Genomic DNA, 144,179 nt, shown 5'->3' with positions numbered 1-144,179 from the left:
AGAAGAATTTATGCTGTCTTCACAAATACTGACATACACTTAACTAAACTCCAAAATAACCAAGAAGACTGATTCCTAGATTCTAAAAGATGTGCACTTTTAGAGGTGCTATAAGGTATTCACAATTACCATTTTCCCATTATGTTCTTGTAAAATAACAGTGATTCCTGTAATATATTTCCCCTTCTTTCTGTCTGTCAGGAGAGCTGCAGATTAAGCAGACCAACTCTTTCTAGTCGGGGCATTAGGACTCAGGGATAAGTAGTTTACTACTGCTCAAAGGCACTCCAGGACATTTTCTCTAGTCACCCACCACCCAAATAGACATGCTTAAAAAAAATTGCTTCAGGAGAAGCTTAATGTTTCTAGAAGCTCTGACTTAAAGAAAAACCCTGCCTCTCCTGAGCCTTGCTTAGCAATTTAGATCTGTTAGGTAGACTTAGAGCACTGCTGAAAGAGGATTCAAGGAGAAAAACCTCAAGTTTAACACTACCTTGAGCAGTTTTTATCTTTACTGACTTAAAACAACCTGTCTCTGATGACAGTGGGAGCATCATTTGCTCCACTGTATAAACTGTCAAATTCAAAACAGCAACAGACAGTAGAGCCAGCATAAAAACAAAATCCCTGTGGCAGCACTAAAATGTAAGGACTGATTCAGTCACATCTAGAGGTAATGGGGAAACTAATGAGTTGGAGCTTTGGACCCATTCACTTTCAGTGTAATTCAGGCTGCACCTTTAATTAAATTAGAGACTCTACTAGAAGCACTACTTAGAAACTACTGAAAAAGAAGATGGGGAGAGATGAAGCCTCTTTTCCCCCTCCCCATTCCTTTTTATGTTCTCACATCTGACAAAACCAATCTCCTAGCTGCTTGGAGCAAAAATTCTCCTGTTGTTGCTTTTTAGGAGTTTTCTGATGATCTCTCAATGGGAAACTGAGCAAAGTCAGGCCCCAGTACCTACAGTATCAATCAAAATGAAAAGAAAGATGATTCCCTTAATATCTTTTTCTTTATGTTTAATTACTCCTTGCACCTTCTCTCAAGGGGTTAAACTAGGCTGGCTTATACTAAAGGCCTCACAATCCGCAGGTCTTTGATATAGAATTTGAAAAACAGCTCTAGTAAAGCTCAGAAAAGCAGAGCTTTCTTTTAAAAAATGAAGCTTGAAAAAGATCTTCTGCTCCTTAAATCCCAGTCCTCAATGAAAGATGGAGAGCTGAAGGGGCTAAGTGCATGTTTGTGTTTAATTAAGGCAACCTCTACCTTTAAGAGTAACAGGAGAGTGTCATTTTCATTACATATCTTGTGCAAACCTAACCTTTAGACAGGGGCCTCTAGAAACATCCTAATAACTACAGCATATTTAAGAATTTTGATCTGTTTAGAGAAGTTCATGATGTATAGAATTCTAAGCATATACTCTGAGCTGTAATCTTAAAAGATTATGAGCCATCCTTTTACCAGCAATGGGGCTCACCACCTGAAGAGTTTATTTCAAGATCCCTGCCAGAGGGAGTAACAGTCAACAATTTCTCTTGTGCAACCTGAATATACTATTCCCTATTTCACTTCCTATTTGTATCTCTTACTCCAAAGGATGCTTTTAGGACCAAGAATATATTGCTTGTTTTCTGTGAATGGGAAGCACAGAGCACAGTGTTCTCTAGATGTTAACAAGACACTGATAACGTGGGTCAGAGGTACTACTTGACACCCACCAGGTGGAGAGATGAAAAGTTGTGCTTTCTCTCTGTAGAATCATTCACGTGGAGGGGAAAAAAAACCCCAAAAAATAAACTAATGCATTTTTCTGCTAACTGGAGAACTCACCACAAAATACTTGTCCAGTCTGATGCTGAAGAAAACTCAGATATGAGATACTCCTGTTGCTAAAAGCAGTGATAAGCACAAAACTGAAACCAATGAACCTAAAGCCCTAAGCAACGAAACAGTTGGATAAAAAATACAACATAATTGCTTCCAGGATTATTTTAGCTTCACTATGTTTGCAAATAAACACAAACCTTACTGTGGACTATTGAAGAATCTATCAGACTATCAACAGACTCTTCAATAGTTGAGAGTCAATTTGACAGCTCAATTACCTGAGAAAAACTTACTTGACCATTACTAAACACATTTAAATCCTGAAAGTTCATATTTACAAAGCAGCAAAGAGAAGCTTTTTCTTGCCACCACTACAGCTTTAAAAGCTTCTAATATAAAATCATACTAAAGGGAAAATAAAAGCTATTCAGTACTCTTTAAAACAATAACATGAGTACAAAATTAAAGCAGTAAGTCTTGTCTGTATAAGGCTTTGTGTGGTATCTGCACACATTAACTAGAACATTTTAAGCTGCATTCTGAACAGTTGCCTGCAAATGTCCTTTCAGAAATCATCTGGGATGATGCTCTGCAAGATGAAGAGCCTGATTCACTGAATTAAAAGAAAGAGATACTGTTGAGTCACGGTAGCTGAGTCATTGGGTAGTTATATCTCTATCTAAAACAATTTTTAAATCACTTGAAGATACTCAAAATAGTAAGGATTTCAAAGCAAAGGGGAAAATATTAATTCAGAAATGCAGGTCTTCCTTATACACAGATCCCCAAGCCACAAGGGGATACATCAGAAAAAGACTTATATAGATGTCAGATTTTGTAAGCAGTAAATAGAGTGCTTCCCAAATATTTCTACTAGACAACTCAAGTTTTTAAGCATACATCAACCACTGTTCTTGATACTTTTCACTATATTTCATTTATTTGGCTGCCTATACACAGCTATAATTAATCCTTTTCATCATTACTGTAACAACGTCACTGCTGGTATTCAATTGAGTTTTACGGATTCTAGGGCAATTCATGCCACTTTGTGGGTATAATTAGAGTTCTCAAAATAGGAGAAAAAAGTGGAGGGCAACCAGCCTGTTCTTCCTGACCCCAGCTTTGTCAGTCTTACATCTGCCTTCACTGCACAGTAACAACTATCCTTATTCTCAGGTATTTTTCACACTTTTAATAGAGAATTACCTTTATAACCGGCTACAGCTCTGAACACAATGAGAGAACTGCAAATCGTCATCTACTGATTTCAGCACTGAAAATAGGCCACCTAAGATTTAAGCTTCATCTTATAATAACCCATTCAAACAGTAGAAATATTCTAAACCAAAATTAATGCTAGACAGTTAAAGATGAACAACAAAGATGCAAAGAAACCTGACTCACTTCTTTCATCCCTTTTTTATAAAGAGGTCCATTCTTCTGATGAGCTGAAGTAGAGATGCTATAGTTTCAACTGTTTCCAGAGCATTTACCGTGTTCCCTCTGGTAGTCCAGCAACCTTCTTTATTCTGATACTTCTCCTCCTCATTTTTTTCCTTCCCTAAAGGATCGCAGCTCATCCTCTACCCGACAACAACAACAAAATCCAATCAAACACAAAACTCCACAATCAGACAAAGAAAAAAGGCTGGGCTTATTCTGAATCACTTACTAAATCAATTGGTCTAGAGTATTTTTTCCCACCATCTTTTCTGCCTTCACTTTTCCCCCAGCTATATAAAAACAAACCACACAAAAAAACCCAAATCCAAATCAAATAAAACCCCAAACCAACAAACACATACACCTCCACCAACCACTTCTGTGCTCAAATCTTGGCTGAAGATACTTATCCATGAGTTGTGTCAGTTTAGTTTGGATTGTAGACTCTAAGAAGCAAGGATAATATCTTACACAGTTCTTGTAAGCTCCATACGCTTATACGATTCATTCTTCTTATATTATTACTCATAAAATTTTACAACTGTGTGACTAAAAGGAGAGAAATATCTAAATTTCCCTGAAGTTCAAGACAATTTGGCACTGAATTCCCATTTCTCCATTGAAACAAGTAAGCCATTCTGCAAATATAGATTCAGAGCTTAATTCAGCTAAAAGATACACTTTCTTCTGGGTTACTCTTTCATTGCCACTTACTGATATTAACAGCTATGTTTTACCCAGCTATTTCATGGCCTCAGACTTGCATACACAAAGAGATTTGCAGAGCTATACAAGCGTAGGAGGGCCTCAAATAATGTGACTCAGAGGGCTCACAGGTTATGTTGAAATTACATTTCTTTTAAGAAGCTTTTCCTCCAGCACTACCACATGAGGTGAAACACAGTACTTTTCCCATAGTCTCTTCATAGCTTTGGAGGGATCCATTTGTTTTTCCCTGTTTTTCTAGGAGGACTAATCTTATTTCCTCACCCACATTAATTCCTATTACTTCTCCATTACTGTGCTGCTGCAAAAGTATTTCCATTTGCAGTTACATACCATTGCTAATGACATTCTTTATGCTCTGCTGTATGGAACTTCTGAAGAAATATCTGGAAGTTATTTTAAATTGATATATCTATATTTCTTCTTTAGAGATTTTGCTTTCCCCTTTGAAAGATTTAATCCCCTTCAGAGCAACACAAATTCAGACTTTGATGCCAAAAAGGGTTTAAGTAGCTGTCCTGCTAAGCAGGATGTAGAGTTTCAAATGATTCTTGTATCCAATCCATAACTTTAAGGCAAACAAAAGCTTGTCTTCCAGAAAACTGCATTTTTCTAATCTTAAGAAAAAAACACAATGCCACTCTGCAATGAGTTACTGACTTGCATGAGCCATTTTCTGACTTCCTAATCCACTTGAAAACCCAGCAAAAAAACCCACATCTCTCAAGGGAAGCAGAGTTTGCATCTGAATTATTTTTCCAAGCACTCAAAGAGATAAATCAAGAATTTAAAAGAAATTGAGGCAGTGAGTATTTCCCAGCAGTCTGCTTGAACTCTGCTCTGCAGGTTTATATAACTTCTTGCTTTCAGACACACAGATAATGAGAAATTCCCCAAAGGAAGTCCCAAATGAACATCCCAGAGAAAAATCACAGATATCATTACCCAGGGAAAGAGAATTGAAATCACATGAGATATAATTATTGAGGTTTTCTCACAATTACATATGTAACTGTAACTTATATTCAGTAAGATGAGTTTTCCAAGATCTTTTAAGTTGTGCATAAACAGTAATATTTCCAACAGTGGGACTCATCCCAGCAATAAGACAAATTCTTTGTTTTAGAAAATACATTCCAGGTTTAATAGAAATGTTTTGAGTTCACAAGGAAAATCATAAAGTTTTCAGCCCAAAAAATTATCTAATTTTTGAAACTTGAAGTAAGATTCTGTATGATGTCTGTCTCAGGGAGCCTTTGAAAGACTTTACTGAGATAACAGTGAGTTATAAAGGACATCAGTATCATCTTCCATTGGAAGAGAAGGGATTTTTTTAAATTTAAACTAAAAGATTTGTGAAGCTGGAAAAGTGCTCATGGTTCTTATTTTTATTTGTTTAGTAATTTGTTCAGAATTTGTTTTAAAGTGTTACCATTTAATAAGAATTTTTTTTAAATGAACATACTCACTCTCAGAATATAACACGGTCTCTGACAGAAAAAAGGAAAAACCACATGAAGTGACTGAGAACCTTTCCAAACTGGAGCACATGAACCTTTCCTTGTTGTGCAGCTTTTAGAATGACAAGTAGATTCAACAATTTTACATGCAAAAATCTATAACCAAAACAAGATGCAATAGAAAAATTCAATACACTTATAAATAATTTTGCCCTTGAGGTTTACAAAATCTGAGAAGATTGTGTAAGTCTGCTGAGTTTGGAATTTTACATCTGTTCTTTGTATTCTACACAGCAGCTTGGCAGAGGTTCTGGGCATTACTTGGTGAGGCCAAACATCTGCCCAGGAACTGGCAGACAAAGAACTGTCTCTCACAGCTGTTCAGTGTTATAAGAAATTATCAAAAAATGGATTTATATTTAAACAACACAAGGACATTTCTTACAGAATTTATGTTCTACTCAGCGCAGAATACTGCTGTCATCTCATGAGGAAACCTAGATGTCTAGAGAAAGAATTTTACATTCTTTAACTCTGAAACACAAAAAATTAAGGAGACCTTAACTCAGCATCCACAGTATTTTACTGTAGCTTCAGCTTCTAATAATTACAGCAAGTAACCTTTTAGGGTCATGTGGAAAAGGTACTCAAGAATGAAATTAAAATTCTCATACACTTCAATATTATTCATTTCATTACAGACTGGCATATTTTATACTACCCAGAAAATATAGAAAAGCATAGATGGTCCAGTGTAGAAAAGACAAGGCAAGCCTTTGAAAGGAGAGAAAGAAGGAGATAGAAGGGACATTGTGAAACCCCCAATAAACAGTGACACACACCCCCCATAAAACCCCCACAGAGAGAGGCTGCAGAGTTCACAGCCTCTGTCTCCAGAAAGCAGTGATTGCCTGATTAGATAAAAATTATTACTGAAACCTGCACCTTCATCTGTGACCAGAATCAATGAGAAGCCAAGGAACAGCTTCATAAGCTGTGACAACAGGAGACCAAAGCATCAGATGCTTGTCCAGATCACATCTGTTTTCACAAGTACCTCTGTATCAGACCCTTTTGACCACACTAGAACAACAAAGGCTTTATTATAGCCAGGAGTTCTGAAAATTTGCTATGCTTTGAAATTTTGCTGTTGTTCTGTCCAGATGCTGGTGTGACTTATTTTGAAGAGAAACTATGCTTCTAATACATCTTCAATTCACAAAAATGTAAATTTCAGACAAGTAACTACTGTATAGTTCCCATATCATCATTATCGTGAACTGAAACAAGACTAATTTTTAAGGCTTCTCTCATTGGACTAAGAAGTCAGACTCGTAATTGTGAGGGAGTTTAACCTATTTCAGGAGAATCTATTACTCTGATTTTTTAACTCATGTCCAGAGCAGCCTAAAAAATAGCGTTTCTTCTCACATACTTTCATGGCCGTGTACTCAGTTGTTATTTACCTGAGATATAATGTAGAATAAAGGAGTTACAGCATGTCACTAGGTGCTATGTGAATTAGGCTAAAAAAAAAATACCAGGGTAAATACATTTTTAACTCCTTTCTTCTACATTTTGATTCAGCTGATTAAGGCATATACAGGGCCATAAAAAACCCCACAGGTTCAGACAGTCTCCACCTTTTTTGGCCCTGGAAAGCCTGAAGCAGATACACTAGGGCAAGTTAATAAATGGTTAATTTTACATGCAGCAGCAGTATTAAGTCATTATCTCCAAAAAAATTTCCTATGTTATTTATTTCACCAAAATAATGGCTCTGATTTCACAATTTATTATATCATAAAAGCACCAATGCAGAAGCAGCAGTAGAGAATTGTGACAGAGTTTTATACACATATTAAAACTTTATACAGCTTAGAACTCTATGTTGCACTGCAGAAGTATTTCATTACTTCTAAATTAATTATCCAACCAGAAAGTCATAGATCCTAAACTAAGCTTTCATGACTAGTACAAAATAATAGCACCAACACTACAAGCCCACTACTGACAAGCAGCTGTGCATCTGCAAAGATTAAAGAATCTCAACCCTCCTTGAGCCTTTTCCCTGGAAGCAGCCATAATCACAGACTTTGAAGACAAATACAATGACTCCAGAGAGCTTAAAAAGAAAAAGAAAGCCTGTGGGGGTTAAAAAAAACCCCATAGGAAAAGATAAGGTTCTCTCTCACAGTAGAAGAGCAAATTGGATGTACATACTTATCTTCAAGTACTTAAAGACTTAAATTCATCTTTTATCTCTGTACTCATCAGAAACTCAGAAAAAAAAGGCTAAAGGGCTGTGGGCCAACATCTGCTATTATTCTGTCCTAGGATGGGGCAATTAGAAGCACAAATAAGGGGGTCATCACCCCATTAAGATTAGCAGCACAGCTCTGTACAGCTTCCTATTGGGGCAGTAATTCAGTAAATTAGAGTTTCAGAAGTCTACCTGATGTAAAAGAAAGAGAACTTAGAAATTAAAAAAAAAAAAAAAAAAGAAGAAGAAGAAATGGAGACTTGTAATTATTTTTTTTCTTTTTGTGCACATAATAGACAAGCTTTTATACAGCAGCTACCTTGTCTACTAGCTTTCAAAGGCTTCTAAGTTTAAGGTTTTCTAAGTAACCTCATCCTACTTTTAGATATCAGTTGTGACATTACTTAAAAAAACTCCAGTCATTGTGCACTCTGAAACTCCCAGGATTATAAAAGCAATGCCTGAAGAACACAGTCAAACATGAGCATAAAGCCAGATATTAATCACAGTCACTAACCTTATTACCTCTCTCCAGTTCCCTCACAAAGCAACACCTTCTCAAGAGCTCTGCACAGTCTCAACTTGCAAGAGTGGAAAAAAATCTGCTGCAAGCTGCACCTAACAGCCTGCAGGTGTGTGCAATCCATCTAACTGCTTGCACCTGGGCACTCCCAACTCTCCGCCCCCTTGCCCCATAAGTTCCCTCTGGAGGTCTCAGCAGGTTGCAATCTGTGTTGATCTGAACTGTTTCTCTACAACAGGAGTGGTGCACAGGGCAGTTATCCTGTTTCCAGACACAGTAGTGTGAGGTACTCACACAAAGAGATTAAGGACTGATTTTTTTTTTTTTTTTTTAAATGTTTTCTCTAAAAAAGAGCTCACTGCTCTTAAGAATCTCCCAATTTCTGAATTTGAGTGGGTAGGTCAGTACAGGAAATCCACTGATGATTTATGTGCACTTTTGCTAGACTCTACTGAGAGGAAAAATTATAAGGACAGACTCGTTAGAGTCTAAAGCTGAAGGGAGATGTAAAGCAAGATGTAAAGATAGAGTTGTTTGGACTCTTAAAGTAATTTACTATTGCTTTTTCTGAAACCCTTTTAAAAATCATAGAACATTGAAAGCTCCAGGGATTTTTGAGAAGAATTTTAATTTATGTCTGCAGTCCAAAATAATGGCAAAATTGTCTAAAAAACCACAATTAAACATAAGTTTTTTTTCTTTCTCTGTTGATATATAATGGTTTTCATGGAAAAATACTCCTCTAAGATTATTTAGTATTTTCTGACATCTGCAGTTAAAAAAAAAAAACAAACTATGACGAACTGGCCACAACACACACTCCCTATTCTTTGCTCTGCTGAGGGGAGGAGGAGGGGAAGAAACTGGGAGTGAAGTTGAATCCAGAAAAAGGGAGGGAATGTTGAGTCCAGTCAAAAAGGGTAGTGAGAGAGTGGTTTTGGTGGACACTATGCTGTCTTACTTGTTCAAGCACCTGCACTGGTCACCAGTGTTACTCCTGTCAGGACTGCCACAGAACTAAATTGATTTCAGTGTGTTAAAAGTGTGAAGTAACTTGGTTTTTTTGGTTTTGGTTTTTGGGGTCTTTTTTTAACGGAAACTGCTGATCTGCTTTTGCCTCATAAATATTGCGAGACTCAAACACAAAAAAATATAGCAGCACACTAGAGTTGTGTGATTAACTCTCAGGCTGACAAGGGAGTAAGAGAAAAAGCCCTTTTTGGCTGAAAAAATGACCAAATTATGATCTCTTGGTGTGAATGGAGTGTAGAGGTCCACAAAAGTCAGTGAGATGTAAGATTAAGGCAAGATTGATGTGTAGCAGTATTTAGACAGACATTTGCTGTTTGTCACTCTAAGTCTGAGCAATGATTTTCCAGATGAAAACATTCTATATCTGTCATCTGTTTTTAACAGAAATTCATAAGATGAACATGTATTTTTTAATCTTAGTTGAAGAGAAACTTGAAAAGTAAATAAAAATAAGGGAATACAAAGATTAACTCTTAAATCTATTCATACAATAAAGATGAGGAGATACATTCCAACCTAATGACACACTTTCCTGAGTGGCTATATATTTTCTCATTGTTCATTTTGATGACATGACAATAAATTAATGTGGAGTGCTAAATCTTCTGTATGACCCCCTCAGTTGTGTTGGCACTAACTTCATGTGCATGTATTTCTGAGCTCAACAGGTGCATGAAAAGCAAGTCAAGGAGGGAATGTGCATTCTGGGGTGCATAAAAGCATCACCTGGAAAACCAGCATTAACAGAATACAAATGTTCACTGAGAGAGTAGATAGTGGGTCAAACATCATTATTAAATTGTAAGATTCCCTGAGAAAGAGTGATGAATAGTACTGAAGAGCAAAAACTAAAGCTCAGTTTTTTTCTTTACTGTTCCACATTTGTGATCTTCCAATATTGTGGGGAAATGTTTGTGCCTGTTGTTTGTAAGAACAGAAGTGTTTGTTTCATCTGTGTGAAACATGTTTTGCAGGAAGAATCCAGTACCAGTCTCCCTGCTAGATTGCTTCTAATTGACCTAACATTTTTTTGTAAATGCAAGGAAAAAAAATAAATCTAAACCATCCCATTCAGTACTTCTTTGTGACTAACCTGTTCAGAAGGAATTAAGAGCATGCTGAACATGTTGCTATAGCATAATTTATTCATTGTAGAAGCTGAACAGATTCACCATTCACTGTGAATTCTTTTGCTGAATGCAAACTCCTGAATCACTTTTTTTGTGTGCAATGCAGCAGTTAAGTTCTCCATTTGCAGCTAATCTGTGTGTATTACATACCAGAAGGCCAAAATCAACCCAATTATAAGCAAATGAAATTCTGTTGATACCAGGTAAATTACCCACGTGCTAAGCTTGCTACCTAATACTCTTTACCACGTTCGTTGGCAGAAAAGGGTACTTGCTTTCTAAGAATGCTGACTGCAGGGCCTTTTCATTTCTTTTTAGTGTATCATGCTTTTGAAATGTCTCAGAATGATCATGTGAGATGACAGACTTGTTAGACACTACTGCTGGCTCTGGGGAAGATGTTTAGCTACTACATTTAGATCTTTACGGTCTTCCTTTCGTGTAATAAGATGTTTACAATGAACCATTTCCATTTTCTTCCTCAAGCCATTCTCCATGAGACGAAGGACGAAGTTGTCCACAAGCACTGATGCACCACACCATTGCCTCTGACTATAGAACTGCTAGTTTAGGTAAGCTTTGTTCTGATAGAAAACATCAAGCCTGTACTGTTATTTTTTTTCCTTTCAAGACTGAGCGCACCACAAGGACTCATGGAAGCAGGAAGAAGTAGGGGTGGGGAATATGATGACAATTTTGGCACTAAATTAAGTATTGCTAGCATTTTGAGGCTACAATAAAGATTCAGAAAATGTGGTGATGCAATGCTTTTATTGTATTTTTGTATGTTCTTTGTACCTTAATGGTTCGTCCCTACCTCCCCCACTTCTACTCCCAGTTGGTCTGTCCCAGATCCAAGCCGCTCCCCCGGTGCTCCCAAAAATGGTTATCCCCTCCCCTTGTTCTGGCACCTTCCCTATCAATCACCCAAACCCCTCCCAGAGTTCCGGACTGTTCTGTGTCTGTCACCAAAGCCCTCCCTAATTACCCTTATATGGTCCCCGTCAATCCCCCGAGACCCTGCCCCCTCGGGTACCACCCCTCTGAGACATCCCCTAAACCTCGATGCCTCATTGGGGCATGTGACCCCTCTCCCTCCACCCACCAAGACCATTGGACCAGATGTGAGTCCTTCCCTCCAGCATCCCTCCCTCCTAATCCACCTATTGGTCCCTAGTTGGGTTACGCCTCCTGTTCAACCCCCCCTTTATAAGGCATGGTCACCGAGCCACTGTTGCTTGTTCACCGTGGATCCTCTTCAATAAACTTGCATTACCTCCCATGGCAAGCCTCCCTGCTACTTTTTCTCTCTCCCTTCTCGGAGGGCTGCTGTCTGCCCCAGTGCCTGGAGCCTGTGCTCTCCTGGGAAGAGCAGAGGCTTCAGAGGAGCAGCTTTAAAGCTCCGGTTGCTCCCCAATCCTGCCGCGCACCGCTGGAGCTAGCTTGGGCAGTGGACAGCAGCGGTCACTGCGACAAGAAAATCTTCATGTTTCATGGTATTTTGATGTTTTGTTGCCATGATGTCGTTTTTCTTGTGTTTTCTGACAAACTAAATTCTTGGCAATATTTATATGAGTTTTCAAGTTAACTGTCATTGAGAGCTTCAATGCTTAGTGTAAATGAATTATAAGCAGAGAAAACGCATTCCATCTAAAATTTATCTATACTTATCAGAGCACTGTTGTTCCTTAGGTGTGCAACAACTTTAGTTTGCAGTGCCTTTTTTTTTTTTTTTCTTTTTTCCCCTCAGTTTTGCTTACAACAATGACAGTCAACATTAGTAAGTAAGAAAGCACATTCACCGGGACCTAGCACAAGATGTTAAGACATCCTGGGCAAAGATTCTGACAATTTGGGTGTTGACCCCTTCTGGAAACTCCTTTTGAAATAAAACCAAGCAGAAAACACAACAGCCTGTGAAGAGCCTGATGCTGGATCTGTACTGCAGCAGACTTTCAGGGGACTGAAGCAAAAAAACTTGAGCACAGCTGCTGGGTTACATTCAGGCATACAGGAGACCTGCTGCTGGTTTGGTTCATTAGGCATCAGACACAAGACTGGAAATACAACCTAACTGGACATGTTGCAAATACCACAATATTAATCCCTTGACTTTCATAATTAAGATTATTAAATAGTCCATGATATTCCATTACATGGACAATACAGAGGTGACAGTGTGTCATACTTTGAGTTCTTTCCCCTTTCAGTAAATTTGGAAAGTGTATGGCTGTATAATGCCATTAAAAATCTATGAACTTGCAAGGAATTTGAAGACGCTGCTATGTTATGAAAAACAGTATTTGTATAAGCTATTTACGGCCCAGTACTAAAACCATTACTATTTCAAACCTGAATGTTAATGGTAGCTGCCTGTGTAGTTAATTTTAGTCTCGAATTAATTGGACTCCTCAGTATTGTATTATTTGTAGAGCAATAGCCGCAGGCTTTTTTTGTTTTGTTAATGAGTTTTTTAAAGTATTTTATCCAGTTTCAAAGCAAAATCAGGATGTTTTTCTCCAGCAATCTAGATACCTAGTTTTACACATTCACAATCCTATCTTTCTTTGGAAATTTTAATGCTGGTTAATGGGTCTTTTTCATTTTGCAAAAAGTACTGCTATGGATACTACATCCAAATTACCCCTTTGCTTGTTTATGCAAAGCCTAATGATGATGCTGCTGCTCTGATTGCACCTTTAAAAGAAAATTATTGTACTTCTACATGAAACATAGGAAGTGTTGTTTGTTATCACCTTAACCTATGAACCCAAATTGGTGTGGGATTTTGTTCACTATGAAAAGAATGTCTCTTTACAATTAACCTAGGTTTAACCCTCTATCTCTACAGCATGCAATTTTAAGTCTGAGTGGTAAAGGGTAAGCAAACTGACATACACTCACAAGGATATCCCACTAACATGCACAGAGGTTTTCTAAAGCAGTTGGTGACACGGATATGATTCTAAGGCTGGGGGTTTAGGATTTTAAGTTAGAAGCATTTGACTGAGGAAACAAAGTGGACTTAGGTGTTTAATGACTCTCTACAACTGAGCCTGAGAGGAGATTGTAGCCTGGTGGGGTTGGTCTCCCACGTAACAAGTGATAGGATCAGAGGAAATGGCCTCAAGTTACACCAAGGGAAGTTTGGATTGCATATTTAGGAAAAAAATATTCACTGGAAGGGTTTTCAAGCACTGGAACAGGCTGCCCAGGGAACTGTTTGAGTCATCATCCCTGGAGGTATTTAAAAGCCGTGCAGATGTGGCACTTTGGGACACAGTTTAGTGGTGGACTTGGCAGTCCTCGATTAACACTTGGACTTGCTGATCTTGGAGGCCTTTTCCAACATAAATGATCCATGCTTCTATGATTCTGTAGCCTTACACACATAACTTCACTATAAAGTTAATCATTACCAGTTTGGCAAAGTGAAGTTGATGCTAACTGGTTGATTCATTTGATTTCCACTGACAGCAGCTTTGTCAGTGGTTGTATAACAACATCCTGCAATTGCAGCAATAAAATATCTGTAGCTGTTACACATAAACAGCTTTATTCACAATGTGCTTATCTCCACTGGCAGGGTGGTGTAAATAAGAATCACCTACTACTGCTCCAGTACATATTCAGCTTCTCTATGACTGTAATACTGATGTTCCCCCTTGAACTTCCTTCATGATTTGTTTATTTAGGTATGAAAAGTGATGTCAGATATTAGGCCTTGCTTAAAGATAGCAGCAATGACAATCAGCTTCAATGAGAATTGACTTGAGCTTCCAGACCTTGAAATAAGTGGCTAAGCAGGTTATTTCTATGTATGATGTTATGCATTACTTTTAAATAAATACTAAAAATATTTCAGCATTTATGTACTAATCTAAATGAAATACATTATCTATCATGATGCTTTGTGGTTTTAATTGTAGATTGGTTGATCTTTGTGCTTAAGAACTAGAGGACAGTTTGCTACATCAACAGTCAATCCCTGGAATGACAATAGGATACCAGAGTAAGAGAGTAGAAATTCTAAACATCTGGTGAAATGTCTTACTTGAGAAATCAAACAAAATCTTTCTATCAGACATCTGGAGAAGAGACAATGTCAGGTCTCACACCAGTTTGCAGACAGCTGCACAGCAGTTCTAGAATGCACTTTCCTCTGGAAATAAATCTTCCCTTTTCACTGATTTTCAGAAGGGGCACAGAATTTTGTTCTACCAGATCTAATTGGAAGATGTTGAGGGACACAGCAAGATGCTGTGACACTTGTCCACAGCACAATATTAAAAATGTCCTCTTGTACGGGTTATTGGATTGAGGACACATAATGAAATTTCTTCTAAAGCCTTTTTTGCAGCTCTGGTAGGTTTTTGATCACAGTCTATTCCCTAATTGCACTCTAGAGAATAAAACTGCTCTCTCTTTCTGCCTGTTGCCTTTTGCACACAGCAAAAATCTAAACTGAGGTAGAACTGTAAAGCAGCCTCTCAATCAGCACGTGTTCACAACAAGATTTCTGACCGTAAGTCAATGTGCCCTCAAGTTATTATTTAAGGGACAACCCTGGAAGATTATGTGTGTTACCTCCTTAGATTTTCTTCAGGATGTGAGCTGTTGAATCACTGCAAAGAGTCTGGAAAATTGCATCAGAAAATCCTCTCAAGGAAAGGGAAGCACTGAAGAAAGATGGAGAAGAAAGTGAAAACTACAGACTAAAACCTGTCCTCTGCGTCATCGTGAGCATGAGAGTACAAAGTGTATGACTGCAATCCAGGAGAAATTGAGGTTATCCAGCTTCTGAATGCATTGATGGACTAAAACTTCATCTGGGGACATCCAACAGCAGTCACAGTCCTTAAAAGTTCTGAGGAAGAAAACTGAGTATCTATAATAATACATAAAAGCGTATGAACCATCTGAATTGAAGATTTCCTTGGTCCAAGTGAGGTACAGCACAGTTTTATTTGATTTCTTACCACAGGTCTGTGAGGCTTTACAGTCCAGATTTTCCCAGATCTAGGAACAGAGATGCCATCACCTCTGGGATTTGCTGTAGTTTAATCAGACTCTTCCCACAAACTTGTCTTCCCACAAACTTGTCTTTGGTGAAGAGAGCTCTGATTCCTCAGCTGAGTCCCTAGATCCTAGGTTCAAACTGCACAGAGCAGATGAGAAACATCTTGTGAGAAAAGAATTTTCCTTTATTTTGGCTTCAAAAGCTTTCCTTTCATGTGGCTGAGCAAGGGTTAGAAACACAACAAATGCTTCCTTCTGAGGTCATCTAAAAGATTGATTTTGACTTTGTCAACTGGACAACCAGCAATAACCTCCTATAACTATGGAATAAATTAGGGAATAAAAATAATTTAAATCTAAGTTTGTCATTTACATAATTGATTTATCCAACTCTCAACAACTCAATGCATTTTTACTTGAGTTTCCCTCATGCATATACATTTTTTTTCCTTTTACCATTTTCCTGCCTTGCTGTGCTCTTTAATGAGTCCCTGCAAGAAATGGCTGCTATTACTCTTAGGTGACAGAAAAACAGAAAAACAGGCAATGAGTCTGTTTGTGGGGTTTTTTTGCTTTTGAGCAGAGTCACTACTGCATCCAAGAATCACTTTTCCAGGCAGTGAACATGGGTTTCATCTTATAATCCAAAAAAAATGTCACAGCCAAATTAGTCTGTATTAAAAACATTGAGAAGATTCTCTTTTTCTCACTGCCTCTACACATAGCAGAGAAAGAGATATTACTTAACCTTGAAATTTAGTTGTTGACATATTTTTAGGCATGCCTTGGAATTTACTTTTCACATTCTTTTTTTGTGAACAAATTCCAAACTAGAAGCTGAAGCACTGAAGTTGCATATAGATAGACAATATTTTTGTCTCTATATAACAGGCATAACTAGTCTTATCCATACAATTATAAAAACAGAAATATGTTCTAAAAGCTTAGCCATATGCTCTCTATTTAGTACTGATTCACTGGAAGGGGTTTTTTTCCCTAAAAGTATTTTTTTAAAAAACTGTGTCTAACACTGTCTGTTTTGGCTCATAACACTAAAAACCCACAGTGCCTTATCACCAAAAAAATCCTCAGCCTTTGCTGTAGGTGGTGTTAACTCTGCTTCTTCTACAATTCAAATGATCTGACATTCAAAACAGCGGATTATTAAGGGATTCCTTCAATATCAGTAGGATTAGCAGCACTTAGATCTTTGAGAAATTCAGGCCAAAATTTTGGGTTTAAGAGTGTAAACTCTGCAACCTGCCTGCAATCTTGGTACCAGTAACCAAATGTAATTCAAGACAGCAGTAAATCCCCATTCAGCTTTGAATTGTTACACCCTGACTTCTCCCATATGAGAAGACCAATAAAACAAAACGTCTTGCTGCTTTATATCCTGATTTTTTTCTGCCTCAGTTACAGTATTTCTAGAATTAAGGACAATTTTGTCATCAAATTTCTAGTGTAGCTAAGACAAAGCAGTAATTCTCTTTTCTGAAATGTCTGCTTTTTTGCAGCCACAAAATGAAAGATCATTTTCTTGCTAGCGCAGAGATAAAATGGAAATACTTGGCTAATGGGCAATTTATAAAAAAATCCAATCTATATGGCCTTCAAATGCAAGAAAATTTTTCATACTTTCTGACCAAGATCTTTTTTCTTGCTTTCAGCTTTAATAGGATGAGTTATTTCTCAGGCACAATTCCCCACCCTATCTTTAAGTGCACAATGATGTCAAAAGGGCACAGGCAAGATAAATCCAAGTGTTCTTCTTCTATTTGAGTGTGTTGAGATTTCAGAGATTTTCTTTATTATGCAGAATGCATATTTTGTGCTAAAAAGTTTTAGAGCCTTGGAGTGGATTTCTGCAGCATTTCTAAAAAGATCCTAATAGCTTGAAAGTTGGTATTTAAAGTGGACTAAAAAGAACATAAAAATAATAATTGCCACATCTGCACAGTGCTGTCAAACATGAATACTGAACGTTGTATTAATATCAGTAATTCCTCTTGGAAGCTTTTACACTTGGCATTGCTGTCATTACTAAATGTGTTTATGTCAGCTACTGTAATAATTTTTCTAATGCCATAACTTTCTTCAGTTAATTATAAACAAATTGGCACACTTTATTAATGGGTCCCACTAATAATATATTATCTCAGATATGTGTAAATGATACGCTGTTACTAGCAGTGATGCAGCTCAATTAATGGTGCCAAATGCTATAACCTTCTTAATAGCAAAAGGCACACCAATATTCCTAGAAAACAAAATTAGATGTCTTTAAAATAGAAACAAAGCACGAATGCAGCGAGGGCAACATGATGCTGTCATGTTGGGTTTAAGCAACCCTGAATTTAAACAGAGTAACAGAGACAAACCCTGCCTGATACTTAACTTGTAAGAGAATAAACAAAATGCCTGCTGACTGAACCAAGGTGTTGTGTGTCTTGTCAGCTCAGTCAGAAATGAGCAGCTATGGCTTTGTTCCTACGCTGGACAAAGAAACACAGAGAAAACCAAGCACATGAAAGTCCTTAATGCTGCTTAGGAGACCTCCATTTATCAGAGCTGATGAACAAGCTGTTTCTCAAGCTGTCCAGACACAGCTTCACAGGAGTATTTAAACTTGCTGTCTACAGAAGTTAGAATTTAAAAGTTACATAGGTGGCTTCAGGGGAGAAAAGAGGCATCACAGGACCTTGTTCTTTGGTGTGGTTGGCAGGAGGGCCTTGCTAGTGGAAGGATTTGTCATGTTCCTGTGTTTAATAGCATAAAATCATTAATTTTTGTTAAATTCAAGCCTCATTACTCATTACTGCAATGAGTAATAAACAGAAAATATGAAATGTCACAATTTAGTAGCAAAAAAATTGAATTTATTTCAGGTATTTTCCCCTCAGAAAGAATAATCTGAACTTTACTAATTGCCCAAAATGAAACACTGCAAGTTGAAATACTTCTTCTCATTTTCTGTTAATCACAGGAACTGTTCCTGTGAACTTTGTGTGTATGTAGCATAGTTGTTTATACCTAAGTGCTTCAGGTTATCTACACTGCCATTTATTCATATACATATGTGAAGTATCATGCACATTTCTGAGTGCTATAAAAATTAGCACTTGAAGGAGCATGACAAATGAGTGAGTTAGCAAAGTAAAATTACCTTTTCATCAGTGTAGCCACTTTATAATTGTATGTGACTATTGCAGGGTAGTGCAGCCTGGTACTTGGATGGTTGAAAATTAGTTTGCTTGCTAACACGGTTCTATTATTCCCCTTCTTCCTGGGGAGGGGAAGAGAGGTAGAATGAAAAAGGAGAAGGGATGAGAAAGATGGAGCTAAACCCCAGGTTCATTCTGGAAACAGATCAAAACCCTTTACTACAATCCACCCTCAAAACTGAGGTGTTTCAGTATTTTCTTCAAATTTGATTATTGCCAGGGAAAGGCCTACTGGCGATCAAGTCTACTGGTGATAAAGGCCTACTGGTGATTCATCTATGAATGAGTCTTTCGTTCTAGAAAACATGCCAAGCTACAGGAGGCAACTGTCTCTAGAGAAGGAATGGTTCAGAGCTGCCTTTGGCTCACTGAACACTTCAGAAAATTGTGTTACCACTGGTTTTTGAAATTACATTGCAGTCGCCTCTTGCAAGCCGGAGCCCCAGAAACAGTGTAAACTCTCTCCAGCTATTTTGCATCAGGATCCTAGTGGCAGATCTTGTATTGGCAAGTTCTGCTACACAGTCAGAACAGTTTTGCATCATTAAATGTCTGAAATGTCTGAGCTGAGTTGCAGGGACAAGGGTAATGTAGTTAGAGGCTGAAAGAGCCATTGGGTTCTGATATGTAGCAGCCCACACAATATTTTTTAACATGGTTATCTTTGATGTTTTCTCCATTCACCACTGGTACAACTGTTTTGACCTGTCCCAGCATTCTTGAAACAGTTTTAAGTTCGTTATCAGGCTCAGAGATTTTCAAAAGTGGACCTGCACCCCACACATTCATCCCTATTCTCACCTGTCTTAAGTTCAGCAATGCCAAGGCTTCTTGGCAGAAGAGATTCTCTTAACCCTTCTCTGTCCACCACTATCAATTATCAAGATAACAGTTCCCATAGATAGAAATCTATGTTCTAATTGTTGAGTGCTCAGTGCTGGTCCCAATGCCCTGATTATTTCACTGTTGTTACAGATCAGATACTGCTGTTACCGTTTACTAATGAAGTCCAAATGAATAACATCTGCTTTCCCTGCCCATTTTAAATCACAGACCTGACCTAGAACATCTCTTACTTTTATTCTAAGAATAAAGAACATTTTTTACTAAAAAAGGCCTGGAAAAGACAAAGCATTGGCCATAATGTACCCATAACCAACATTTTCTTTTATAAACGTATTTAAATTTAAATTTAGGTCTAGGAATGTCAAATAGGTCTCTAATATGATATCTTGCTTTATTTTGAAACAGACATTGTTCTCCAATCTCGTTTTACTTTGCACCAGTTTCACCTCGCTCTTGCCTGACCTACTTCACAGCAAGGTTTACTCTGCTTCTCATAAACTGCACTTCCCTGTCATCCCATGGGATTCACCTGAACCACAAGAACTCTCAACATCAACAGAATTACTAATAAATAAGGGATCTTTTACATCAAAGGAAGCACAAAGCATCTCAGTAATGCTGTAGAGGTATAAGAGAGGTATGATATTAATGAGAAGGTCACATATGTTGTTTGCTCAAACACAGAGAGTAATTTGGGCTGAATGAGAATTGCCCTGAGTTTATGAATAGCTTAATCTCCCACTTCCTACCAGCAAAGATTAGGCAACATTTGACATTTTTTAGAAAAAATTAGGCACTCTATCTAAGATAAAACATTATATCTTCAACAAAGTACATTAGCTAGAAGATATGGATAAACATTTCACTCTGTAATAGCCTGCTTTATCTACATAAAGTATAACATGCTTACTGCCTTTTACCATCAGAACTGCCAGCAGAATGTATCTATGAGCCACCAATTTATACTTATTGAGTCACTTTTTACCCTCCCTCTTCTTTTCTGCTTAACAATGCAAGAAACCTGCTGGTAAAAACATTACACAGCTTTAAATCACTTCGTTTGCCACAGCAAATAATGACTGAAAACAGTGACCTTGCTATAACTCGTTTATATATGTACGGAGGGGGAAAGTCTTCCTGGCATGAAAGTGGACAGCAAGAAAAGTGCTCAACATAAGGGATGGATTTAAAAAAGAAACAAGAGTCCGTTCACTATCCATGCGTATTTTAAAACTTAGAGATTTAAGAGTGCCATCAGATCTGGTTTATGAATACTGCAGATCATCTGGTTACTCAGTTCCAGCACATTGCACAGTACAACCTTCATCAGTGATGCCAAAAACTATTCAAGACACCATTTAAAATAGGTAGTGAGGCTACGTCACCTTTTATGTCTTTTGACTGAAACTGAAAGAACTTTCTGCAAGAATTCTTTCGTAGTATCAGTGTATAATATAACCTGTTTCTGAGAAGTTTTGTGAGTCATTAGGAAATTTTGCACTTAGAATAATACTTTATGGCTGCACCAACTGCTAAAGAAAAGTATTGGATAATCATAACTACAAGCTTGTGCAGAACAGTTCAATTAAAACTCAGGCAACAGAAAATGTTATTGTTTAAATGAGCAACCAACAAGCAGATTCTGCAAGTGGAAAATATTCCAGAGCTTGGTATCTGGGTCATACAGCTGCCAAGTTTGCCTTCTGTGTAGCAACACTGACAGAGAAAACTGTCGAGGGGGATTCATATTTACATTTTTCACCAGGGTAAACAAGAACAGGCACTGTGAATTGCATGTTTAGGGAGCTGCATGCGGGGCTGCAGCACTACAGCGATAGCTGGCTTTCCTTTCCTATTGAATGAGAGCTTCGGTGGATCGATGTTTATTGCACAGGGTCCCTGGTGGGCACACTCAGGCAGCGCTCTGCCAGCACCCACGCGTGCACACGGTCTCACCTTGGCAGTGGTTGTGAACAGCCGCTCACACCCACAGGCTGTGCACGAACCGGAGACAGAGGGGCGAGAGGGGTTCTCTGCGTGCAATTCCAAGGTGTTGAATGGCAACACACCCGAAAGGAACAGAGGCAAGAAGAACCCCAAACCACAAGCCTGAGCTGGTTTTATCCGAAAAAACTGCCAAAGGCGGGCAGAACATCCAAAACCAATAGTCTGAGGGCTAGGGGGCAGAGGCAAGGTTGAGTGACATAACAGGCCAATGGGAAAAGGGATGGGAGGGGGGAGAGGGCCAGTGACCAGCAGAATTTAGACAAAGGGAGAACTTTCTGGCACAGTGTTGTAGGGAGAGACCTTTTAGGGTAACTTGGGGGGGCGTAAAGTGGACTTAGCCACCGCAACATTTTCCTAAACCTAGAAGTAATACCCTGAAAATACCAGCTGTATTCTGTTCATAGGTGTACAATATCAGGATTTAGAATGCAGGTTAGGCAGCACAAGCACCAAAATGTTTCTGAACAAACAAGGGTGTGAAATACTGAGACACTGGACTGTAAATCCACTAGGTCATCTAAGATTTTTCAAGAAGGTCTATCATTTTATGTTCAGTGGCAATTCTGCCCCAAACCCCTTAATTTTTATTGATCTAAACTTTAATCTGTATGTTAATTCCCTTGTTAAGTTATGCATAACAGAAATACATGGTCCTGGCATAAAATGGGTCTTCAAGGTCAAGTAGTTTTCTGTGGTGGGTTGACCCTGGCTGCATTCCCGGCAGCCACCAAAGATGCTCTATCACTCTCCTCCACAACTGGACAGGGGAGAGAGAATGTACTGAAAGCTTCGTGCCAAGATAAGGACGGGCACATCACTCACCAATTGCCATTGTGGGCCAAACAGACTCAGCTTGGGGAAATTAATTGAATTTATTACCAATCAAAACCAGAACAGGATAATGAGAAGTAAAACAAATCTTAAGAACACTTTCCTCCCACCTCTCCATTCTTCTTCCTGGGCTCAACTTCCTCCCACCCAGTGGCACAGGGAGACAGGGAATGGGGGTTATGGTCAGTTCATCACACATTGTTTCTGGAGCTGCTCAGAGAGAGGAGTCCTTCCCCTGCTCCAGTGTGGGATCCCTCCCATGGGAGTCAGTTCTTCCCAGACTGTTCCAATGGGGGTCACTCTTCCACAGAGTGCAGTCCTTCAAGGACAGCCAGCTCCAGCGTGGGTCCCCCACAGGATCACAAGTCCTACCAGGAAACCTCCTCTGGCATGGGCTTCTCTGTCCACTGGTCTGCAGGTCCCTGCCAGGAGCCTGTTCCAGCACAGGCCTCCCACAGGTTCACAGCCTCCTCTCAGGCATCTCTCTGCTCCGGTGTGAGGCTCCTTCAGCGGCTGCAGGTGGATCTCAGCATCCCTGCGATCTCCCTGTGCTCAGGGGCTCAGCCCTCACCCTGGGCTGCCCCATGGGCTGCAGGGGAATCTCAGCCCCAGCGCCCGGAGCACCTCCTGTTCCCCCTGCACTGACCTGGGTGTCTGCAGGGCTGTTCCTCTCGCACATCCTCACTCCTCTCTGGCCACAATTACGTCTGTGCAACAACCTTTTTTTCCTTTTTCATTTACAGTAATAACAGAGGCATTAGCACCATCGCTGATGGGCTCGGCCTTGGCCAGTGGGCCTTTCTTGGAGCCAGCTGGCATTGGCTCTGTTGGACACAGGGCAAGCCTCCAGCAGCCTCTCACAGAAATCACATGGCTACCAAAGCCTGGCCATGCAAACCCAATACACTTTCTTATCTATTTCCTACCTCCTCACTACAGTAAGAATTTAATTCTAGTGATGATAATCATCAAGTGATGACCAAGAGAAAAATTTAAAATCTAAGTCTGCAGACACTGAGGTGGACACTACAAACTAAATGAAAAAATGCCTCAAACCCACTCATCACAGACACTAACTGCTGGCACATTAGTACATGTGCATTTAGTCAATAAAACTCATTAATTAGTTGTAATGATTAGACTGAATACTAATTTAGGACCGAGATCCTCCTGGCTTTTGGACCCAATCCCAATTGAAAAGTATTTCAATAAGAATTACATTGTTGGTAGACATGCCTGATCCACAGCCCAGTGGAGTCATAGGTGGCATTGACTTTTAATTTTAAGGAGGATTGGAACAGACTACATTCTTCATCATCATTTAAATTGACGGTTCACTCTTATGGCTTATGTTACAACCCTCAGATATCCAACTGATACTACGAACTGTCTTTCTCAGGTTCAACACTTGCACAGATGGAGAAATGGCCTCCCATCACATCTGCATAGATAAGATGGGCAACAGGAGAGGAAAATGTCTCTTTCTGCTGTGAAATAAAGCCAGGAGCTGATAGTGCCAACCCAGAGCTCCACAGAAGGCTCTGTGGGAAGAGCACCTGATGTTGTCAGGCAAGGCTGTGTGTTCAGCCCCGAGTCCTGGACAGATGGGATTGGTCTGGGTGCATCAGCCTGCTTGGTGCTGGCTCTTGCACCATTCTGACCATCCTGGTCCAGCACTCACTGCTTGCCCAGCTTCCCTGTCACATGTCCTGTACGTGTTCCTGACCCAGAAATGCTGGGAGAAGCACTGTCTATGGAATGGGAAGGAGTCAAACTTTGAAAGAATCCTCCCCAATTCCCATTTGTTTGAACAGATGTACAACCTCTGCCATGCCTGGGAAGTGTTTCCTCACGTCCCACACTGTACCCTCCAAACCCTGGAAGTCTGAAGGGAGCACTATGAATTCCAGCATCCATTAATGCATCCAAGGAGTGAAATCCTTTCTTACCTGAAAAGGGTAGGAAAATATACTGACACCAGTGAAGAAAGTATTTCCTAGCATTCCTTCCCAAATTGCTACAGGTTTGAGATTTAATGTTCAGTTTAGGAAGGTTTTGTCCTACTCGCTGAAGTCCAGTCATCAGCACTAAATGTACTGAGGCCTTTTTCTCAGCTTTTCTGCTCTACCTTTCTTGCCAGCATTGACTGACAGCGTCAGAGTTCACTTGAAACAAACTCCTTTGTCTGCCTCCCCTCTTGCTGAATGATACCTTGTGCTAAACTGTTCTTTTCCTGCTTTCTGGCCAAAATGTGCATAGCCTCTTTCTGAAACATCCTCCTCTAAATGTCTGTCCACTTAGATGAATACAGACATGTTGCACACCCCTACTTGTGTTTTGCACACAGGCTCTCCATTTCCGTGGTGTTTGTATTTCGGCCTGTAACAGGAACACACAACGCAAGGAAAACGCTGGAGTCAAAAGATAACAGGAAGTCACCTGGTTGCAAACAAACAATTCTGATTAAGTTTATTCCTTTGCTTAAATCTATCTTATTAATGAAAGCCTAATAATTCTAACAATCAGTACAGAGAGTATTTCTAAAAATCAGTACAGAGACTATTTCTAACAATTAATACAGAGTATTCCTAACAATCAATACAAACAGTATTCTAACAATCAATAAAGAGACTATTTCTAACAATCAATACAGAGACTATTTCTAATAATCAATATGGACTATAACAATCAATACAGAGTATTTCTAAAATCAATAGACTGTTTCTAACAATAGAGTATTTCTAACAATCACTACAAAGTATAACAATTGACAGAGTATTTCTAAAATCAACAGTGTTTCTAACAATAGAGTATTTCTAACAATCACTAAAAAGGTATAACAATTGACAGCATATTTCTAAAATCAACAGACAGTATTTCTAACAATCAATACCGAGTATTTCAAACAATAAATACAGAGAGTATAACCATCAATACAGTGTGTTTAGAACAATCAATACAGAGAAATAAGGAAATTCTTAACCTAAGGAACTTAAAAAATATCAGGCACAAAGTAATTTTATAGGTATTTCAAGAAGTCTATCTGCAAATAACTCAAAATAGTCTATAATTCTGCCCAGCAAAATGAAAATGGCCCTGAACAGCACAGAGGACTCTGTCAGGAGGATCACTCTTTCCAAGGCTTTCTCCAGGAGCCCCAGCACAGTCTCTTCTTCTCTGTGCTCCCCTGTGCCTCCATTCCAACGCTGCCTGCACATCATGAACACCCCAAGGACAACTGAGCAAATGGCCCTGAACCGCACAGACAGCTCTGTCAGGAAGACCACTCCTCTCCAGGCTTTCCCCAGGAGCCCCAGCTCAGTGTCTCCTTCTCTGTGCTCCCCTGTGCCTCCATTCCAACGCTGCCTGCCCATCATGAACACCACAGGGACAACCAAGCAAAACACTGTGCACGTGTGCCATTGGAGCTTCCTCTCCAGGTCCCACAGAGGCCATGCCAGAGATGCCTGTCTGGCTTCCAGGTCTTCAATTTCCTTCTCCCAGTGCAGCTGGTGCTGACAAAGGGTCACCTCCCGCTCCTTCATCCTCTGGACCATTTCTTCCTCATCCTCGGGAGAAATGGTCTTCTTGTCAGAGGATGGGAGCGGCTGGTTGAGGGTGAGAATGGCCATCAGCACCAGGTATGTATGGAACATTCCTGCAGCAATGGCAGATCCTTCCTTGAAAGAGAAAGGAAGGAGGACAGAGCCCAGATTCAGACTGTATTTCCTTGGTAAGAGAAAGGAAACAGGCTCCCCCCTGGAAGAAAAGCTCCGGCATCCTTGCTAGCCCTGCCAAAAGGCTGGAGGCCAGAGGTGCTCCTCAGGGCACGCCTGGTGCTGCAAGTTCCAGAGCCAGCTGCCCAAAGAGGCTCCAGGAGCACGTGGCGAGGAGGAAGGGGACGAAGGTGCAAGACACAGAGACACAAAGCATGAACGGCCAGGTTTGAGGAGAGAGAAGTTCAGCTTTGCAGATGGCAGAAGAAACCAACCCACTCCCCCAAGCAGCAGGAGGAAAGGAAGGACCCCCACGCTGGGTGCAGGCAGACAATGGAGATATTCCCCAGATGTCCACTAATGAGCTGGGGAGAGGGAATCCACCAGCCTGCTTTTCAGCCACTCCCACCTCTTCAAACCCTCCCACTTTCTTGAGACAACACCTGATGAAATCCTGCTCAGCGTGGGCAGCTGGGTCCCTGAAGGGCTGTGTCATGTTGAGGCTTCCTTGCCCTCCCAAAGCCCTTCCCGTGGCCGCCTTGGGCAGGGGATTCATCCACCCTCCCTCCTTCCCACAGACCTGCTCTGACCACTCTGTGGGCCCCCTTTCCGTTCTCTGTGTCCGTCCTCAACTGCGATCCCAAACTGGCTCCGGGGGCTCTGCCCTGAGCTCCCAGGAGCTCGCAGGCTGCAGATGCCAATGCTCAGCCACACCCCGACACTGCCACCACCAGCAGCACCAGCACAAGCAGCACCAGCAGCAGCAGCAGGCGCCTCTCAGCTGTTGGTGCCACTGCCCTGCAGCCCCTCCTGCTGCCATCAACATCCCCTCGTTGCCTCGGAGACAGTCCTCGAGTCCACCATGGGGTCACAGAGCCATGGAACCCTAGAGTTCTAGGTTCATGCAATCCTCGAGTCATGGTATCCTGGGAGCTGCACTCATCTTTGATGTTGAGCTGATGCTGGGATATCAGGTTCCTGAGAATGTTCTCCACTTCATTCGCTGTCTGGATATTTTCAGTCAATTGCTCGTCTCTTCTCAATTCTGATGTGAGATGTTTCTCACATCAAACCAATTATTTCCTTTCCTTTACTATCCGGCCAGCAACCTTCCCTTTAGTTTCTTAGCTAAGTTTTCCACTCACATCACAAGAAATTAAACATTAGCACTTACTGCACCATCCATTTCCAAGAAGCAACTTCCACACAACAAGATAATTAAAAGCTATTTTTCACAGCATAAGATTTCTGTGGGATAAGCATGGTAAAAAGTGTAAGAAGGCAGAAATAAAAGAGAAGATCTCTGGAGAAAACGCAAAACTAGTCTACAGTTGCACTTTTCTCAAAATTCTCTGGGACCAACCCTTTAGAAATAGGTCAGTGAAGAAATTTGGATTCCGTATCAAATCCATGTACATTTTACATGCACTCAAATACACCATTCAGGCCTATTCCAATGATATTCTGGAACCTTTTACAGTATCCGAGCTTACTGAAGCAACAAGTCACGTACCTCTCAGGATAATAACATGACAGGGTCAGTTTGCCAACCAACTGGCTACCAAAGACAAATCTGCAATGATGCACAGAGCTTGGCAGCTCATTCAATACTCATCACTATTTGAACCCATTACAGTCATCCAAGAAAGCATCTCCTTGCAGCTGTGCTGGCTTCTTTAAAAGAAAGGGAGAAAGAGGTTTATTTTGAAAATATTAACTTCTGTCCTCTCTGCAAATCACAGTTTGCCACCTAGCTTGTACCAGCCTAACACCACACAAAAGGCATTTTAGGAGACCAAATTACAAAGTGAAGGGAGACCAAACATAGGTTTCTACTCTTCTGCCTAGCAGGAGTATTTAAACAGAGACAGAGCTGGAGATCCAAGGCTGCCATTCAGATTGTTAAATGGGCTCATTGACACAGTTTGCTTATAGGGAGAGGCTCCCATAAAAAAGGGCAGCAGTAGCAATGAGGAGAAACCTTGCTTTAGTGGCAACTACCACTGAACACCCACCTTTTCTGCCCAAAACCTTCAGCACACAGAGTTTGGGGGTTTCTCTCCATTTTATGGAGTATGCTCGTTCTGATCAAAAGCTCCCAATTGCTTCAAGGGCAGCAAACTCAGATTGATACTGGGGGATTCAGAGAGGCTCATTGCTGCATCAGCTGGCTGCTGCAGAAATCATACAGAGAGGGCTGAGCCTTTCCATCTTGGAGTGGATGACTGTGAAAAGCATCTATGCAATTATTCAAATTGTTTGAGTTCCTGTTGGTAGAGAAGGTTAATTCAGCGTAAGCCCTTTTTGGAGGATAACCTGAGCCTAAATAATACAAATTAAAACCACATTCAGTAACTGTTTTTCAAGACTTATTTATTCCCAGCCTAGAATAGCAAAACTTCCTAGTATTTAGAACAGGTCAATAAATGAACATGTGTGGATCTTTGCAACAGAAACTTATGTCAGGTTTGATATTTCAGCAAAGTGTAAGACTTTAGGCACTGTTAGATGAATACAACACACATAATAGTTCAGTGAACTTGCTGCACTGTAACAGCTTAACAACTGAATGCATCAACATTCCTAATGACCACTTCTGGTCCAAGATCCCACAGTAAATTTTGAGGAAAGGCAATGGATATTTGGTTGTAGCAAGAGCATTGGACTATCTGGTATCAGGATTGTGTGAACAGAAGGAACATCCCCCAGAACATTCCCAGTGGCACACTGCAGTGGCCCAACCCTCTGGAAAACTTACTGAAAACATCCAGGCAGAATTCACTGGGAACAACTCAAGAGATGATAATAAATAACAGTGACACATCATCAGACTGCAGAATGCTTTACAAGACAGGTATGCAGTGAGAGAAACAGAGACAGACACTAGAGTCTATTGGAAATATATCCCCAAGAATATGCTCTAGTGGTTTAATTAGAACAACAAATAAAAAATTATTATTATTTTATAACAATAAAAGCAAAAAAGAACTGGAGATAATAGTTCTCATTTCTTAGCTTGTTTCCTTGCCCTGCAATGCTTCCTTCCACATGCAGTCAAATAACCTACATATTTAACTAAACCACAGTCAGAGCAATGATTTGGAAACTGCTGCTGGTATCAGTGATTTTAGATTATGAGGCACAGCTCATGGCTTTTTTCCCTTAAACACTCTTGTTCAATAGAATGAAATTACAAACAAAGGGACACAGAAGTTTTCTTTCTCCTTGTTTTCTGCTAGAAAACAAGCAGCTTAATAGAGGAAATATCAATACTACATTATCTGCTTGACAAGAACGCCGGGAAGAACAGATGTGGTGCAAGTCCTGAAAATGCCTTGACTTGCAGAACATGAGCTTTATTCCCTTTGGGGCCGACCCTCAATCCATGCACTATTGCTCCACTGCTGGTGACTTCCTGTGGAAGTCATTTGAATATGTACTACACCATGGAGCTGGGTCTGGCTGGGTAGCTGCACTGCCCAGCAGCACTTGCACAGCCCCAGGGCTTGCTTTTTTCCCTGCCCCTCCACAATGAGTAGGCTGGAGGTGAGCAAGAATTTGAGAGAGGACACAACCTGGACAGCCATCCCAAACTGAGGAAAGGGATATTCCCTGCTGTACAACGTTGTCATGGTCAGCAATAAAGGGATTTTTGAGGAAGTAGACATTGCTCAGAGGCTGGCTAGACGTATTAGTCTACTTATGGTAAGTGGTTAGTGATGGCCTTCACGTCATTAGCTTGGGGGTTTCTTCTCACTCTTTATTAAACTGTGGTGCTTAGCTGCTGGCTGGGGTAAACCCATCACACTGAGATAAAAAAAATAAATACAAAATTCAAATCTATAGAGTGGAAGCTTCCATACTTCATCAGACTCCTGTAGCTCCTAGAGAGCAGGATCCCTTTCTGCCAATGTTAAAGATCTCCTTTCCTCCTTTAAAACAGTCTGGAACAGTGAGACACTGTAAGGCTGAGAAAACAAGTGAGTCTCAGAGTCATTACAAATGGCATTGCCTTAGGTGGCATTGCAAAATACACAGGACTCCAAATTCACTTTGCAGTTTTTACAGAGATTTAAATACATCTTTTAAATTACAGCTATGGGAAAGTGAATTGGTAGTAAAATGAGGTTGTTTTGAATGACAAGATATAAATTGATCACAGTGCCATTCATTGCTCCTTCTCCAGTGGAAATATAGTATATTAATGAGAGGTTCACTGAAGGGCACCAGATGGCTTAACAGAGAAGGAGTTTGCAGGTCTGCCCTTGTTTTTCACTGTCATTCCTCATATGACCACTCTGCTAAATGGAACTGGTCATGCAAAACTTTCAGGAAGATGTCCAAGACGTGGTAAGAAGCAGCACAATTTTCAGTTTCTTTCTTTTCAGAACGACTGTAATTTTCAAAGGTGTTAGTCCAAGGCTTTGTGTTTCCACTAAGAAAGCCGTACCATTTTACTGTGTAGATGTTAGTACCTCCAGCTAAACATATTGCTTCATTTGCTGAACATATAAAAACAATTTCAAAACTAGCTTGTCCATGTTTTTAAATGTCCAGAAAGATTTCATTATGTAGCCTGCCATTTGGATATAGGGACATCAGACTGTAAAGGTAGTGAGAGAAACCCACCATCAGTGGAACCCACAGAAATCAGGAGGCCTCAGAGCTGCTGAGACTAAACTAGTTAAAATGCTGCTGTCACTCACCACCAGAAAAGGCACTGCTCAAATTTTAGAAGAGATTTTTTACGATATTTAAAATCAATTTATTAAAATGCAAATTGCAGTACGTGACAATTGCTGTCAGGCTGCAATAATCTTCTCAAAAGCCTGCAATGCAGATTGGAAATGTTCATTATGTGTGTACCAGCTTTGAGGAGCCAGCTATTTATTAGCACTGGATCTTGTAACCTGCACTTCTTTTTTTTTTGTCATTGCAATTCCTTGAAAGGTTTGCAAATATTTGTGATTTAGTGTTGATATTTTATTTATTTATTGTGAAAAAAAGCTCTGAATGGTTTTTTAGCATTCACATGTGAGCTTATAACTTAAATGTGGAGCAATAAATGAGAAGCTCAAATGATAGATCACTGGAAATATTAGTATTCCTATTGCATTAGCAACAAGTTCAAGATAATGTGCCCACATATTTAAGGTGCTTTTCAATCAGACAACATATTTTACAATAGTACAGAGTGTACTATGCAGTACAGAAAGTACCTAAGGGAGGCTGATGGTGAGCATGAGAAAAAGGAACAACAGTTAATCACACAGCTTGGTCAATCAAATTAAAAATTTTGTTCCACGTAGCTTTTAATTTAGTTCAGTTTATTGCTCCTTGGAAAATTGATTTAAAACATGAAATGCAAAAAAATCTCAAAAAAGGCTCTAAAGTATAAAAGTACATCCTTCATTACAATCTTTTTCCAGTTTAAACCCCAAATTTGAACATACTCCCTGGGAAAGAATTCATATGGTCAGAGATTTCTTTTCTCTTTCTGAAACAACAAAGCTAGACTTCCTCTTCACCTTTCTGTGAACATTTGATTGTAAAGTCACAAAAGGTGGACGTTTCCCTGCTGAAGCTGCTCAGCCTTTCCCTCCCTCCCAGCAATTCTTTGCTGGGTTTTCATGGTGCTGGAGCCCTGAGCAGCTCCGTGCTGTGCTCTGCTCTATGGACAGCAGGCATGTTTCACAGCTGGGTGGTTACACAGTTCAGGGAAGCACTGGGGTAGGTAACAGATCTTAGTTACACCCCAGGCTGTCCAGGTGTCCAGAGTGACTCTGAAAATTCTACTGGACAAGACAGTTAACCCTTGATACTCATCACAAGCAACTCCCCTAGATGGTTCCAGTGACATTACTGAGCCCTAATAATCTAAAGTGCTGACTATTTCCCATTTGTATTTCTTTTCTAAAACAGAAATACTGATTCTCCCTTTTTCTCAGCTTCAGTTTGTCTTGTATATTTACATGATAACCTCTTTGGGGTAAAGACTGTGTGTGCAGCCACTGATAAAGATTGGTTTTGATCCTACTCTTTTCAAGTATAAGTAAAGAAAATACTTAATAAAAAGGCAACTGCTAGTTTTATCTTTAAACATTCCAAACATTTGTTCCCAGGTCTTGCAGAAAGATAGTTTCAGTTAAATTAAATGCCTGCTCTTCAATTGTCTCAATGAAAGAACTTGCTGTAGATTTAACACTAAAGTGCTTAATCTGCCATGCTCTTAATCAGTTAAATACTGTGACTTTTCAACCTTCCAGGATTTTGTGTGTGTTCTCCAGGTCTAAACTAATCCTCACGTTCATCCTGTTTGTCTCTCTACTTGTTTACTCCACTTGAGGTTCAAGTTAATCAGCACTTCAACTGCCAACTTCTATGACATAAACAATGGCTGTCAGTCCAAAAAAATAAGGCCAAAAAGAAGCCAACCCCTGTATCCAGGCATGGAGACATTCAGAACCATGTGAGGGAATAGCAACCTCAAAAACTTAGGTTACTGAAAGATGTGTTGCTTTTATTCTCAAAAATGACTGGAGATTTACTTTTAAATTCTAGGAAAGATACGTATCAAGCATGGTCAAAATGCTCTGTCCTGACATGCAGCTTAAGGAAGCCACAATTATTTGTTGCAAAGAGTTCCAAGTGGAATTCTACAGCCACTCAGACCAAGGAGTACCAGTTCCTCAGCAAAGGAAAAGACTGACCATTTGTTGGAACTCGCTGTTAAGTTGGTAATGCCAGTAAAGTTAAATATCCTGCCATTCTGGGTGGTGGCAAACTGAATCAGGACCTTTCAAATCTACAATGCATTCTGGTATTTCCAGCTGGCTATCATTTCTACTGAAAATTTTAATTCAAAGGCCGTTTTGGGAATGGTTCAAAAGTAACTTGGATGGATTTGTAGGCTTTTGGGTTTTTCCACCTTTCAGGTGAAAGAATCTGAACAAAACAGGGTTCTTGGTTATTGAAATAGTAAACACCTAATGATTTTCTAGTGGTTTTAGGTTAAAGTAACTAAAGCCTTCATGCCAGCATGACTTTTTTTTCCAGAACATCTTCTGTTCTCAAAACCCAGTCTCAGGAAACAGTTCTTAAAACTAATTTTAATGATATTTCAAAGAAAATGTCTTCTAACAGCACCGCAGATCTTCCAATGCTGTAATTTATTCTGACACTAAAGAAAGTAGCTAGAAGTCTTTACATGCAAAGTATAAAACAGTATTTTATGTAATATAATAAAATACAATAAAGTAAAATATAAAGATTTCCACCACCTTACAATTAAATATAATAACAGATTATGAGTTGTCAAAAGGAAACAGATGGTAAAACCTGACTTGGAACACAGTGAAAGGTCCTCCTGTACCTGCTGTATGTAACACAAGAACACATTTACCATAAAAGAGTATCTTCAGAGAACCTTTAAGTCACATTACTGAACTCTCAAAAGACACTGTTATTGTAAAACTGAATTCATAGCCCTATGTGTTATCTTGCTTATCACAGCACAATATTTCACTGACCTATCACATATAAACATACAAAATTAAAAACTGCCAGTAGATGGCTAACAAAGAGGTAATAACATAATTTGTATAACTACCCAAATTTACCTGTTTTTATATTGTAATAATCATAACTTGATACAATAATCAAATTGGTCTCAACAGCTACTGTTGTTACAAACTACACAAAATGCAGTTCTGTGATATTTTGAAGGATTCCCATGGTCAGCAAAAGTGTAAAGAAGTCACAAATATAGACCAAAGAGTTTGGCAGTGTCATACTGCAGTCATAGATTCAATTTCTGTCATAGTCTGTACAGTATTTGTGAAGAGAAACTACATTGATCCCAGATAAATATCCTCTCCCTGGGGCTTCCTAACACCCTGTAAGAGTTTCTGTAAGTCAGAGCCAAGACAGCTGACTTCTTTTTCAATTCAGAGCAAGAAAGATCCACACAGGAGATTTCCTTTGATGTATTAAATTATCAGGTCATATCAAACCAAACCCCACAGAATCTAAAATGGAAACTCATTTTCCTGCTTCACAATTATCTTTTAAAGCATAGTGAATTCATAGCATAGGAAAGATTCACTTTCCTTGTGAATCTTGTTTTTCTATTAAATTACATATAGTCTTCATATTCTGAATAAAATACTGTAGAATACTAAATATTTAAAATGCTTAAACAATTGCAGGAGCACTGAAAATCTTCTTTAAGTCTGTATGAACAGCTGAGGTCCTGCTCTGTATTCTGTACCTAACCAAAATACCGGCAAAATAAAACCTCTAACAGGAGCTAGATATTTCCCATAGTCATTTATTAGACAAAAGGATGTCATTCTCAGAAAAGGAAGAGTGTTTTGCCACATGCAGTGATATCAGTATCACCAGGGGGCTGGCAGTGGGAGGATGGAAAGGAGAGGAAGAAGGGTCCTTAACAGATGGAGAGAATAAATCAAAAAAACCCAAAAAACTGATTACATCTCCCTAGAAGAATCTCAACAGTGGAATTAGAGCATTTATGCCATCCAGAGCACTATATATTATTCAATAATTACTAGTGTTATTACTACTCCTCACAGTAGTAGCAATGTTCTTCAGTCAACAACATCCAATCCCAGATCGCTACTTGTGCCTTAATTATGTGTTTATTTCTTCATTAGAAAAGCATTTTTACTCATTAAAGTACGTAAGTGCAGGCTTCATTTCAAGGGCTTAAGAATGTACTTAATGTTAAATTTTGCTTACATTCCACTGAATAAATATTTTAAAGCAGAAAATGATTGGCCCACTAGAAATAAAATTTTCCCTTTCTCTTGGGGAAATTCTAGGTACAATAAATGGTTAAGAAACCTTGAAAATCATAAGTGGAGAAAAAAACCCTCAGAATTTGATCTGGGTGAAGCCTTGCAGACATTCTGAACATTCAATTCCAGGTTTCATTTTGATCTTTTTGTAGAGATGAACACATCTGACAGATACAAACTCAAATGTGGAACTGAACTTGACAGGAATTTGACTTGGGGGTCTGCAGCCATGGTTTGAGCTCCACTCTTTTTCAGAAGTTTAAATATTGAGACTTTTAGGGTACCAAGCTTCTAGCCTTGCACTCTTCCATAATGTTCTGCTCTGTTCCTGTCCCACTTTTCTCTGTTCTTGTGTGCAGAGCCATGGTTTTTGGGGGGGGGGGGGGGGGGTTTTTTGGGGGGGTTTTTTGGAGGCGGGGGGGGAAGGTTTTGAGATTGGGTTTTTGGTTTTGAGTGGGGGATTTCTTTTGGTAGGGTTTTTTTTGAGAAGCAGGGTAGGAATCAGAAACAAAATATGACTGCAGCTTCATTGGCCAGCAAATTGCACAGCTTTCCTTGTAGTTGCGGCTTTTTCACTAGCATTTGAAATCTCTATTTGCTCAAGGGTTTTTTGTTTATGTGGAGTGTGAGGAATGAGACAACTCTTGCTTCTTAATTAAAATAATTAAGAACAATTTATTAAAAGAACAATCAGCAATTGCAAGTACAAAAGAATTATAACGCCAAAAAAAAAAAATGAGTCTGCAGTGATCAGAGACCTTGTTGGCCAAACCGGCTCAGAAGTCCCAAGGCATAGACCTTACAACACTGGGGTGACTTCAGCTAGCCCAAACCCAGAAGAGTTAAATTGCCTTTTGAAAGAGGTAGAGGCTTGTGTTCCCAGCATCAGACCTCACCAGCAGCTCATCTGAGGTGAAAATGGCACCTCTGAGCTGGTGCCCAGCAGTTTTAGAGTCTGGGTCCTGCCCATGACCGCCCACTGTCCAGCCCCCATGGTCCTGGATGATTGGTGGTGTCTTGAGGTGAGGTAATCTCAGTCTGCCAATGGCTCGCTGTTGTCTAAGGGAAATATGTCATCAGCTCTAAAGGCCTGAAAAGTCCTCATTAAAATTCCAGGTTGCCACGGTGCTGAGTTGCAGGCCAACGGCCAGGTTCTAAAAATAGCTCCCTGTCAGGTAGAAGGTCTCCTTTTTGGCAAAGCTCAAAACTCACTTAAAACTTACAAAAGTTAAGAACACTTAGTAAAAGGTCTAAAACTGGATTATAAGTATTTCAGAGAACTCTTAAAAACAGGGTAATTAACTTGGACACATACAGGAGTTAAGACGTGGGGTTTTACACTTTTTAGGGACTAAAGAGGGGAACAAACGTGTGGAACTTAATATTAACAAAGGATTTTTTAACGAGGAATTATGTAAAACACTCCATAACCAACTAATCAGGGGAATAACTTTGGAACTTAATAACTCTCAACTGGGTTGATGGGTAATTTGAATAAACAATAATTAAACTATTAAAAATTAAAAGTTGAAAACACTTAATATGCAAAGGCCAACACTCCATTTCATATATGACGAGATAAAAGCAGTAGTAATCAAAAGTGTCTGAATATATTACCAGCTTTGGAGAAGAAGTGTCTTTTCTCCCTGAGCATTAATACACTTTAAAAATAGACATGTGAATAGAAAAGATATAAGAATGCTCACAAAGTCATAGAGAGGAATAGAAAATGTTTTAGTTTTATTTTTCTCTATTTTCCTACATCTGGAATAAATTTCATTCCTTACTGTTCTGGACTCTTGCTACCTCTTCCTCTGCAGTCTGTTCAGATGTAGGTGAAAAACTGCTGCAAAGCAGAAAATTATTTTGGTTAATATCTGAGAAATTAATGAATGTTTAGCAATTAACATCAGGAAATACAGTAATTTTAACCCAAAAGTTATCTTGTATTCAAACCAAAATTCAGCTCCACCGTTAAAAGACATACATCCAGAGAAATAAACTCTCTAAAAACATTCTCACAATAAATGTTCTACTCTGCTGATGATTTTGTGTCAAACCTCTTCAATCTCTCCTCACTAGAACCAGCTCCTAATTTGCTTGGTACTGTATAGATATTCTGCATATTAACCACATACATGCCTTTTGCATATAAATGGCAACTGAGAAAGCAGAGACAGCATTTCAAAGTTCAGATATTTTATTTAGAAATTGCAGCAAAAAAAAAAAATTAGGCTCGTGCAAATGCAATGCAGTATCCAAGAGTCAAACACCAGCAATGGAAGACACACAAGGCAACCTGCAGGATGTTCTCTGAATGTTGACTGAGCTCCTGAGCTGGATACTGGGTGGATTCTGTAGAGGAGGCTGATATGCATGGCCCAGCATGAAATTGCTTTTCCTTATGCACACATAACTAAAATATACACAATGAATTTTATTCTTTTCTTCCACTTGTATTGTCCAGACTGGCAGAAATACTACGATATTATTTCAGCCTCGTAAGTGTGCACTAATAATCACAGTCTAACCTCTTTTGAAAACAAAGTGGACCTCTGAATGTTAAAACACAGGAAGAGCTAAACCATGTTCAGTGGGAAGAAGACTTGACAAGACAGTATCCTTACAATCTTCTGCTGAATAAATATGAACTTTGCTTAGATTCTTAATAGAAAATGTTAAACATTAGTCAAAAGTCAATGTTTTCCTATAAAACAATAAACCTCATATAGCTAAAGTAATCTGTATGAAGAAATACCATCCCACATAACACAAAACATCGGGCAGTGCAAATATCAAAAGACAGTTTGAAGAGTAATACCCGGTTTGTTTTTCAAAAGCATGTCCAGCACTTACAACAGAAACCCTTTGTGAGTTTATCTCTCCAAAATGGGTCCCTGAACTCCAGAGCTTATAGAAGGTAAATGCTAAGAGCATGAAGTGAGAAATAGGGGAAGAATGGGGAGAAATAGACAAAGGATGTATAAGCCCTTCCTTCTCCATGTGAAGAATGAGCTGTTAGGGAAACTGGTGTTATGAACAGGAGGAATCACAGTGATACTTTAGGTTACTCAGAAACACCAGGTAAGCAAGAGCACAGGTGGTGCTCAGAGCAGCCCTTGGTGTCAGAAAGGGAAGATGTGACAGGCCCATGGAGCCAAAGGACAGAATTAACAGCACCTTTGCAACAGAGAGGGATCAGTAGATGTTAGTGGGCCATAGCACAGATGCTTCTGTTGCTGCCCTGGTTTTTGGTAAGGAGCAGTTACAGATTTTACATCCTGGGCTTTAAAAGCACTTTGTAGATCTCCCTTGAAGACTAAGGGTTAGATTTAAGAAATAGGAGGTCTGAGATTTGATATTTGTGGAAAATGTTCCCCCTGATGAAGAGCTGTCTATCCTTACCTGATTTTTGTGTGAAACTACATTCAGGATTCCACCCATCTAGTTCTATTTCCCATTTATTTAGATAGATTTCAAGGCAGAAAACTAACATTTAAGAGGCAGAAAGCACATTGCAATACAATAGAATGGCAATTTCCTCTCTTCAGCTGTAGCACCAACCACCATACTGAAGATACGCAGCTAATAGTTAGTTCTGTCTAATCTTTTATTACTATGCAAATAAGATACGCCAGAAATACACATACACTATTATTTTCACAGGCTGGTTTGAAACAAACTCTATTTAATAATAAAAAAAAAAAGGTTAAAGTAAAATTAACTTTTAAAGTGAACACTGTTATTAAACCAGTAACACAAGGAAAGAATACTGTGGTGTTCAGACCTCATGAATATGTTAAGAGAGTTTTGTATAATGCTGACACAGAACTGTCTGAAGAAATCTTTCATGTGGTATACGCTGCCTTTTGCTCTGCACATGGATGTATTTAAAAGTTTAGATACTTTAAATATAGAATGAGATTCTATTTGACATCATATTCCACTGAGGTTACTCTGAATTATGAAAAGTAAGCCTGTCTCTGCAGAGATATAACCCTGTGAGCTAAGGTACTTCTCAGATATTAAATGTGGTTCCTTCAAGAGTCATATTGATTTACAGAAAACCTAGAGATTAGAAAATATTAAGTATTAATCAATATTCTAATTTTATTCAGGCCCTGTATCATTTAACCTGTTTAAAAATACTTAAATGTGATCATTGAAATTTGGTAACAAGTGGGAGAGAGAACTCTTGATGAATTTGGTGTCCACTGCACTTCAAACACTGCAGTTTAATACAATTCTGTACTTGGGAACACTAAGCCAAAGTCTGAAATGCTTTAGCATGTGAAGAAAGTATATGATACCAAAAGAAATGTGCCAAAATTTAAATTGCTGATAACTCAGAAGCTCTTAGGTCTATGTGGCAAACAACTGAATACCTGCGCAAAAAATCTAGAGTTCATTAAATTCTCCAATCTAGTATCCACAATATTATCTTTATTTATATTACTTTAGGGTATTTTTAGTTGAAAAAGAAATTCTGCCCTCTCTTTCTACTATATGTGGAAATAGAAACTACTAGAAGCAGTCCCTGGGTACATGCTGGGATGTCTGGGATTTAATGTGTAAGTGCTGAATAACTGAAATGAAACGTGGTAGGACAGAACATGTCCTTTTCAGCAACAATTCATGATTTTGGATGGGTAATCTGCAATACATTTAAGAGGGTTTGATTTCCAAAGGTAGGTGCTTAGTGGTTTTTAATAGGAATCACTGCTCTGTCATGGGGGTTTTTTAATATAAACAATCACACACTAGAAAAATCAGGCATTTCTGGAAAAAAAAATGTATTTCTCAAAAACATACTGTTTAAAGTTTGTTCTGCCTAGCAAACAACCAGTCTGCAGAGAGGCTTCATTTACATAACACTTCTGGGGGATTCCTATCTCCCAAATTCAGGGTCACATATTCAGACTTTTCTTTGGCTAGGACTGATTATTCTCTCTAGGCACCTCTCAGCTAACTGAACTAAACAAATAACTTTAAAGAGGAGTGATGGATGCAGGAAAAAAGACTGTCTTTCCTTAAGCAAACTAATACAGCTGGCAAAAAAGATTTTAGGATCACAAATCCTTCACATTAAATAAATAATCAATTTCATTATAAGTAAATACAAGCACTGTAGATTAAAGGAGGCTGAAGATCAGTAATTAACATCTAATACATTTATTTGGGGGTAAGAGCTTATTTAAATTTCATTCAAGCAATGTTTCTTTAGTGGAATACCAATGATTAAGGAGTATTAGGGAAAAGGTGGGGGTTTGGGCATTGGTTATCCTTTGGGGGGACTTGAGGGTTTTTTTGCTGTTTGGAGCTTTTTGGTTTTGTTTTTAATATATAAACTCTGAAAAATCATAAATCACCTCATAGAAGCCCAATCTATTTCAGTCACTTAGTTTTCAAAAGATACATTAGCTTTCACTACTCAAGTTTCATTCAAAACCTCCATTCTCCTCACCGATGGTTAAAAGCTGCCTTGATCCCTTGAGAAAGTGCCATTTGTGACTGTGTCACCTGAGTATATTCAAAATCAATTTATACTTGAAAAGACTTGCTTTGTAAGACAAAGCTTTTCTCAATTATCTCTCTGAAGCTGGCATGGATGTGTGTAAAAACTATACTAAAAAGGAAGATGACAGACAACCACCTGCTTCACTTTGTTAATGCAGAGATGAAATGAACACAAAAAAATATCTTAAAATAAAAGGCCTCTACAGCATTCATGACAAGAAGAAAAAAGTCAGCACTGCAGTTCCTCAGCAAAAGGGATAATAGGGATAAGTGAGGTGCTTTTATGTGACTTTAAATCACTGCTTAGTTTATTGTTAACCCTGATAAGACCTTCCTAGGATTTTGCCTCCTCAGTAAGGCAGTATGACTGCAGTCTTAAAGATACACCAAGCTCAGGGATATCTCTTAGCTCAGAAGACAGAACAAAGGTGAGGAGAACTTGACAAGCATCAATGGGTGGGTGTGTGGTGAAACTCTATGGACAGGTTTGGGTCTGCATCTTGAAAACAGGGCAAGTCCAACAAATCCTTTGTTGGTGATCAGATGTTAACTGATGCTGTTATCTGCTTCACTACAAGACACTTCTCTTTTTCCATACATGAAGAATTAACACATGCTAAAACAATCTGTTTCATAAAAAAAATCATGAAGAAAGACTTCTTTATGATAGTTCAGGGTTGTAACAGGCTACCAAAGCTGTTACCATAAAGAGAGTTTGGTCTCATGTATTAGAAAGTCTCTTAAAACCCCAAGAGAAAACAAAGACCCTTATTTTCATAGCTGCACACACAGTAGCCAGACAAATGGACAGTGAAGGACACACAATTTCTCTTGCCTAGTGACTTTCTGTCTGTTATCAAGACTGCAATAGCTTCTAGGTGTTTACTATTTTCAGCTTTGTATATTTTAGGCCTTTATTTCCCCAGATGCATTTCTTTAATCGCAACTGCTGTCCCAGTGGATGTATTCTGAACAGAATTTAAACAAGTAAAGTATTTTTATATCATGATATAGGAGAATATAAGACTTGCTGTAAATATTTGTTTATGAAAATGTGTCTCCCAGGTATAGCAGCATATTAGCTGCCAAGACACTTGACAAATCAAGATGTGTATAGTTACAGTTCACATTAGAATAAACAATAAACAAATCACAGTAATATAATGCACGTGTGGAGAATGACTGAAAGTGAATGGTTACCTGATACCAAATGATATAAATGTTTCCATCTGGAAAGCATAACTGAAGGTATAGTTTATTGAATGTGTGTGCCTCAGAAAATAAATTACTGCTGCAGGCAAAGTTTCAGCAGCGTACTTAGCTTCCTGTCTTTGGGCAAAATGCCCACCTGGTACAACTCTCCTCTCTGCTCCTTTGGTGCAAAATGTGGAGATACCACCAGTTGCTGTCCCCATCAGTCTCTAGTGAGTCTCACCTGTCCTTCCAAGAGGCAATGAAGTCGAGCAAAGTCCTTAATCTGCACCATATGTCCCACCCTCTACATCAGCACTCAGGCAGAAGGAGATGCACAGGTGTGTCAGCCAGGACTCCTGAGTGAAGCTGTGAGCCAGGTAAAAGCAAGCCCAGTGCTGGGGGATGCAAACAGCCCAGGGAGTTCTCTGTAGCACAGTGCTGGTTTCTGCCTCCAGAGCAACCTCCCCGAACCAGTGCTGTGTCTCCTGTCCTTCCTTTGATTCCTAAAGACATTCCTCATCCTCACACTATGCATGGGCTGTTCAAAGGCCTGCACGTCTCTCAGTCCGTTCCTCCTGTCTCCTGCTCCACACTCTCAGGAAAATTTTAACTCTGAACTGGAAGATTTTTCTTGCATCCCATGATAAGAAGTGAAACAGTTGACATCACCATTGTCTCTACTGACACAGAGCAGCTGACTTAGCACTCTTGGCTTTAAAACTCTTTTCCACATTCAGGGATGTATCCAGGGGGCTAAAACGAGTTAAACCTAGGAAAGAACAACATCCATTTCTTAGACCTGTATCCTTGTCTTGCCTCCTCTGCTTGATAAAACAAAAATCTAGCTGGCATCAAGTTTTAAAGGTGGGAAACAAGATCAGATTCTGATACTGCGACATGATGCTCTTCAAAAGGGAAGAGGGGAGAAAGATGAGGCCAAGACTGGCACCTCTAACTTCTGCTGCTCGTATTTTGTGGTCACACACCGACAGGCCACAGATGTGCCCAGACAAAACCCTGATTCATAACGCATTTTTTCTACTTCAGTCTGGTTGTTAAAATGCTCAAATGATTTATAAACTCACTCAATTCCCAAGCCCTGAACAACAGGTTCAAGATTTTTGAAAAAAATCTTTCTACACTCTTTTTTATAACAGAATTTTTACACTTCCATTCAAGTTTCCATCCTCCATAACCCATACTTAGAATAGCTTCAAATTCCAAGCCCAAGAGCAGGATCTTTCTGAAGGCAGGAATTTCAGGGCTCAGTTATATTCACCAGCACAGTAAGGTGGGCAGACATTGCAGCCACCCTTAGGCCCCCTGACAAGGCTGTCTGTACCACATGAGGTGTGAGGCAGTGGGAATCACGTGAAAATCTAAATCTTCTCTCTGTATTTACCTGTATTTGGGAAAATTAGCCAACCAAGTTCATCAATACCCACCATGCAGTCAAAATGCATGACTTCTGCTGGATTTATTTCTCATCATGAAAAGATGCAAAGCTCCAGGTCCTTTGTCTCTTCTGTCACAGCTGCCTCACCCACATTAAAATGGAAAGGAGGAGTTACTTAGTGCACATAGCAAGTTTCAGCTGGCCATAAATCTAACACACATTACTTTACCAAACATATTTATATCTGAATACTTACATGGAGTGTCCAGGACACTGGACAGGTATTTAGTGACAAACCAAAACTGAGCAAAATTAAAGTACATAGGTGAATAATTATAGTTTGCCTGAAGTTTTTTTTACTGCACATAAGCTACAGGGCTATTAAACAATCGCAGAGTCATTTTCCAAAATTGCATTTTTCACTTGGAGACCAATTTATCTTCTATTTTCCCTGCACAGAGATTTTGCTTGATGTAGCAGCAGAATTTTGAGCATTTGCCATTCTTTCTTTCCAGATGTCAAGCACATCTCCATTACTCTCAACATATGTGAATTAAATAATCTCTTTTTTTTCCATTTTCTCAAAGCATGTTGAAAGCTTTGCAGACTGTCACCCTCTTTTTCCCTTGAGGAAGGACTTGATTTCTTAAAAATCCTATTTCTTTTTGGTTTTGTTCTTAGAGTTCGTATTTAATAAGTTCTTTTGTAAAACTCACTGTATTTTTGCAAAGATTAAAATTCAATCAGTTACGGTCCCAAAGAACATACTTGTGTAACTTCTCACTGACAATTCTCTAGGAAAACTCACACTACAAACAAATCCAGTCAAAAATATGTCTCTTTCATGGTTTTAACTGAAGAACAGGAATACCATGTTAATAAAATCCCACACTGTATCAAAAAAAGCTCAAGAAAGGATCATTGTTATCTCAAACCCACTTTGGGCAGAAGCAGCATCTTATGGATCATCTCAAAATCAGTTTTAGGACATTTTGGGAATAGTAGCTGTTATCAACATGCTATTTTCTTCCTCACAAAAGCCTTAGTGAATGAAGGAGACTGGTTTAAATTGCAGATTTAAAATTGGCAGAAGGATTTAGTCTGTAAGTTACAGTTACTAACAGCAAGGTCCTACATAATTTAAAGCCAGATTAATGTTTTGTTACCTTTTTATGGATGACACCTGTTCTTTTGAATGTTACTTTGATTTACTTGATAAAATAGTTACCGAATTTATTTGATTATTTGATTGAATTCATATAATAGAAGACAGAAACAAGATCTTGGCAGTGTAAGAAAATAATCCTCTCCTACAACAGTGAATAATGCAATGACTTATGATTCAAACAGAAACAGAAATCAGATCTGGGTAAGCAGAACCCCTCTAAAATGAATGCACTGCGGCTGCAGCAGGGCAAGGCTCACAGCTCTGAGACCAACTTCCACATGGAAGCTTTGGAAGAACACTCCACAACTTCTTAAAATGTTTGACACAAGAAAGTAACAAATGATTGTATTTTTAAAAAATATTATAATTTAAATATTATATTATGATTGCCCAATAAATAGCTCTTTTTTAGGGTTTAAAGATATCTTTTAAAGCTAAAAATACTTGACCAAAATTGCTGCAGCAAACATACTATGCAGGTGTCGATTGAAATTCTGTTACTGGTTACAAATATGATCGTTCCCAAAGTTTAGAATTTGATTTTTGGTTGAGAGGGAAGAGAGTGTTGTTGCTGTTTCTTTGTTTTCCAACACATTCATTCATTGTTTCCATCTATAACAGAGATGTCAGGATCTGCCACACATCTGCCTTCAAAGAGATTAAGAAAAAATTTCAGCTGAATGCTCATTTCAAAAATAAAAATTATATTGTCACAGGAGAATTTTAAAGTCTTATGGAATTTTCCATTTAACTTCCTTCAAACTGAAAGGATTTCTCCTGGCAATGCAGTACAGTGGGATTTTATGCTGTTTGCTGCCACTGCTATTGAGATAATCCAGCATCGTTCTTTCAGTTCTTGATTACTGCAGTATTTCTCATACTCTCTTTTCTTCACATGCTAGTGTAAATTATTTAGAACAAAAAAGAAAAACTCATAATTTGCCTCCTTCTGTAAACATAAGATCCTTAGCTGGAATAAATCAGTTGAGATATATCTGCTGAAACACTGCCCCAGAGAGAGTTTGGGATTTAGCTGAGAGTGTTGGGGGGGTTTGAATATTTAAATAATATTTTTCCACCTAACAGTTTTCATTAATTTACTAGATGTCACCCTAGTTATTTGAGTTTCAAATTACTAATAAGGCTACTAATTTCTGATGGACTCAGATACTCCATTAAGTGATGATTTAAAATCCAGCTGAAAGATCTTTGTAGAAATCAATTTAAAAGACACAATTAAAGATATGACATTGGCAGCTGCGTAAAAAAACCCCTGACAGATCATCATTAAGAGCATTTGGTTTAATATTGATTACTCCTTGGACTGTTCAGTTAGACTTCTAATTAGGATTGATTGATTGTGTCCTTAGCAATGAAAGCAAAGATGGCACCTGAGAAAAATAAAAGTGTAGGTGGTTGGATTTTTTAATTAATGTTGACACGCATGCCCTTTGATCAAAGAAAACTTGTAATATCCTACATATTCTCTATTTTATCTGTTCCAGTCTCAGACTACACATACTTAACCATCTGTTTCTCAATCAGAAACCTCCTGGTGTGATTTAGACTGTCTGAATAGAACGCAGCAGAATGCAATGCTGCTTTCCACAGTGCCTGAAAGGACACCTCACACACTCTGAAGAAAAAAGAGGAAAGAAACCACCAAGTCATTGAGTTCCTCACAACTGATCCCCATGGCGTTGAGAACTATTCTCTTCTTTCTGCTTTGTGTCCTGCAACTTACAGCTATCTCATGATGGAGTTAAAATTCTCATGGAAGGAGATTAAGATCTCACAGTAGTTCCTGAAGAAATTTCCACTCTTGATCCTCACTTCTACACATCCATTTTGAAGCAACTGTTTCTGCCTCCAGCAAGTTACTGGCTCAGAAGAGGCAGACAGGGCCCAGCCTGTGAGCTCAGCTGAAGGCTGGGCCCTGCACAGCACCTTGAACTTCCACAGGTTTTATCCAGATTAAAGAGTATTCCGCACTTACTGCGCTTACTTATTCCTCTTCCCTCTCCCAAACCAGACATCACTATTATCAGCAGTGTCCTTGCTGACCTTGACACCCTCCTCCATGGTTCTCTCTTCTAAATAATTTTTCTTGGCCATCCTGTAAATAGTTACCAATTTCTTCGTGCACTGGGAAAAGGGAGAAGCTGAGTCCTGCCTCCAGCTGCCTGCACCGAAATTATCCTGCTGCCTCGCTGTCTTTGTTTGGTAATCCCACTATGTTAACATTAATAGATTCCAGTTACCTGGAGGCTCTGAACCTAGCACTACCTCTTCATTTAAATGCTTGAAGAGCAAATCCCCATAAACTTCAGTCAACAGAGGATTCTTTCATCACCTTAGTGTAATCTTCCTGGATTTGCACTGACATCATCCAATGGAACATAATGCTTGTTATTAATGTATAGCTGCAGTGCTGCAGTGGCATCAACCCACATGAAAGTGACTTTGAATGCATAAAAGTGTAGGCATTTGCTAATAGCCACATTCATTCAGGTCCCTTCCAGTTCTGAAGTGTACTGCTATCCCTGTGGTGACTGAAATTACTGCTATCTTGTGATATCTTGAGAGCTGTTAATTGACTTTGTGCTGGCAGGTAAGTGCCATTAGCTTTAGGATGAGGATCCACAAATTGTGCAGAGTAGTCAACTGCAGTAAGTAGCTTTTGCTTTCTGGAGTACTTAAAAGCAATTCAGGGATTTGTTCTCATTAATGGCAGTAATATTTGTGTATTCAGAGTAGAACCAGAGCCTACCTCTGTCTATTTGATCTTATAATTGGATCAGGTAGGATGTGCTGAGCCACAGCCTATGAACTAACCTGATTTAAATTCAAAATAAAAAAAAACCACCTCAGTTTATGTGCTAACAGAATCTTATTTACTTGAGCTATAGAGAGATTCAAATAATTTCAAGTAAACTTTGGCAATTCTTAATCTATACCTGTGAGATTATTCTTCAAAGGCCAATTTCTATGTAACCATACTGCCCATTAAGGTCTGATTGAACCTCTAATACCAAGCAAGGCTAATCTGTCCTATCATTTATGCTTTAGGAACTAATCATACTACAGAAAACTAGAAGTTTTTTGCATCCAAGAAAAAAGCAGACGAAGTATACAACTTCTAAATTTATTTCAACAGTGACATTTGACTATTCTCCCAACCCTGGAAAGGATTTTAGGGGTAAAAGAAGTGCCTTACTGTTTTAAAAGGGATTGCTTTAAAGGGAAGTGGATGGAGTATGTAAGTGTGAAGGACTAGAGTTCTTAAAATCCCAGACTATTATTTGGTTAAAGAATTGTTACCCTCACAGTTCACTGCAGCTGCAGAACAAATAAAATCTAACAGCAGACAGGGATTCTCATGCCTCTATCAGAAAAATGAGCACTACCCAAATACTTAAAACATCGTTTATACTAGAATTTGGATTCCAAGATTGTGAGAGAACAGTAGGAAAAGCATAAACCTTTGTTGCACTGGGTCAAATTTCATCTGGGGTGAGACAAATTAAATATCAGAGGCATGAACAAAATAATTTGGTTCTCAGGGCAAAGACGGAGTTGGAGCTTGAGCTCCAGCAGTGTTCTCATTGCCTGCTCTGCTAAGATTTTGTGATGTGGAGAAACAGGCATCAGCAGCCACAAAGGGTGCAGCAAGTGCCCCCACTAGTGTTCTGCAAAGTGCTTCTCACTCCCTCCTGCTTGGGAAGTGAATTAATCTGAATGGATTCTGGTCTGATGTTTCTCATTACTGATTCATTGTTATTCAGGCTGCCTCCAATTATGACTTGCAATCCTCTCCAGGGGATGCAAAACTCATGTAAAATGCTCACTCTACTAATGCACCCTATATCTGACACACAAATTTACAAGGCAAGGGCAGACAGAGACCAGGCTGTATCACAGGATTTCCCCATTTCCTAAATTTTCACTCCTAACAACATTCTCTGTCACCTGCTCCAGGACTTTGTAAAGTGAATTAGAGTTCTTCCTCATCAGAGCTGAGATCTCATCTGTCCAGCACATCAGAGTCAGCCATTCTGCATCTCGCTGCAATGAGAGAGAGCACAGAGGGCTGTGGAAACTTAAGTGTACTCTGAAACAAACCTCAAAGGGTAAAGTGTTTATAAACTAATAATTCTTATCCCTGGAGCAGAGGGGTGCAAGAGTCCTGTACAAGTAGGAAATGGTTTTCCAGTACAGCCTAATAATTGACTGTCACTTTGAACAGCTCAGCACAGCTGAGCGCAAGGTAGAGAACATTCTGATAAAGAAAGAAACAAAAAAAAAAGAAAAAAGAGAGAATGGGCTGTGTTTGAATCTCATTTGTAAGGCAAACTCCCCTCTGTTTAAAAATAAATCTAAACAAAATATGACCCCAGAACCATGATATATTTTATCTTTTATAGGAGAGCAAAAGCCAGTATCATCCATTTTCAGCAAAAAATTATTAGATGTTTTTGTAATTAATATCTAGTGGTCTGTTGTACAGAAGAAACTTGTTTAAAGTTAAAATCTGCACCGATTCTTATTAATTTGCCCAGCAGTGAGACCCAAATGCAGCACAATGTTGGTACCATGTTTCACTCGAGTGGTGCAAAGAGGGTCAACGCCATGGTGCCATTTAATCTCCTGGTCAGTTAACAAAACCCTGACAGAGTGCCAGGCTGGAGAAATGAAGTGGAAGGGAAATGGAAGGAGAAATGGAAAGGAGGTGGTCTGTTAAATTGGTATTAAAGTGGAGGGAGCCAGTTCAGCCTGCTCTTTGTTTTCAAATCAAAATTTTGCCTGACTTAATTCCTGCCCACAGAAGGGCCCAGTCTGGATTCCTGCTGACAGTGTCCCGTGTACCATTTATACAACTGCCTGCTTACAAATGTGGCTGATGAACATTGGATTCATCTGCTTTGATACAGTCTGGTCAAGGAGTTTATGCAACAGTCATGGGGCCAAGACACTGAGATTCCATCTTGCTTTCCTGCTTATCTGCTCATGAGCCACACACAAGTCATTTTAATTCTTTTACTCTGACAGCTTTAAAGACAATTAAATTAAATCTGTTTTCAGATTGCAGCCTTCTTCACCCAATGTAACCATCCCTCGAGGCTCACACCACCTTAAGACAGTCAAAGTCTGTCAGGGAGCATTGACCTGGAAGCCTCCAGTTACAATGGAGAAGACACATGTAAGGAGTGAACACTGTTCAGGTCTACAGTTCTGCTCCAGCTCTGGGTTCCATCCCTGTGGATAATCACTGGAGCTACCAAACTGTGAGTGCCAGGGTTGTCATGGAAGGGCACCCTCTCAAAGGCCCACAAGGACAAAATATCTGTGAAACTCTGTCACAGGCAAACTTTGTGATCTTGTAACTCTGACAGTGTTTTAGTTTCTGATAAATTGATAGTTCAGCCACAGATAATGACACTCTTTTTTTTCAAGGTGCTGTATATTAATCAATCTGTAAATAGGTTACAAAAGTATCAGCTTGGGGGTTCTCAGTTTCTTCCAAATCCTGAATTTTTTTGGGACTCATGAAAATATTTCTCTCTGCAAATGGCTTCCATTACTCGAGTGGATGCTCTGGTCCCTGCAAGTAATGGGGCTGGGATGGTGTCAGAAAAGTTGCCTAGTTTCAAGAAATGCATTTGTCTTTATGATTCACACCAGTCAACTCTTTCAACTATATCCTGATAATGCCTCAAATGCCACCAAGCCTCCTATTAGATCATTGCTTGTTTCTTTTAAATCATCCTCCTGTGAAGGATCATGCTTTAAAAAGAGAAGAGAGATACCCAAGCCCCTTAAGATTCCTGAGCGATTACCTTAAAAGCCTTTTTGCCCAAGAAAGTACTATTTTTTCTTGCTCATCAGCTTTCATCACATGTGCAGTAAAGCAAAAGAAGAATTAAATTTACCTGTCTAATTACAAAGGATGCCCTGAATTACCAGAAAACAGCAGCAGCTCATTCTGGGCAGATACTGCAGGTACATTTGGCAGCTTAAGTTCAAGCTGTGTGTCTGTCAATAGCAGTCTCTCAAGTTTTTCAGGCTGTTGCAACATGCTTTTTATATACATTAGCAAATATTATACAAATTACAAATTAATTATGAAAATAACATGCTACTCTTAAAAACTAAAAACTCCCTAACACAAGCATAACTAAATATGCCGTGTTACCTAAAACTGAATCATACTTAGTTCAAGCTTGGAAAACTAAGATCAAAGGGGATTTTCATAAAAATGTAAATTTTTTCTTAAATGAAAAAAAAAATCAATCCAAACTGAAAAATTAATGTAATAGTCATTTAAATTTTAAATAATTACTTTCTCTGTGTATCTGTCATTGGTATCTGGAAGGAAATTTAAAAAATGGATTTATTATTTCAAATGTGATGTACTGGAAGCCGTGTCCAAGGCTCTTAATCCAGTTGCATCAAAATTTGTTATCCCTAATTTTTTACAGACAGGTTTCAAAAAGCTGAAGAAAAAAATTGCCATAGACATAATTAAATATAATTTAAGGGGGGAAAAAAAAAGAAAACCCACTAACAACTTCCAGTATTATCACAGAAGCACACGAACTTCATCTACCAAATCATCCTGAAAAGTAGGCACAAAGACTTGGAACATGTTGAGAATGAAACCAATGCATCTGGCACACAAAGCTTGCCATTGGGTGGAGAAACATGCATAAGGATACTGACTGAAATAATCCCTCCAGTAAACACTACTTAGAGTTGGAAAATTTACAGGACTTAGGAATAGAGAGGACAGAAAGAGTAGCCAGCAACAGCTTGATACAGTGGAGGGTTTTACACAATAAGCAGCTCATCCTGTCCCTCAGAAACCTCTTATTTTAATACTTTTTTAGAAAAAAAAAATACACCTGTACTGCTGAGATAATCATAAGGCACCTAAAAATGCAGACTAAAACCTCAGAAAGAAAGCAATGACACAAGTGTTGCCTGAGGATATCAAAGACGCAGAGAAATTTAGAGGCACATTGAGAAGATTAAAAACACTCCTCAGGATATTTTTTTTGCTTAGCTTTCAATGCAAGAATCCACAAATTGGAGTGGTTTTTTGTGAAGCAATTGACACACAGCCAAATTAATCTTACCATGGGATGGAAAGACAGGCAGATGCCAGTACATTTTCTGCTTGAAATATTAATGAACTTAGCTTCCGTGGTGAGTTTTGTTCAGGATGGCCCCAGTGGAGTGAGGAAGGGAAGAATGCACCACTGAGGGATTCTCTCATTTTGGTGTGGCTCTGGACTGCCACCACTGACTTGGCTGGAGTTACTCTATTTTGTGTATTTAATAGGTAACTCAGTTTCATGTACCTCAGGAACCATCAGTTTTCGCATCTGCTGTAATCAAAACAAGTGTCTTTTGCAGTAGATGGCCTTTTCCTACCTGTAGCACTTTTGAGATTTGATACCTGCCAGTGGCAACTTTGAAAATGCTCCACAAAACCTGCAGGTGGGCACTTGGCAGATTTATACTCACTGCTGTTGCAAGCAACAGCCAGAATCAAAAATCAAAGCAAGGAGCAAGGAGCAGAGTTATCACACTTTTTAAAATGTGTGTAACTAGTTCCACAGAAATAAATAAAAATACGTTTTCTTTGTTAGTCCCCAAAAGAGCACATTTTAGGCCATCTAGCCATCTCCCAATGGAGAATAATGTGGCAGCTGCATTTTGCATCCATGCATTGGAAGTAGCCCGCTGTCAATGGTACAGGGGAACAGTGTTTATTCCATGCCCAGTTTCAGTGCATTGTTTGTAGAGACACTTCCACACCTCCCACAAAGCCTCCAGCAGCAGCTTCCACCTGGCAGCTGAAGATCAATGAGCTGTCCCGCTGGCCAAGCTTCTCCCTTCCGTCATGATATTCCAAGTGGAGTTCTGGTGCTTCCACAGCTGATTTTTCCATGGTAGTAAACAAGTTTCACTATATTCGGATAGTAGAGGGATGATAAAAAGATAGCCAGAGAGGGAACGAGGATGACACTAAAGTAAATGTATTCTGGTACAGCTATTTTTTTACATATTCATGTTTCTAATTTCCACTGAATATTCTAAATCCATTTACAGCAATCCTATATTATTATTGTAAGTGCCTATTACTCATTATACAGCTTGATTTCATACTGAAGAAGATGGCCCCCGACTTTGCTGCAGATGTATAATTTGAGAATTTATTTCCCCTTTCATGTGACAGTTTCATTTTAAGGGACATACTTTTTTCAAGTTTTCCCAAAAAAACCACCAGAAATAATTATTGTAAGGCACAAAGATGTGAAAATGGTCAAATTCTCAAATCCCTTTCATTTCGCAGGCACTGGAGCTCATAATTTGTTTTTTATTATTAATATTTTTCAGGTAGATCCCTTGGGATAAAACACATAGTGGCACAAATAATGGACACCAGTTGACCACATTCTTTGGGGAAAGCCTGAAAGATCTGGCATTGTTTAGCCCACAGGAAACATGTTTAGAGAATATACAATAACAACCTTCACATATATAAAGAACAGCTGCAAAAATAAATTTTTTCCAGCTACACAGCAGATATGGCATAAACCAAGGAGATAAAATTTCTATGTGAATGTGCACAATTGTAGTTCTTAAAAAACTGCAGTAGTTACACTGAAACCATATGGACCACCAATGGCAGAGAACAGAGTAAATGACCTTTTGATTTGTTAAAATTTTTTCAACTGGCTCTAATTATACCTACCTTGATGATTCATAAGCAAGAAAATAATCTCATATGGATCAGCCAAATTATTCTCTGTGAATAATTCATTTAGCATGAGTATAAAACTATACTTTTAAATGGAAAGAAAGCATATTTTAGAAAATGCAGGTGATGAAAAGTTATCAAATAAATACTTATTTCTTGACCAGATGGGTTCTAAAGCAGAATGCTTGGATTCATTCAGTTCTGCTGGGTCTTTGTGGATAACAGCATTTTTTATGGACAAAGAATGACTCTTTTCTAAAAGCCGAGCTGTAAATAAGAGCTTTCAATCTTTATTAATCTATGAGCTGTCCAAATTATGCCAGAGAAGGTACATTTTGGAATCGTTAGCAGTGCGGCCCTTGACCAACATCCGTCTCATCGTTTAGGTCCCTGACCTTCACTGGAGCCTGGCTGTCACTTTGTACCTCTGGTTGCAGAGAAACACTGAACTACAACTGCAGAGACACTTGTGCTCTGATAGGTTTCAGCTTTGAAACTAAATCAGTGATAAAGTTTTAGGTTCCTTCCTAATCTCAGCATGGGAAAAAATATCTTGACAGTTAATTCAGTTTTACTTATCAATCCTATATCTTATTTTAATGGGGTTTCTCTAATAGCCCCCATTGTAGAATGTGCCACCAGGATGTGAAGAGCATCTAGAAATGTAGAACCTTCCTATGGAAATGACATCTCCAGTGTCTTCTTTTAGACTGGAAGTCATTCATCCTTCAGTTATCTTAGGTGTAAATGAACACAGTGAAAGGACTCTGGTGGAAACTTAACCAACATACAATATTATACTGGGGTTGTTTAACCTCCAGTAATAATTAAAGTGCTTTGGCAGCTACACTTCAGTGCTAATTTATAATTAACTTCAGGTGCTTCTTTGATCTTCTTGATATATATTTTCCCTGTTTCCTTATCAAGAGTCTCCATGCAGTCTGTAATTTTGCTTCTTAGTGTGACCATAGCTTTGAGTAGACTCATTAATATAAGCTTTGGGAAAATACTGGTTAAGCCAAAGCAAGCCCTTTCCTCTGAGCTGGAGCATCATCTGAAGCACTGCTGATTAAAAAGGTAGTATTATATAAGCTCATAATAGGTTTGCCATAAAAATAAAAGAATGATCCCCAGCTTTAAGGTAATGCATGCCAGAAGCAGTACAGATTGCACCCTACCAATGACCTACATATTAAGGCACTCAGAGCATTAATATCACAACACTACAAAATGCAAAGTGTCATGTTTTATATCCAACTAGGCTCTTCATCCAAAGAGGAAGGTATTTCAAACTTTTTCTGAATAATGAAATATTGAACCAAAAATAATGGTTTTTTTAAGTGTTAAAAGCTGTTAAAATAACAGAGTGGTACAGCCAAACTTACCTGAAGCAAGAAATAAATACATAGCACAAGGGAGCAGAGCAGTATAACTCATTTCCTCAGCTAAAGCAATGATCAGTAATCCTCAGAAGACCAAATCTAATCTCATATTTTCAACACATTAGTAAGATATGCATCAGGGATAATGTAACTGTCCTCATATTAGACACTTGCTTGTGAGAAACATTAAGTGGAAATTGCAACAGAAGTGCCAGGGACAGGTCTTTTGTAAACACATCAGTCGACATGTACAAACCAGAACTGGTGTGACTTCTCCAGTCACAAAACTGCTGTTTCACTGATGTGCCACTCCAAAATCCAGGAATGCCCACAATTATGCAGGTATAAAACATGCTCTATACTGAACATTTCGTCCCACAGGCAGAAAAAGTCTGAGTGCTGCAGAGCACCAGCACTGACTCGCAGCATGGATGAGAGTGTGTGCCCAAATGTGTTGGAGGACACAAAAATGGGAAGGTTGGTATTACTGCAACTCTAGCTACATCAGAACCTCCTTCCAGTGCACACAAGCTTTAAGAGAAATAAATTTCCAGGTGTATTTTGTGATGTCATTTCACAAACTTATGTTTCTTAACAAGTTGCTGAACAGGGTGGCAGCACAGGTATGTACTAATCCTGACATACTGCTCAAGCACTTCTTCCAGTAACACGACCTCCCCACTCCAGGTCAACTTCCCTTTAAATCAGTAATTCCATAAGAATCAGAATAATTCCATAAGAGTAAAAGAAGGAGAAAAAAAAATCACAGAATGTATGAAATTCACAAGCATAAGCTAAGACTGATGAGTGAATAAACATGAAGCCACATCTTTCATTTTATTAATTTTTTCCTTCTACATACATGAGATAAAACCAGGCAAAGGAGCAGAGAAATTTTTTACCGTCACAGATACAGCAGTCTTCCCATCATACATCATCAGATGAAAGGCATGTTGTGCTTATTTTACTGCAGTCTCATTCATTATTCTACCTGGCAGCAACTTGGAATGTTAAAAATAAATATCCCTAGTACAGCCTTATAGTTGATGCCACAGAGCAGCAGCTGGAGATCTGCCAAGTGCAAATTGAGTGGCTTGAGGAACTTTTTCCCTGTGTTGACAGAAGCAGCTGTCCATCCTCCTAAAATCTGTGTGGGCCATCATATTCTCCTGCTTAAGAGTCAGGATTTTGGTGTGCCTTTCAGAAAAAAGGTTGAGTGTTGTCCGTGATGGAGATCCCATTTCTGCAGAGCAGCACTCAAGTACCCCTGGAAGAACATTTGGCAGGACCTTGCCAAAGATATTTTGGGAGTGAGACTTTTTTTGTCTCTGTATTCAAAAAAAAATGCATCTGTCCCTTTCAAAAGTGCTCTCAGAGCTCTGTTTTTTCCATTGAAAACCACTGCAGTCTGTCTTGAATTATCAAAGCTTGCATTTTGATGTTTTCATGAACAGCCTTTACTAAACAGTAAGAAAACCCACGTGGTAATCTGTTTATGAAGTCTGGCTCTTGTCTTAGACGTTATAAGTTCTTTATGATGACATGATAAAGATTAATTTATGTTACAATGGTTCTTTTCTTAGGTTTGTGACACACTTTTTCGACATACAGGTGATACCTTAATGATACATCTTCATCCAGAAAGAGTTCCATTCGCATTTTCTAGAACTTCTCTCAGAAATTACAGTGTATCTTTATATGTGCTGAATTTTTTATGAGACCTTCAAAGAATAGTGCAAAATATCTCTGCAAGAATGTACAAGAAACTGTGAGTACCATCAATACAACAAACAAATTAATTTATTACATATTGTTTACAAAAATGAAAACCAATCAGGCTTACTTTTTAATACATTTTTTGGTCTTTTGCCATGGTGGAAGTCATCTTGGGGAAATTATACTTAACACTATTATTCTTCAGGCCTCTTTCATATTTTTCATGGCAGATTTTGCTATTCCTGTTGCACTAATCAGACTGGTTTGTGTGTCAGAAATCACTGGGATCTTGTGATCTTCAAGCATCATTTATATGGAATGTTTGGGGGTTGCTGATGACTATTTCCTACTCAAGTAGTTTTCCCTGATCCAGTCCTAACAGGAGGTGATCAAGAAGATGGAAGGAATTTTTTGCTGAGGTGCACAGCAAGAAGATGAGAGACAGTGGTCACACATTGCCCAAAGAGCTGGTGGAGTCCTTTGATGTTTTCAGATCCAGATTGGAAAAAGCCCTGAGAAACCTGCTCTGAATTCATTTGTTACCGTGTCTTGAGGAGGAGATGCCTTGGCTCCTAATTAAAAAAAAAAAAAAGAAAAATAAATCAATAACTGAAGCTAAGGTAAATTCAAGTGAGATGTGAATTTCGTATTTGTGACAGTGAGTGTGACACTCTGACATGTTACAAGTCTATTAACTACTTTGCTGAACTCCGATTGTGTATTTTTTTGTTTGTTTGGGTTTTGCTTTCTATAAATGGTTTCTTTTACATAGGCTTTTCAGCAGTTATTTGTGCTGAGAAATAGTCACTGTCCATCATAAACACTTTTGTTGAAACCAATAATATGAATAAAACAATGTTTGAGCAGAATCTGCAGAACCTACTGTAATATAGAAAAAAACAACCCTCCACAGAACTTTTCCTTGGGGAATTATAGAATGGTCTTGTAGGGCAGAAGATTTCAGCTCTGAATCTATCAAAATAAGTGCTGGTGTTCTTAAATGCATTCAATACTATGAAGCATGTACCAAGAGGAACTAGAATAAAAATGAAATAATTCAAATAAATGAATGGATTAGATTAAATGCAGTATGGTCACAATTGTATGATTCAGCAAGGATAGGAACATACATTTAAATCAAGCTAAAAAAGTCATTTGTCAGCAGCAAGCATTAAGATAACTTGAGAACCAGAGGAAAAAATCCTGACAGAGTGATTTTTTGCAGGAATGGCTTTCTGTGACTATATGAGAATGTTGTTTGATGGGTGCTAGAAAAAGATCAACCCAAAGGCCCTGAAACTTAAAATATACAGAAAGCAATTATTTGACTTTTAATAAAAGGCCACATAAAAATAATAAGCTTCCTCCAAAAGCAGTGTCACTGCTGAAGAAGGAATAACCCCAAGACAGCACAACAAGGCTCAGGCCAGCTCTGAGGGCCTTCCACAGAATCCCTGATAGAATTCCTGCTGAGTTCAACAGGGCTTCATCTTCCCTTGTTCCTCTGCCTCAAGTCTGCATCACTGGGCATCTCTCTGGGCTGCAACATGAAAACATTTGCATGCTTAAGCAACAGCAAAAGCAGCAGCCTAATTTGTGCCCAGAATGCCTTTCTATGGTGTACTCCTGCTTAATTCCTGAAGCCACAGTGCTGGCATGAGAGCTCCCAGCTTCCACCTTTTCTGGGAAAAGTCTCTTCCCCAGTTCTGATTTCGTGACAAAACAAAGAGCTGCAGAATGCCAGCACTAACTCACCCTCACTGGAAAGGCTGGGAGAAGTTTGGAGATACATAAATACACTAAACTATAGGTTTATTTCCATTACAGTGAATTGTGAGAGGCTGTACCTAATAATCCCTACAGTTTCTTTACAGGACCTGGTGAAATAATGCATTCTACAGCCATGCAGGTAACAGTCGAACAGTTTGTATTGCTGCAAAAACAGATGGACTAGAGAAGCAAGCAATATGACCTGAAATGCTACAAAACATATATTTTCCTTTGCAAAGTGGGAGAGAAAAGCGCAACCCTGCAGCATCTCCTGTTTTCATCAATATTTTTCCCAGTGTCCATAAAATCCTAGCAAGCAACAAACAGATGCAACCAAGAATCTGTAAATACAATTCTGTTTCTGCAGCTTTTCATCATCTTTGGGTAAGCAGGTTAGAAGGAACTATCATTGTTAGAGAGGAAGGCTTCTGCCTACAGGGGGGCTGTCACTCTGCACAGCTATGGCACAATATGATTCTGCTCTCTTTATTCTGCTCTAATGCTGCAGATAAAGCTGATACAGCTTCTGGGAACAAAAATACATTCAAACCACATCTCAAATTTGATGTTAAATCAAAAATTTATTCCAGAATAGAAATCATATTTTCGCTAACTCTGTAGAGGACAATTCTGCAAGAGTTACAGAAAGAGTTACTGCTCTAGTTCTTTCTTTAAAAAAAAAAAAAATTAAAAATTCCTCTCTTCTCTCAGTGTCACAGAGATCTCTAGGGCCACCTTGGCTTCACACTGCCCCTTGTCTTCAGACACTATTCAACAGTAGATTGTTCTGTACACTCACACCTGGAACATGAGTCCCAGCACGGCAGGAGGTTACATGCAGGACACCACCACATCACTCCACAAGGACATTAACACAGTTCCACAGACAGAACCAAGCAGAATGTCTCTATTTCGTATATGTAACTCCAATAGCATTAATTACAACAAACTGACAAGTAGCCTACCTACTACGGACAAGCAATTACAGCCATGCTATGTGCTGCAAAAGAGGAATGCAGGCTAATTAATAGCCCTTGCTATATAAAAAAGTCTAAAAAAAGGGTTGTGATCACCAAAAGAATTTGCCTTTTCATAGAAAAGCACACGGTGAGGCTGAGGGAATAGAGAATGACTTGTGACCCAGCCTGGCTGGGGATTCTCACAGCTGTCTCTTCCCATCACACCAAAAAAGATTTTAGGATTATTATTCCTTTTTTCAGAAAATATATTCGGAACCACAGCCTACCTCCAGCTCCCAATAACTGAGGGTGGGCCAGAGGCAGAACAAGGTGGTGAGATTCCATGGGGGCTTTGGGGAAGCTGCAAGGATGCTGTTTCCTAACCTCAAAGTGACCCCCAAGCAACATGAAACTCTTAAAGCTGAATCACAGAATATCCCGAGTTGGAAGGGACCCGCAGGGATCATCGGGTCCAACTCTTGTGAGAATGGCCCAATCAAAGAGCCTGAATGCCCAAACCTGAAGTTCCCATTCAGCCCTATGCAGACAGCAGCTCAGAGATTAAAACATTTTAAATCAGAGGGGTTTATTCTTATACTATCAATCTGAGATTTTTCTGAGCCTTTCAATTCAGCAAAATGTTTTGATACTTGGACTTTTTTGTTGGTTCAGGCTGAAAGCAATGTTGAAATAGCATTTCCCTCAGGAAAGATTCTACTCTTCAGTCCTTTCTAGATATTATTTTAATCATGACTCTTTAAATAGAGTGAAATGGCCTAGCTGAGCATCAAACTGGGAATTGTTAAAGAAAGTATGCTCTAACTGTTTCTCCATTTCTGAAAAATCCACTTACAGGGTTGCAAAGGTATTTACTTTTATATGCAGGCAGTGTTTCTGCTCCCACAGCAATTTTGCTCTCTATGTGAACTATCACTTTAGGAAAGACAAAATGGAAATACCTATTTTCTACCCTTAGAATTAGTTTTTAAATTCTGAAATGTTCTCTGTCTTCCATTTCTAAACAAAGAATGGTACTGGGTTCTTCAAGACCTACTTTCATTTTGCTGGGAGTATTTTGTGTTCCTCTCAACTTTAGCTTTACTACAAAAAGCTCCCTGAAATGTCTTTCATAATCAAATGTTTGTTTTATAATTTAGATTAAAAAAATATTTAGTCACCCACTCCTTGTGATATCAACACTAAGTTATAAACTACACAGACACTTGGAGTCAAAGCACTTCAGTGAAGCTGGGCCCAGTTCAGCAAAACACTGCATTATGTATTTTTGGCCCACTGAGGTCAGTGGGCACCAAACACACACCAGTCCTATCAGTCTGGATACACTTCACCATGCACAGCACACAGCTAAGTACATTTTCCTGTAGGCTGCCCTGGCTAATTTGCCATTCCCATCCAAACCAGACATTCTCAGGAAAGGAAATTTAGTCCTTGTAGCTCCATAATTTGTAGAGTATACTTGCACTTCCAGATCTGTAATGTGACTAGACCTAATAAAAATGGTTTCTTAATATATCTATGAATGTAATATCTGTGAAGAAATGCCATTTACCATGGAAGAAAAGAACTGTTAAAAACTTTCCTCTGTCCCAGTTATTCCAGATCAAAGCCATCCAGTGAAACCCTGTTAAAAGAGAACCAGATAAAGCACAAACCTGTTAGGCAAATCAAAGCAGCCAGTGGGAAAATGATAAAATACTGAAATAACTATTTAAAAATTGCATCCCTAAAACTCTCAGCTAGATGGATACATATTTTAATACTGCTTGACAAAGTGTGGTGTCCCTCATTTTTCTTCTACTACATACTATGGATAAGGAAATTATTTTCAGGAATAAATCTATTCACCAGTATGTTCATTTTTCATTGGCATATTGATCTCAACTCTCTATCCTTTGGGTATGAAGAAAGTTTCTTTTATTGACAGAAATTTGGAGCTGGAACCTGATGCTTTCTTTACCCCATGTCATAGAAACAATTTCCTGGTAATTCTGGTATACTGGCCCCTGATCTCGATCCCAAAAAGGAATGTACTGGTGATGGACCCTCTTTGCCATCCTACCAGTTTTTGTTCAGTAACTTTTAAAGCTTTGGAAACTTCTGCATGTTCTCTGAGGTGCAGGAAGGTCTGCTATTAAAAATTGCCTTTTCCCAGAGTCTAATCAGAAATACCCTTTTAGAAAGTGCATGTGACCATTAAATCATTAACTAAATGTTATAAAATAACTTTGATAATTTTATAACTATATTTAAATATTACTAATAAATAATTATCTGCCTATTTCAATAATGTTTAATAACTTAATCATTTACATTTTATTAATATCTTTAAATTCCCATAAAATATGTTGGGTTCTTTTTCTCAGAGGCAATTCTTTCTAATGAAAAGTGAAGAACAGTGTTTATTTCAAGCAGTGTTATGATCCAGCACAATGCCAAACAGATAAATTCCATCACACCCTGGGTCCTTGTACATTACTCCTCCTTTCCACCCACTGTTTTCCTGTGAGTATGGATGATGTATTCCAGGAGATGTGTGCACAAGGTGCCTCGTTGCCCCTTATGGCTCTGCATGGTGCCCGTAGTTAGGTACATAGACAAATTAGATCTTCTGTATTCACAAGAAAAATTAAAAGGAGCCAACTTAATAGGGTGTTCCAACCCACCCACACAAGGGTGAGAAGAACACAGGTTCCTGTTAATGGATCCCCTGGGGTGGATTAGAGTGAAACAACACTGAATGATTGGTGTTTGGAAATATAAATCTGTAAGGTTTATTTTAGAGCAATTTGATGGCAATGGAAAGCAGGTATGTAGCCATTTTGGTTATCATTATCTTTAGTAGGATGACGATATAAAAGCATAAAAAATATCACTTAGGGAAACATGTAAGGAGAAGAAAGAGAAGGAAGGGTAAGAGCAGAAAGACCTCACCACCCAAAGGCCTCACAATGAGATTTGGTTGCAATTTCAGTGTCTGTTGGTTGAAGTGATGGTCATAGTCTTGGCTGAAGTGCTGGTTGCAGACTGGATCCATCAGGTGTGGAGGGAAATCCATGGAACACAGAATGAATCCATTGGGTTTACAGTCACTCAGGTTCAGGTGGAAGTGCCAGGTACCTCTCCTGGGGTGGGGAGTTTCACACTGGATATGATATGATGTTGTGGCTCATGGGACACTGTGGGAGTCCCTGACACCTTATAAGATGGTGGCCCATTGTATCTCATCAATAGAGATGAACAATTTCAGGATTTGTGTGAATGCCCCTGATACTTCCCTGGCAGAGGAGTTTTCACAGCTGAGCTCCTTTGGGTGAGGACACAGAGACAGCTCCCACCACAGAGTTTGCCTCTTTGCTGACCTCACTCCACACCCAGCTTGTGGCCAGCCTGAGGTGGGCTGTAGTTTATTAAGAGAGACTGAATGAAAACTCAGGGTTCTGACCACCTGCACATACTCACATACCTGCATATTTTCAGGTAGAAACTCCTTGTGTCCTCTGTTCTCCTCAAACACGAGCAATGCAGCGGGAGACAGGCTCTTGTCCTCTCCAAATAGAACAGAGAAAACTGTTAGTTCTCTTGATTCACCACTTCATCTCATCTTCCAAACACAAGATCACATTCAGCTTCATTCATTTTACTCATTAATTTCATTTAAAATTGCAGATATTCTCACATGACTCTTAGGAAAACCAAGCCTAAAGACAATGTGTAATGCATACATTACTAATGCAATGCACACAAGTAATGCATCCAGGTACTTCACAAGAATAACCAGAGGAAAGATCACTCACACATTTGCTACTTGCAAGTCATCTACAATTTTCTGTGAAGCTTTTTTTTTATTATTACAGTTATTCTTAAGTTCCTTTTATCACCATAATCAACTGCCTTTCCCAGGAAAACTTTATCATTCTGTGTCTGCTGGCTCTTGATGGAAAAACATTTCACTTCTGTGGAATGGAGAAGTGTTTGCTTTCAGGTCAAAAAAACAGTTCTAGTTCTTAAACATCACCTCTTCCACCTCCTTCAATCACTTGCAGTAACTTTCCTTGCAGTGGGACAACTCCATCGGGCACTTTTACTGTCATAAACCCATACTATGCTTGGCATAAATACTGCCAACCACAGACTTATTTTACTAAAACCTTATTAGGTATGTCATGTTAGCCAATCTGCACAAAATATTTATCCACCTACAGGGATAGAAGGAATGACATGATTCTGTTGTGCAAGAAAAGTGGTGATTTCCCTGACAGGCCCCAATGGCTTTTGTGCATTCAGCAGCTCTGATGTATGGAAAGCAGAGTCTCTGTGCTCTGCTTTGGCTGTAACTTGTCAGTCTATCACATTAAAAATATCCAGGACTTTAGTCAGCAAACATAAGTACCTTATCCTCCTGCTTTGGATGTTAAAGCCATATTCCACTGGACTTCATCTGGGAAAAGGCTGGACAGAAGGTTGAGTAAGCACAAAATTAATCAAAAACTCTTCTGAGCCTCTGTGGGCTGCATTTCTTCCTCTATCATTAGTAAATCCCTATTGTCTGTGTGAGCCATGGAAGGAAATGGTAATCTATAAAACTGACTGAACACTATGGCATTTCCATTCCTTATCTAATATATAAGGACAGTAAAAGAACTGATGGATACAGAAAAATGTAGGGAACATTCTCCTTCTGGTAGATCCTGGTTATTAGGGAAAGTAAGACATTTTTAAATGATATGGGTACATGTCCTACTAGCTATTTTCACATTTTAGCTGTCAAAATGAGTAAACCAGATACTTTTGAAGAAGGAATTAGAGGTCCATTTGCTAAGCTGAAGGCACTTAGCACTCCTGTCACATTGTATTTTATTAGGAGGACCAGTAAAGAATAACAACTGTCAGACACTGTTCTTATTTCAATCCTTAAAAATAATATAATTTAATTTTCTGTTTCAAAATACTTTGAAGTTCCTAAAATTCTGTCATAGAAAATAGTAAAATAGCTTCTAAGAAGCCAAAATTTTTCTTTTCCATTCCTGTTACCATTGAGCCTGAAAGGTAAAAGGTCATGTGTCATGGGAGGCTGACCCCCTATGTGCTCCCTGTATAAAACACAGTTCCATTTTGGATTGATTTTCTAAGCAAATGGTGCAGTTAGGGTGATAGGCTGTAAGCACATCTCCCACTGTTTGAATAATTACTTACAAGACAACATTTCTGTCCCCCACTGCTCTCACCAGTCCTCAGCAAGACACAGGGAAACTTGAGCACTTTCTGACTCCATTCCCTCAATTATAAAACCTCAATATTAAAGATTTTGGGGTTCTTTTACTTACTTGTGAGGCCACTCATTCGTCCCACCTAACTGGCCATGATGAGGATGCAGACCAAGCCAAGACTACCTTTCTGCAAGATTGTCTGTAATTCTACAAACACCAAAATAAAAAAAAAAGGAAGGCAAAAAATCAAGCATATCTTTAAGTCTCTTCCACTGGATGTGTACACTTAGGGTTGTCATTTAAACTAAATGTCTCAGTTAAGCCATTCAAATAATAATGCAGCTGCTTCTTTCTACTTCTTGAAAAAAAAAAAATTATCATTTTCATTTGAAGGTCTTGTGATTTAAATCCATGCTCTTCTTCATGGCAGGCAGGGCAGATGTGCAGAATGCTTGGGGGAATGCAGAGGTCTCCTCTGCACACTGTTATTCCCAGAGGTAAAGAAATATTTCTGCCTTAGAATGTCCATTCATAGCTCAGCCTCCTCTGGGCTCCTACTTGAGTTTCCTCATCTTTCAGCCTTGTAGATATTTCTGAACTCTGCTGAATTTGACTGAGCCTGTTTTTGATCCTCTCCATAGGCCACAGGGAGCACATTTCATACATCACTCTTGTAAATTAATTATGTTAACAGATGAAGGGTGGAATCATATCAAAGGGTGTGCACATATCTCTGAAATCACCTGAGCCTAAAGACTTTTCTTACAAAACTTGGGTCTCTGCTTCTGAGAAAGCCTGAGGCAAAACCTGCAAGACTGCTGGGGATGCATCTCACTGTCTTCCCTATTCATTAAGGCAGTGAAGAAATAGTGACAACTCTGCAGCATTGGGAACACCCCAGAGAGTCACTTTTTCATACCCTGCAGCTTCTGGTTCCATTGTCAGTGCTGATGCTGCCATGCTCTGTTTCTCTCCTACTGTTCCTTTTTATTCCAGACCACAGCATTTATTTTAAAATCCTTTCAAACCCTACTCGCCTTGTAACACATAATCCTGCCATGGTCATGGAAGAGCTGCACTGATCTTTGTATCCATGTGGCCAGGCCAAGGTGACCAGATTAACACAAATCTGTGAGACTGCATCTGGCCAGCCCATTTCTGTGGATCCCAGCATTTGGTACATGTGCCTACTGCTTAAGGGCCACTCCCTAGCATAGCTGCTGAAATTACTTTTTCCAGATACAAGGGCTTCCTTACTAAACTGCGCTGTTTCAAATGCACTTTTTTTTAAGCCAGGTTCCTCTATAACCTTCCTCTGTAACAGCACTATTTACTCTTTCTGCATGCCAGGCAAATAAAGCAGAAAGGGTGAGAATGCTGGTGTAACCAATAAAACGAGTAAGAGCAGCGTAGCACAATTTATCTTCTTTGGTAGGAGAAAATCTCAGGAGAGAGTTAATTCTTGGGGAGAGGTGACCATTTTGATTTTCCTCCTAAGGCCTTTTTCACATTGCTAGAGAATTTTACAAGATGAGAATGAATCTTTAGTTGAACTTTAACTACAGGGCATCAAAATACAAGCTGAAGGAAAAGGAGAAATAACATGACAGCACTGCCAGGTCTTTTTGCAAAAGACCTGCAGCATCTCATTGCAAATGAGATGTCAATCCTGTAATTAGCAATTCAGTCAGTATTAATTGTGTGTGTGTTACTTTCCATCAATCACTGTCGTTTCCATGTAGTCAGGATGTTTTCTAGAACTCAATTTGTAAACAATATGCAAAAGTTTAACCCACTTTAAATTAATGTTCCTAAGTAGGAGAAGGGATGTTTCAGCTATTTCTTTCTATAAATGGACTTTTAAAATTTTAGTAGGTCCTAAGGGAAAAACAAGTGTGCATTAAAGGCCATTAGTCCACATCCAAAACCATTGCAACCAACATGTAGCACATACTTTCTTGTCAGGAGTAGCACAAAACTGAAAAAGCCATGAGAGAGAGAGAGTCAAAGGCACAAGTCATTCCAGCAATTCATATTTTATGAAGCAATGTCTGTTCTTGATTTAAGACGTGTCCAGCAAGACATAATCCATGGCTTGCTGGCAAGTGGGGGTCCCATTTTAAAAAAAATTTTAATCCCCTGCCTCTCAATATATCAATTTCAAGCATCAGAACTTGCTTTATTTTCATCTGATAGATTTCAGAAAGCCCTCTGAAGGAAAATTGTATTTGTCATAAGTTATGATAACATATAAATTATATTTTTCATATGATGACTACTGCAACCAGCCTTTCACCTTAGATTTGATAGATTAAGTAGATTGAGCTCCTGGAACACTTCCTCTTTAATAACATTTTTTCATATGCTTTAATTATTCCACTGGCTCTTCTCACTGGTGATCAACAGCCTTACTGAATTGTGAACATTAGTCTTCCACTGGGACACCACTGAAAGTGCCAAATAAAACAAAACTTCTATTTAATATTCTCAGGATTGCATTAAAACCTTTGCTGCAAATTGCATTCTTTCTCTCACACTCCATAACTACATCTGACTGAAAATTAATTGCTCATCCACTTCTTGTGAGCCACTTAGGTCCCGTGCTTAATATGGGCAGTCTGTTCCTTAGCTATGCCGCTCACTGGGAGAGCCATAAACTCTGAAGCACAACCACCAGCAGAAAATTTTTCACAAGTCTAAAAGGACATCATGCAATGAATCACAAACTGTGACTCTGTCTTCAGTCTGTCTCCTCTGGAGAGCTCAGCCCAGAGCACAGACTGGAGCTCATGTGTGAAGCTGCCAAAAATGCAAATGACAAACTGGCTACCAGCTTTCATTTCGCTTCAACCCAAAGTTAATCTAAAAAGCATATACGTTGTCCAGCTTCAGCCTGGTTTGCACAGTTTCCAGGTCAACTATCTGTTTACAAGTCTATCTCTTTAATAACCTGTTCCTTTTGTGACAGAAAATATCTATGTATAGAAGTTGCCAGAAACAGAGGGGCATCTTTTGACATGTGGTATCACTTTTCAATACTTTATGCACTTTCCTTAACCCCCCAAGTCTGGCCCTCACAAGCCATCAGGTCAGGAAGGCTTTCTAGAAATAGCCACACCTCATTGGCTTCAAAGACAGATGCACCTCCCTGGTCCTCTAAAACCTGAGATTTCACTTTATTATGTGTGTGTTTTCTCTTGAAAACCCAGCAGATGTGCAAGGACCAGAAGCTGTCATTTTTCCACGTAAAATCTAATAGGATGTACAGTATTCATGGACAAATATGCTCAGGAAAAGAAAACTAAGATTCGAAAGGGGATGGCCACAGTGAAAGTACCCAGCTCCCACTAGGCCTGGTGACTTTCTCTGTTACCTGCACCTGGAGCTCTTGTGTTCCACATCAGCACAAGTGATTCTGTGGCATTTCTCCAAAGAGAGTGTTCTTTGCAGAATGAACCATCTCCTCCATCAGGCACATTGCTCATGGATGGAAAAGGACAGGAAAAGTCTTCTACCAAAGTTAAATTCACACACATCCTAGGACAAAAGACAAAGAAAATAAAAACTTGAATAAGATGAGTAAAGGGTTTACCTTCCCAGCTAGCAGATAGAAACAGATCCATTTTACTTATATCTCTGTACCCTGATATGCATATACATTTTACACTGTTTTTTACTGTTGCCTATAAATAACTAATGATTTATCTATAAAACATTCTTACAAGCTTTGAAATCTATTTTAAAATATGGACAAAATAATGGAGGAGATGGCTACATTGAAAAATGAAATGGAAAAAGCTAACAAAGTTTTGACATTTAGGATAATTACGGACAGCGTTCTTGGAAAGAAACAGGATTTATCAGCTCAGTAGTTTACCGTGCATATTTTTTCCACTGGAGGTACTACAACAACGAAAGGGCCCTAAGGAAGCTTGAGCTATTGTTTAGGAAGATACTTAACAATGTTTTTGGCTTCCAGCATGATTAATCTTATTACTTTCCATGGAACTATTCACATGCTTCAATTAGGCTTCCTGGAGAATGTTTACACAAAGTAAAAGGGGAAAAAAAATCACAGCCCTCCAGAGCATCAATTGTTCCCAAAACTCATTAAATTAGTATTTTGTTGTTACAGCTCCTGCAACTGGCTGCCTCAAAGAGCAATACAATACTGCAACCCATCAGCACTCCTTTTATTTTTTGCCAAATCTTTTGATCCATTCTGACTGGATTCCTCCCATACACCTTATTTCTCACTTTGGCTTCTTTCACTTACAGGGTGGATCTCCCCTGAGAGTTTGCCTTTTCATGATTCAGATGCAGCAGGAGACATTTTACAGTGACATAGGGCAGCCTGTTCAGAAAAGACAATATTTATTAACTGCTTAGCATACAGCACCTTGAGGACCCTAGGTCAGAATGGACAAGGAGAGATTACAGTAATTTTTGCTTTCCTGAAGAACAGTTTGTGATTTATTCTCCTGGTATGCTTGTCACTCAACTCAGTGTGCCTTTCCAGGCTTTTACAGACTTTTCTCATGTTCTTCATCCCTTATGAGCAAATATCCCACCATGGTGTGGCTGTTACACCTTCATGGTAACACTGCTCATTCCAGGATGCTTCTTGGAAGTTCACTTGGCTTTTCTGACCAACAGCTTGAGAGAGAATTTACTCCTTTTGGTCCTATTGAGAAACAATGCAAAAATAAATGAGCAACAGAACCAGGAACATTTTCCATACAGGCATGAACTCTTTCCTCCACAGCTGTAAATTCCCCTTGCAGTAACTTCAATTTCTTTGAAAATACTATAGTGAAATTCTGGGCACTTTAAAGGAGTCAAGACTTTACACAGATTTGTTCCCTTCATTCCCACATTTTGACTCATGTTACTAAGTGCACACCTGGTTTTTGCTCTGGTTTGCCAGGATCCAAGAGCAGATATTATTAATCCAGTCTTGCACATACAGTTGAGCAATGTTACACACTGCTTTACAACATTTCTGCTTCAACAACCTTGTCTGCATCAGCTAATGTTGACGTGGGAGCCAACAAAAAAACTCTTTTTAACAGAAGTTTGTGATTAGCTTTTGTATCCAGTTGCACACACAAACACAATAACAGATGGAAGATTACTAAAGAGTGGAAGAGAATGAATTTTCCATGTCATTATCTCTCCGAGATGGGAAGTACAAAACAACACCTATTCTATTCCACGTCTGGCACAATGGGCTTCTGTCTTTGGGCCAGATGTGATCTGCTTTCCAAAGGAAAGTAGAAATCTAATTAGAACATACTGTGGAGAGACTGACCTTACACTCATCTGAGTTTTCATTAAAGTAGCTATCTAAAGCACTTGATATGTTGTAGGCTGCAGCTGTCAGCTTCAAGAGCTACATCTGAAAGCCCTAAAGAAGAAATAATTGCCAGGTAATGATTGCAACACAATGCTAGTGCACCTTGCTGTTCCATTACAAGAATAACCTTTTAATTACCAAGAGTTAAAAGAGGCCTTTTCTGTGGACACTGGGGCACATTCTAGGCATTGTGAAGTTCCTACAATTCCTACAAGTGCATTAATTCCAAAGGATCTTTCTGGTACTTATGACCACTCAGGGTTTCACTCACTCAGAGTAATTAGATTTTTTAAACCATTCCTTTCTTCTGAAGTTTCAGACATCCAGGCAGACCTTCAGTAGGACACCTGATAAGGTAATCTGCTTTTTTTTTTTAAAGAAGGTGTATTGCTCTTTAAAGTGTTTACTTTAAAGAATTTGCAGGTCTTTATTTACAAATGCACTATATTTTAGGATATCTCATCTGCTGGTTTTGCCCTTCAGTATGCAAAATTACTTGAGAGGATGTCACAAAAAGAACTGAGCACAGAGCATTTGCCAGCTTATCCCCTCTTCCAATTCATAGCTTTAAGAATGCAGACCTTTCCCTTGATCTGACAGGTAGCAGAACAAAACACTTGTATTTTAGGTGTTGTCTGTCATGTTTTATCTGAGAAAGACATTTACATACTGCAACAATGCCAAGAACACTGGCTCCCAAATTCATATACAAAATGGAAGCATTCATTAATCACAGATTAACTAGGCAGCAATCCAGAAGACCAGCTTCCTCCAAGGGGTTGATACCAACTGAACATCCATCAATAGATTTCTAATATACCTGAGAACACATTTTGTATTTCGAAAAATTCCAGCAGCAGAAATGTCAAGAAGAGATTGCAATAATGAATAATTATTTGCTATTACAGCCAACAAGTTAATATACTAATGGATATCTACTTTATTCCCCCCTTGTAAGATAACTGATGGTTAATGCATGTTTTTATGTGGGAACATTACTCACAGCCCAAAACATGACATTACTCTTAAAGAGGAGGTTCTGATACTTTACTGCGTAGAAATGCTGTAGTGTGGAATAAATGCTGCCCATTGTTTTATTGCAGCTCTGCAGTTCTGCAGAAAGCTGTGTTAAAAGCCAGTGTCTCTTCAGTATTGAGTTTCTAAATTAATATTTATCCTGCAACTGATGCAGAAACTTAAGAACAGCCAACAAGAATTTATTTTTTTCTGTTTTCCACACAAAAAGGCTCAAAATAGATGGAACATTCACCACTGTCCACTGGGGATGTTTAGTCTGGAGAAAAGGCAGCTCAGGAGAGACCAGATCATTCTCTACAAGTACCTGAAAAGAGATTGCAGTATGGTGGGTGTTGGTCTCTTCTCCCAAGTCACAGCTGATAGGAAGAGAGTTTGTGCATGACTCCAGGCATGGTTAGCTATGAACTGCTGCTTAACTCTCCCCCAAGAAAAGACCAGTGGCCAGAAAAGGGAGAACAGGAAAGCCTTAGCCTCACCTTCCTGTCTCACAGGCTGGTACAGAGATGTCCAATTTGCAGATGTAACAGGCCAGGAATGAGTGGGTCACGTAGGGGGCCCAGAGCAGTTCTTCAGAGAACACACAGTTTGTCTGGCAGATCTCCTGTGTAGCTCAGCCACACCACCTGCTCTGATTCAAGCCTCATGGGACAATCCAGCCCATCAAACAAGGAGGAAAACCAACTTTTTTCTCCAGTGAGCAGCAAAAATTATTCTAACTGCCAGCAAAACAAACCGGTAAGTTTTTCAGTCCTGCTGAAATCACAGACAGCTCTACAGGGCCAGTTTTGTTCATCTTCAAAGCTTTTCAGAAGTACTGAATAATCTTCATATTCCTCCTGGGGGCAGGAAAGTATTAGAACCTGCCAATTAAAACCATTGCAGAAATAGAGGCACACAGAAGATGTAAGAGAACAGCTCAGATGTTCTGTGTAGGTAAGACCTGCCCACCCACTCTGCAGCTAGAGAACATTTTGCTCTATTTGAAGTTCCATGGTTTTTTTCCTTTACTTTGCTAAGAGGCAGCACAATTGGTATCAAGCTGGGGTTCTTGCTCTTCCTGTCCCCCCAAGGTAGCTGATGGTAATAAATAGGTAAGGACATAAAACAAAAGGCCCTGAGCAGCATTTGAAGCATCAGCTCTGTTTTGCTGTTTTTTCAAACTCACAGACAAAGGTTGTCTGGCTGGTCAACAAAGAGAAACTCAGCTGGGCCTTCTCTAGGAATACAGTGAATCCATTGCAGCTCAAGAACAGAGGATAAAAATGATATGGGGCCTGCTCACCCCTGCAAATGATATCCATAAAGATACCCCAACAAACAGCTTCCTGCAGTAAAGGATTTTATCTGATTCCTTCTCACCTTCCACAGAGATAATTCAAAATGCACTGTAATAATTCAAAATGTTTCTGTACCAAGGAAGTATGTGAGAATCCTTAAATACTTCCTGCATGCAGTATTCTTAAAGATAAAATACTATAATAAACTATACTATACTACTATAATAAAATAAATATTGTGTTCATTTCAGAGTTCTGATAATCTTGGATCTTTCATGCTAATCTGCTCTTCAGAAAGAGACATTTGTTAATAGACACATGTGAAATCTTGCCTGCCAATTGTAAGGAAAGGATGGGAACAGGGAGAAGGGAATAATTTTTCACTCTTCTATCCTGAATCACAGTCTTTGCACAGATGGAAAAAATGTGCTAGTGGAAGCAAATTTTGCCTGCCCAAAGTACAAATTCTGCCTCACAGCAAGAAGAAAAGAGTAGGAGCTGAGAGTTGCCTTCATCTGTCTTAGAGATATTCAGTCAAGACTTCCATCACAGGCACAAACTCCTGCAAAGGAGGTAGTGAAAAGGCACCTGAGAGGGTTGGAGGGCATATCAGACCAACTGTGCTTTATCATATCGCCCCAAACAGACTGAGGTGTGATCACTCTTCATGGCATTCACTTCTCTTCAAAAAGAAATAGTTGTTCTAGTTGTCTAGACTAGAATTACTACTTTCCCACTCATGAGAGGGAGATCCTTCATGATCATGGGGCTTAGGTCCAGGTTTATTTCCACTTAGCATGATCAGGGATAATAGTAACAATCACCGAAGGGAAACACCCAGAAAACTTTGTCCTTATTCCAATTACAAATTTATTTTCCAAGTGCATTTTTAAAAAGCAACAAAGAGGTTGAAAACTTGTAGCCGGAAGATATTTGATACTCCATGGACTACTTTTCATGTCCACAAGACATATTACCAAAGGAAACAAGGTCGGGCCAATAAGATTTAATTTATCAGGGCTCAGACCATCAATGAAAAACTTCCAGAAGTTTTTACACTGAAAAAGTTTGAAACAACTGCAGTAGGGTAGGTTTTTGTCAAATAATGCTATTAGATAAACAAATCATTGTATTTGAAGGTATATCAGATCTTACTTTGTCCCTTACTTTGTCCATTCCAAGACAAACTTTTAACTTGCTCACATCCATATACCTTAATGTACTCTTGCAGGATCTACCAAATACAGAAATCACACACTGATAAATAAAATAGAACTATGACCTAAGTCTTTAAGAAAGTATTTCTCAATTTCATTTGCACAGCTGGACACCCAGTCACCAGCCAGGTAGGACACAGTCCTAAGTTTGCTTTCTACTGCGCTTGGCTCAGCTCTTTGTCATCTGACCTTAAAATCAGTTAGAAAAGAAATGTATTTTAAGCTGCACAGGCAGAACTGGAACAATTCCATCAGGAATTCTTGAAGCAGGAAGCCTCATGGGGCACTCTGTATCTGTCATACTCTGCGAAATGAAAAACAATAAAGTGTAAAACCAGAAGGATTTAGCATAAACTGTAATCTGTATTTTAAAATGGAGTTCACAGTAGCTCATCTTCAACCTTAATGGAAATGTTTGCATTCACTGTGCAAGGAATGCTACCTCAGATGAAATTTGTGGTATTGCCTAGTTCTTGCAGATAGTAAAGTTCACTAAACAGTGGGAACACTGCATTTATTTTTGTGATTACTGAACTCATGGTAATTTTTACAGAGGTATGGCATGGAAAGACACAATATTAGACTATTTTCTCAACATTTTACTCAAGTACTACACTAGATAAGGTCTGCGGGCTCTTTGTCTCAAGTCACAAATTGTAAGGTCATGTTCTCCTGTCTGATTTCCCCATTTTTCTTCCCTGTGGGTTTATTTTTAAGGTGAAGATACATTCAAATAGCTACATTTTATATTTCACAGGCTATTAGAATGACAAACTTTTAAACAACAGAAGCCAGAATGGCCCAAGAATCTGCAAGTCAAAGTTTTAACGTGGACTTCAGTACTGATCAGACTTACTATACTTCGAGCGTTTAACTAGTCAGAAGGATGGTGTCCCGAGTTTTACAGCATGATAATGACTAGAAAAAACAGCATTAGCTGGTGATCCTCTACTTTAATTAACTAGTAAATGGCCTGTTTAATTGATTGCTGTTTATTTTATTGCACTAAGGTCACAACAAAGACGAGCATGGCCCTGTAGAAGCTACGTGAACACCTTGCAGAAGACAGTCCTCACTCTCCTGAATTAGCAAAACCAGGTGCAGTGGAGAAAGCAGGAGAGACTGAAGCCAAACAGCAGATATATGGTTAAAAAGGTCCCAAGACTCCTAAATCCATCACTATGGCCTTTGGACTACAGGGTGCTCAAGGTATTTTTCTGTGACAATAAACTGCCATGTCCAATCCCAGTGCTGGCATTAATCAGTAAAATCAACAACAATAACAACAAAATCAACCAAGCAAACAAGCAAAAATCCACCTTCTAGAAATGAACTCTGAAAGTGTGCTGGGAAAATCTAGCAATATTTTTCTCCAAGCAGCCAAAGTAAATGCTTGATTTGGTTCAGTCTGCAGCAAGATTGTGCTGTCTTTTTCTGCATAATAGTTTGCACAGCTACAATAACACAAAGTGGAATGTGGATAGGCTGTGCTTAGGCTAATTTATTGCTGAGAAATATGTGCTCTGTTTACTATGAATTCCATGCTTTCCTTTGGCTTGCCAAATGCATTTTTTCTCAGACAGCTGTTTTGTTTGATACTATGCTTTTGTTTGGTTATTTGAGGCATTCCCTCATCCCGTTTCTTTTGATAACAGTGATGGATCAGAGTGTAATTAATGGATAAATACACAGTGAAGTTTGCAGACCTGTCCCAGAGTGCCACAAGGTAGAGATGCCAAAAGTTTACCACACCTTTACTTTGAATGCTACCAGAATCCTAAGAGCACATTTCAAGGAAAATGAGAAGGGGTAGAAGCCGAAGAAAAGGAAAGAAGGAGAGTATGATAGATAACTGGACAGACAGAGGTTTAAGGGCTGCTCTGCATATGGAGTGTCACAGGATGGAGAGTTTCTGTAGTCACACATAGTCATTATCAGCAGGCCTGCAGTGGTAAACTCCCCAGTGTTTACCTAGATTCACTGATTTTTATTTTCTTTTTCTTTTTTATTTTTAAAAGGGGCTTTTTCTCTTTGCTGGGTGGAAGTAACCCTGCTGGGAAAAAGAACCTTTACAGTATCAGCAGTGAGTGTGATGGGAATAAAGCTTTTGAGGGTGTACCAGACTTTGCATGTCATTTATGTCATACTATTAGAGCTAAGGAATCTTACTTCCCTCAGAGGGATAGTGAAAACGAGTCAGTAAAAGCATTTTTCACTAAATGTGGGGTTTTATTGTGCGTTTTCAGTTATCACCCTCAGAATTTCTTCTTTTAAACAAGAAAATGGTACAAAAATAATCCTTATGCAATTTTCTAGGAACAGGAATATTAATTATCAACTTATTTTAGCCCTGATGTAGCAGAGTATGAAGTCGCAACAGCCACGCTGTTCAGTTACCAGGTTTTTGTTTCTTGTGCTACTGGCACGATCTGGTTCTCCTGGTTCTTTTCTCTTTGCCTTTTCCTCATCCTGTAATTACCATTTCCTCTTTATTTTGAAAAATCCATTACACAAAACATCCCCCAAAATAACAGAGGACAGACCTCTACTGTCTCTTAGTAATCATCTAAACAACTAGCTGTGACCACACTTGAAACTTTGTAAAGAGCATTCAAACTGAATCTTTCTTCACCATTTCATTTTACATATGTTGAATGAAGTCCCTTTCCTCAAAAAATATATTAACTCTACAGTAGCTTATTGTGTTTGCTGCAGGCTTTTAATTGATTCAATTTGGTTTTTCATATTGCTTAATTCTAAAGTGCTGCAAGCTACTGTCTTCATTAACAGGATTATTGGACTAAATTCAAGAGTTTATTGGGATAATTTTTAGAAAATAGCTACTTGTTTATGCTGTTTATCCTCCCCTGAATCCCTCTGCTACATTAATGCCTTTCTTTTTAGCCACAAAGTGTTTTAGAGTAGCCAATAATGACCATCAAGAAATTTAAATATCACACAAGGTGCATCCAGGTAACTGTCCTGCCTTCTGACTAGCTTTTGGAACAACACATTCAAACTTGGCATTCTGTAAGGAATTCTGGAAGAGTTTAGTACATTAGGAGCATTATCTTATCCATAGGGTACATATCACTGATGTGTATTAATCGTAGTCTTTCAGTCTGTGCTGACTCAGCTGACATTCTGAATCACTTGCTGAAAATAGAAAGGGTGCATTTTGCATATATGCAAAATGGATGTACCTGTATGCACACACAAGCACCTACCAGATTTTCATTACCTTTTACCAGGCAGTAAAAAAAAGATAAAATCATGTTTTGTGTATAGTGTTACAAGTGTTAATGTACTAGTAGTCATTTACTTAAGTGACATATATGTTTCCATTTGGACACACATACATTAATTCACTGTTGTCTCCAATTATTTCCTCTGCCACTTCACTTTATGGTTTTTAACCCCCAGAATAGTAACATAGTCTGTTTTCAGTCAGCAACTGAAAATACACTGGATTTTAAATTGTAACAAGACCATACCTGACCATCTTACATACACAAGTCTTCCACCTAATGCAAACCAAAATTTCAGACATATCACATTAAATCCATGTATCATTAGCCTCATCCACTGCACCTATCAGGGCAACAACTGCTTCAAAGTTCATCAAAACACAAACTCATTTTTTCCTGTTAGCTCTAAATCAGTTTTCAAAAAGAGCATCCATTTCAAAACATATGAATTTACCTCCTGTATAAAATTATTCAACAATTTTCTGGGTGTCCAGCCCATGGTTCCTGAAAAGAATATAGTTTTCAGGTCACAGGATTAATACTGAGATCACATTACTCAAAGCTTAAAAATACCAGTTTGGGAATCAGGTGATAGCAAGCTTATATTACTTCAGGCCATCCCACATCTGTAAGTAAAGATGCAGTAACGAGGGACATTGTTATTTCTTTTCCAGATATCTCTAGTCCTAATTTTTTCATTGCTGTGACAGCTCACAGAATCAGAACTTCTTGAAAAACACCTGTACTCTAGTAAGAAGTAGCAGCAAATACACATTTCTGCCCTTGCAGGGAAGACAAGAAGGCAATGGATCATGAATAAAGGGTCTGGAATTGATTTCATCACCAAGCCCATCTCTCTGCCTGAAGGCAAGGTCAGCTTTGCAGAAGACATTTCTGGAATACCAGTACCAGTAGCCAATACTGGAATACCAGTATCCTCCTTATGATTTTAACCACCAACAGCTACCAAGGATACAGGCCTTAATTTTTACATATTTACCAAGCTGCCTGTCAGGTCCAAAATAAACAATTACTAAAAGCAAGGTCAAATATCTCCACTGAAAATGTCATGCCAGGTTTCTGGGCCAAATTGGGATTTTCAGCAATATTACCTCCAATAGTTATTCTGGATAAATGCTGGTTACTGAAGATCAGAATATATTCCAGCAGCTTGGGTTATATCTCCACTTAAAAATGCAATGGCATATGAAAAAAAACAAGGAAGGCAAAATAACTCACTCAAAGCACATGGATTTGTTTGGTTCTCAGCTTATGATCTTCTGCTTTATAATTCTGTCATTGTGACTATTAATGTAGTGGTAAATGTAAAATTGTCTAACTATAATATTAATTATGTGAGCACACCTCAAAGTAATATTCAGCTTTTTTTCAGACATCATTTGCTGACCACAAGTTATGAGTGTGACCATTCTGAACCCCTGAGGTTTTCCTTAGAGTATAGTGCAAGAAATAACATTTCTGGTTTCCAATTCAATATGCCTGAACAATGGGTTGTTGAGCAGGGGGCCAGATGCTGCCTGCCAGCCTTGGTAGCAGTCTCTGCTCTGCACAGCTGTCTTTCACTGCTTGACTGACAACGTGAATTTGCATGAACAGCCAGTGATTCCCAAACCCCTTCCATGGAACAGCTTTCTGTGCCAGAAGCAGACCTGCTACGCTTACAAATGAATGGCTTTTCAATGCTCTTTCAGGGCACGGCCATACAGAAACACACATGTGAAACAAGACAAGCCTTAGCAAGAAAAACAACTTTTCTAGATTGAAAGGGACACAAGTACAAACATAATTTACATATGTTACACTGCTCTGCTGTATTTTTATATATGCATATTGATTGTTAGTGAGAACATTTTCCTTGTAAGGGCAATAAATACGTTTGCCTCCTGGAGAAGTCTTTTATTCCTATAAACAATGCAATTTATATATAATAATTGATAAAGAAGAATAATAGACTGTGATGCACAATTAGTTACAGATTATGTGAGGGTGCTATGCTTTCACAGTTAGGAATGAACAGTAAAGCTCACAAAGGAAGAAACAGCAAATCTTTCAACAGACATTCTCCATATTGTGGTAATGGAGATAAGTAGAGGTGCAGATTGCATCTCCAGAGAATGGAATAACTAACACACGTGCAAAATGAGGGAAGGAAATTACTTGACCAAATTTAGATTAAATTCTTTCTGTATGTATCAAGGGGAACAGTCAGTTCTGTGCTGGGATGATCTTTCTCAATGGAATGATGATTCAGAAGTGACTCAGGGAGTCCAGCACCTAAGAACTGACAATAACAAGCACAAAGTGCCAGTGTCATCAGTTGTGTTTCAAAATATATGGCATATTCCTAACATATTGTTATGCTGATATTCTCAAAGTTTTATATTTCTGATCAGGTTTAACTGTTGAGGAACAGCTGGTGCCTTTTAAAATTCAACATCCTCTTAAATTAAATATCCTGAGCGAAACATCAAAATATAGAATCAAAATCTGGCTTCAAATTTGTAACACCATGAAATAAGATCTCCCAAACAGGACCTACATCACAAAAAGCAAGTGTGGTCTACGTCATAAAAAAGCTCCTACATTGTTAAAGTGATGCTTCAGATTCGGTGCAGGAAATGTACCCTTTTTTTGTCATTTTGCAGCTTGGTAAACATCTACATGATGGGAATTTGACCTACAGTGAAACGATGTAATGAACAGACGTGAAGAGCCAGGACCTTTGCACAGCCCTGCACGCACAGAGTGAGGTGCAGAAGCAGTGAAGCTGCATCAGCCAGCAGGCTGAACGAGGCGTGCTGTGCATCCGTGCGTCCAGGCAGCATCCTTCGCCATTCTGCCACTGCCCTCCTCTGGCGCCGGAGTGACAGAGCAGCTCCTGGATGTTTCTTGATGCTGCTGGAGTGTTTTCCTCGTACTGTGCCTCTTTGCTGTAATTTACCATCTCTCTTTGCTTTAGGAGCTGCTCTGGTTGTTCTTGTTCACTTGCATTGAGACCTTTAAATTAAAGCAATCTGACGGAGATCCCCCACAGGAATTATTTTGTGACTTCATCAGGCTTGTTTTCTTCACAGAAACATGTTCCCAGTAATACTGGATGCCCCTCCAAGTGAAAGGGAACTGTGGCTTCACGTATCTATTCCTTAGCTAGTACTCTCTACTTTAGGAGGAGGTGGCTTCTGGGGACACTATCGATCTTGACATGCAGGTGAGAAATAGCTCTCTTGTTTTACTCAAGAGCAGAGTTATGTCTGGATTATTTTTTCCTCAACAGTAGTTGCACTTAGTTTGGGTTGTTTTATGTGACAGTACACTGGGGTGTAATTAAACTTTCCTCTGAATTAAAAAAAATGACCAAAAAAAAAAAAAAAAAAACCAAAAAAACCCCCAAAGGATGCAAAACAAAACAGCAGGATAGTTGGTAATTGCTTCTTCTCGGTATATCTCTGGAGACTCATGGAACACTGGATGGATTTCAAAGCAGAAATTGTCCTTTATAGTTCTTCAGGCTGACAGAAGCTGCTGGGCAAACTGCTGTCCCTTGCTTTCATAGGACCTGAATAAATCCCAGTGCTTCGTTACACCTACAGGATGGCTCTTGTGTGGGAATCATACCTCAAACTAACAAACTGTGAACTGAGTTTCCAGAGGCTGAGTTTACCCAGCATTCACAACTTTAAACCCAGTGTAAAGTGCCTCCTGCACTCTTTCTCCACAACAGGTTTGTACCAACCTCCCAAGCCCTTATGTACCCAACCCACCAACTCATACTAGAACTTGTTGCAACCTGGGTGCCTCTGCCACACAGAGCTGCTGAGGGGAGAGGCTGCAGTGCAGACCTCAGAGTGCAGGACATGCCTGGACCTTTCTCCTGGATCCTTCTCCTGGAGCAAGGACAGGCAGCAGAGGTGCCTGCAAAAGATGTGCCCAGGTGGAGGACATCCCACAGCAGCAGGTGGCTGAGCTGCAGGAGACAGCAAGAAAGCTGTGTGATATCAGGGCAGCTGAGAAGGATTTAGATAGCTCACTCCAAAAGCAGTCTGGTGGACTCACAGCCTGTGGCCAAACAGCCCAAACCTCGAGTTTCAAGAGGATGGGGCCAGATTCTTTTCAGCAGTGCCCTGCAGTAGGAAAAGAGGCAAGGTGCACAAACTGAAACACAGAAAGCTCCATCTGAATGTGAGGAGAACCTTCATTGCTTTGGAGGCGACAGAACTGGAGCAGGCTGCCCAGAAAGGTTGGGGAGTCTTCTTCTCTGGAGATATTAAAAACTTGCATGGATACAACTCCGTGCAACCTGCTCTAGGTGAACTTGCTTATTGGGGGGTTGCATTAGATGATCTCCAAAGGTTCCTTCCAACCCAAATCACTGTATGATTCTGTAGAGGTGGAAGGATCTGTGAGCTCCAAAAGATGCGAAATCTACCTAGAGCAGAGACTCCAGGTAGAAGGAATGAGCTCTGTGATTCAAGAGGACAGTCATTCCCTGGAAGAGGGGGCCACCCTCCATTCTTGGACGTCTTCAGGACCTAACTGGAAAAAGCCCTGAGCAACATGATGTGAACTCTGTGCTGAAACTGTATTAAGTGGGAGTTTGTTGGCAGAGGCAGCTGAGGTCTTTCCAACCTGAGCCTGTGAGCACCCTGATTTTGTGATCAATTCTGACCATGCTGGAGAGCCAAGCTTTTATTTCCCCTCACAGCAGCAAAACAAGGTCAGAGGTGTTTTTTATTTCTGATGCACCTGGTATCTCATAACATGCTCTGGTAAGTGATGACTATGGTTACAATATTGTCAGTGCATCAGCATGAAATCATTGCTGTGGAAAGACATAACTTGCTGACCTATGGTTCTTTTCTTAACTGATTCATGCTTCTGGCACTGCAAACTATTTTTGGGCAAGCACTGTTTCTGCTTTTACGACACATTCACCAAAAAAAGGTGCTGTTTTTTGTTGTTTAGAATATCTAGTAGTTAGGCAAGAGCCACTAGGAGAAGCAGTATCTTTTTTTACAGCAATTGATCACTACTGGGAATAAAAAATCAGATTTTCAGATACCCTTCCTTTCTCAGATTTGCCTTCTCACTATCTGTCATTTCATCAAACCACTGAGAAAAGCATTTGTGACTCCTGGCTGTCATCAAAAAAAGTTGTCATATTTGTCCAGAGTCTGTTGACTAAACCAGGTTGCAAGCAATGCAAGGAACACAGATGTGCATATGTTTATGTGGAAAAACTTCATGGAACACCAATCATTAGTGAGACTCTGAAATCTCATTGCTAAGTTCAATGAAGATTTTTCCATCTAAAACATTATTAGGGAAGTGGTTTTGGGCTCTAAGTATACACAGGGGCCTTTTGTCTTAGAAAGAGAGCATCATTGTGCCAAATGCTGCACAGGTGGAAGGGGCAGATCCCACACTGGAAAACTCATATATGTGTGGAACAGGCAAATTGTGAGAGAATCATTGCACGCCTTTTGTGGGAGGACATTGAGGCACCACAGATTAAAAGACTCACCCAAGGTCATGCAAGAATTTTCTGCTCTGGTTGGGAATTTAACCTCAAATATGTTGGATATTAACCTTGTTACCACACCATTCTTCTGCTAAGCATCCAGTGGGGCAAAGTGTTTCAGGATTGGTATTTATTTATGGCATATTCTGACTCTTCCTTTTTTCCTGTAGAATTTGGAGGGCTTTGTAACACCATTGATATTGTTTGTTGAGAATAAATTTATGGCTCCTGAGGCCAAATTCTTTCCTTGCTACACAAACAGGAGTGAGTGCTCCATGCCCTTATGGTAAACAGTTCATTCACTCCAAGCTACTCATTCCCTTTAGCAAGTATCCATACTTGTGTAATTGTCCATCTTTTATAGTTTCCTGATGATTTTGCATGCAGAACATGTTTTGCTTTATGGAATCCACATATTTTTATGGTTTTTTCTATAAAAATAAATGATATGTTGATGAAAAGTATGACTACTTATTACTTGCATCTTCAAAAAAAATCTATCAAAAGGAAATCTTGAGACACCCCCATGTATCCTTGTAGAAAATATTTAAATGTGGGTTTAGATCTATTCAGTCAAATGCTTCTTACACTTCACTGATTAGAATAACCACTGTCTCTAACCACTGCAGAAAATGGAAATTATTCACAACCTAATGATTTTATTGTTTAGTATAATAATTTTTGAGCTATTCCAGAGGATCAGAAGCTTACTACATGCTCATATATAATTTGAGTCAAACCAGGTGTCCTGCTGTAAAAATCCATATAGGAAGCTGGCATAGAAAAATTACAAGAAAGTAAAAACAACAATAAAAAAAGACGTCATCAAGGGGAGAAAAAAAGAGTGTCTGGAAAACCATGAATCTTCTAGCAAAGCCAAACACATGCAGGGGGTGAGCCAATTACTCTCAGTATTTCTGCAGCATGGAAAAGGATACAGGATAGACAAGGCAGGGATTTTTAGGTAACATACCTGGGCCTAAAGAAAATCATAGAGTCATCAGATGATTTTGGTTGGAAGGGACCTTAAAGATCATCTAATTCCAACCCCTGTCCTGCCATGGGCAGATGAAAAAAATGTAAGCCTGAAATAATTTACTGGTGGTAAAAAGTCACCAGTAAGATGTAAGAGGAACAATGCATTTCATATATATATAAAACTTACCTAGAAAAGGGCAACCCAAGGCTCTGCACATTTGCTGTTGCATTATTCTGAGTTTCTCGTGGTGCAGCAGGTCTGTGTCCCACCTGAAGCATTCAGGTGTCCCTCTGAAGCCCACACCCATCACTCAGCAGCGTGTGTATGTACCTTGACCACTCAGAAAATGGCACTGCCAGTCCGTCATTATTTTTTCTACGTATCAGTACTGTTACAAGCCTGCACCTCTCAATGATGCCTGAGCTGGATGTTATTCACCAGCTTAGTTCAATGGCTTGAACAAAGCTCAGAACCTCTCAGTGAGGTTTACAACCCTTTCATAAGAGCAAGGAGTTTGGAAATCAGAGTTGTTCCGTTGCATACATCCCAGTTACAATTGTATTTGAGGAAATTATTTCCATAAAATTAAACAGAAAGACTACTTGACATTGATGCATTTTAATTAACATCACCATTTGCCATCTTGCACAAAACAGAGCTAACACAGAATTATTTCTGTAAAATTACGTTATCTCTATTCATTTTGAAACCCTATAACTACTCCTGGGTATCAAGCAGATACATTTTAGTGTTAAGTATAACAAAAAAGTTGTGTTACACTACAGCCTCACAGATAAAGCTAATTATATGGAAAATTCATTCAACTGAGTTTGCATTGCTTGATTTGAATCTGAATTAGCAAGAATTGGCTTTGTGTTTAGTTTTCTAGCTCAAACGAACATGAAATGCACACATAACATAATTTTTCTCTGAACATCTGAATCAGGGAAGTCTCTGGAGCTTGAGACTTCTGCTGTTCAAGCCACACAGAATCTCAGTGACCTCCATGGATCTCAGCACAGGCATAAGGATCTATGTGTGAAGAAACAGATGCAGAAAATACAGATTTACTTCCCTGTCCTGGCTTTTACTTCTCTGGCTATATTTCTAACTGAATTGCCACATTTTTGTATGGATCCTAATTAAAAGTACATGAACTTCTGAAAGCCCTGAAATTACATAGGACAGGGGGGAATGGCTTCAGACTAAAAGAGTGTGGGTTTAGATTGGATAATATCAAGAAATTCTTTAATGTGAGGGTGGTGAGGCACAGGCTGCCCAGATAAATTGTGAACACCCCATCCCTGGAAGTGTCTAAGGCCAGGTTGGATGGGGCTCCAACCAACCTGGTCTGGTGGAGGTGTCCCTGTCCATGGCAGAGGATTGGAAATAAATGATCCTTGAAGTCCCTTCCAACCCAGACATTCTGTGATTCTAGGTGACAAAAAACCAAGAAATGTTTAAGCAGGCCTCAGAAGAGATGGTGCTTCTGATACTCATATCGGTGTTTTGATCCCTCCAAAGTTTGGATGCAGCACACATTGGATGTCATAGTTTGCAAAAAAACAAAAAAAGAAAAAAAAAAAGGAGAATTCAGGCTCAAAATTAGCAAATTTCGACTCTTAACAGGCAGGAATGACTAGAGGGACAAACTCTATAGGGAAGGATATTATGCTACCCATTAAGCTGGGATGACATCAATATGTTTACAGGGAAGAGACAAGAGATCAATATTCTCTGTACATTATAATGTGTTCTAGAAAACTTGCATCACTGTAGTGAATGTGCCCAAGATTCATCCATCACAGGAATCGCTCCAAGTGACTACATTGAAAAAAATTAAATTTTGTTTGTGGAAAGGAGGGAGTAAGGTTCTCCATGATGCATTAGAGCAAAATATGAGGGATTCATTTTAGTATCTGAAGTTACCATGGTGAAAAACAAAATCTCTGATACAAAAATTTCATGAGCATGAAAAAGTATCCAGAAAAATCACACAGTAATTAATTATTGACTCAGGATACAAATCTTCTGCCCAGAATCTTGAAAGAGAACAGAGTGGCAGATTTCACTCCTGTCATCTCTTGCAACAAGAAGAGAAATAACAGGCAGTAAGAGTTTCTGAGGAAAACAGGGTACAGGTGTTCCAGGCAGTAGCAAAGGACATCTTTGGAGATGAGAAACATGGTAACATGAAAAATACCATGAAAGTGTTGAAATATAATCAGTGATATAGCAGGAAGTAAAACACAAAATCCAGAATTTTCATTATTTGTTGGAAAAAGTGAAGAGTAACAGAATAAAAAATACTGTCAGGAAATATATAAGGTACAAATATATGAAGGAAATTAACACTGACTGAAAGGAAGACTGGTAGAGAATGGGGGGAAAAAATCAGTTTCAAAAAATACATCCTACTAAGCTCAAGCTAGTACTTTAATGAGTTCTTCAATGCTGAAATTTCTACAGGGCTAGAACAAATAGTTGTTTTCCAAGTAATTATCTACAGGAAATGCAGCTTCAATGAGATTCTAGAATGATCAGAAATAATAAAAGCATCCATTGCTGAGAGTGTTTTCACTGAATTATTAAAAGAAATAATAAGGAGAAATAATATGTAGTAATAATGAGTAGCAATAGGTAAAAAAAAAATACAAATTAATTCTGGCATCCTACACTTCAGAAATCAGGTCCAATTAATACAAAACTACAGAGGCATCCTCTCATTACTGCAGCTTTTAAAATTCTAACTGAGTAAATAGGGGATGCAGGAAAGACAGTGACACATATTAGTCCAGTGCTGAAAGAGCTTTTAAATTCATAATGATACAAGGAAGGAAAGGAACATGTCAGAATATATAGTTTTCAGGAGAAAAAAGCCACAACAAACGAATAAATTCTGAAATAGTCCTTACATCATGGCACGGTACTGAAGAATCATTTTTCTATATTAAGACAGACAACCATTGTTTATAAAAATTGGTGTTGAGAAAGTAAAAATTAGTTTCATTTAATACTGGTATGTAAATAACGAGGAGGAATTCCCCATCCTTGATACTCTTTAACTTGACCATGAAAAGATTCATGCCTTCATTATGTCATTTTCAGAATGGGATGAATCAAGCAAATTGAGCAGTTCTTGCTGCTGAACTGCCTGCTTTAGGGGTCTGAGAATACTCTGCAGGCTCCAGGAAAGAATAAAGCAAAATATGAGTTCAGATCACGAGTGCAGCTGTTGACAAGATGAAGAGATATCAAACAGGTTACTGATCAACCAACAACCAAAAATATCAGCATGTTAAACACCAAGAAGGAGTAATAATTCATAACAGCTTGGAAGGGAAACTAAGGCAAAGGTTCAGACCAAGAAGGCCAATTATTTTCCTTTATATACTGCATATGAGACATGGACACCTATGAAAATGGGAAGAAATATAAGGACTTTTATAAATAGGGCTCAAGGGTGACAGGTTGAAGACAAGTTCCAAAACAACAAGGCATAAAAATACATTAAGAACTAAGCCTAGAAAACATATACAATCCTATTTACTCCATAAGCAAGACCTACATCCAGGATAAGACAAGACCAGCATCCCTGGAATCCTATGTGCCCTTTGCAACAGCTGCAAACCCAACACAAATTGCTCTTGAAAGTAAAAACTTGCAAATAGGAATATCTGCTCCCTAGGCAGATTTCTATTCTTCATGGTTTCAAAGGCAAGCCTAATAGACCAGAACTCATTGGACTACTTACTCAGATTTTGCTTTAGGTCAAGTGTATGGATAAAGCAATCACAATGCCCAAGGATTTGACACTTTTTGCTTCATTAAACAAACTCAATTTATGAGTTCAGCTGAAGATAATTCCTGATATCTTTACATTACAACTACAAATTTTGAGGGAGGCATTCCTTTGACCAATCTTCTGACACCTAGAATTTAAACATGTAGCCTAAGCTGGATGTTGTGCTTAGGGAGAGAGATCTCCCTCTTTAGTCAACAGAGAGAGGAATAAAAGACAGGTCCAGAGCAAGCATAGTGCCAGCTCTCTCTGACATTACTGTGGCTGGTTAAATATTCAGTAATATAAGGCTATATATATATATATCTATATATATATATCTAATACCTAACATCTATATATAAGCATGGCTTGCTTATAAAACAGTCTTTCTTCAATTTAAACAGATTTCTAAATTCCAGAAGACTTTCTTGGGCACAGTCACCTCCTAAATTGCGTTATTGCATATTGTTACAACACATTGGCTCAACACTGAAATATTTACCATTCTATTGTGTTCCTACCATCAGAAAAAATGTGCAGCTCTTTGGTTATCTGCCCTAATAACACATTCAATAACAAATATTTGTCTGTGATTCAGCTCTTTTCTTTTTCTTTTTTTTTATTTTAGAAACATTTAACTCTGGCATGGATCCAGTATCCTGTGACAATATTGTACTGCATTGAAAGCAGAACTGCAAATTCAGCTGAAAACAGTCAGTTCCCCTTCCTGAACGCAAGCTGACATTTTTCAGGTAAATCAAAAGCCAGTGTTAAAAATTCCACAATCACTGCTTTTTCAAAAGTCAGCAACTTGTGTTGGCACCAAGGACAAAGCAATTTTTCCAGATGTAAATCTGAAGGATGCTATCCCACAAAAGATGCCACGTGAACTTTGTGTTACTGGTTGAAGAGATTCAAACTACCTACACTGAACATGCAGTGCTGGTGTAGTCAGATATAGTGATATGTCAGTGAATGCTATTTGATTATGTCAAAATATGCAGCTATTTCTGCTGCTTGTTCTCTTCCTACACTTCCTTCCATCTGTTGGTTTCATTTATCTGCTCTAATTCTTTAGACTCTTATCTGTTGAAGACTGAAAACTCTTTCTTATACATGTCTACCTATCCAGACCACTGACCTGACAGGCATTCTGAGACATCCAGCTAAAAAAAATAAAACACCAGTTAAAGGGTTAAAGTGGTTCCCTGTCTGGCAGCCACTCTTTAATCTTCAGAGCCCACTGGACTGTGCCACCCGCCACACCTTCCCTCCAGGACATGAGCTGATTTCAAAAGGACCATCTGCTCTCTGTTCTGAAGGCATTCCCACTAAAGCTTTTAATTTTTTAGAAATGAAAAGAACTTGAATCACAAATAATTTGATCGATGCCCTTAAACTTTGGATCAAACCAGCCAATTTGTTCAACAGATACAGCACATAATTATAAAGCCAATAACATTTGTCAGGAGCATTCAGTAGGATATTTAGAATCATAGAATAGAATCATAAGATCATTTAGGTTGGATAAGATCTTCCTGATGTCTGGAAGCCTGAGCCTCCCCTGGTGCAGTTTGAGGCCATTTCCTCTTATCCTATCTCTGGTTTCCTCGGAGGAGAGGCTGACCCCCACCTGCCTACACCCTCCCTTCAGGCAGTTGTAGAGAGCAATAAGGTTCCCCCTGAGCCTCCTTTTCTCCAGGCTAAACACCCCCAGCTCCCTCAGCTGCTCCTCATCAGACTCATGCTCCAAAACCCTCTCCAGCTCCGTTTCCCTTCTCTGGACTCTTTCCAGCCCCTCGGTGTCTTTCTTGCAGTGAGGGACCCAGAACTGGACACAGCACTCAAGGTGTGGCCTCACCAGTGCCCAGTACAGGGGGACAATCACTACCCTGGTCCTGCTGGTCACACTACTGCTGATACAGGCCAGGATGCCTTTGGCCATCTGGGCAGATCCTGGCTCATTTTCACCAGCTCTTTACCAGCACCCCCAGGGCCTTTTCCCTGGGCCACTTCACAGCACGGTGCCCCAAGTCTGCAGTGACGCACAGAGTACTTAACCACAATGGCCATGGAAATATAAAAGGTTATAAAACCAAGTCAACATAGACATGAAAATGTGTATATATGTATAAGATATGGGGGGTTTAAAGCAGCCATGAAGATTTTAGATGGAGAAATTACTGCTTCTATCAGTTCTACTAAATCCAACAGATAAATTTCACTCCATTAGATCCAAGAGTCTCCACTTCTCAGTGTCCCTTCCTACTCTGAGAGATCTCAGCAGGAGCTGTCTCTTATTACCTAATTCTAAAATAGGCTAGAGCCTATACATCTCTTTTGATAAACTGGGCTGTTTCTTCTCTCTGATAACATACAGGTTTCTAAATGGAAGCTATTTTCAACTACCTAGAGATGTGCATTAACAAAAAATACATTCCATCAAGACTCCAGTGGAAAAAAATTTACTACTATTTTAAACCTATCCTTTCTGTTGATCAATAGAGTCTTGACTCTTGGAAATTAATAGAAGCAATACACTGTATAAGCATATAGCTGTCTAGAAGTAACTCTATTTTATGGAATAGCCCTTGTAAAAAAGGGAAAAAAACCCCAAACAAACACAAACCCAAATAGGCTGAACATCAGCCACAACATAATTTAAAATGTCTGATGAGAAAGTGGTTAATTACTGCTCTAACTGAATTTATTTTCTGCTTTAAATCACAAAGTCAATTTGATGATATAATACATAGTTTAGTAATATTAAATATCTCTTCAGAACAGAGTCTCTTTGACACTATAACACAATGTGTTACCAATTAAATAGGACTGTTTAACAGTGAAGAGGAGGAGGAATTTCTTGAGTATTATGTAGTGGGTATCCCTTGTGTTAGTTCTGTAATCTACATAAATTTCTGAGACATCTGACACCTCCATCAGTATCTGCTGAAGAATCAAAGGAAACTCAAGAATAAAATAACACAGGCAAGGAGTAAAACATCTACTGCACTCATCCAGCCTGTTCCAGCCTGTTAACATTTTCAATTTTCCTTTAATTCCAGGGTGACTGAAACAAAGATTAAAAATCAAGGAGGGAAGAAAATGCAATTTCTGCCATCCAAAAACTTTCAGTTTCAGAAATGCTATTCATCACAAAAACAACAGTCCACTCCACCACCAAGCTTTTTTTTCATGAACTCTAACTTGAAAAGGAGTTTCCTTTGGAAGTAGTGAAGTGTTCAGAGGTGAAAGCATTAGCATAGACTGCTTGGCTTATTTTGGAGCAGTTAAAGACAGCACCAAATCAAAACGTACTGACCTGCCAGGCTCTGAACGTGAAGGGCATTTTCTTTCTTTCCCACTGTTTCGTTGCAAGAGTAGAGAAGTGGGCTGTAGTTAGCTCCTGGGAAAACCTCTCTGCACATTTCTTAGAGTGCAATGCCAACAGACATATGGATGCAGCAGACTGAACTCATCCCTGACACAGTGCTCTTGGCTACTCTTCTGATTGAGTGTGGTTTCTGGACTCTATTATGAATTTTGTCTAAGTAAAAACTAATAAAAATGTCTCTTTGTTACAGCACTGCCATAAAGATTGAACGTACAGGTATATCCTGAATTATGACACTGCAGAAAATCATTTCACACTCCGTGGCGATCCACTGAAGCTCCCACTTCTGAACACTCAGTTTCTGCATGTTGTCAAAGCTGTTTAGAAGTTCTCACTTTATAGATGCGCTACTTTTTTCGTTGATATCAATCTACAAGCTTTTTTTGAGATTTGTGGGGGAAGGAGGGGCTCTACCCCCTTTGATGTAGGATTACTTGTTAAACACTTCAGCACATTTGCATTTTGTTTCCCCAGGTAATCTCACAAACTTGCTTGCTAAACTCAAACCTGGGGAAAAGCAAACACATTCCAAGCAGAAGATTTAATGAAACAAGTATGAGAGCTAAACGAAGGCACAATGGTTCTGACGCAATGGGAAGAACTATCAAATTCATCTCTAGTATCAAATACTCTGCCTAGGGAGACATTACACAGTAAAAATGCTTCCATCTATTTGGGAAGAAAGATGTGAGATTATGAGAGATTAAAAGGGCCCAAAAAGGGATTTGCTTTCAAGAGAAAGAAACAGGAATTCATAACATTCAGAATATCACATAATAGGCACTTTCACACAGAAATAAAAGCAAAATGCTGAGTTAAGAGCTCAGAGCCTTTGAACACAATATCTAAAATACAATATTCATTTTTATTTTTAAATGGGCAATTTGAAACTATAGAAGCAATAAAATACTGCAAAATGTGGAAGAGAATCCACTAAAGGATTCAGCCACTTCAATCACATTTCCTTTACTAATCATTGCCCCAGCTTATGGAATATGCACCCCACTGTAGGGAAATTTTAAGCAGGTCTTTACTGTAATAGTAAGCAAAGCCAACCAAAATCCACCCAGCTCCACAGCACCATGTCTCATTTGGAAAGCCAAAAAATACAAATGTGAGCACAGGAATCCTAAGAGAAGACAGTGCATGACACGTGGAAAGACAAATGCACTGGGCTTTCTACAGTCTAAAAAGGAAAGAATGAGAGAAGACAAGGTTTCAGATTAAGAAATTAACAAATCTCTGTGTTGGGGCTTAGATAGAAAAGAATGTTTCAGATGCAGGAAGGGGGAGGGAACTGTTTGAAGTCAGGCTGTATATAAAATTCAGTAATAGAAACACTAGGGAAGTGTATAATACTGCCCAGCAAAGTAGTTGTGATTCTCCATTCGCAGAGCAATTTCTGTCAGAAATGTGTAAGAATAGCTTGTCTTGCCCTAGAGAAAAGGAATAAGCTATATGGTTTCTTGATGTCTTTTCTAGACATACCTCATCCAAGACCACACAACACAGGAATTCTTACCATCTTTTACTACCCTTCTGCAGAATGTTCGTAAGCTGGGGTCTGCCAGGTTCTGCCAACACAGGACCTGAGGTGAAATAGGCATTTATGTGACATTAAACTATCCAAAATATCAAATAACTGACTTAACCCTGAGTCCCCATGTAATGGACACTGAAATCCTCTCTCTACCCTCTGAGGCACAGATGGAACTACAGCATTCTCGAGCATAGGAAATCCATGTGCTATCAAGACAATGCTCCCACACTTACTATTCCCTCTTGATTTGGACAACTGTAAGACAAGAAAAGTAGCCAGACCAAAACCTAGTCTCTCCTTAGATCCTTATGAAATTATAAACACTTCTAGTTACTTTTCATTATGCTCGTTTTGACAAGGGGAGATAGCAAGTTTAGGAGTTCAGTGTAGCCACATATTTTAAGCTCTGGAGACAGTGCTGAGTAGACCAGATCTGGGTAATGCTCCATCTTCTGTCTCCACCAACATCACCTTTGATCGGGGCAAAAAAAGGTCTCTAAACTATGAATAATGCTTTCCTCACTTATGGCAAACATCCCACTGGGAACCTGTCATTAAAATACCAGCTTTCCCATAAGGACGGCATCTGACTCATCAATCCAGTTGTAAGATAATTTTTTCTGATCCTACTTACTCTGTTCTTCCTCTCATCATCTGCAAACCTTTTTTTAGTACCACAATGTACAGTAGTGGCATTCAGGTTTGTTATCCTAATCTTTGCAATTTATTTAATCCACCTAGAAAGGCGCGAACATTTATGCATAATAAAAAGCACAGATGGGGAGTAATATTGTTGCTTCATTGAGAATGTAAAAATTTGAGCTAGTTTAATTAGATCCAGATATGATTATGGCATGAGTACTGAAAATTTTGATGCAGTCAGATTCAGGATCATTTAATTCAGGCCAAGTGGAATCTATCTACAACCCATGAGAAATGTGAGTCACTGTACTGCAGCAGTAGGCAACACAAGCTATCAATCCGGCACCTAAAGAGCTGAGAATATTTAAAGAGTGAAGGCTGGCTCAATGGATGCTCATGACTGGAATCACTACTACTGAATGGAGGACCCTAAGTGCCCTCCACCTCCTCCAATATTCTAGATGCAGCTTAGGCTTTTGCAGCCTTCTCACTGGAATTCTATGCATATATACTTGTGATAAGACTAGGTCAGAGTAGATGTAATACAATTTCTTCTGCAGTGCAGATTCTAGGGCAAGATTTTAAAATGCAGACCATTATTATCTCTTGGGATCCCAAGATATTCTATCCCAATTCTATTTAAATTATGCTGAAAGTAAAATATCCACTAATTTAATGAGAACCACATGATAAAGCCTTCATTGAGAGCTGAACAAAGTCCTGCAAAGACTTTTACAGAAGCCAAATAGTCTGACTCATATAATGTCCTACTAGAGCAAATATAATTACATAAATGTATGAAAATGTGTATATGCATAATGACTTGTGGGATTGCATATACTTCTACTAAAACACAAAGAATGGAGCAGCTTTCACAGTGAGATTAGAAGTTTAGGTATGTATTAGTATTTTTTATCTTAAGCCTTTGTCACAAACTAAGGAAATTGGAATACTGAAAGGTTTCTTCATTAAAACCAGCACCAACCACATTGTGGTCATCAGATACCGAAATGCCGTAACACTCTACAGTAAATTTCTAGAAGTTGGAACAGGCAGACAGGTATAAAATTATTAAAAGCTATAAAGGCCAGCAGAATAAACTATCTGATACAGATATAAAATACATGTTTTGCACAGATTTGATTGAAGAAACTCTTATATATATTTTCTAGAGCAAATAATCTCTAACTCTGTATTGTGCCAGTATGCAGAGCAGTTTGAGGAAAATAAACAGAAGCTTGTTTCTCAGAGATAAGTTTTGCCTTATATTGGTTGCATTTATATAATTGTCAGAACATTCTTCAGATCTGAATATGTTCTGTTTTCATTAGTCATGTAGAAGGAAAAGGGAAGCAAATACAGAACAATTCTTACAGCTTTCTCTTCCAACTCCACACCTCTTTACAGTACACAAAAACAAATCCAGTTCTTGGAATAAATTCGCAAATATATTAAGACTGCCTCTTCCAATATTCTTCATGAAACTACACTTTTTGTTAGACATTTCACACTGCACTGCATTTATAATTATTTATCCTGTCTGCATTCAGAATGAAAACAGATAAGATGTCTGTTTTGGCCTATCAGATAGCATAGGGTGCTTGCTCTGCTCAAGAAATTAAACATAGTTGAGCTGAATGCCTGATGGCTGATTAGCCTCACATTTCACAATTTAATGAAACAAATAGAATCAGAAGGAAAATATAAACAAATTAATTTTACTTCTGAGATCAAAAAGTCTATGCAGATATAGCAATAAAGCTATGGTAATATAAATAGCATAATTAAACCATAGGTGGAAAGTCTGATATTATTTTCAATTATTTGAATGTGTACCAAGCCTGGAATGGAGGCTGTAATTTTGACAAACTTTGATACCAGTTATTTTCATTAATTATTCAATAGAAAGCTTCATTAGGCTTCTTGTAAGTAAAAAAAGAGAAAAACAACAACGACAAAACCACAGCAAAAAAAAGAAAAAAAGGGATTTATACTAAATCACATTTTGCTTCTTGTCGTGAGAGAGCTACACTGTATCACTCTCTATATCCTTGTTGAGATGGATTGATCCTGCACTTAGGGTCGTTAAAACTTTGTCACTAATTTTCAATGAGCTTGGGATATAACCTTAATTGCCAAAGTAACAAACCTTGGAACTCTTCACAGTCAATAATGAAATTTGCAAGGATGAGACTGGTTTATCAGCATGAAGTGTTTAAAGTCTTTATCAGAGGAGAGCCACAAGACTTCCTCCATTCAGAACAAGGCAGCAAATACATTTCAATTAAAACCAAGCAAATAAAAAAATAGAAAAGAAAATTTAAAAAAAGAAAATTGTGAAAAAAGGATATAAAAATGATGGGCATATAGAAAAAATGGACCCAAATGAAAAGGTAAAAACAAAACCTCTAAGAGGCCTGTGAAAAGCAGAGATAAGAACTCTACTACAGGGTCAGCATGTACTTAGGCATTGTTGCTTTGAGTGCTCTGAAACAATGGTGACCAATTAATTGACTTTCCATGGAATCACAGAATGGCTGAGGTAGGGAGTGACCTCTGGAAGTCGTGTTGTCCTCTGTTTTCTCGGGCAGGGCCACCTGGAAAAGGCTGCACAGCACTATGTCCAGCTTGGTAGTACCTTCAAAGATGGAGACTCCATCACCTCTCGAGGAAACCTGTGCCAGTTCTCAGTCACCCACTGTCTTTTCAAATTAAAAATTCCTAATAATACAACAGTAGTGTTGACATTGCTTTGTGGGAATGAATAGGAAATGTTTCTTTTCAAAAGAAACAAATTACCAAAAAAATACATGTTCTGAAACATATCCACTTGCAATCAAATTTTTTTGTGTTTATAGAAAAATTGGTGCCATAATTTTGTCCTGAATTATTACTTTAAAGTCAAAAATTACATTAAAATAAGCTTTGACTGTCATTGAATCAGAGAGTGCCCCTGGATTTTGAGGTGAATATGAATTTTCAATTAATAATACATTAAAAAAGAAATTTTTTAAAATGTTGAATATTAACATTTTCATTAAGAGGCCACAGGCAAAGAAGAAAAAACTTCACAGGGAACTGTGATTCTGATCACCTCTAGAGCAAGTCAAGGAATCACTCTCTTTACAACTCAGGTCCACAATTCTCATGGCACCTCTTCTCCAGGCAGTGTGCTCATGTTCTACAACAGGGTCTTTTCAAGGGGTAAGAGTGGCCACTGGTTGGTTCAGTTGGGGTTCTCGTTCTTATTTTTATATGGTCAGAGTAATTTCCACCATTTCCTCCCTAATCTCTCACTCCCTTTACCATATTGGAAATAGTCTAACCCAATTGGTTTGGCATCTTAATAGACAGTCAGTCAATAGAAGAACATCTGTGGAGGTTTGGCTTTATCCCACAGCCTCTGTAAATTTTGTGCCCTACTGGAAGACTATTGGGTGTCCCTTATCCCCACCACTATAGGGAATATTTCTGGTTTTATTTATTTGTGTCCTTTAGGTTAGCACACAGAAAATATGGGCTAAGGATTGTATTTTCACAAGTTTTCTACTTCTGATAAAGCATTTGCATGTCTATTTATTCAAAATTCATGTTCAGTCTCAAATGCATAAGTTTGTGGGAGAAAAAGGTTTATTCCAACTTTGACAAGGAATAGTTTCTCCTCTGACAATAAAGTAAACAGAAAAATCCTAATATTTTTCTCCTGTTTCCCTGATCTGCATCTCAAATTGAGTAACTGTCAAAAAATCATTTCACCCCATACAAAATCCCACTTAAATTGCAGTAGCCATCTTACTTTACTGCACTGCTTGTCTGCTTACCTGCTGCTAAAGGAAAGGTTTGTTTAACCTAATCCTCTCACCTTTGAATGATGACAGGATGTCACATCTCAAACCAGTCAGTTGAAAACCTGAAATAATTTGTAATTGGAAATGCTTCTCTGCATACATCATTTTCTCCTCAGAGATCAAGGAAAGACAGGCAGAAAGCCAGCCTTGTTTCTAACAAATTATGCCCAGACTAACAGAACTTGAATGATCTCTCTATGGAGCACATAGGTAGCTGTGTGGGGCTTCTTACATGTATTTCTGGAGTGAAGTAAACAGAATATTTTGTAACAAGGAACTTTATATTCCCTAAAACATTGGTGCAGGGTTTTGTAAAACCTAAAATGGCATAAAGATGTCAACCAATATACTATTTCTTAAAACAACCTTATATTCAACCATTGTGTTACCTTCAAAGAATAATAACAATAACAGAACAACTACAATAACAGAAGCTGCAAATTATATTAGAAATCAGCTGGGAAGTGTGATTAGGCAGTTACAGGAGATTTTCCCATAAAAATGGATTTTAAATGAAGGTTTCCTTTAAAGAAAACTAAAAAAAAAAAAAAAGGAAATAAACAGACCAACATATATTAAATTACCCAGACTAAATGTAACCCGCTTTGTGTTTGGAAAAGGTCTGAAAAGGCTTTCTAGCTTTAATGGCAGGGGAAGGGGAAGGAAAAAGTAGGAGAGGGAACTTCAAGCTTTGTCTGGAAATGTTACCTATGTAAATTTTAACTGGACAAGTCACATCCAGAACATTTCTGCAGCTCACATGGGTGTTGCAGTTCCCCTCCAGCACTGGGGCCTCCTGTAAAACAGAGGGAGGAGAACTAATTCATCTCATCACCCCTTCACTGCTCTGAAGGGTCTGACCTGGCCTGACACAGCTACAGTGCATGTCCTTAGACAAGTATCCATCCATTCCATCCCACTTGGAGTATTCCTTGACAGCAATGCCATTTCCATACCTCCAACAAGAACTAATGTCACACATTTTGAGCATAGAACATGCTGAAGAGATATCCATACTTTAGGACAAATATCTGTCGTGCAGATCTCTTAGGGCAGAACTGATATATCCCAGATGTTTTGGGTGTTGATCAGCAAGAGCAGAAGGTCTCAACAGAATTCTAAAACTGAAAAATAGGAAGAGGGAAAAAACCTGAATCTAAACATCAGCAGTTACATCACTGAGGAGGGACAACTTTTACATTTTTCATCCAAAATGCATAAACTCAGAAAAAAATTCAACTGCTAACTTCCAGCAGACTTGTTTAAATAATATCCTAATTTTAGAAACCTCCCCTTCTAACCTAGGGATGGCTTCATAGCTTCCTGCTTCACTGGGTTTAAGATTTCCTTGACTGTAAAGATTTCTCTAAGCTGCTTCTCTCCATGAGCAATCGGCTGCAGTGAAATCATTTCTCTGCAGTATTTTCTCAGTGAAAATGTCCACAAATTGATTTTTCACCCTTTGCCCTCCCTTTCAAGATACAAATTCAAATATAAACAAGGCAGACTATCTCTGCCTTGTATATACATCTTTTTCCTCAAGTGACTTTATAAAAAGGCAACTTACACAAAGTATTAGGCAGGCATTAATAATAAAACCCACATGAAGAACTTAGAGAAGCATTGTGAGCTTTCATAAAATTTCAAATAAAACCTCTTCAAATCTTGAAAAAGAGCCCACTTTACTAAAGTAGAAAGATTGAAAGTATTTCTTCCCTCTGAAAATGATGGAAGGAGTTAGATCTGTTCTATGGGAATCCCAAACAACAAAACACTTCACAACTATATTGTTAACATTGTAAGATTTTTACAAATCATCTTGCTCTATGCATGCTCCATACTCTGAAGATTTCGTCCTGCCCTTATCTTACAGGAAAGAGTGCAAGCTTGGAGAAAACCAGGACTCAAATGATTAAAACATTTCATAAATTTTAAAAAATTCCTTGAATGACACCTTGAAATGAAGCCCACAGGTAAAATACATTCCCTCAAGAAAAAGTACCTGTAACTGTCAGATGCATTCTGCTGAACTTCCTGACTGCAGCCTGGAGAGTTGATAAAATCTGGTAACAAAATGCCTATTTTTAAGCTGAACAGCGATGACAACAAAATGCTTGGAGATATTTTCAACATACATGACATCTTTCTTCACAAATAGAACTATTTGTACTCAAAAGCAAAAGGAAAAAAAACCAAAACATTTAGTTCTGGACGACTTGTATCAGATACTTTATTTTAAAGTAAACGTAAAATGCAAATTAAATACCTATGTTATTATGGTAAGATTTTTACAGCATAAAAGACATCCCAATTTTATATCGCTCTGAGCATCATTCTAGTGAAGGCGAGCTGAAAATTGGCACTCTGTGCCCACTAACTTAGCTCTCGCTGTGATTTTGGCCAGGTCATTCTCCCTTGAAGAGCGAGTGAACCTTCCCACTTGCAAAAAATGAGATCATAATAAGCAAATATTTGACATTACAGAGAATTGGTGTGGCTTAGAGTAGCACTTGGAAAGCCATGTGCAGTTCTAGAGCACTTAGCAAATGCTAAGCCCCATTCTTTTCTTGTTCAGAATGAGAAGTAGTGAGCTGCCATACTTGAGAAGAGAAATATGTGAGGCTGCAGCTGTAGGCACCCACTGTCTCAAAAATATCATGTGCCATAAATAACTATAAGTGGCTCTTTGCGTCTTTATGACCTCCTCTTTTTCCACCTAATATTCTGATTGGTTCCTTATCTCAAAAAGAGCATGTATTTGTAACTTGGAGTTTGCTGAAATATCTTCCAACTGCAGCAGCCTGTACATGGTCTGAGTTTGACAAATTTTACAATGTGATAATTTATTAAGTTGAAATGCACCAGTCATTTCAAACAAACATTCAATTACATAAGCTAAAGATTGGATTCTTCAAGTTTGCATTTCAAGACTGAGCGTTTGCATGTTTATTAGCCTTAGATCAGAACTTAGAGCTCTGTCTGAACTCCAAGCTGTCAGTCCTTTGATACACAGTAAAGAGCTCTTTGGTCTCTTCACTCTTTGAACTGCAACAGCAAAACTGAAGATTTCACTGGGATAGTTCCTTCCTTTCTTCTCTGAGATTACAAAATTATTTCAGAACTTTCTTCTTTTTTTTTCTTTTTCCAAAAAATGCTTATTCCACTATAAAGCTACCATGCATTTAATCAAGAAAATGTTGCTTTTGTTTGAATGCTGATTCCCCTTGAAAAATCTCCCAGTAGAGAAATACCATAGTAATATTAATCATTTTTCATTGTGAATTAGGAAAACTATTGCAACTATATCAGCTGTCTTAATTTAAAACATCCCATAGCTTGTGGAGATACCTATCTTTTCTGGCATATAAACAAATAAGTACAGAATTCCAAAATGGAAAGATTATACAGTGTTCCTTTCATGGACTGTCAAAGTAAGGGAGAAATTAACATTGTGATACTCATTTGCCTACCACCAAATTCTATTTTGGTATTTCCTGGTTATTAAATGTTGACAGTATTCCAGATAGCAATCCAAATTCCTGCAACTGCTTTCAAAAGTTTAAGGACTCTGTGGTGCACAGAGGCTCTCAAAAGCGTGTCTGGTGTTCACGTTTCAAGCATTCGAGAACAGAAATATAATCCTTTATAAAATATTTAGTATTCCTTTAGTTCTGGGCCAAGATTCTGATGGGAATAACAAACATACACACGGAGGAGTCTTGCACACGCTTCCCCTCACTTTGCTAGTGCACTGTCTCATTCAGATTTCTCTTTTGCTGGCAAATCCCAGTAGCCAAACCTATACCCTATTAATAAATTCACTGTGGTTTCTGCAATACCATTAGATGCCAGTAATTGCCCAAGCTACAGCAGTAGGTGCCTTAAAATACCGTGAACCCCACTGGTATCTAATTATTAACCTGAAGCCAAATTCAGCTGTTAAACCCATGAAAACATTTTCCCAGCACTAATTTTCACCATAGGTACTTCCTATGGCAAGTAACCAAGCTGCTGATCTTTACTTCCACTCCCCACTATCAATTATTTTGACTCCAGGACACCAAAGGCTGTGATTTAGAGGCGAGGGGAGCATATTAAAAACATGCAGAAAGCCTGGTTTTAAAGCGTGTTCTCACACCAGTACTCTACATCCAAGCATTATTTTAGTCAGGTGAGAAAAACAGAAAAAGAAGGAGGTTTGTTCGACCAGTTAGAATTAGCCAGCACTTTTCAGATATTGAATAACAGTTGCTATACATCAAAAAGTTTGCAAACCAGACCTTATTCCTAAATATTGGTAATTGTTATCGAAAGATTTCTAATTTCAGGGAAACACTGCACTCCTACCAAGTGCAGACCAAGAAAAATGATGTTACATTAATTAGCTATAGGATAAGGTATGAATTATTTACCAAGCTTGATTCACATGCATAATTCTTCACAGTCAAGCATGCAAATCAGATCAGGTAATTCTACACAATCATATGATTACTAATTTCATATCCAATTACTTCATCAGTGTCTGCAATTGCATTATTTAGAGGTACAGATCTGATAATATTCTTGTTTACATATTTTACAGACAGCTAGTACATTTTTGGAGTCTATGTAGATACTAAATATAGAATTTTAAACCCCAATGATAAGGCCATATGCTCTTAACAAAGGTTCTCATCTCTACTGTAGAGGAATGCCTTCAACTTCTATCTTTCTATGGTTCGTAAGGCATAGATACAAACTGTGTTGCAAGTCAAAGAGATTTTTGTTCATGTCAGACAACAGGTTTCAGTATTTGCTTGATAGTGGACACCAAATGCAGAGTAGCCTTTTATTTGAGTCCTAACAACTGTTACCATTAAGCCTTAAGTAACAATCAAATTGCTGCTGCTGCTGTATTTGATAGATTCAGGCAGAAACTTAAGAAAACTCTATCCAGTATTCAGAATTTCTACTGATGGTTGTCTTCAATACACTGTTCTAATTTGCAGTTTCTATGACTACTGGGAGCACTAATTTCTTCAAATTAAAAGGAAACAAAATCCAATTTTTATATTTAAACAAGAACAGGCACAATTTTCTTTGAAAGCTGTTCCAGCAGGTAGAGCATATATACATCTACACACATATCTCCATTTTAATGCAATAACACAGCCACATATATTCCATTTCAAGGATTTAACAAAGCAGAAAAGCACAATCAATTTTAACAACGTATTTTTTATGCAACATGAGGAAATTCTAGCCACTACTGAAATGATTGTACTTTTACCTTTTAAAAATATTCTCTACAAACCATGTGAATTTCTTTAGTTAGATGAAATAAAACAATGAAAAGGAGCAGCATAAATATTGTGTTTCTTTGTCAAAGAGTTTCCTATACATGCTATATGCTTATGAGGCTTAGGATCTTTTTTTCCCTGTACAGTTACACCTGTTATTTAATTTGAACTCCCTGAACCTAACAAAGAGAAGCATTAATACCTATACAGCTGTTGTAAGATTATGACTCAGTGTATTGATTTCAGTGGTACCAGTCATACATTTGTGTAATGCCTTTTCTAGTAACTCCAGTTCCCTTAAATATATTGTGGTCTTAGCCACAAAAACTCTGGCAGCAGAAAAGCACACTGCTAGAATAAGCAAAATTCATCATACCCACTGAAGGTATCTGTGATTGAAGAAACTGGTTATTTTTTGTGCTGTTCCTAAATCTCAACTTATCTTTAGCCTTAGCCCTTTATAAGTGTCATTGCTGTGCCACTGGGCAGCCAGGCAGCACTGGACAGCTGCTGGTCAGGGAATGAGTTCTGGGTAACCACAGATCCCCCCAGCAAACTAGCTTGGTGTCCTTGTTTCATGCCAGCTCACCTGTCCAGTCTCCTTTCAAATATTGAGGGACTGTCTGTAAAATCAACATTTTTTTAAGGCACTTCTGTTCTGCCAGAAAAATAATAGCTGAGTTTAAAATTAAGTACCAGAAAATACATTTGGGGGTTCATTTTCTGATTTAAATCAAAACATTACTGAATCCATCCTTTTTCCTCTAATAATTCTATTGTCTCATTTTTCCTTTGTGTTAAATTATTTCTTTTCCTTGAAAAACCCTTCAGAGGGAGCAGGAAATACAAAAAACATCTTGTCAGGCACAGTGGAGGAACGTTCTCATTTGTTTCAGTTGGGTAGCTGTGTGGAGACAGCTTTCCTTAGCTTTCTTGGCTGCCCCAAGAAAGAGAAACATGAAGGCCAGTCATCCCAAGAAAATACAGTCATACCACATTTGGAATCAGTGTTCCACACAATGGAACACTTCAAGTTCAACCAGTTGTTCTGAAATCACTCCTAAGACAGGGCTGGGCAAGCTAAAAGCAGGAAAAAAAAAAAGAAATTATTTGAAAATTTTAAGAACAGATAATAATCACGTTAGTTGGGAGACAAAGAAAGGGAAAACTCATATTTTACAAGCACTTACATGTGTAATTAAGGCTTTCCATCCATATAATGGTAAATGGCTCAGACCAAGCAGCCTAAATTTTATGTATTTTGGGGAAAACTAAAATAAAACTCCTCTGCCTTATATTCTTCTCCCTCTCCCATCTTCCCATCATTTAATATCCAAAAACAAGAGCAGGCTATATGATTGTGGTCCACGTTTTTCTCTCATGTGCCACTTCCCACTTGGTGATGGTGAAATATCATTCAATTGATTCTTTTGTCTCTGTCTTCTTCGATGGACAGAAAACTTGACGAGTGCATTGGAGCATTCTCACCACTTTACCATCAGCTGTATTCCAACTAAAATGGAAAAGCAGCATTTAGCAAGAACTGTCCATAAAGTCTTACCCCTTCTATAGCTGCTCAGAGAAGAAACCCTCTGTGTAGGTTACGGGCGGGTTCGGTCGGGACGGAGACGGATGGAGATCTCTATAGGCAGGTCTTGGGACACAGTCGGTTTATTGTAAAGGGCGTGGGTATTGGGGCACTGCTCAGAGCTGCTAGACTCAGCTCTGAGCAGGCCCAAGAGAGTAAGCAGGTGAGAGAGAGAGAGAGGGTGTAAGAGCAAGAGTGGAAGTAAGAGTAGAAGTGGAAGAGAGGAATAGAGAAGTGAGAATCAGAATCAGAATGTCTGAAGTCCTGGTTACAATACAATAAATCATCTTCTGTACTGAATATTCTAATTGTCACTAACCAATCTAATACAAGATACAAATCCTATAGCATTTACATACAGCCTATAAGAGTTCTTATATTACCATAGAGTGTTACATCTTAACTTCTAAAAACTACTCTTTGGACCCCTTCTGCTGAGCTAGTAGGGTCTGCTCTGACCCTTGGACCTGTTTGCAAGCAGAGGGTATTGTTCCATCAAGAGGGGATTACTTCAGTGGCCATACCATTGTTTTCTAGTTGTTCAGTAACTAAGACCTGGTATTTCAAAAGTGGCTTTCATTTCGATGTTGCCTGTAGTTTTCATATTCCCAAAATCTTTTGTCAGGCAATCATATTTCCAAGGTTTTCCTGTTCCATCTTCCCCAACACCTCTGCAGTTGGCATTTGTAACCACAGTGTGACTCACCACAGCCTCCACAGACACTGAAGCATTTTTTTCCGACAAAAACAGAAGAAAGAGCTTAATCAATGAAATTTCCCTGGTTTTACAGATTATTAGTAATATATTCTTATGCTGCCATCAAGAACAACCAAAATATGTAAGTATATCTGCACATGAAGACCAAGTTCGTATGGCCATTAAGACTTAAATGTTAATCCTTTTTCCCTGTGTAATTCACATAAATTATAGTAAAATCCACATCTTTCAAACTGCTTACATTGAGCTTTTGAGCCTCAATCCAGCAAACACCTGTTTATGACAGAGGAATTGTCCCATTGATTTTAGGTATACACATTAAACAGCTTTTGTTGCTTTGGAAACTCGGACTTGTAACTTACTTTTGTCAGCAAAATCCCTTTCACTGGTTTTCAAATAGCTGTTGGATCTGGCAGTTCTTTGGAGAATGAATCAGATAAGGGTAATCACTTGCCCTGGGGAAGAAGGCTGCTGGGTTTGCCTGTATGACATGTAATACATGAACCCTGCTAACACCATTCTGATTATGTTTCCAAGATACACACAAACATTTTACTAGCATGGGCTTATCTCTGGCTCAAGGCCTAAAATAATTAAGGCTCTAGGCTAGAAATGGAAGAGCTGTATTTGAGCATTGCAATGGAAACACCATGAATAAGAAGGCAGAAGTCTTGACGAATATGAAATACAAGAACTTGTCAGGCAGTAATGCCATGTTATAAGCATGACATGATTTGTTTATATAACAACTAATAGAAGGTTTTATACAGCAAACTCCCTTCCTCAGGAGTCAAAAAGAGTAAAACTGACTACTGACTAGAACTTGCCAGCTTACAAATCCAAATAAATTAATGTGAAAAGCATATGTCATCAATTACAGTTGAAATAGCTAACTGTAATTTTTGAGATCCATCTATTAAAGGCGATGTTACAGTTTATGCTAAACAAATCCTTAAATTCTCCCCGTTTCATTAAAAAGCTTAATATTGGAATTTCATAGGCAGGGAAAGCTATGACTGTTCAGGAGAGGCAAAGACAAAAATTGAAATTCAAAGAAAGAAACAGTAAAAGAAGTTGTGAAATCACTCAGTCGAATGGTTTACATTAGGATAAACGATTTTGCCCAGTGTGAACTCGAAATGGGAGATGACTTTCAGTTGGCACAAATGTTGTTCTAAATATATTTCAAGAGCAGCGTTTCCTGTGAATTTTTGTTCCTACATGGCAGAACTTCATCTAAATCCCAGCATCATGGATGAGCATCCTGCACTCCCTCCTCCAAGTGCTGAACCATATGTATTATTTGATGTTTCCCTGCAATGTGAGATGAATACCAGAAACAACCTCATGCCAAGACCTTCACATCCTGCAAATATGCAGGATTCTTCCTTCTGTCAGTCCTTGACCCACTTCACAGAGAGAGGCACCAAGAAGGGGATTTAACAGAGCTCCACACCACAGTGCTGACTGTGGTTGATGTTACGTAAATTATACACTTTACCACAGATGCTTTTGTGAGTTGACCATTACAGCACCACAGAGCTTTTACACAGCCACAGATGAGTCCCAGGTCTCCCTGAGAAGAGAATACAAGGCCATTGCCAGTTTCACTTCAGAAAATGAGATTTAAACTCAGTTATTTCCATGCTTTAACATAACATCTGACAGCCACGGGGTTCAGTGTTTGCATACACTGCTATGCATCCTAAAATTAACACAGAATTTTGTTGCAGACAATGAAACCAAGAAAAATTATCACTAACATCTTGAAAGTGGTAGAGAAGAAAACACAAAGCGTCCTCAGAATTCCAGCTTCCTAATCTTATCAGGCTTTTCTTATGAAGAAGTCCAGAAAGTCTGTTTTAATCTATTTGCTTAATTATTTTAGCAAAGAAAAAATGGATAAAATCTGTTATCTCGAGGGCCATATCAAATATGGATTCAGACAAATCTATCCCGCTTATCTAGTTCTACTGAAACATTTATTATTGCTCCAGACAAGAGAAAAGGCATTTCCCATTAAGGGAATTCTCATGAGAAAATAGTACTGAGAGCAGAAAGACCTTGAAAATCCAAAACACAGATTATAACCCTACAGAGCTGATTCATTAATTGATAGGGCCATTTACACCTGGCAGTGTATTTCACTGGATAACAGAGAGGTTATCTACTACACTCAAATAATTCAGCATGCAAAACTAACTTGAGAATGATGGTAGTGGGATTATGCCATTTTGAACTATTAGATGGGAGAAAACATGAATTTACCCAATTGCAGAACACAAAAATTATTGCTAGTCAGTTTAGGGCAAGATCTATTTCAAAATCTAAAATTCACAAGAATTTACAGCTACTACAACTGACTTAATTTCTGCAATCTCTCAGGTTCTAGGTAAGCCTAGGTGTGACAACATTTCTTTCAAGTAACTATTGATATTTCAGCAGCTACATTACAACCTTTTAGAACCTGCTTACGATGTTTGTTTTTATGCTGTGATCATGCTTGCTGCTTTTACTAACCTCTGTATTCTGAAGTCTGTGTCCTTTGTACGTGTGTCAGAAACAAATGATTCAGTACTATTGACCTTCATGAGGTACAGAGCAAAATGGTCTGCAAATCCCACATAATATTTACAGCTGGAGGCCAACAGGTTCACTCTTTAATGAATTATTCTAGTACCAGTGATATATCAAACCCAATCTGCTTGCTATTTTTGCTTCAAAAGGCACCCTTCTTGGCTACCTCAGTTACAGAGTGAATGAAGTAAAGTATGCTTCATGTTTTGGTGATAAAGTTGAAAACTGTAGGCAGAAAAATAGAAAACAAAAATGGAACTTCAGTTAAAATACTTTCATTTCCATTTCACACACTGGTCATATCACTGCCCCTGAATGTGTTTTTTCTGGTTTTTCCCTCCTTTCTTCTTTATTTCTGTGGTCTGATTGCCCAAATAGCTATTTTTAACAAGACTTAGTGTTTTCTAGCTTCTCTTTCCAGGAGTCTCTTCTGCAAAATTAACAAGGACAAAACAGTGGCATGCAATCATAACACACACAGGGTGAGACAGAGACTGAATAGATAAATCCTTGAACTCAAGGAACCCACAAACACCTGCCCAGGTTTCCTTTTTGGTGTCATTACAGAGTAAATCATACTTGAGCTGAGAAACTCCACATTGCTCCCACTGTCATTTAGTTCAAGAGAGACAAATACTTTTAGAGTAAGACCCTGTCTGTGGCTCTGTTACAGATGCCAGAATGGCAAACCCAAACAGGAAACCAGGACCGCTATTAGTGACAGATGAACTGCGGACTTCGAACCGAGGGCTTCCAAGGAGTTCCTTAAAACATATTAGTATTCTCAATAAAACCTGTACTTAAAAACAGAGCAGAACTTAATGGATCTTAAAAAAAAAAAAAAATTCTGCAACAATTCCCTGACAATTTTTTTAATTTCTCTCAGAGGATTTTATGAAGTTTATTTGGTTTTATATTCTCTGCTGTTAATCATGAAAGAAACTCCATCAGGCTTGTCAACATACAATGTTCATATTGTGCAATTTATGGAAAGAACTTATGATTCTTGTGCCAGAAGTGATCTCATCTCAAAATAAGTGTTTTGAGTGATCCCTGTTTCTATTGAATCTTTTTAAGAACACCAAGTTCTCTGTCTATATAACTGGGCACCATATCAAATGTCAATGTAATCTTTTCCACTTACACCACCAGCCTCAGACAATGGCCTGAGCCATCAGCAAGTTGCTGTTAATTTTAGCTATCATGCTGCATATTACAGGTCCAGAACAAGATTTACATGAGATTGAACACATCCACGAATTGAAAAGCCACTTAAGATTACTGAAACTATATAAATGAGGCAAACTGCTGAAGACAGCAAGAGGAGTCAGAGGAGGTTTTACCTCAGCCTCTGCTATTCTTGCAGCCTTCAGTTTTGGTCACAGATGCACATATCCATGAGCTTTCAGTCTGGCACAACAGTGGAATCCCTTTTTTCTTGAATGACATGGAGAAAGGATTAAAACATTGCTCCCTTTTATCACCCCTGTAGCCATCACTGAATCTCCAGCTCAGTAATCTTCAGCATCTTACTCCCTGATCTCCCAAGATTCCAGTTTCAGCTCAAGTTTTAAAGATGTTGACACTCTTATTCAGGCCATAAGTGATTCTAAAGAATTTTACCATTTAAACTTAAAGCGCTTAAAGCTTGCCTAATTGCTGTTTTCCATGTTTTATATTCAGCTGATGACCAGAAAAGGTTGTATTTAATGAGGAAGAGGCACATTACTGAAACCTAGATAAAAAACGAGTTTCACTGATGAGATCTATTTTTATAAAATTAAAATTATTATTATGTCTGCAATTCTTAAATTATTTCAGGAAGAGTGCCAACATCATAAAATGCAGGAAACAATAATGAGAAGCCCTCTTGCCTCTGTGGTAGCATCATAAATTATTTTTGATGAACGAGGCAGGCTTCCAAATCTTCCTTTCAGAAATCCAAGCCAATACTCAGATTGAATAAAATCAAGCTTGGCTCAGCGGCAGGCAGTTACAGTCTGGGGAAAAGAGCCTTCAGTTTCCCTTTCCTTTCCCAGGACACTTTACTTAACAGCACAAACCCAGAGGACCCAGGCTGTTAGCTCACAAAGCCATCTGCTTTTTAATCATCTGTGGGAGCCATATGAGTACTTAGTTAAGTGCTATTCTGCTTTAGTCATCTTCCTAGTCCCAGATTTCTTCAGCTTTTCCTTCAAGAATATATTTAAATCTTATCAGTTTTCCCATGTCTGCCTTGCCTTTACTGAGTAGTTTAGTAGTTTGAAGGACAAACAGGTGAGTTTTTTCTTTTAAATATGAAGTAGTACATGTTTAGAAAGTGAGAATGAAAAGAGCTTGTGTTGTTCATGTCAAAAAAATGAGAACAAGAAAGGGCACATTCCACATTTGTTTCTGTCTTTGCCACAAGAAGGAAGGGCCACAGTCTCTTAGAGATGGCAATAAACTTTACTACTGTGAGCTTTTGTAAGTTCCCTAACTTCAGTTTCTGGTGATTCCCTGTTTTTCACGTTTACAGTATCAGTAAGCAGCACAAGGGCATGTGAGCGAGAGAAATCCAGAACAGCCATTCAAAAGACAGAACACGAATCTTTTTTAATTTATGTTTACAGCTCTTCAGAACTTCATAGCTCTCCACTGGCTTTGATTGACAGTAGCTATCTTCTACGTCATTTTTTAAGCAAATCAGCAGGAACAGCATCTAGGCTTTTTGCCTGTACTTCTGCCCTGCAACATCTGCCTGTGCTGACATTCTGCTCAAAAGGAGCACCAGTTTCCAGTGCAGATCTGCCACATCAGTGGGACAGCAAAGCAGGTAGATTTTGCAACATGTACCAGGGACATAAAAAAATTATATGACTTACTTAAATCTATATTATTCCTCTACAACTGTGACCTTGGTGCAATCATTAGATAATGACATACAAGTCCTTCCATTCACTTTGTTTCTTATCTTACTATCTGGTGGCATTCAAATAATTTTTTTTTCATTGTTACAATTCATCTTACAAAGTTTATATATTGTCTTTATCCTTTTTCTCCTCACTGTTGTTAAACTTTTAATGTATGTGAAAGGAGATGTTATTTGCTCAGCCCTACACACTTTTAAAATCCTAACTGAAAAAATCTGAAAACAAAACTAAACCCTTTGGTTTGGCTACAAACAAGCACTGACTGATCTACAGTGATATATGTATGAAATAAGAAGTTGATACTCGGTTTCTCAGAAGTGCTTAAGGACCAGGTATATAAAAAATTTATATAAAAGTTATATAAAAGGAAAAGGCATATAAAAAGCTATATATACCTCTGGAAAGGTATAAACTGATTCAGTTATATGCCATTCTATGGATCTGATCATAGAGTAGAAATGGATCCATTTTAAAAAGCTTAGGGAAAAACATAAAACATATCTTAGAATTATTAGGAATTTCCTTTTGAGAAGAAAACTTCAGAACAGTAATGAATAAACTGCATTCTTCAGTGAAAAGCAACCCCATTTACATCATTAGCAAGGTTTAAACATAAATAATGTCTCTGAATTATGTATATTGAATTACAGCAGGCAGTGGCAAATAACAGCACTTACTCCTCTAGATGTGCACTCATGCACCTACATTTTCTTCCCTGTATTATCCTCAGAGGTCAGAGAGGCCTGTGGGATATAAGCTAAGATCCAAACAATATGCAGATAACTAAGCTGTCACATCAAATTTGAATGCTTTCATTTCTCAGTAGTGCTTTCATTTCTCAGGAGCAAAATGCAAGATTCCTGGTTAGAGTAATAGTGAAAGTATAGTAAAGGATTACTGAGGGGATATAAATGGGGGTAGAAAAAAGAAGGCATAATCTGTCTCAGAAAAGACATTTTCCATCAGTATCAACACAATCATTTGTAACCAGATGGCTCCTCTACATTTCCAAACTAATGCTGCACATCCTAACAAGAACAGTCATGGGATTGACTCCCTGCTGTTATGACCGTGAGGGAAGTGCATTCTTTCCATGTTATATAGAGAGAACTGGACAGAAGCATTTCTTAAAACAATAGGAAGGTGAAGATATATACTGTTTTTATATGTATCCCAGAATGGCTGCAAACACAGAAACTATATTCAGGGCTTACATAAACGTTTTTCCGTAGCTCTAGATGTCCCTTGTACAGATCTAATGCACATAGGGCAATATTCCAGAACTATTGCTTTGTTGCCATCTCCATCCCTTAGAAAATAAGGAATAGATCCCAGTTCTTGAAAATGGTGTGAAACAGTGCTTCTTTTGACCAACTAGCTGTGGTCAGCTACAGTCAGTGCTGAAGAAAGTCAGGTTTGTGTCATCAGTTAAGCACGGAGTAGAAAACGTTATCTCTTCACACAGACTGAATTCAACAATTGCATTTGATTCTCATTCAAATCTATAATATTTGTCAAGAGACATTAAAAAAACGATTATAACCTTAAGATGCACTATAAATTATAAGGAGAGGAAGCAAGGAGAATTCATGTTACCATGAAATAAAATGGAAATGCTATACCAAGAAAATAAATGTGACTGAAACAATGTAGATGGAAAAGGCACATGTGCTTTTCCTTTTTTTTTCTGGTGATTGGTTGGGAACTTTCTTCATTTCATTCATGTTAATTATTCTTAAATTTCTGCTGCCATTACTGACCATGAGCAAGGAGCTCCAAACTGTCAACAGCTCAGAGCGTTTTTTCCAGAAAATCATTTCCAATTCTTAATTTAAGTCTGTCTGTTACTTGGTTGAATAAAGAAAGACATTTTTTCATTTATTTGTACTTCTTTCAGCCTCTCTGAAGAACTAATCATATGTGAGTATTTGGGGATCATGTATCTCATTTAAGAAGGAATTAGTCTCTATGGGGTAAAGAAACAACAAGAATTAGGGACAAGAACAGGAAATCCAAAGCTTGCAGGAATTTTAAATTCGGAATAAAAATCTCTCCATCTGTAAAACTATATATCAAAAGTGCATGTGGTATAATTTTAAAGTCAGCTCATCATTAGATCTGTATTATACAACGAAGCATAAACTTATTTTAGCATGAAGTATGGAGTATTGGATCTTAGTTTCACATATCACCTGAACGGAAAGATGTCTGGTTCAATTATTTCTTTGAGATTTTCTGCAGGTGTTTCATAACCCATAAATGTCACTTACCAAAATGCAATTACATCGCCTCTTTGCCAACATCAACATTCCTCCTTATCTGCATTTCATTTTCTGTCCTGCTCTAATCCTTTTATCTTTCACCCCACTTTCTTTCTCTTATTCCTTATTAACCCACCAAACTGCAATAGTTCGCTGCACATTAGTGCCCACTCAGCATCAGCTGAAATGCTGTGAATGAGAGTGGCAGAAGAGCTGGCACACAGCTCCTCTCTGGGGCAGGAGCTTCTGGCAAGGACTGGAATGCGTAAGGGTGACAGCAGAACTCCTCACTGCTCCTACTAAATCACCCAAACCCAACTGTCAAAGTCCCCAAATTGCCTGGTATGCCTCCAAAATACCAGTCCAGGTTCTGGAAGCAAGAGAGCCGACGACCATGACATCCAAAGTGAGCTTCTCTTTCGAGTCGTTAGCTGAAACTCTGACACAGTGACTGTAATCAGCATCAAAGGCAGCTCTGAGCTGCCTCTGGTACCTGTACAGGACACTGAAAAGCCTGAATGCCACTGGCCCCTGAGACTGTCCTCACTGTCTACCTCAACAACCCAGCGAGTTCCTAAAACCACAGGGTGCTTTTGGAAAAAGAAAACAGCCCTAGGGTATGTACTAGGAAACAACTGCGAGCAGTCAGCTTTCCTTCAGTAGTGGTGGAGTGTCCCATAGTGCATTGTGGAGGCAGGGGGAAGGCAGAAATCTTTTTCCTGACTCTCCACAAGTTTTAAATTGCCCTCACTGCCCTCTCCTGTCACACACTTTGGGACAGGCAACATTGACTACACGGCTGGAGAAACAAGCCATCAAGAGATCACTTGCCTGCAGGCTGGTAGATGTAATGTGAAAGGGAAGAAAACTTCCCTTTCTGTAGGGCAGGGAAAGATATCAAGAATTTCAGGAGACAAGATCATCCAAAATAACTGCTCTGTCTGTATAAACACCTTTGAACCTCTACAGCATAGGAAAAAAAGATGTTTCAAACAATAGAAATCAACTTAGCTTTCAGTATAGGCAGTTCCTTTACATCCCAGAGTATGATCATCTAAACAACTTTTAAGGATATTTATATCTTGTCACAGATACAGTATATAGAGAAAAACTAAACCATTAAGACAGTTTTATTCTGCAATAAAATCTAAGCATGTGACAAGAATTAGGACATATTCTATAGGTGATTGACTATATAGAATCTTGTCAATGTTACTCCAATGCATTTCTAATGCAGAAATACTTCTTAAAACGTTCAAAAGCAACATTAAACCACATCACAGCAATAACAAAAGCTTTTACAATGGACTAATTTCCCAAGAGTTTATGAAGCAGATGTTTATACAAAAGTTCAAACTCTCAGGTCTACCTCCTAGCAGTCATTTAAAAAATGAACTTAAGCTACAAATATTTGAATGTACTCAAATGCCCAGAAAAAGAAGCAGGAAAGATGGAGAACACTAATTAGATATTGGGGATGCTGATGCACTGTGAGTACACAAAAATCCATTTTCAAGACAGGTGAAGAACAAGAGGACACTTGGACCAGTTGCTCTCTGTTTATGATCTGTAAGTAATCTTACTCATATGTGCCTAAATACTTCTGGATATTTATTTTCCCTGCACAGTAATAGCCAGTTTTATTGAATGGAGACTGATCATTTCACAAGTACTAAAAAACAAGTGCATCTAAAAAAAAAAAAAACAAAAACAAACCACAAAAACCTCTGCTCTTGTGCTGCAGCTATAACATGTTAGAACCAACTTTATACATCAAGAAAGCCATAGAGAAGTGTTAACAGTTTATTTTCTTAAAAACTGTTAATCAAGAACCTAGCTTTCATCAGCACAAAGCCAGCACTTGCTAACATTTTGGAAAATATAAACTGCTTTAAAAGATTTGGTTCAGCAAAGTACTTGAATATTAAATCCAAATTCCTTGGTATTACAGCAAACTGTACAAACAAATACACATTTCTTCCCACCAATTCCTAAATATGACTAAAAGCAGAAGATACACATCTAAATGTCTAAAATCCCCTTTGAAATACTAGACTCAATAATATGAACCTTTCTGCAAGAATTTTTACATATAGCCAAGTGAAAACATTTTGACAGAATTTTTTAGAATGTTATTCAATTTTAGAGTAGCTTATTTTTCAAGTATAGCACGTGCTGTGATTTAATAGATTACTACTGAGTAGTATTTAACCTTCTTCTCTGTGGTTTCAATGTCTTTTTCTGAGAGATTTATAGGAGAATTCTTAAAAAGCTTTGGTTTCAGTCTTGTGGCTTAAAACTTTATTTGGTAATACTGTATTACTAGAATGGCCTTGAAATGCATTTACTTAAAGAATTTTTTTTCCCCGTACATCTATCCATGTGCCTGGCACACAGGCACAATCATTTATGTTTTATAAAAGCCCAGCTGTCCACCCAGCTTGCTGTAGCTGCAGAAGCCTCTCAGGGAGCTGTATATAACCACAGCCACACACCTGGTAATCAAACCAGTATCATCAGGAATGTTCTCTTTCAACAGCTTTGACAGAAAGCATGATCAATACAAAAGATTAGAAGCAGACTTATTCTTTCCCTCCTCTGGTATTTGTTCACATAATAACAGGCTACCTAGCTGGTAATGTTTGTTTCCCTCTCCTGGATGTAGCTCAGAAAATGAGCAAAGCTATGGGAGTTCTAAAATGATAGAGTGGGGTAACAACTAAAACATAAGTTCTGGCTCCTGGTGCACAAATACTTATTTTTTTAAAGAGCCTAAGCCCAGGGCTTATGAAGTTTTTGCTCTGACTCAAATCTCTGGCACATCAATGTGCTGTTATTCAAGGGTGCTATAAAAATTCAATGCAGAGTTTAAATCCTAGAAACAGTAAATAAACCATACTTTAACACAGCAATTCCCAAATCATATAGATGTATAGAAAGAGGTTTAAAGATAAAACATCACTAGGTTTTCCTATGTTTACTTTTGCTAGCCAGCTCTGACTGGTAGTAAGATATAAGGCAAATTTACCAAAAGAGAAGCCCCTAGAAATGTCTTGAAGAACACAGAATAGGGTGCCATGAAAAGGCAGCAATCCAGAATTGTCTGAGAATTAGGCCTCTAAAGAGTATCCCAGAAATTATGCTGTTTCTTTCACAGATAGAATTTGTTCATGGGCTAACGTGGGAAACAAGTGGCTTCTTAAGACTTGTGTCAAAGGATGCCAAGGACATAAAAACCAGAAAGCTCCTCTGTCATGATGCTCCTGTTCTGTGAATAAGCAAAGCATGAATATTCTGAGGTGTTCTGATCTGGTGTCCTTCTATGGCTTTCTACTCATTGCAAGGTTTCTAACTAAAATAGAAACCAATTATATCTAACCCTTTGCCTATACCATCATTAACCTGCTTTCTTTACAAATTAAAGGCACTGAAGCAGAACTTTATCTTTTTAATGATGCTATCAATTTAATTCTCTTCGATCTTTTACTTTTCTTGCACAAATTAGTTGCCTGCATTACTTTTAGTATCATCTCTCCTGAGAGGTGATCCAGTAGGTGAGTTATTTTTAATAATGCTTAGGCATCAGCTTTCTTTTGAAGCTTCTGCAGCACTCATAATCCTGACTGCAAGGAAAAAGTTGGCACATCTAGACCTGGTATGGTGTTGAAAGAACGCTATCAGCTTAAAATTCATACTGAGCCACACCCAGGAAGTACGAGTTTCTCCCTACTTAAACCAGAAAAAGAACAAGCACAGAAGAAGGAGAGGAAGAGTAGCAGGGAGGAGGGAGAAAGATTAAATGATGACTTGATGGAGATGAGCTGAGAAGAGATGATGAGAAGAACAAAAAGGAACATAATGCAGCATGATTGGGGAAAACACTAAAGACAAATTTAAAAAAACAGGAAGAAATTGAAATGTGGGAACATGAGACAAAGCCAAAAAAGTATTTCCTCACATTGCTTATTGGTTGTAAGGGTATTTTAATCGAAATGAATGGAGGAAAGACACACATCTGTGTCCCGTGCTCTGGAGTAGATGTATGTGCATTGACCTACCTGAGGAATCATCTAGAAGAGCAAAGATTTTCCCATGGGGTGTCTCAATGCCATGTCCTATTGATTATTGTGACCACAGTGTTGAAAAGCTAACAAGTCTTTTTTCCTGATTTGTCCCAAAGGGTATTACTGTGGATATGGGGTTGGTTTCTTTCACTTCAAGATCTTGGAAGAAAACATGTACACTTACAGCATTCAAAGTCCTAAAGTAATTCAGCTGCAAAATGAAAAACAGAAATGAAGTATGTATATAATTGAAATGAAATTTAAATGATATTTTTCCATTACAATCCATTCTAAGAAGATGCTTTTGTTCACATAGGTTGGACTTGAACTTGATGATTTTGGAGGTCTTTTCCAACCTAATGATTCCATGACATTATATTCTGAAATTAACACCTTCTAGAAATTCCAGGACATCAAGTGTGTTTACATTATCAATTAGTGAGGTGCAAAGGAGGGGTGGGGGTTGATGTGCTGCACTCCATTATGGTTCCAGGCCCCCACATGCACCCTGTATCTTTACCCACAATGAAGTTGTGCAGGCACAATGCAGACTGATACCCAAAAGACCCCAGGGACTCGCAGCCCTTCTCCCAGCTCTCAGCATCACGGACAATGCTATCACAGAGAGGCTGTGCCATTCTGACAGCACACTCAGCACAGCTTGCAGCCTGGTTTATGTGAGGAGAGGTGGCACATGTCAATCTGAGTGACGAGCCATCCAAAATGTTAAATATTGCTCTGACACCAATCCCATCTAGGAGGTTTAACAAATGGCTGCTTCAGCTTTCTCTTGGTAAAAAGCAATGAATTATCCCCCAAGAAGGAGTATGGGCCAATAGGAAGTACTTGGTAGAGTAACTACATCACTTGATAGGTCTTGAGAAAATGGCAATTCTCTTCTGAGTAGTTCTGTAATACTTCACACACTCAGAAGTCTCTCTGTCTGAAAAAAGATCCTAGGACATCAGTATATTCTTGCAGTCACAAAAATATATGTATAACAACCAAGTCAAAGGTAAAATGGGATAAAATATAGGATTATCTTGGAAGTTGTAACAAATTAGGACCCAAAGACACAAGCCCTAACTTCTTTGTTTTCCCTCTGGAATTATTAAGGAAGTGTCAGTGCCTAAAAAGTGTTGCTTAAGAGATGTAAGTAAATTCCTGGTCAAATACTAAGCCTTGTTCATCTTCTTCCTGTGCTCCTTTTCAAAAGAGGACTCTAGAAAAATCTTTTGGGAAGCACAATAATGAATATGCAAGCAGTAACAGAGTTGATAAATCATTTATGAAAAAAGTGAAGGGATAACATTCCCAAATGCCAATCCCTTAACAAAATAAATACAGTCCATTTTGAAACAGACAATTAGATAACTGCCATACCCAATCCAGTGGGAAGACATGAATTATGACTGGCAGAAAGCAAGCAACCAGGAGGTCATTCAGCCAGTTTCCTTAAGAGGGATATTTCTCAGTGAGAAAACAGGAGTCTGCCGACCTGATGTGATACAACCAGTGGATGAATTCAAGCTTCTTGAGAAACAGCCTAAATGATTACATGAATGGAACTTTTCCTGCCTTTACATATCTGTTAAATGATGATTTTTACACGACATAAATTCTTTGTTGGGTGTCTTCAGTTTAGCATGTTTAAGAATTATTAAGATTACTGAACTTTACACAGGTAGTCATGACATTGTATAATTATTTTCCCTTTTCCTCACTCACTGCCAGACATTCTGATTTTACATACATTAAAAAACTCAAATAAACCAGAAGTGTATACAAACTTCAAGCAGTTAAAGGGATTTTGTTCGACCTTCAGTACTTTGTGAGTAAAAGAAGTTAACTCACCTAGGAAGAGAAAAGGAATCCAATGACAATCTACAACTGGGATTAGTACTTCGCTGGTGTATTCAAATTCTGAAGTTTTCTAGTAGAAAGCCTCACCAAGGTCTGCTTAAACCAACAAAGAGATTGCATCCTTTAGAAGCATTTTGGATCTGTTTCTTTATTCTCTGTGAAGAAAGAACAAGCTCATTTCTTATTTTAAAAAAGAAAACACTGTCTCTAAGCAGAACAAAATAGAGCAGTCCTCTGCATTTACCAGTGAGAATTAACTTGACAGAAAGACATTAAGGATTTTACTAACAAAGCAATAAAATCAAACAAACTGTGATAGCAAGCTGCAAGAAGTAGTAGGGCTAGAAATCCTACAATCTTTCCCGTAAGGTGCATATCTGCACTGTACAAGTATAAGGTCTGTAGCCTGTTTGAATTATGCAAACCTGACTGAGCTTTCTTTCAGAAAGAACCTCTCAGGAACTCTACACAGGAATCGGGGACAAGATCACGCAAATAGACTTGACCTCTTTCCTGCTTATAATTCATAATTTAGCTGCAGTGTCAAATAGCAAACTAGACGTAAATAAAATTCTTCTTATGAGGATTAAGCAAATAAGTATAATTAGTAAAACTATAATTATCAGAGTAATGTTCCCATTCCAGCAATAAAGAGAGAGTGCCTGTAGAATAAACTCTGGTTTCTCTCCTTCCAGGTTAACCAACCACTGAAAAAAATGAAAAAAACATGAATAATTCAGGATTGTACTTGCTTTATGTAAAAAAGGGCCCTGCATGTAAATTCAAATGAATCCCCCATTCACTGAAAAATCAACTCATTTACTTTCAGAATAGCAAACACAGAAAATAATTTCCTTTTAGATGACTGCATTGTATGACTGTTTTGCATCCTGTTGAACACACAGTAAGGAATTAACTGGCATAAACATCTCAGCTCCTACCCTGAAGGTGTAAACAGCCCTGGCAAGAGCCTTCTCCATCTCTAATTTTGTTTTTTTTAAGTAAGCATTCTTGCACAGACAAGATTGTCAAAAATTAGACAGCACAAGACACTAAACAATAGATGAGGATAATTAGATCACATTCCAATACCACTTTTTGTAACTCCAGTGAAAGGAAAGGAATAGAGTGTCAAGGTCTTTAATGCTTTTGTTTCTGAACCTAATTCTATAAAGTCATTTACTCACTTTCAAAACAGCTACCAAAACTAAAATGGCACAGCATTGCACATGATGAATCATTGCCTTAGTTTTAAACTTGTCCTGCAGCGTTGGCATGCACACAGGATCCAAGACAGTTTAATATTTTCTCTACAACATTTGAAAATATCAGGATTTTGGACAAAACCTGAGTTTCCACAATCATTATTTTAATCTGGTTTGCAAGTAACTGTACTCACATGAACCTAGAGAGTCACTAAACATCTGAAATAGTGTCTCAGCTACAGAATTCCTTGATATAAAGTTTGTTGGCTAAGTCAGGTAAACAGCAAGTTGTAACAGCAACCAAGAGCACTCACTAAGTTTTTATTTGTTGTTTAAAACCAAAGAGAAGTAAAACCATCTTTTGGCTTAAGGTAGGGGCACCTGAAAGAAGGTCAAAGAAAACCTTAATAAACAAAGGTTAAGGGCTCCCGTCCCCCTAATCTGCCCCCATGCAAAATGTTGCAGGAAGGAAGGAATGACAGAGGATTCCAGCATGCCTGTATCAAGTGGCAGCTCCTTCAGGAAGGAGAGGCAGGCAGTCCACAATCCATTTCAGTGTCAGTGTTTTATCTGCATCACAGACTGCTTAGAAATACTTCCACTACAGATCATGAAGAAATGGTGGCTGCCCAGGAAAGCCTCAGAAAGCTTCCTGTTGCAAACTGCCTGCAGTTGCCCCCTTGTGAATCTTCTGCTTCTCACTTTCAAAGGCTAATAGCCCCCATCTTTTGAGCTATACATAAAGTAGGGTAACCAAAAATTACTGGCACATTAACAGAGAGAAAGAGTTCTAAACACCCTAAAATACAAAGGGGGAGTGGAGGAGAGATAAAAAAATATAACCCCCATTATCTTGTTTCTATAGTTTTACCTTGCTTAAAAGAAAACAGTCTTGTAGAGACACACATGGATATTTGTTCCTATCAACGCACCAGGCAGTCTCCAGAGCATAAAGGGACTTTTACTCCATTTCACCTGTAGAGATAAACAAAAAGGCCATCTGCTTCTGGATTTGAGTCACTGAACTCCGGGAGCTGCAGTGAGTCATATGTTCCCTACATTTGCTGTGGGGCTGTCACAGTAAAGATTCCTGTCTGTCATTTTTCGTGTCTTCATCTTTCATGTCATTTTCCTGTCTTTGCCTCATGACTCAGTGGGATGAACTGTGCTTAGCTCAGCACAGGTAATTACATAAAGTAGACGAGGGAAAGGCATTACAATTTTTGCTTTTCCCCTCACTCCAACAGAAAGCATCCTTCCATTCACATGGCAGAACAGCATTAGACCTCCTAAAGGAAGAGAGCCAGTTACTACAGGCACATCGGCCAGCCCGAAGCAAGAGAGAAAATCCAGTTTACAGGGACACAAGCAATTTATACACCCACCCTCAGGAAAGGAAAAGTAGCTAATCTATACTCAGTTGTTTTCTTAGTTCAAAAGTATAAATGACTTCATACTTACCTTTAGGCATACGTTCATGATTGTCTTGTGTCTTTTTAGCCTCATAACTGCTGAGGATGGTGGTAGTCACACCTTCACTGTAGCTCAGGGCCTTGCATGAGATCACTTGTTCACTGAAAAGAAAACAGCGATTCAGGGTCAAGATAATTTCTAGCATTATATTTTTATTTGCCCTGTACAGAAAGCCTTAGAAGCAGCACATGGACAATGCCCTGCAGAAGCCACAGCCATGGTTAGCTCTTTCAGCAGTTCAATATGCTGGCTTTGGCAGGCTTCTCTTAGCCCCTAACTTTCTCATCTTGGATTGCCCAGACCAAAGTTTCCTACCTTAAGGTATGTGCCCTGGACATAATGTTCTGCAGAAAAAATGGAACTTCAAGTAGGTTGGCCTGGAGCCAGTTTTTGACCAAGGAAAAGCATTTAGCCGAGGCAAAGTCTCAGAGTGATCAGCAGCAGACAATTATTCTGTGAGCTCCCACTCGTGAAGCCAACTGGGTTTAACACTAGAGTAAGTTCCAGAGCGAGGGCTCACTGTTCACAGCGTTTTCGTTTTCTAGACTGAGCATTTACTATAGAACTCACACATAATGTCTCATCTGACCAATTTAAATAAATAAATAAAGCATTACTTTTTCTTGCTCTAACTCTGCTTGCTTTTAACCAAAAGAGTTGTGAAACTCCTGTATCAGAAAAGAAAACACCAGGGCAAAGTTAGAGAACCATAGGAAAAATGAGTTTAGTTACTGAAGGACAGAATCACATATTTCAAGAAAAGAAAGGGCCTTCTGGGTCATATAGCTCATATCCCTCGACAGCAGGATGGTTGCTGCATGGTCTCTAATGCATTTTCATTGATTTTTCTCTTTTTTTAATACTCCAGAGAGACAGCATCTCATCACACCACCCATGATAAACTCCTCGTTGTCCACTTAATTTACTGCAGAGCTGGAAACCTTTTCTTTGTGTCTGCAAACTTTCCCTTCATTTACTATGCTACCTTTAAAATTATTTAAGTAAAGCTCCTTTCTCTTCTGGGCACTGGTTCATAAACTGAAAACCACAGTTTCTTAGTCACCTACAGCCAGCAATTAACCCAGTATAATGATGGCACAACTCTTAGTAATAATGGTACAAGAAGTAAAAATAGAAGAGGTATCATTAGCAGGTTCAAGTTATCTATTCAGGCACTAGGACACAACTTGAATTTTACACCCTTAAGGTTTGATACAGTGTGATTTTTAGATGATCGTGTGTTAAATTGTTGTTGCATACAGACATAAATCAACTTTTACAATCCATCAGATTTTGAAATCAACTGTTATTAACAAATAAAAAAGCACAGAAAATGGTAATGTGCAGAAGGTCTAGAGTAGAGAGGAATGAAGAAGCATAAGAAAAGCAAATAGCACTAAATTATTCAAACTTACAATCAGACTATGCATTCATCATATCACACTAAGCTTTCCTAACTTACAGTATAAAAATCTTTGCCTCTAACTATTAAGTCAGAAGATGCTATCTCCAGACTTTTGAAAAGTTTTCTGCCATTCCAGTAGCAGAGTTCCCAAACAGAATTACAGGAATCTTTCAAGATTAAGAGTTACTGGATCCAGATCGCCAATATTACACATGATAATATAGACAGCAAATATAGATGGCCTTTATCCAAAAGTCTTCAAGAATAGGAAAAAAAAAACAGAGCAGAAAACCAAATCAACACACACACATTTGCTGGTGTGCACTTATTGTATTTCAGCATGCAAGTCATATTGGTTTTTTAATTGACTGTTCACATGAGAAACTTTTACCCAGTTTTGAAAACACAGCCTACTTCTGTGTGCAGGCTTCAGGGAATAATGCAGTTGGCATGTTTGTAGCCCCCAGTGCAAAGTGTTCCTTCTCTGCTGACTGAAATTAATACCATAAACGTGGAACCATTACTTTTCCTTTGCTTCCTAAATTATTCAAGCATCATAATTGAAACCTTAGAAAACCTGCTATTAGACACAATAAATGATGACCCAAAACGTTTTTGAGACATAATCCCCCAAAGGCAAGTACTCCACATAAAATCCCACCGTCCAAATTTCAGAATTAATTACTTTTGTCATTTGTGACAGGCACTGTGAATCTGAATTAATTATATTAGGAATATCTGTAAACAGAGTAATGGCTTGAAGGAAGTAAATCTTTTTGATAGAATTTGCCATGCATTTTGGATGCTGAAACACAGGATGTGGTTGGGGAACTAAGCTAAATTTACCCAGAAAATTAATTGTATAATATTCTGTCCACTAGTGAATATCTTTAAAAGATTGGCTTGTAACAGACTGTCAGGAGAACAGTGACCTTTCTGCCTGACAACAGAAGCACAAGCAACATCACTATCTTAATAAAACATATGACCACCAGTACTCAAGGAATCAATTCCCTGCTTCCCGTGGGCAGGCAGGTGTTCAGCCATCTCCAGGAGAGCAGGGCTCCATCACACTTGGGACTTGGGAAGACAAACACCATCACTCCAAACGTTCCCCCATCCTCCTTGATCCACTTTATATACTGAGCATGACATCCCATGGTCTGGAATCTCCCTTTGCTCATCTGGGGTCACCTGTCCTGGCTGTGTCTCCTCCCACCCTCCCAGGCACCCCCAGTCTCCTCACCACTGGGGCTGTATGAAAAGCAGAGAAGGCTTTGGCTCTGTGCAAGCCCTGCTCAGCAATAACAAAAACACCTCTGTGTTATCAACCCTGTGTTCAGCACAAATCCAAACACAGCCCCAGACCAGCCACCATGAACAAAATTAGCTCTACCCCAGCTGAAGCCAGCACACCTACCTTTTGCAACAATGATTGGACTGTCCCTGTATGTCAAAAAGCTCCTAGTAGATTGCTTATTTGTATTAAACAATGTCTTATCATTCAAAGTCAATGTGGGTTTTTTAAGTTTTTAGATTTGGTATGTTAGAAAAACCTTGTGATTTTTTTCAGGCAGTTCACTCCCAATAAGAATATATATAAAACATTTCCAAGCCTGTTTTATTCTGCTCTGGAACACTTCAAGGATTTCATAAAGCATTTTTAAATCATTTGTATACGAAAGTCAGGATTTTTCCACAGAAAATAAACAAAAAAAATCTGCTCTGTATGCAGGATCTTTTTGAAGGGAAGATATAAAGATGTGGTTACAGCATATACACATAAACAAATCAGTCTAGAATCCACCTTGAAATTCCCACAGGTTATATGTCAGCTGTATTTTTATGATTTGATGTGTAAGGACCAAATACATGTTTGGACAAGATTTGGTCTTTTTTGCTCTTGAAAGATGAAATGGTACATCAGGTACAGATATCTACACATAAACCTCTAAGCCCTCCACACAGCTATGAAGAACTAGAGGAAAAAGGCCAGCCAGAGGGAAAAAGTGTGACTGAGCCTGCAAACAAAGCTGGGAGTGAAAGATGCTAACAGAGTCAGTCTGCCTTCTCTCTCAGTCACTGAGGATGAAAATCCAAGTTTATTCATCTGGTTTCTCTGTGCAGAAAGTATAAAATTATTCATCTCATGCATACACTTTTCATGAAGTAGCAAGCATAGCAGCCAAGGAAACTGCAGACAAGTACACTGATTGTGTAAATTGTAACAAGTCTTGCTTTGTGAACTTGGAAGCACCATAATGAAGTGTATATCTCTCAAATCAGAAACCTTTTTCCAATGTTTTCTTCTCCAAAGATGAGCTATTAGTCCCTGGCTGCTGTCGGAAAGCTTCTCTCTGATTTGTTACAGTTTTTGCTTTTGCAATATTTTACAAGCAGCTACCTGAGACAGCCAATTGAGCAGCCTTATGCAGCAAGATTTTCAAGTACCAAAGATCAACTTCTGCTCTCTCAACAGCAGGAGTTAATTATCCTGGCTCTACCTCAGTGACAAGAAATACATATGTAAAACAGGACAGAAAAAATTTATAAGATAGTATAAATATACTTCAGTGTTGGCTGTTTGTGCTCGTAGCGTCTTTCACAACTGCTAACTTTGTCTTCAAAACATGAAACAACAACTCAATCATGCAAATTATAATTCCTATCCATTTATATTCATATCACAAGGAGTTATCCATGGGTTGAAATGTCCGTGTAAAGTCCAGACTTTTCTTCCAAGGAATTGCTGCTGCTTCAGATTATAGCCATAAATGATGAATCTCATCTATTGCATCCAGCTTCAAATTAGGATTTGAATATTTTTTGTTTTCCAGAAAGAAGGTTGAGGCCCCACCAGCTGCACCCAGCAGTCTACTGAACACTGCATTAGTAAATATACACCTATTTTCCTAATTATTTACAGCTATCTGGACACTATTAACTTGGCAGAGTTTGAGTAAATTAGTGCTAAAGCACCCATCTTACACCCTTATAGAGGAGAGTTTAGTGTCTCGTGATCTATTCAGAGGAACACAAACCATGATCAGAGAGGTGGTGAGCACACGTGGAAGCCAAGTTCAGTTAGCAAACCATCATACTCCACTGTGAACTTTGGAAACAACAAACAAAAAAGGACACCAGAGCAGCTTATTTGCCAGTTCTCTAATGCTCACCTGGTGTGAGTTTGCCATGGTTTCAAGCCATTTCTGTAAAACTGTTTGGATCAATACTGGTGTTGGCTGCTCTTGTTTGTGTTTTCATTCTGAGTAGTAAGGAAAGATCAGCGTTCTCCCAGCTCGTTCTTTCACTGATTTCTTTCAATGTGTGACCTTTATCCTTCCAATACAAGGGCACAGACAGTAGCAGAAATATTCAAAATCAGGTACTTGAACTATTTCCTTTCTCTGCTGCCCCAACAAATTAATCTTGTGGATTAAATCAAACAGTTCAAATCATCTCCACATCAGATGAACACACATGCATGAAGAGGTCATCAAGAAGGTGGCAGCAAGCTCTTCAAAAGGTTACACTGCAATTCGTTTTGTGCACTTCATGTGCACTCAGTTTCACTATTTTATTGCCATAATCAATAATTTATTTTCTTCTTCAAATATAAATATCTCAGAGTACCAGAGGGAAAAAAAATATGCATCATCAAAGTAAGATTTAAGCAGACAAGAGGTGTAGGTACCTTTTGTATTGCTTAATATCATTTTTAATTGGCTTATTTAGTGTTCCTTCAGTTTCTCCTGGTTAGGACACAGGCCAAAATGCAATAGCTCAAATTCTGAATTTTTCACTTCCTAATGAGTACTCTTTACTACTTAAATATCTTTAAAAAACATAAACCTTTTCTATGGAATATATTCAGTCTCTGAATATAGAGATCTGGGTGAAAAAAAAATCTCTGGATCAGTAGAAGCTCAATTGCATCTCTTCCAATGACACAGACAAGCAGGCTTATCAACCAACTAGTCGTAGATTTATTACTGCTAAATACCCCCCCTCCCCAACAAGCATATTTTATTCTCTTACATATTCTATCCTGTTCCTCTGGTACACCATTAAAGGTCATCAGGCTTAAAGCAGCTATGAGAAACAGAGTTCTTAAGACTGTAACTATGCATTGCACTAGATCCTATAAATCCTTCTTAATTTCTAATTTCATTATCCTTGGGAGAGTTTATTTTTACAAATTCCAAGAAGTATGGCCTTCTACCTGACTAAAGCAGCCCATTTATCTAGATATATTACCCAGAGCTCAGACTTCATATTTTTCATTGAGTTAAAAGGGGTTTGCAATGCTCTAACCACCTTCAAGTTCCACAATTATTTTTTCAGTGAAGGGTTAGAAACCCGTCAGGCAGCAGGGAATAGATTCCAAACAGACAGAAGCCTTTTACAGTCCAGAATTACATAATTCACTGTTACTGTGGTTTCATGCCTCCTGCTTCAGCAGTATCTCCTCTTAGAAATAGGATGTCAGACTTGTTGGTTAACTAGTCTTTGTTCTCTAGAACTACAGACCTAATTTTTACTTCTAATTCTGAGTTAAAGAGTATTATGCTTTACACAAATCTATTCTGCCTTTAGCTTTTCAACACCATTATCATATGGTTTAAGTAAGCTGTTTACTTCTCTCTATTTATCCTCCAGTTTCTGCCAGTGGGGTCTCTCATTTTTACATAGCTTTCAAGACTGTATTTACTTTGTACAGTCTCTGACTGTCCATTTATACTTCACCAATTTGCATATCCCCAAATGCCCATTTTTCCAGGTCATAAAACATTATATGAGCTATATTGGGAAATAAGACCCTGGATTAAAAATGCATGAATTACTATCTTGCAAGGGCAAGCCATCAGTACTTCTTCCTTTCCAAAAAATTCAGCTACATTTTAAACTCCACTAATTAAAGCTGTGAGTATGAAAAATGCAATAGTAGTTACTAGAGGGACTAGAGGGGCTAGGACTGAATTGCCCAGGCTGGTTTTAATCAATGTATTTATTAATCTTTAGCACATAGTATCTCCTCCTATTGTGACAGAAGGAAAATCATTACTTTGTCAGTGCTATTTACCTGAGTTTTACTTTACAAATAAACCACAAATGCTTCCTTTCTGTGCTTAAAGCCTACTCAAATTCAGCAAACTTTGTGGCTGTGAAATGTACGATACATTTTTTAATGTAAACATTAGCCTACAGAGATGTCATGCAGGGTTTTTGGCTATTCTCACAGCATTGCTTGCAGAACTAGCTCTGCAAGATTCAATACAATGTAAGAGCAAAATATTATTCAATTGAACAATTATTTATTCTCATCATGGATCAGGTATGCAGACTACAGATGCATTATTCTTTTAAATGTCAAGAGACTACGCTTGTTCAAGTTAAATTGAAAAAAAATTATTTCTTTAAACTTAGAGGACTTAGGGAATTCAGATACTAATGAGACCAACAAAACCGTTTAGAAAAAGAGATAGATGCTGATCACAAAGAAAACAGTCTAGAGAAAACTTTATTTTAAAGATCATGGGATAAAGTTAGTAGGATAAAAAGCTTAATGATAATTCACGTTTACTCCATCCCATACATGTTTAATACACAGATGCAACCATTACAGTAAATTGTGCAAGAGCATAACAATTATTTCCAGTTCAAAAGTCAGCAAAAGCTGTTACTTCTAAACCACAATTTCTGGTCATGCAAGAAATGGTGAGTCCCTATTCTTTTGTATGACAACTGCCAAAAACAATTGTTTTCTAAAACAATATGCCAGTTTGTTTGCATGAGTGTAACAAGACCTGTTCACTCTTGGTATTAGAACATTTGTTGGGCTGCACAAACACAGTATTATTGAAGATGATAGATTAGGATCCTGGACAGGGATTAGAAATTTACTGTCCTGCGGCAGTGTTGCAATTGAGCTGTCAAAAGCTTTTCATATGTAGGAATGAACTCTCCCATTAAGACAAAACAATCCTTTCAGGGGATTTCACTGGGGACAGTTGAAGAAAAATCACTGCTCTTTGCTTATGTGGTCATCCTCAGGTTGATCCAAAGACCCCTTCCCTCTCCCAAGAACCAAATCACTTTTGTAACCAAATCAGCCTCTCATTTGCTGACTATATTGCAGTGGCTTTTCATTTCCACTGCCATCTAATGCTTCTGTTTATGCAAATATCTTCTCATCCTTTGAATCCATCATCAAGCTACCTAGTTACTGAATAATCCCACCACTTGGAAGGCTCACCTGTTCTGCATTTGCTGTACCCACTCTGTCTGTACTGTGGTTTGTTTTACAGCCAGCTCTGCACCACTCACCTCTTTCCCAGTGCACTGATATCCACTGGCTGCAGTAGATCAGGAGCACAAATCTCAAGCTCTTTCCATATGGAACTGTTTACCAAGGCCAACCATCCAAAAGATTTGAGACAAAACTTTGTGCAAGCACATTGAGTTCGCTGAAGTCTGAGCTCTGCCCGGACAATAAGGACAATAACCAAAATAAAAGATAAAAACTCAAGTGATTTCTTAATTTCTCCACTCCATACCCCAGACCACTTGAAAAACGGTTCATCTATATAAAGACATGAGAACTGGCTGATAAAGATTCATTTGATAAAGATCATTTATTCAGGGCCTTAACATTGTCAGAATTGTCCACAATCACTAGTTCATTGCTTCAGAAAATGTTCCCTACAATTTCAATCAGTTGCTCAGTGATCAAGTTAAATGATGTGCAATAAATATGAGCTATAGTAGGTGAAACCTGTGGGCATAACTGTTCAAGAGGTACTTTTTGCCTTCAAATAACTTTAAGAAAATTTCCTAATGCTTATGTGCTCTGTAATCAAATTACCTGACTCTCAAAGGGAATGACTTGTTAGTGTACATAAATTTAATAAAATTCTGTCCCCTTCTACCATCCCTAAATACAACCAAGCTACTGATTAGCCCATTATATTTGGAATGACTTATATTGGTACTGCTTTTCAAACATGCAGCTCAGACTGGCTTATAGTATTTGATGAGCTCCCACAGTTCAAATTAACCTCAAATACAGGGATAAATTCTTCATCTCAGGATTGGTCTTTTTTGTTAGCACAAAATTTCAGAAAATGTCAGCCAGAATTTTTCCTTTTTGCATAAAGACAACCTGCACAAAGCATTTTTTTTCTGATAGCCAAAGTACCTTCAGAAGTGAGAACTCATTTCATTCTCACTAAATAATCAGGGTAAAGTAAAACCACAGTAATTTAAAAATAGATAAATAAATAAATAGATAGATAGAATCAGCTTCAGTTTTCATCTAGTTCCTACAACCTTTTCCCAGTCTTGATTCTGTCTATATAGCCCCTGCCTGTATTTTGTAACAGCTCTGAGGCTATTCTATAATTTATTCTGACAATTATTATCCTTAATATCAAACAGCACAAGGAACACATCCGTGCTCACTCTGGAATCAGTGTTTTTGTAAATCTGTCCAAGTTCCATGTTTCATAACAGCTTTCCACTTGAAAACATGACAGATAACCATGATGGTTAAGAATCAATTTTGGCACAGTTGGTAAGCACCTCCAGTTTAACAGAAGAGTGAGCAGCATTTATGCAACATTTCTCCCAAAAGACATCCAGTAACAATGGATGTTTATGTCTAACCCTTATGTGTCATTAATGTTCCCATCAAATTTAATGATCCATGTGGAGCCACGGAGACGCAAAAAAGAGCAACTTCCCTCAAATCAGCTTTTGAAAGCACTAATTTAGTGACTGAATTAGCACAGGATATGGAAGCCATTTCTGATGCTTCATAAGTAAGCAAATAAGAGATTCGGGATATTTTCAAAATATATCAAAATGCGTCAAAAAGTTATCTAGGTTGTTTTTATTATTTCTAAGGGCCTTTCCATCATAATTGATAGCTAAGCAGATTTTTATTTCTCATGACAGTCAATTATATTGCAAACAGCATCATTATTGGCTCAGGAGAACTTACAGAGAGGAAATAAATTCATTTAACAGGGGCTACCCAGAATTCATGACCAAATTGTCCCACATCCTGGACTAGAAGTGAAGATCCCTATAGCTCATAACAAGCCCTTGTGCCAGCCTCACGTAATTCAGAAGATAAATATCAGATTGTCCTCTATTTCTTATTTTGGCAGTTTCTTGTTAAGATTTATGCTGTAACAAAGAGCCAGAATTCCAAAACCCATTATCTGGTAAAAGTATTCATGAAGAATAATGGGTAAGTTCCTAAAACCCCCTGCTAGGCCAATGGCAGATTTAACATAAATCTTAATAGAATCTATTTTCCTCTAAAAACCCAAATACATTTCAGTGCATTCAGTAATTATGAAGCAATATTCAAGCTCTCTTCCTCATGATAAAGTGCACTGTTTCTATTTCCTGTTGAGCTCACCAAAATCTTTCCAAATTAGTTGCTGAACAAGAAAGCAGCGTTGGATAAACCTGTTATTATTTGGCCAGATCAAGGTTTGTCTAAACACTCCTGCCAGGCAATATCTTCCTGGAAGGTCACAGAAAACTGTTACAAAGCAGACCATCAGATAGAATTTAATAGAAAATTCTACATTAAGCTACAGGTTTGCAAAATTAACCCCCACTCTTTCCATTCTACATGTAAAAAGGATTTTTTGCAGTGTGTTCACACACTCAGAAAATGTCATTAATTTCTCCAATGTTAACTTTTCCCCTTAGTTTAATTTTAATTTCTTTAATTACTTTCTTCATTGAAACAAATTAACGAGTCTTCCATCAATTCAGTATCACAGCACGGATTCAGAAAGAAACAGGACAGAGTTCAGAGAGATCAACTAGAATGTCTGAGCCTTCAGCAAATAGCATGAAAGACAATATCCCATAGACTTATTTAATTCTAATACTATTAAGTTTAGAGGGTTTTGCCTGGCTCATCTTTTGCCTGTCTGATAATATGGTCCTCAGACAAAGAAAAAACATTAAAGAGAAAAAAAATCTTTACAAAGTCAACAATCCAGGAAAAATATCTGGATCTGTTGGCTCAAAGAACATCAAGATTTTACAATGTCAGAGGCCCAGAGGATTAAATGTCCTCAAAAGAGGAATTTAATCATATTTTCAGATATGCATGGTAACTTTCATAATGTAAAAAGGAGATATTGAATTCTTTTTTTATTTACAAAACAGTACATTCCAAACCCCTATAACCCAAGGCAAAGACAAAAACCTAAAAGTCTGGAAAAGATCTTTAAGACCATTGAGTTCAATGAACCCAACCCTGCCACGTCCACCACTAAACTGTGAACCCCAGGGCCACATCTGTACCTCTTTTAAATATCTCCAGGGATGGTGACAATCGCTTCCCTGGGCAGCACAGTTCGAGTGCTTGGCAAACCTTTCAGCAAAGAAGCATTTCTTAATATTCCATCTAAACCTCCCCATTTGAGGCTGTTTCCTCTTGTCCTATTTCTTGTTTCCTAGGAGAAGAGGCCGACCCCCACCTGGCTACAGCCTCCTTTCAGGCAGTTGTGGAGAGGGATAAAGGGACCCCTGAGCCTCCTTTTCCCCAGGCTGAGCACCCCCAGCTGCTCCTCACATGCTTCAGACCCTGCAGCAGCTCTGTTGCCTCTGTCTGGACATGCTCCAACACCTTCATGTCTTCCTTGTAATAAGGGGCCCAAAACTGAACACAGCATTGGAGATCTTGAATTAATTCTGATTAGAAGTTTTAAATGTGTTTGCTGATGTTTTGTACAGGGTATATATATAAATTAACCCTCCAAGAGCCATAATATGTGCAGTGATTTATGAAATGGGTATTTTGGACATTAATTATATTAAGACTTTTTTTTTATCTTCAATGATACACAAACATATCATTAGCACATCACAGAAAGTATATATGTAAGTGCCATATAACAAAGGTCAATACGTTTACATACTCTCAGTCCCTCACACTAACTACTGGTTTTGAGTGAAATATGAACATCTTGCTGTGTGTCATTTGATGTAACAAAAAATACCACTTTGCAAACAAAACATTTTTTTACTGCCTTTTCAATCACAGGCCACCACAGCTACAAGAAAAGGTAACGTTACACAAGATGCACCTTTGCCAGTCTGACACCTCACCTCTCCATTCATTTTTTGCAGCTGTTCTCTGCACCATCATCAGGGCCAGGCACCCTGTGGTGTGAAGAGCAGGGTGTGACATGTTGGGGTGTGAGAGTCAGTGGCCTTTCTATTAACCCAGGAACACACTGTGCTGGGGTGTTAGCTATCTAAGTTCTATCAGCCTTGAAAGCATCTGTTGTTCTATGTTAGTGGGAGGTGTCAAAAAAAAAGAAATCATCCAATACCTATCACCACAAAACCATGGCATAGTCACACAACTGCTCTATTTTGGATGTTTGGAAGGCAGATAAAAACTGAGAAGGTTTATTTCATGGAATCTTTGGCAAAACACACTGAGCCACAACTGCATTCACCTAGCAAAATGAACACCAGAAGTTCTGGATACAAACTACCAAAATAAGGCTAAAGTAAAAGCCAGGAACATAACAGGAAGTCTGGCTCAATCAGATGCCAAATTATGCTTGTTTTTAATTCTACTGCCCACTTACATCTTGGTGAAGTGATATTTCTCTACTGATTCCCTTCCTGGGTTAAACTAAATTAATTTTATTGATGTCAAATTCAGCCAGCTCACCTTTACTATTTATTTTTAATAGGTTTGATGCAATACATTTTTATTACCAAGATAAGTATTGGTTAAAGCCTCTGCTTTAACTCATTTTGATTGCCTCGTGTAATTAGGAAGTATAAAAAGAGTGAGCATGAAGTACAAATAACATTTTACATTTGCATGTAGATCCTAACAAAGTGAATATGCTTTGAAAAACACCTGCCCTCGAGGTGAAGGACAGAAAATAAACAGGAAGGCACAAAAAAGGAGGATGCTCTAAAGTGCTGTGAAGTAGCATGGTATGTTCAAGGTCTGGACAGAACAGAAAGGATTCCCATGAGTCAAGTCTAACCTGCTCTGACTAATGCAACCAAGCTAAGTTTATACCATTTAAGATTATATATTCCTGATATTTTAAATTTGACGTTTTTAAAGTTATGCAGCATTTCCAAAATCTCTGACCCTATCCAAAGCTCTAAGATGTGAGTGGGCAGTCACAGAGCTACACCGAAGTAGTCAAGGGTTTATATAAACCACAGAAAGACAGCAGCAAAGTCTGGGCCCAGGGCTTTCAAATAGGCAGAAGAGATTTGCCATGACTGACCAGACAATTCATATTTGTGAGCCAACATCCCACCGGCAGCAACTGCCAGCTCCTGTTGACTCAGCTGGGACTGTAAGTGAAAGGAATGCCTGATGCAAATCTTTTCCCATATCTTCCAAAAACTAAAAATCAGATTTTCCACAGATAAAATCTCGTTTGCTGGGTAATCTTCCAAGTGACACTATAACAACATTCAACGACATTTGGATTTTATGGAATGGCTGATAAGACTAAATTACAGCTGCAAAGAAGAAAACTTCAAAACACATTCTGTGAGTAGATGCAGAATATTTTTTCAAATAAAGTATTTTTATTCCTGAAAAACTGTTTAATTCATTTTATAAAATGTGAGAAATCAGGTTTGGAAAGCACCAAGCAAGCCTATTTTTCTTCTCTCGCCTAGGGCAGGATGCATTACTCATTTACTGTACTGTACTGTGTTTTCTAGCCCTGTCTCATTTTAAACACAACTTCAAAGATATGAAGCATCCCACACTTCCCATGGGAAACTACTCCAAAATAGAACAGAGGTTTATTTCTGACATTTAATATAATCTCTTCTCCTCAGCTTCATCCCATTACACTCAATCTGTCACCTTCTAACAGAGTTTGAAAATAAGTAGACATGTTTTTTTTGAAATCTTGTTTAAGTTTTGGACACTGTCATCCATATTCTGAGAAAAACACGTTGTGCCACCCCAAGACTATGCTGACTTATTTCTCAAATGCCACCTCCAAAGCCCCACAGCCAGACTTACAGTCACCTTCCTTTCTCAAGGAACTCGGGGGAAAAATGAAATTAATAGCTTTTTTCCTACTGCTGTGGCTGGGAAAGGCTACAGAAATACAATTGCAGTCGAGACATTTCTCCATAGCCCTTCATCAATCCCAGGGAAACTCACCTATTGGACACCTCTGCTGATCCGTAACAGCAGAGGAAAAGTTCATGTCTATTTCTCACACGAAAATGGGATATCCTGATTTTTTCCAAAGGAAGCCTGATATATCAAGCATTCTTTAACATAGATTCTTTTGAGAATAGGGTTCAATCATAATAATAAAATAGTTGTTTCAATGAAGCAAAGGTGAAAGAGGTGAGATCTGCTGCATAGCAACAGCTGAGGCTCCCAGCTCCCTGACTGCTGAGTTGTTGCATATTGTACCATGTTATACAGCAAAAACTCTGCTTTCCACATCTGATGGAGAAGAAAATGGTATCACTCCCTCCAAATTGGAAGTACAAAAAGATCAGAAGGTAAAAGAATAATTACTTTGATCTTACTTTCCCTAATGGAATCTATTTCCAACTAATACATCTTTCCCACAATTAAACCAACCTGATGAGATCTATAAAAAGGTTTTCTTTGTCCAAAGCATAGGCTTTTAAATTTTGTCAGCACTACCACTGAGATCAGAAAAAGTTCAAAAGGTATGACTGTAAATTTTCTGAATCATTATGGAGTCAAAAGGAGAACTGGTACCAGATTTGGGGTGAATGGGTGGCCCACTAAACTTTTAAATAAATTTTTGCTGAAAGCCAGACTTTCACTTAAAAAAAAAAAATTAAAAAATCAAAGAAAGTGAAAATTGACAAAATTAAGACCTGTGAAACTTTCAAATGAATCTATTGTCTGAGCTTTCCATTGGATTTATCCTTCAATCCTATTTTTTTCTCCAAAAGATCAGCACAGAGCCTACCAGCAGCAGTAACTTCCTCTGACACACAAAATTACGGTGCAATCAGGAATTCTTTCAAGGGCTGCAGCCTAAGCACATATGTGGTTTCAAAGGAAACAATGCAATTCCATTACCTACAGGTACTAAACAGAGGTGTGTGTTTTTAATCTGATAGCAGGAATAAAATCTATCTTATGTGAAAGGAGATGGAAAAGGATACTGTTAAAAATATTGCTTACAAGTACTTTGACAGACCAAGCTCTCAGTGACTGTGGTGTTTGAAAGCTTGATTATACCTCTCCCTTCAGATATTCTGGAAAATCTTTGAGACCTGATTATGGGCTGTGATATATTTATCTGAACTGCACTGTACAGACACTTAGTACTGATAAAATACTGATAAAATATAAGTCATACCATGTAATGAAAACAGTATTGAAGAGGAAAGTTGCAAAATCATCAGAGACAAGCATATGCCACCTGCAAAAGACTATGGAAGTTCTTCAAAGGTAAAAACCTTTACTGACATGGGGGAAAAAAACCAACTTAATTCAATTTTATGTTCTTTAATGCTTTAAATTCAAAATTCAGAGTATAGGTTGGAAGATCAACCAAGAAAGTCTTCTCTGGTAAAATCCCTCCTGGAGTTCAACAAGCACCTAGAGATTTTCAGCAATCTATCCACAGGTATTGAAAATCAATCCATAGGGACTGAGAAACCCAGAGACAAGTCTGTTCCAGTGTCTTTGCAGCCTTTGCTGTGAAATTCATGGCCAGGCCAAAGGCCATAGAAGACCCAGTTATTGACCATCTGAAATTCACACCCTCAACTGGGAACTGCTCATTTCCCCAGAAACTGATTTCCTTAAAGTGCATGCACAGATAGCCATGGCAATGATGTTTTAAAGATAAGAATATCTCCCAAGGAGAATCAGACATGTGCCAAAAACACTGCAGAATTCCAAAGTGAGGACGTGTGTGCTGGTGCACAGAGTCAGGCTGGCTGCTCTGCAGGGTTCTGTGACAGAATCACGGAACAACTTGGGGCAGAAGGGACCTCAGGAGGTCCCACAGACCAGGCTCCAGAGCAGAGCCAGAGCAGCTGCAAGATCGGACCAGGCTGCTCAGGGCTTTGTCCAGCAAGGCCGTGAGGAACTCCAGTGATGGAGACGGCACCACCTCTGTGGGTAGGCTGCTCCAATGCATAGCTTTCCTTGTGGTGAACTATACGAGCAGTGTGAACTGCTCTTATTTCTATTTATGCCCATTCAGTCGTGCCTCCCAAGCCTCCATCTCAAACATATGGTTTTAAAGAATTCATCTCTGTCCAAAATTTACATTTGCATTTTAAAATACAATACTTCACACAGTGTACGAACGTGTACACTGAAGCATATGTCTTCAGTACAAAATAATTTCCCTCTTAATACTGCTCCCAGGTTTGTGGCTCAGCTGGTAGACTGAATTGCTGCCAGAGTTCCAGTCTAGTTGCTGCTCAGGTCACCTATTTTCTCACGAAATATCTGGATGCTGATGCCAAGAGATGAGCTAGAGTCACATGCAAAGTGCTGCAAAGGCAAGTTAAGTTATTCTGTAGCTTTCAAGTTAACAGAAACATTTTTCATTCAAAAATTGCTTCATGGAGAAGTCATTATCTAATTTTACTAATATCCCTAGGCACATGGATTGTCTTTACCCTCTTATCCTGCTTCTCTGTGTTTAACGTTGTGATATATTACCACCCTTTCTGAATTCTGACACAGATGACCCTGATGCAAATTTCACATCTCAGACTCCACTGCTGAAATTGAGATAACTGATACAAAAATGTTTGTTTCTTTTCCCACAACTAGTTAAAATTCTGTGGTTTAAGTAACTGTTATCAAGTGCAGAGACAGAGATAAGTGGACAAATACATAGAAACATCTGTATAAGACATGCATGGAATAACTTTAGAAGACAAGAGGGCAGAACTAATAGTTGTTCTCAATTTGATAACAGTCCTAAGATGCCAGCAGTGCTTTGTCTCTGCACCCAACCACATCCTTTTATTTATACTTCTGTAGCCTATAAAGAAAAGCTAATCTAAAAATCTACTTGAGAAATTTTTTTATTTTTTCAGAAGAGCTTTTAGAATACTAAACAGGCCTATACATAAAGATTTGACTTGAAGGAAAACTTCTGTTCTTTTACTAGTCCTCAGTATTTAACTTGAAACGTACATACATCTCAGTGTAATTATATGATTATAGACATCTCATGCCCATGGAATCTTCGTGCAAAAATAGTTCTAGTTTATAAATAAAGATAAGGATATGCATTGGACTGACAGCTGGCACTTCAGAGAGAAGCATTTGTGAACTAGCAGGTGATTTTCAAAAAATCTTAAGCCATGTTCAAATAAAACAGCTCTAAGTTCAGATGCTGAGCCAAATTTTATCCAATGTCTCTCTTTTCAGAAAATTCAAATACTTGCCATAAAAGCACCCTGAACATTATGTAGCTTCTTCCTTTGTCCAAGAGCAGTTCCCCAGAAATAAAAATGAAAGAACCATCTTCTCCTTAAAAATACACCAATTAGTTAAACGAACTTCCTAAAATATCCAAGACTTTATTCCTACGTCCTTCTTTGAATTTGAATAAATTCAGAAATAATACCCTTCATATATGCTTTTGCATCTTTCTTTTCCTTTCAGCAGTAGGATGCAAGTGGAGAGTCTATGCTGGTTTAGTTAAAAAACCAAAGCACAATTAAAACACACATTTTTTTATTTTAAGATCTGAATTGTCAATATGTAAAATGAACATATTTTGCTTGTAGAATTCCCATGGGTAATTTTTTGTTGTTGTTAAGAAATTGTTCTCTTGCATAATATTACAAAGGGCCAAGATTGAAACCACCAATGTAATATTTACTTGAGCACAAGTTCATGGGGGAGGGGGGAACCCTAAACAAAAATGAAACCCAAACAAGATTATTTTTCAATGATGTAGCTGAAGACAAAGTAAATAAATTAGTTTGGGGATTTACCTGTCACTAGTGGAGAAGCTTCTCACAGAAATCAAATCAGAAGACTGAAACATTAGGAGAGCAGACACGCTCTCCTTCAATTTGCTGTATTATCAATCACAATTTTCAAGTTGTTTTTCTATACTAGTTTAGACTAGTATAAGAATAAGAACGGCAACCTCTGTAATAACCATTGTGGAACACAGAATGTAGCAGGAAAATTTTATATCCTACTAATGGCAATGTCTCAGAAATGTGTTCTAGAAGCAAATACTTTCTTTTGAGCCAATTTTATAACTCATTGTGCAGTCTGTCACAGACCCCAAAGTTGTGTTTCTCCACATTGACAGTCACAAATAAAAGGCTTCCTACTAAATCAGACAGTTTCAAAAGGCAGTACAGGGTCATATTGATCTTGCAAGACAGAAATAACAGACAGACTCCCCGCCATGATATTTTGATTCAAAATTATGTAGGAAATACCAGGAACAAATAGCAATTCCCAGCATATGTAAAAAAGGGAAATATAATTACATGAATATATGAATTAAGGTAACCTTTTTTCCTAGATAAGAATAATAAACATATGCAATTTCACATACTTGCTTATCAACTAAGAACAATATTTTACTTGGGCCCAGGTACACATCAATGTGAGAATGCAATTGTGATGAGTGACATTGTATCACACTTTGAGCTGTGCTCCTAATATACTCTCCAAGAGATAAATCCATGTATTCTTTCTTTTACATGCTGTATATGTAAGAAAGCAGAGCAAGATTAAAAATCCAATAAAAGATGAAGTAATGTCTTAAAAGAATTCAAACCTATTTATTGTTTTGGAACAGTCCTTATTTTCATTCTTCAGGGCAGTTCCTCTCCATTATTTTGTTCAAGGAGTTGGATCCTAGTGACTACAAACAAGTAAGGCAGTAGATCTAACGTTACAGCACACAAAGGAGCAATGCTATTTACTATTTTACATATAAGTGAGCGTATTTCAAACTGTTACACCACAGAGCATAGATAGATCATGATGCTTAGAGATTTCTAGAAAAAGGGATCATTTTAGATCAAATCTGTACAAAGACAGATGAAGAAATACTCCCATTTTTGTACTTTCTAAGCTTTAGGATAAGAAAAATTCCAGACCTACACAGAGAGCCATCCCAAAAAGAAGACATGAGGGGAGACACATCATCCCAGCTCTGCTGTAAACCACCATCACACAAATGTTCACAACTCTGAGTAACAACACCTTTCAAGAAATACACTCCTAGTTAATAAGAGCATCCAAATCCAGATTCTCATGAGGCTTACAGCTTTACTGCTAATGCTTTATAAGACACCAATCCAAAAACCCAGTGTCAAAGACTTTCCTGAAAGACTAACAATGTGCTAATACAAAGACTTAAAAATTGAAGTCCCAGCATAAGTTCATATATCCCAAAGCAGAGAGGCATCCAAAATACCTATCATAGATGTCATACAATATAATTTGAAATTTGGAGGAGTAGGCAAATACATTTTTCAGTAGCCAGGGGACGATGAAGACTACACTGAATAGTCATGTATGTATCTTCGAGGCACAGATGGTAACACATCTTACTATTCATCAGGTAGTTTACTTAAAAATCAATCCAGAATTAATTCATGGTTAAACAATCCTAAATCCCAACACAATAAGACTTTTTTCACCCCATCTAGCTAATTAGTGTTTTAACTGCTACAGCACTTTATTCTTATCATGGCTTCAGTTTACACCAACATGTTGGTTTTGCATGGCCTGGTTTTTGGTAGCGGGGGCCATGGGGGTGGCTTCTGGATGAAGATGCTAGAACCTTCCACCATGTCCGGCAGAGCCAATGGCTGATGGCTCTGAAGATGGACCTGCTGCTGGCCAAAACTGGGCCAATGAGAGAGCTTGGTAACACCTCTGTGATGACATATTTAAGAAGAAAATCAAAGTCACACAGTTTTGCCTTCTAGTCAGAGAAGAGGAGGTGGTGAGAACATGTGAGGAAAGCAACATGGGACACCACGGTCAGTGGAGAAGGAGGGGCAGGAGGTGCTCCAGGTGCCGGAGCCGAGGTGCCTCTGCAGGCCGTGGTGCCGACCATGGTGAAGCAGCTGTGCCCCTGCAGCCCATGGGGATCCATGGGAGATGCAGTGTTCCACCTGCAACCCCTGGGGGAGATGGTGCCCGTGGCAGAGCAGGTGGATGCCTGGAGGAGGCTGTGTTCCAGTGGAACACCCGGTGGGGAGAGAGGGCCCCGCTTCCAGGTGGAGCAGCCTGTCCTTGGGGCCCTGCACCCCGTGCAAGAGACCCACGGCGCAGCAGTTTAGGGAGGGCTGTGTGCCCGCGGGAGGGACTCACGCTGCAGCAGGGGCGGGGTGGCTGCTGCTGCTGCTGCTGCTGCTGAGAGTGGACCCGCGTGGGAGAGGTTCGTGGAGAACTGTCTCCTGTGGGAGGGACCCCACAGGCTCACAGGGGAAGGAAGGACTCCTCTCCCGGAGCAGCGGAAGAAAATCTCGGTGCTGAAATGACCAAACCCCCGTGCCCTGTCTCCCTGCGCTGTCGGGGGGAAGGAGGGAGGGGCTGGGGGAAGAAAAGGGGTGTTTGAGGGTTTATTTTACTTCTCATTATCCTCCTCTGATTCTGTTAGCAATACATTCACTTTGTACTTCTAAGTTGAGCCTGTTTTGCCCTTGGAGTATTTTCTCCCAGTCCTTATCTCAACTCCTGAAGCCTTCATGAAATTTTTCTCTCCTCTGCCCAGCTGTGGCAGGGGAGGGTGAGTGAGCGACTTTCGTGGGCCCCTGACGTTTGGCCAGTGTCAAACCACGGCATCAGGCCTTGTTCTGAACTGCTCAGCCATAAATGCCATTGCAGGAAGAGCAGAAAATCCCACAGCTCCTCCTGTGGATCATTTGTCTGCACTGACTTTGTGCTGCTGCCTGAGCTGTGGGGCCTGTATTGCCTCCAGGCAGCCAGGATTGTTCCCAAATGTCATCCCCTGGCTCTAACTTGATACGGTCTTGTTCCCCCAAAGCCCATATTCAGAGCCCAGCACTGAGAATAAACTAAAAATGCAGTACCAGAGGGTTCTGTTATCCTGAGGATTTGGGGGATATTTGGCAAAAATTTATGGGGGCCCAGGTTGGACTAAGCTTTTAACACTCCCTGGATTCACGGGATCGAGGATTCCAGCATGCACCGCGCAGGTTTTTTCAGGGAAATTCCTTCATCCCCAAATCCACATGAGTTCAAAGCAAAAACCCCTGGGAGTTGAAGGCAACAGGATGTTTCTTGGGAATTTTGAAGTATTCGGTGTGTCCTAAATGTTAGGTTTGAATTAATGCAAATTTTCCAGGATTGTGTGTTCGGAGTTTCTGGTTTAGGGATGGCAAGGTCTGGATTTGGATTTGTGGGCACCAAGCACTCCTTGTGTCAGCTTTAGGTCTGGACTGGTGGGAATTGTCGGAGAAAAGAGAAGGGAATTGAAATGCACAGCTCCATTCTTGGAGAAATGATCAGCATGGGAGAAAAGAGGGTGTGGAACTGCTGGGAGCTCCTGGAGTGAGGGAATGAGCTCCTTTGTGCACCTGCCCTTGCACTCAGACTGGCAACAGCCCAGGTGTGAGCTGTGAGGACGAGGAGAGGGCAGTTCCTGATGGGGGCTGCTTTAGGAGCGGTTTCCTCAGCTCACTTTTGCATGGAGATGCTGGAGGAGAGGGGCTTATGGTGGGCTCCTGGGGGGCCTCTTATGGAACAACGATGAGAGCATCTCACAGGGCCTGGGGGAGCACCTGGATGCACTTGGATGTGGAGCATTGCTTAAAGGAGGTGCCGAGGGACAAACCTTTGTGCCAGGTAGGAGTGGGTGAGCCAGTGTGTGGATTTGCAGGGGGATCTTTCTCCTTTCCCCTTTCCCCTTTTGATTTCATCTTGCCAGTCCCTCCCAAGTGCCCTCAGAGCCTCCCCAGTGCCCCCAGGAAAAATGGGGGTTATGAGGACAAAAGGAGTTTAAATTGAGGGAAGAAACTCCTCTTCCATTATTGTCTGTGTTTGAACTGGGGGGCAGGGATCTCCCTTCAGCTGTCATTTTAAGGGTACTGATTGAAGGAAAACCTGCCTTTTCCATAGTGTTGGGGTATCAGTTGACAGGGAATCCCCGTGTTCCATTTTAAATGGAAGGGAAAAGAACGGATATTGCCATTTTATGGGTTTGAAATGAGGGTAGCCCCCCATTTTCATCATCCTAAGGTTTAAATTGAGGGGGAAGCCCTGTTGTCCCTGCTTTTTAAGGGTCTGAATTGAGGGTTCCCCTTTTTCCATCTTTTGAGAGATTTAAATTGAGGGAAAACCCTCTTTTTCTGATATATTAGGGGATTAAATTGGAGGGGAGAACCCATTTATTTGCCGCTGTATTGCTTTAAATTGAGGTAAACACCCCCTGTTGCCTCAGTTTCCGGGGTTAAATTGAAGGAAACTCCAGCTCTTCCAGCATTTGAAGGGTTTAAATCGGGGTGTGCCGCTGCATTTGAGGGCGTTTCTGCCCGTGCCCCGGCACCAAACCTCTTGCGCGGGAGCACTCCTGGCCCCTGGGGAATTTCGGGGGTGGAATGGGAATTTGGGGGCTGGCTGCCGACAGGGACTGCCAGAGCCGAGCCGTGCGGAGCCGAGGCGAGCGCTGCCGGGCCGGCGGGCGGGAGCAGCGCCGGGCACGGGGCAGCGCCGGTCCCCGCCGCTCTGCCCGGTCCGTGCGCGGGGCTCGGGCGCCGCCGGGCCCCCGGAGGAGCCGCTTCCCCGCCGGGACCGCGCTCCGCCCGGTGCCGGGTGCGCGGGGCTGCCCCCGGGCGCCGAGTGCCGCCGGTCCCGTGGCTCCCGTGGCCTTCCCGGTCCCCCCGCGCCGTGGAACGGCGCCAGCCTGGAGCGAGTCCCGGCAAGCGGCGCTGGGGGACACGTGTGGCTTGTGAGCTTCAGAGTTTGCTTGCAAAAGTCACTGAAAGGAAGAATGGAAAAAAACCCAACCGCGACACCCCAAGCTTTTTTCTGTGGGCTTTGTTGGTATGCTCCTTAACTGAGCCACACGCTTTTCCCGGTTTTCTCATGCTCCTCTTGCTCAATCTCAAAGTCAGTGTAGGATTTCCAAAGAACCTGCAACAGAGAAGCCTCTCATCATGTTCATTCCCAGCACACTGTGACACCGGGAGGGGAAGAGAACGGATAAAGGTGAAATTTCCCTGAGAAAAGGTTCGGAGATCAGGGTGTTCACTGGCGGCACGGGCTGGGATTAGGGCTGAGCAGCACCAAACCAGGTGCACATCATCCATCAGCTTTCACCTCCTGTTTTAGCAGGGGGTTTATGGCCCTGCCAAGAGACAGATGCTAATTAAGGAGTCCCAGGCGGAGCCGTGACAGTAAGTGGTTCTGTTCGAGCTGGCGGTCTACTGACACGTTCATCAGCCACACTCTCTAGTAAGTCCTGGGGTTTGTTCCTGTTTTTCTTTCAGCCTTCTATCCAACTTTCCAGTCCGTCTCTCTGTCCAGTGTGTCTTTTGTGTTCCTTTCTTGTCCGGAGTGCTCCCCATCCCATTCCCTTTCAGTGCGGTACTCTCTCTTGTTTTTGTTTTCTTTTAAGAAATAAATCCTCAATATTTATTTAATAAATATTGGTCAGTCCCTCTTCCTGTTCTCTATCCTATTTTTTTTCTCTCTGTCTCACTCCCTGCCCGCATCTTTATCTTTCCTTCTTTCTTCCTCTCCTTTTTCCTTTGCCCTGCACCGTGGCTGTATTTTTTTGTCCCTCTCACTGTCCTTTTTGCCTGTACCTGTCTGCATCTGCTGCTCAGTCCTTCTCCCTCATTGCATCCTTCTCTTGATAACCCTCTGTCCTGCTGCCCATCCCTCTCTTTCTCCATCCCTCTGCTACACCTTGCCCGTCTTCCCCCCACACCCACGTGCCGTGGTCATTTCCTTTCTCTGTCCTTGTTTCCCTCTTTGTCTCGGTATCCCTCTGTCCTTCCTGTGTGTTTACCATTCTTTTTCTCTGTCCTTTGCCGTGCCTCATTCATGTTCCTTTTTATTCTCTGTTGCTCTGTCCTGCTCCCTGTGCCATTGTTTCTCACTGGATCCTCCTGTCCCGTTTCCTGTCCCTATTCTTTTTTAATCCCTCTCTGTCGTGCTGCCCATGCCCGATGTTTTTTTCTCAATTCCATCCTGCACCCTGTTCTTCCTTTTCTTCCTGTGTCCCCTCTGCTCCCACTCCCTCTTTCTGCCTCTCCTCGTCTTTCCCTGGTGCTCCCACCCCACCGCTCGATGGCTCCGTGAGCGCAGATCGGGATCCCGGCGCTCCAGCCTCCCAGGGGCAGCAGCAGCGCCGTAGGGAAGGAATGAGACAACTCCTGCCACTGCCCCGAGCGCAGGAACGGAGCGGAGCCTGAGCGGGAGCCGCGGCACCATCGTGGGACACGCGGCCAGCAGCCCGCGACACCGGAGCTGGGGAGGAACTTTAGCCCTTCTGGGGGCTGTCCCCCTTTATTGTGCCAGCAGAGCCCCTTTTGGGGGGGGATGTACACATGTAAATGGCTTTATTAAAGCGACGCGCTGCTGTCCAGGGCAGTTTGACTCGCTTTGTCCCGTCTTTGGGGGTGAGGGAAAAAAGGCTGGGGGATGGGGTGGAGGCTCAGGGGCTCTGATGTCATTTGGGGCACCCCAATGTCCTGGGAGAGCCACGATGCGGTGGAGGAGCAGGTGAGTGGGGAATGACGGGGGCCATCCTGGGTGCCTTCCCCCAGAGGAGCCCAAAAATGCCAGAAAACTCACAGGGAGGGGGTGTATGTAGGATACTAAAACCTGTCAGGGTTTTCATTTTTACATATATTGACAAATAACACTAATTTATATCTAAATTCATTTCAAAATACACCCTCTATCTACTATCTTCTGTACCTGAATATAAGAAACCCGGAATAGAGATCTGTAGGTTTTGAAAATAATGACATAGCGCTT

General features: G+C 39.0%; 2 long non-coding RNA genes across 5 annotated transcripts; one reads left to right on the top strand and one right to left on the bottom strand.

The window, feature by feature from the left end:
* Window positions 1-51,528: 51,528 nt before the first annotated feature.
* On the bottom strand, window positions 51,529-119,871 carry LOC121668171. Of its 3 annotated transcripts, XR_006017282.1 has the most exons (10): window positions 119,764-119,871; window positions 117,089-117,252; window positions 115,229-115,445; window positions 68,250-68,657; window positions 67,347-67,510; window positions 64,091-64,180; window positions 63,157-63,215; window positions 62,230-62,312; window positions 60,316-60,387; window positions 51,529-56,588 (listed from the first exon to the last, which is right to left on the bottom strand). It is a non-coding gene; the product is annotated as an uncharacterized LOC121668171 (long non-coding RNA). The 3 variants fall into 3 exon arrangements; XR_006017281.1 differs by lacking the exon at window positions 63,157-63,215; XR_006017283.1 differs by lacking the exons at window positions 63,157-63,215; window positions 68,250-68,657.
* Window positions 119,872-142,318: 22,447 nt separating this feature from the next.
* On the top strand, window positions 142,319-143,789 carry LOC121668174. 2 transcript variants are annotated; one of them, XR_006017286.1, is made up of 2 exons: window positions 142,319-142,421; window positions 142,527-143,789. It is a non-coding gene; the product is annotated as an uncharacterized LOC121668174 (long non-coding RNA). The 2 variants fall into 2 exon arrangements; XR_006017285.1 differs by having other exon boundaries at window positions 142,524-143,789.
* The last annotated feature ends 390 nt before the right edge of the window (window positions 143,790-144,179 follow it).

The sequence above is a fragment of the Corvus kubaryi genome, unplaced genomic scaffold, assembly GCF_017639235.1.
Source record: "Corvus kubaryi isolate FWS band 111438036 unplaced genomic scaffold, C.kubaryi_AGA036_p1.0 37384, whole genome shotgun sequence".
Classification (NCBI taxonomy): domain Eukaryota; kingdom Metazoa; phylum Chordata; class Aves; order Passeriformes; family Corvidae; genus Corvus; species Corvus kubaryi.
The sequence above is the reverse complement of the archived record's forward strand: the minus strand, read 5'-3'. Positions and strand labels throughout refer to the sequence as shown.